A 144179-nucleotide genomic window follows, 5' to 3' on the forward strand; every position below is an offset into this window, starting at 1 on the left:
TTAATTCAGTTAACTGCATGTATACATTATTTATACTGTGATTTATTCTCATCGTAGTTATCCGGCTGTTGTCTTGTTTGTATGTGCGCATGACAACAGGTGGGACAGGATCGGGGTCAAGAAGACGATGAGAGGAGACAGATTAGAGTGGTGATTCCGAACTTATTGTAGATATGGTTTTAACACTTGGAATCTAGTAGTTGAACCTTAGTCTAGTTTCATGATTATTGTACATTATTGTACTTCTATACTGATATGTATATTAGTAAATTCCATTACGTTCCGCACTTGCATTTTAAAAAGAAAAATTTTTAGACCCTGTTTATCTGAATTGATAATTAACTCCCAAAGATGATTAGCGTCCGTGTCCCCACATTTTATTTATAGTTTTGAGAGGTTTTTGAGAGGTTGATAGTATTGGCTATATTTTTAAATATTGCTTTTAGTTTTGGTAAAATGTTGGATGATTTTACGTTCGACTATTTCCTTTGATGTTCAAATTTAGTTGGTTGTTTTATTTTAAATTGGTGTCAAAAATGTTATATATATATGTATATGTATTCGGCCGATTTATTGAGGTTAAAAAAAAAATTTCTAATACCTTTTAAGCAAAACGAGTAGTGGACCTTTCAATCCCACCAACTCTCGATATGACAAAAAGTTTTTAAATTGTCCTAAGTCAAAACAGCTTTCCGAAAACTAAGAGCTAAAAGTTGCAAAAACAAAGAAACATTAAATGGACATTTAATGAAATGTACATCGTCTGAGAGCGACAAGTCCATTCTATCGGGAACTTGTACAAGTGATTGTTCAAAAGCTTTATCCGACCGTTGGAAGCTTTCAACTATATATAGATGTAGATTCAAATTCAAGTAATACAACATACACAACTCTCGTGCATATTTCAACTCTACATTATCAAAATGTTTGAGCACTCATACAAGAAATACATCAAATTTCCTCATACATCACACGCTTATTAGAATTATATCAAATCATCAAGGATCAAATTTGTGCTACATTAAAAACTCAAGTCGTCAAGTACGACCATTGGATTTTGTATTTGTTGTCTGGTGAATCGAGGGTTCTTAAATATCGAGAAGTGTAAATTGATCACTAAGAGTTCCAAAACAGTGGTATCAGAGTGGGTTTTTGTTGAATTCTAATAACTATACTTTTAAATGACATCGTTTAACAAAATTCTTATGTTGAGCGAGATCAAGACTTGTATAACGACCAAAGAGATCTGAGAGAAGTTGACTCAACTCTACAAGAGCAATGATCAAACCAAGAAGAACAAGCTGACTGTTGCAATCCAAAAGTTCGATAATACCGAGATAAAGCCCAACGAGACTCTTAATATGTTCAATGAACGGTTTAGTAATATCATTATTGAAATTAATTTTCTTGATAAAGAATACTTTAATCGTGAGATTGCACTGAAAATTATGAAAACATTTCCCAAAGAATGGGTCGCGAAGACGATGGCTGTGAGAGAGTCCATAGATCACAAACAATTTGAGTAGCACGACCTATTTGTTGACCTCAAAGCTTATGAGTTCGAGCTAGGGATCCGGACAGAAAATGAACCATCCACTCACAACCAACCAAAGCTCCAGACACCATAACCCCAACTCCAACTGTCAATGAAGAAGCCTCTAGCATAAAATATGTTAACCAGATAAACAATGAGGTTATGCATATATTTATTAAGAAATTTTTCAAATTCATGAAGAAAAATAAATCTAAATTTAATTTTTATCATAATAAGGTCAAGCTGATGATAATGAAGCTTGTTTTTACTGTGGGAAGCAATGTCATTTCATTGTAGACTGCATATGGACAAATAAAGATGATAAAAAGTCATTTGAGAAGAGATGGTCCAAAGATGACGAGATCTTTCAAGAAGAAGACATATAAAAAAGTACTTGTTGTTGATGAGTCAAAAAACAAATGGGCCGACTCAGATTCAGACCAGTCTAGCTCAGACAGTGAGAGTGATGATGAGAAGATCTAGTGTTTCATGACAGTTGTTGACTAGAGACTTCAGATATTGAGCTGAAAACTGCCGATGGTATGGTATTTAACTTTGACTCTAGAAGATCTTATCATGGATCTGCATGACATGGTTGATGATTTTATAAGACTCTTGCAATCATTTGAAGCCAAAGCAGAAATTAAAAAGCTTTCATATAAGTCAACCAACTCTAGCCGTTTACAACAAAAGGAAGTTGACGGTCAGAAAGTGAAAATCAATTTGCTAGCTGTTGAAAATGATGTTATGTGTAGAGTGTTCCAAGCAAATTTAAATGAAAATAACCGATTGACACTTTTAGTAAAATCTTGGAACAAGTCTTCTGCCTCCATCAAGAAAATGCACGAGTTGCACAAACCAGTCAATGATAGAACTGGGCTTGGTTTTGACAGTAATGAGTGTTGTAATTCTGAGTTAAAACTCAATCGTGTCTAGACAATGGAAAATCTAAAATGATAAACTTTGTCAGGTCTAACACGATATATAAACACGATTAGCCCAAAGTTCAACACAGCCAAACTGTAAATTTATAAAACAGGGCCAAGCATTGTGGCTTAGGCTATATCGAACCGGAGAATTCTAAGTCCAACCATACATTGCTTAAATGCAAACCAAGCCTAGCCACTCACAACGACTCAAACTGGTTCTATAAAAAACCAAGTCCAATTAGACATTACTCTATGAAGAGTCTTGAAGAGGAATTCTGTCTGTTACCACAATTTTAGACTTGTTTAAAAGAGATATAAACTGAACGGGAAGAATGAATGGCCCGAACTACATTCGGTAAGAGAGAGAACATATCACACATACTCATAGGTTTATGCAAAAGTTCGTACTCTTTTATATATACACACTAGTAAGCCGGTAAGGCTAATTCAATTATGGATCCCGAAAGGGCTAATCTGATCAAGTGTCAACTAGATTTGGGTACCAAAAGCTTATTTTAATGGTTGCAAGTACTAAAGAAAAAAATTCTCACAGAATCTATCTGGTTTCTGGACAGTGGATAATCCAGACATATTACTGAAAATATCAAGTTGTTATCCAAAGTCATTGACAACAAAGAGCCAAGAATCACATTTGGTGATAACTCTAAGGGTAAGGCTGTCGGTAAGCGTAAGATTATCTATGACAAAATCATCAAAAATATCTTACTAATTGAAAATATGTGCTACAACTTGATTAGCTTAAGCCAACTTTGTGATAGTGGCTATTCAGTAGAGTTTCACAAACACACTTGCACTGTTAAATCTCCAAATGGTGATATTATGCTAACCGAACTAAGAGAACAAAACACCTATAAATTGAGCTGAAATGATAATAATCTTGTTGTTTCTACATGTTTTGTTGCATTGTATCGAAATAAGAAATGGCTTAGACATAAACGATTCAATCATTTAAATTTCAAATTTATTTCCAATTTTAGCAAAAAAAAAATGGTATCACGATTGCATAACATTGATTTTATCAAAGATAAATCATGTTCTGCATGTCAGTTAGGCAAACAGGTCAGATTGAATTTCAAGAACAAAAGAAATACATCAACAACTCGATGTCTTTAACTTCTACACATAGATCTATCTGGTCCAATACCTGTGATGAACCTACCTCGGTGATTGTTGATGATTTTTCAAGGTTAACATGGGTGATCTTCTTGATTTCTAAATATCAGGCTGATGCCTGGCTAATCAAGCTACTAAGGAGATTACAAACTGAGAGAATTGTCATGGTAGATAGGATAATGAGTGACAGAAGCACTAAGTTGACCAAAAAAAATCCTCTCAACCTATCTAGAAGATAATGATATCAAGCATGAGCTTTCAACCACAAGATCACCTCAACAAAATCATGTTGCTGAGAAAAAAACATGACACTAATAGAGACGGCTCGAACCATGCTGTCAGAATTTGATATCTCTCAAAGGTTTTGGAAAGAAGCTGTCAGCACTGCATGCTACACAAAAAACAAATCATGATAAAAAGAATCAGGAAAAGACTCCCTATGAGACCTAGAAAGACAAATAGCAGGAAATATCATATTTTCGTTATTCAATTGTAAGTGCTTCATTCATAATAATTGTAAAACACATTATTCCATGTTGATGCTAAATGATGCTGGTGTTTTTTAGGATATTCGGTTAGTAAAGCTTATAGAGTATACAACTATAGAGCTCCAACCATTGAAGAATCTATGCATGTGGCTTTTGATGAATCTTCTGTCCCTCGTGATAATACCAGTATCAATATACATGATGTAAGAAATATATTAGATACTACTAATATTGATTCTAACAGTGACCATGAGACAGATTTGAGAATAACGGCAGAAATCACTCTTGAACAACATTGAACAATCAACAACAAGAAATTCATCAAATGGAGGATGATGTTGAAAAAAATGAAGATCCAACTGTACATTAGCCATATCCAAATCCATTTGGACCAAGTCTCTTGTGGAATAATAATCATCCATTCGAGCTGGTCATCATTAACCCAACCGTTCCTCTTAGAATTAGGAAACAAATGATAAATGAGTTCATGCATCATGCCTTTGTATCCCAACTTGAACATAAGACAAGATATGGAGCCTTGGGTGATTCAAACTAGATAGATATTATGCAAGAAGAACTTAATCAGTTTGAGAGAAGTGATGTTTGGAATATATCTCCTCGACCTTCCAATCCACATATTATTTGAACTAGATGGATATTTAGGAATAAAAAGGATGAGAATGGATCAGTAGTAATAAAAAAATCAAGATTAATTGCACAAGGATATAAACATGAATAAAGAATAGACTTTGATGAATCATTTGCTCCTGTAGCTAGACTTGAAGCCATTATAATATTTCTTTCCTATGTTGCCTTTAAAGACTTTAAGGTTTATCAAATGAATGTTAAGTTGTTGTTTCTTAATGGTTTGATTAATGAAGAAGTTTATTTTGAAGAAGCTCCTAGATTTTTGAGTCACATTCATCCAAACTATGTTTATAAACTTGATATAACATTATATGCTTTAAAACAAGCTACTTGTGCATAGCATGACACATTATCTAATTCTTACTTTACCATGAATTTGTGATTTAAAGGTTGATAAAACCTTATTAAAATTTGTTAAGGGTGACCATGTTTTACTTGTTCAAATCTATGTGGATAACCTAGTTTTTAGTTCAACTAATCCAAAACTTTGTGAATGGTTTTCCAAAATGATGCAAGAAAAGTTTGAAATGAGCATGATGGGAGAACTTACATTATCTTCCTTCGATTACAAGTCAAACAACTTGAAAATGCCATCTTCATCAGCTAGACCAACTATACAAAATATCTACTCAAAAAGTTTGGCATGAAAAATTGTGTAATTTCCACTACCCCAATGAGCTCATCAATCAAGCTAGAAAAAGATAAAGGGTAAATATCAGTTGACATAACAATGTGCAGAGGCTTAATAGGACCACTTCTATATCTGACTGCCAGGAGACCAAATATCATGTTTCATGTTTGCTTTCAGGTTAATCCTAAACAATCTCATTATACTTCAGCCAAACACATTCTTAAATATTTTAAGGGTAATTCATGTGTAGGTCTTTGGTATCCCGAAGACTCATTTTTAATCTTATTGGCTATTCAGATGCAGATTATATAAGATGCAAGGTTGATAGAAAGAGAACCAGTGGATCATGTCGATTCTGGAGAAACATAATGATATTTTGCTTCAATGAAAAGGAAACATCAATTGCTACATCAACAGTTGAAGCAGAATATGCAGCCGCTCTATGCATATTTACTATGGATTCAAGAATAATTAAGAGATTATGGAATTTAGGCCGCTGAATACCAAATCTTCTGTGATAATACAAGTGCAAGAGCAATCACATACAATCTTGTTCTTTATTCTCGGACCAAGCATATTGATAATGTAATGAAGTAGAACATCCGGCTGGAGTACATTTCAATTGATCAACAAGCCGCAAACATTTTTACTAAGACACTACCCGATGCTAAGTTTTCTGATTTTTGTAATATTCTTGACTTAGTTGATTTAAATCAGTGCATATATTTAAGTGGAAAAAATTTGAGTTAAAAACAATTAATCAAACCAGTATACAATTATGACCGCTCCGATCTAAAATTGTGAAATCTTATTTTATCGTAGCTCTAATCGGTCTGTCCCTCTTCAGACACATCAATCATTTTTTAATGGTCCGAAATTTCATTATTTCTATCTTTTTAAATTTTGAATTAATTATATACTTATTATTTTGACAGTTATTATCAACTTCCAAAATATATTTATTTTTACCCGGATATATGAACCGCCTAAAGTCGCTTTTTTAGTTTAAAAATTTAAAATTTTAAACCAATGACATACAGTTATGTAGATTGTCATGTTTATCAAATTGGAACGTATATATCTTTCATATTTTGCAACTTCATCTATTTCCGATTACCTTCGAACTTCCAACTTCCATACCTATCTTGCTCTCTTGTTTATCTTGCATTCTAATCGCTATACAGTTCAAGTCAAGCCGTTTCACCCAAATCATTTCAAGATGACTGCATACTTTGCAGAAATCTTGCCATCAACTTCGAATCTGTGCTGGCCATGAAGAACGAGGCCATGATGAAGATGTTCAAAATGCTTGAAGCATTGGGGCTCCGCAAGTTTCTTGGATCCAGCTTTCAATTAGCTGTAACCTCTTTGAACAAGCTCTTTGAGACTTCTAAGATGGAACATAGATCAGTTTGATGCACTGTTAGTGGTTCAAAAATTTATATCTCACATATATTGTTCGCTGAAATATTTGATCTGCCAATGGTTGGACTCACATCATTTTCCTCTACCAAATGACAATGCTGACCAATGGAGAACAGGGTTCACCATTTCTGGCTCTTCTATGGATAATCCCACTGCTCATAAGAAGAATCTCAAACCAGAATACATATTGCTGGCAGATATCATGAGCAAGCCTCTACTGTCAAAGCTAGGGCGTTTGGAAAAGTTACCATAAAAAATTCTGACCTTGGCAACCATTGCCTCAACACTCAATGTTAATTAGTCAGATATATTCTACAAGATATTCACAACCATGGTAAAGAAAGAGGCACAATCTCCGGGTTTGACATCCCATTGTGCTATCTCCTAGAACAAATGAAAGTCAAGTTGTTGGATGCTACAAAAATCCACAAAATCAAGATGCTGGATAGGAACTTTGTAGAAGCATTTTCTAAGAACAATATTCCAACGGTTGAGGAACTTCTCACCATCAATATTGAGAAGGGCGAGGAACAAGAAAAGAAGAAAGAAATAAACAAGCCAATTGCCAAGGCTTCCAAGGCTAAACTCTAGCATATGAAATAAAGTGGAAAATGATACTTTCATCTTATTACGATTCAGACTTTGCAAGAGAGAAGATTCCCCTAACTCAAGTGTTCAGTGTTCAGCGCCTTCAAGATGATAGCCAAATCCAATCCGGCTACTGAACACAAAGAATAGGCTGAAAAGCCTAAGGCCAAAAGAATCAAACTAATCAAGCATGTGAATTGTAAGGTCCAAGAATTTAATTCATGTAACCTGAATGCATGCAATCTACGATTTTATTTAATTATGTGTTTAATTATTTTTATGCATTTTATGAATAATTATTGCATGATAGGACTTATTTGATGGTATTTTTAAAATTTCATGCATTAAGATTTTTAAGTTGCATTTCGAGCTCGAACGAGGAACGGAGACCGGGGAATTATCAGGAAAATTTTTTTATTACATGATTAATTTTTATTAATCAATATGAGGTGTTTTAAATGTATTTTTCAAGAAATGGGCTTTGTGGGGTATTTTTACCCGTCAGAGCATATTTTTTAGCGGTACGTAAATTTTATCGAATCGGGGGACTTTTTGAGGGTTTAGGTAATATTTTTAAAAATTTTACAAAATGAAATATTTTTCGGGAGTGTGTTTGGGCTTGATGGGCCTATTTTTAAGCTTAGTGGGCTCAAAACTCTTTTTAAACTTTTTAAATGATAAATTAAGTCTCATTAGCTTGTAATGTTCTTTTTAATTATCACTAACCTATTCCTAAACATAAATATAAACCTAAACTAATCATCCGACCACCCCCTCCACTCAAAAATTTTCTCTCAGCCTCCAGCAGCTTTTCACTTAAAGGGTGACAGCCCCCATCGGTCAAGCATTTTCTTGCAAGAAAATTCCCCCGGCGCTTCCTCGACGCTTGTTTCTCCGACGTTATTGCGTATATTGCATCAAGGCACGCTTGCATCTCGTTTTCTCTTCACTCACGCTATATATATACTGAAATACACAATTATGCATGTTCATATTTCGATCTTTCTTGTGGTTACATTTTGTGAAAGGTTTGACATGAATAATTCGAGTTTTCTTACATGAAACTCACGTTCTTTGTGTTGTTGCGAAGGGCTGCTATTTGTGTGTATTTCAAGGGCTGTTCTTGGTGGTAAGGAGGTGCCATTATGCTGGAGTTGGAGGTTAGTGGAGAATTAAAGAGGGCCGATCGTTGATCTGTGAGGAGGGATCACGTTTTTTAGGGTAGATCGAGTGTTGAGTGAGCCGCCTGCCTAAGGGACCGTTCCGGGCCATGGACCAGACCCTGTTGGGTCTGAGTCATGGCTTCTAGTGGGCTGCAAGCTATTGGACTCGCATTTGGAACCGCTGACATCGTGGAGTTGAGGTGGCCGCTTGGGTGATACTTTGGCGTCTAGCGTTTCATGGGCGATCTGTGACTAGCATGGGGCTGTAGCCGTGGTTCTTGTAGGTCCAGTAGGGTATAGTCTTGGTCCTGGGTTGGCTGGTTCGTGGTCGATTTGCTTGGGCGTGAGCTAGGGACGAGAATTCTCAAGTTGAGGGAACGAGGGTTTGTTCTTAGGCTGTGCAAAAAAAAATATGTATTTCCAGGGGTTGTTCGAAGAGTTTAGGGGTCTGGTCTTGAGGTTTTAGGGCCTTTAGATGTGTATAAGGTGGTAAAAAAAATTGGGAGAAATTTGGTTAAGTTTCGGTTCAATTCAGGTTAAAACCGGGACCTCGATCCAATTTTTAAAACAAATCGATTAAATTTTGAAACGTGCCCGAGTTTACGTATGTTTTGGGATGTTTTAAGGGGTTTGGTAAGTTTCGAGTCAAATTTTAGAGGTCCAGGGGTAAAACGATCATTTTGGGTATCCGGGGGCAAAATGGTAATTTTGCACCCGGGGTGAGATTTTGGTCCTGGCAATGCCCTGAGCACATTTTATCATGTTTTAAATGTTTATGATTTTTATGTAATTACGAAAAATATGGTGCATGCTTGGTTTCAAGAAAAAGATGTATATGCATGTTTTTATTAAGTGGTGAATATGAAGATGTTTTTAAAGGATGAGAGTTGGTTGTGACTGACGATGTATATGTATATGATGACATGAGATATTATGAGTTGAGGCCATGGTTCAGTGGACGGGTAATGCTATCGCTGATGTCCCCGCCGCCGGGTACCATGGTTATACGTAGATGGATCCATCGAATAGAGCTGATACGAAAGTCAGAACTAATGAACTGAATTCAATTAAAAGAAAATGTATATGTATCTGATGACATGATGAGACATGCTTTGACACGTTACGATTTTATACGACACGTTTATGTTACGCTTTTAAATTCATGAAATATATGTTGGTTATGGTACTTTTCACTGCTGTGTGCTATGTATATGTACTTGTTAATCCTGGTACAGGAGTGAGTCTTTAGACTCACTAGACGTGTATGATGCAGGTGAGCATGATGTTGAGGGGACTGGAGGTGCCGAACTCTGAGTAGGCAGACCTGGTGGGATGACACGACCCGAGGACCACATGTTTTTCGCATTTTGATTTTTGAGATTTGAGAGGATATGAACATTTTTATACCCTGGTTTTGATCCGCTGGTGATTTTAAGATTTTTACTCGTTTATGTTTACATATATTTTTGGATGAGTTTGGCTATTTTAAACTTCACAATTTTTACTATCAAATATTTAAAATTATTTTTAAATATCATATTTTTCAGTAGAGCGCATGCATGCAAAATATTTAAGTAATATTTCGAAAATGTGAGCTTTTTTTAAAAAATAATAATAATATTTCGGCACTTTTAAATCAGTAGACGTTACAGTTGGTATCAGAGCAAGGGTCCTGTATAGGGTTGTGCCACCGCCATCTTCTGCCCCTCAGTCTTCAAGACTCAAGTCTATAAGCTTTTATGTTTTAAATGATTTACTGTTATCACCTGCATGTTAACATGATTTACGCTCTACGATGATTTACTGTACATGCTTAACTGCTTTTACGATTTAAGGATTTGTTATTTTAAAATCTAGATTAATTGCATGATGGGTTACGTTTATAAATTAGACTGTATTCCGATATGTCTCCCAGACGTGCTCCCAGTACAGATAGGCATGATGAGATTCCTGGAGGTGACAAAGGACCTCCACCACCACCGCCAGGAGACCCATCTACCCGAGTACTTGAGGGGATAGCGAGGCTCATGGAGCAGGCCCAGCAAGGCCAGCAGATACGCCGTCAACAGACCGATGTTTATGAGCAGTTCCGTCGGATTAACCCGAAGGAGTTCGGGGGTACCACCGATCCATTCGTGGCAGAGGATGTATTATGTATCTGGAGTTGCATTTTGTGTACCTACAGATGAGGGATGGCGACCGGGCCAAGTGCGCCATTTATATGCTGAGGGATGATGCGTCCATTTGGTGGGAGGGAGCTGCACATGCAGTGGATGTGGCTACTCTCACTTGGGCCAGATTTAGGGAGATGTTCTTCGGGAAGTATTTTCCAGCTGACGTCAGGGGTCGCCTGACGAGGGAGTTCATGAGTCTCCAGCAGGGGGACTTATCTGTGGCGGAGTTTATCCGCAAGTTTGACAGGGGCTGCCATTTTGTGCCCATGATAGCGAGAGATGCCGCCTAGAAGATGAGGCATTTTTTAGATGGACTGAGACCCACCCTTCTCCGGTATGTCATGCTGATGAGGCCGGCAGGTTATGATGAGGCCACAGCCTGCGCTTTTCAGGCGGAGCAGGCTCTTCGGAACATAGAATATGAGATGCAGAGGAAGCGGCATTAGACTCAGTCCAGTTCCCAGCCGCAGAAAAAGCAGTTTACTAGGCCACCAAGACAGCAGGGAAAGCAGAAGCCCCAAGGGCAGTTTAGGAGGCCACAGCAGCAGCAAAAGAGACCTCTTCAGGCGCCAGGGGCGCCTAAGCCATTTGACAGGCAGCCATGCCCACACTGCAGCAGGTTCCATTTCGGCAAATGCATGTGGGGGACCTTTAAATGCTTCGTTTGTAGACAGGAGAGCCATAAAGTAGCGGATTGCCTTAGGAGCAAGGGCCCCACTACTGGCCGAGCTTATGTGATACATGCCAAGGAGGCTGAGGCTGAGCCAGACTCGACACTGATTACTGGTAACCCTTTTGTTTAAAATTTCACTTTATCGCACAATTGCATGGATTTTATGCTTGCATGAGGATTAAATTTTGGGATTGATAACATAGAAGGAATTAGGATTCATGCTCTACCTAATTGGGATGAAGAATTTAATTGTTTGATTTGAGAAATTTTAGGGATCCAATTGTAATAACCGATAATTTGAGGACCTAATTGATAAAAATCGATATTTTTGGGGACTAATTTCGAAACTTCTGTGATTTTGAGGATTTAATTGTGACTTTCTGAAATTTTTCAAAATTTTGGGATTTGAATTCGAAAATGAGAAAAGGTTCATATTGCAAATTCGGAAATTTTTAGAGGGGTCATGTTGCAATTTTCGAAAAGTTGAAGGACCAAAGTGCAATTTTCGAAACTTTAATGGGCTAAATTGTAATTTTTGATTTTTATGAGGATTAATTTGGAATTATTGGGAACGATGTTTGGGTTAACTCAGTGATTTTTTGAGGATTTTGGGTTAATTGTCGATAAGAAATTCATTAAGTTCAACACTATTAGATTTGATGGTATGTTTTGTCGTAGGGAGGATATATATTGCAGGTGTAGCCACGCATGCACGACTAGATTCAGGGGCTACATATTCGTTTATATCCGATTCTTTCGTCAAGCGACAAGGAATCATACCAGTAGAGATGTATTCAGGGTTCAGAGTATCGATCCCATCTGAGGATCAGATGTTCACTTCCCAGATAATGAAGAGATTGGAGCTTCGGTTACAGAAGTATACGGTGCAGGCAAATTTTATGGTACTACCATTTCTGGAGTTCGACATCATCTTGGGTATGGACTGGCTATCTTCTCATAGTGTAGTCATAGATTTTTGACAGAGGTCAGTGTCTGTCAGACCGCCCAGTGGGAATTCGTTTGTTTTCGAGGCAACTAGACATCAGCAGATGCCGCACATCATTTCCTGCTTGTGTGCGAGTAAACTTATGAGGAGAGGCTACCAGGCATTTTTGGACAGCATCGTGTCAGTGTCTGAGCCAGTCGAGCAGAGGCTAGAGGACGTTGATGTGGTCAGGGAGTTCCCCAGTGTTTTTCCTGACGATGTTTCAGACATCTTACCAGACAAAGAGGTGGACTTTTCGATTGAGCTTATGCCAGGCACAATGCCGATATCTAAAGCACCCTATTGGTTAGTGCCTGTAGAGATGAAGGAGCTAAAAGATCATATTCAGGATCTGTTAGAAAAGGGTTTCATCCGCCCTAGCTTTTCTCCTTGGTGCACCAGTTCTGTTTGTCAAGAAGAAGTATGGCAGCATGCGACTGTGTATTGACTACCAAGAGCTGAACAGGGTCATAGTCAAGAATAAATATCCGTTGCCAAGGATCGAGGACTTATTTGATCAGCTTCAGGGAGCATCAATGTTCTCCAAGATAGACCTCCGATCCGGATACCATCAGCTGAAGGTGAGGGAGTTTGACGTGCATAAGACAGCCTTTCGGACGCGTTATGGGCACTACGAGTTTTTGGTGATGCCCTTCGGCCTGACGAACGCGCCAACGATTTTCATGGATCTCATGAATCACGTGTCTCAGCCATACTTGGATCAGTTCATCATAGTTTTTATTGACGATATCCTGATATATTCGAAGAGCAGGGAGGAGCACAGTCAGCACCTGAGGACAGTAGTGCAGACTCTATAGGACAGACGGCTGTATGCCAAGTTCAGTAAGTGTGAGTTCTGGCTTGACAGAGTGGCATTCTTAGGACACATTGTATCTCAGGATGGTATAGAAGTCGACCCCAATAAGGTCGAGCCAGTCAGAGATTGGCCAGTACCTAAGAGCGTGACAGAGATCCGTAGTTTCTTGGGTTTGGCAGGTTACTACAGGAAGTTCATTCGAGGCTTCTCTTCTATTGCGGTGCCAAGTTTATCTGGGAACCTGAGTGTCAGGAGAGCTTTGACAAACTGAAGCTAGCGTTGACCATTGCACCAGTACTAGCTATGCCATCAAGACAAGGAGAGTTTATGGTTTATACAGATGCATTGAAGCTTGGTTTGGGCGCGGTTCTGATGCAATAGGACAGAGTGATAGCCTACGCATCCAGACAACTGAAGGTCCATGAGAAGAATTATCCGACTCATGACCTCGAGCTAGCAGCAGTGGTATTTGCCCTGATGATCTGGAGACACTATCTGTATGGGGAGAAGTGCAATTTTACTGACCATAAGAGCCTGAAGTACTTCTTCACACAGAAAGAGCTGAATATGCGACAGAGGAGGTGGCTTGTGCTGGTGAAGGATTATGATTGTGACATTAACTACCATCCGGGTAAGGCTAATGTGGTTATGGACGCTTTGAGCAGGAAGCACGCAGTGATTACTAATTTGTCAGTGCAGAGACCGCTACAGGCTGAGATTCAGAGATTTGAGCTTGCAGTTTATGCCAAGGGCGAGGCCCCAAATCTTGCTACTCTGACAGTACAGCCGACTCTGAAAGACAGAATTCGAGCAGGGCAGACTTCTGAGGAGCAGTTACAGAGGTGTAGATAGAGGGACGAGGCTAAGGGCCAAAGACTGTATATAGTTGTGGACGGAATAGTCAGATATAGGGACCGCCTATGGGTTCCTGACAGTGATTCTCTTAGAGCAGCTATCTTGAGCAAGGCCCACAGCACCCCGTACTCCATCCTTCCAGGGAGTACGAAGATATATAAGGATTTACAGATTCTGTATTGATGGTCGGGCATGAAGCGGGATATTCTGCGATTCGTCTCCGAGTGTTTGACTTGTCAGCAGGTTTGAAATTTTCTAAAATTGCAATTTCACCCCTAAAGTTCTGAATTTTCTTCAATTTAGTCCCTATTTTTTCAAAATTGAAATCTAGCCCCCAAAATTTTTGAATTTCAGGCTCTAAAATTCTCGAAATTTATCCCTTTGATCCTCAAAAATATCGGAAATGCAAAAACAGCCCCTACACTTTTGAATTTTTGCAAGTAATTTTGGTTATTGCATTCTGGTCCTAAAAGCTCTTAATTAAATCAATTCAACTCTTAAGTCCACCTGTTAGAACATGCAATCTATTTTATTCTAAGTTCATAATCCCGAAAATAAATCCTACAAACAACTTAATATCCTATGCAATCGGGGCGATAAATAAAAATTTTAAACATAAGGGTTACCGGTGATCATTTCGAGTTTGGCTCAGCCTCAGCCTCTGCCTCCTCGACATGCATCACATAAGCCCTGCCAATAGTGGGGCTCTTGTTCCTAGGGTAATCAGTTGCTTTGTGGCCTTCCTCTTTACAAATGAAACACTTGAAGGTTCCCCACATGCACCTACCATAGTGGAACCGGTTGCACTACTTGCACGGCTGTCTCTCCTCCGGCTTAGGAGTCCCTGGAGCCTGTGGTGGCCTCTGCTATCCAGGCCTCTTGAACTAACCTTGGGGCTTCTGCTGCCCCTGAGGCCTGGGTGGTCTGTGAATTGCTTTTTCTGTGGCTACGAGCTCTGCTGGGCCTGATGCCTCTTCCGCTGCATCTCGGCGTCAATATCTCTCCGGGCTTGTTCTGCTTGAAAAACACACGTGGTGGTAGCATCGTGGGTATCCGGTCTCATCAGCATAACGTCCCGACGAATAGTGGGTCTGAGGCCATCCATAAAGTGCCTCAGCTTCTCCGCTGCATCCCTCGCAATAAGGGGCATAAAGTGACAGCCCCTATCAAAGCTCCGGATAAACTCCGCCACAGATAGATCTCCTTGTAAGAGACTCATGAACTCATTCTTCAGCCTTCCCCTAACATCCGCTAGAAGTATTTGTTATAGAATATGTCCTTGAACTGACCCCATGTAAGAGTAGCAAAATCTACCCCGTGTGCTGCTCAGTCCCACCATAGGGATGCATCATCCCTCATCATGTAGGTGGCGCATCTGACTCTGTCGCCATCCCTCATCTCTAAGTACTGAAAGTGTAGCTGCAATGACCGTATCCAAACCTCCGCCACAAAAGGGTCAGTAGTACCCCTGAACTCCTTTGGGTTGAGCCATCTGAACTGCTCATAGAAGTCAGGGGTCTTGGAGCCTATTGTGCCTGCTCCATCAGTCTCGCAATACCCTCAAGAACTCGGGTAGCTGCGTCTCCTGGCCGTGGTTGTGGTGGTGGTGGTGGTGGTGGAAGGCCTCTATTGCCTCTAGAAGTATCATCCTGTCTGTCAGTGCTAGGGCGCTTCTAGGAGGCATAGTATCTGAATATATTCCAAATTCTAAACGTAACTCATCATGCAATTTAATCTATTTTTCAAAATATTTAATACTTATATCATGTAAACAGCTAAACATATGCTGTAAATCACTGAAAAAATCATATATCATGTACATATGCTGGTGATAGCATAAAACTTTCAAAACATTTTAAAACATGCAAACTTACAGACTTGAGGCTTGATGACTGAGCGGCTGAAGCTGGCGGTGGCACAAACCATTACAGGAACCCTTGCTCTGATGCCAACTGAAACGTCTACTACTTAAAATACTACGAGAAAATTTTTTTTGTAAACTAAATCTAAAAAATTTACATTTAAATGTATGCATGCAATAACAGCTGTCAACCACCCGTTTTAAAATAAAAGAATTCAACTACTTGTAAAAATATTGCAGTTAAAAATAAGAGAAATCGTCAAACCCTAGATTGTCGTGTAAAATAAATCAAATGTGAAGAATGTAAAAATCTTGACAAACCATCGACATGTAAAATCGAAAGTGTATGAAAATATCCATGCTCACTCTTAACTCATAAACATAATGTGTGGAAAAATTATTGTCCTCGGGTTAGCGTGCGCACATCCAGCTCCGCCTACTCAGTCTTCAGCGCCTCCAGTCTCCTCAACAATATGCTCACCTGCATCATTCAAACCTAGTGAGTCTAAAGACTCAACACTCCTATAACGTTATAACAAGTACATATATATAACATGCAACAGTGAAAAGTACTGTAATTAACATACATTTCATGATATTAAAAACATGAACTTAATCATATCGTGTCAAAGCATAACGTTTCCAAAACATGTCTCATCATATCAACATATATGTGTTCATTTTCTTTATTTGAATTCACTTGATTAATTGTGACTTTCGTATCAGCTCTAATCAATGGATCCATCTACGTATAACCGTGGTACCTGTTGGCGGGGACATCAATGACAATATTATCCATCCACTGAGCCTTGACCTTACATGTTCGTATTTGTATTAGTCTCAACCAACTCCCATCCTTCAAAACATATCATTATATTCATCACTTATAAAAATCATGCATATACGTAAATTTTTCTTAAAATCAACAATGCAACGTATTTTTCATATAGCCATAAAAAGTCATGTTCGTGGTAACATAAACATTTAAAACATGTCAAATTGTGATCAAGGCACTGCCAGGACTGTTAACTCGGCCCGGGTGCAAAATCACCATTTTGCCCCTGGAAACCCTAATTGACCATTTTACCCTTGGACCTCAAAATTTCGACCCGAAGCAAACCAAACTCCTTAAACACCCAAAACATATTTATAATCATTTCCTAGATGTAAACTCAAGCCCATGCATTAATTTCTATAATTCATTTTAAAACTTGGACCGAGGTCACGGTTTCAACCTGAATCACCCCGAAACTCCATAAAACTTTTCTAAACTTAAACCATGACTCGAACCTACATTAGTAGCCCTTAAAGCACTTATTTCAGATCACCTAAGGACCTGGAAAACTCGCGACCAGCTGCTGGATTTTTTGCACGGAAGAACCACCCAAACCCTACTTGACTCTAGGCGCTAACCCTCGACCCTAACCCCAAGCCACCAAGACCAGACCCTAGCCCGTCACCCTAGGACCATGACCAAACCCTTAGGACTCCCTCAGGACCAACCCATCGAACCATGCACTAGGGTATCAAAAGAAACACCAAACAAGAGCGTGGCATGGCTAGATCGAGCTCTAGCCGTACGCAAATCCTCCTGCACTCGACCAGACCACGAGTGGACCACCAGGGCTCACGACTCAGACCTCTCATAACCTAGCCCCTCGTCTGTATAGTCTCCACGTAACCTCCCCTCTCAGCCAATGCTAGACCGAGACTTACATTTACCAACCCACAACAGATCGCGGCTATTCCCTCACAAACCCTCTTCCAGACCCGATCACAATGTGTAGAATCTACCATTAAGACGTGTTTGAGTCCCCTACTACTCGATCCAGGCATCCCTTGCAACACAAGAGAAAAACGTGAGTAACATGTAAAAGAAATCCAAAGTTTCATGCATAAACCACACCGAAAACGAATTAAACTTTCGATCGAGCCATTATCATGCAAAATAATTCAAAATTACATAGTATGGCGTGAAAGATGCAAAAACGAAGGTAACGGGCATGTCCTAGCGATTAAACGTTTGAAACCTTTGCGTAGAACGTGCACCGGAGAGACGGGGAGGGATTTCTTGCAAAAACCTAGAGGATTTCGGTGGCTTTCTGCTGGAAATTATTTTGAAAAGTGGCTGCTGATGGGAGAAGGGGGCGGCCGAAGCTAGGGTTTGGAGATTAGGGTTTTTGGGATGTAGGTTAAGTATAAAAAAATTAGTATAATTGGTCCTTAATTAAAATTAATGAGATTAAAAGGATTTTAGGCCCATTATGCAATAAAATAGTCTCTACAAGCCCAAAAACACTCTCGAAAAATATTTTTTTTAGGTACGTTTTTGAATATATTGCTCGAACCCTCAAAAAGTCCCCCGACTCGCTAAATTTTGAGTACCGGTTTAAAATATGACCCGACGAGTAAAAATACTTCACCAAGGCCCAACATCGAAAATCTCACTTAATTACACCATATATTAAATAATTAATAATAATTATTTAATAAAAATATTTTTCCTTAATTATCACCTGTCTCCGTTCCTCGTTCAAGTCGAAAAACTGCTAGAAGCCCTTATGCATGGAATTTTACTAAACCATGCATTAAAACATATATTCATGCAATAATCACGCATTAAAATAATTAAACACATATTTTAATAAAACTCTAGATTGCATGCAGTCAGGTTACGTAGTTTGAATTTCCTAGACCTTACAACTAGCCCAACTGGTACCCACACTTTAGGAATCTAGGTACTTAAGCCTGGAGATCCTGGGTTCAAGTGTTGGGGGAGGCAAAAGAGACCACTTTCCAGGGGTGAGATATTCTATGAGTGGCGATGCATGAACATGGGCTAGGGCTCATGTTGGACCATCCTAATGACCCATGACAAGTAGCGGTGTAAGGTATGGGTCGAGGTCCATGTTGGTTCAGCCTAATGACCCATGATCGTTACATAAAAAGGGCGTTACAAGAAGATTTGGCGTATTTAAATTTCATTTTGTACTAATTTTGAATTTTTAGAGAATGATTTTTTTATCTGCACACAAAAAACTCAACTAGAATTTTTATTGAGCTACAATCAAGTTCTATTTCAATCAAATTTGATAAGTGCAAGCTTGACTAGCATTTACTTAAACTCAAATTATTGCCATGTAATCTAGTTTGAGCTACCACATTTTATTTTTTAAAATTAAAATTATTTGAATTTTTAAATCACCATTACACTATCAATACTTCACATAGGATTGAATGCTTGCAATTTTAAAGCTTCATATGTCGATATACAACTGAACAATTTGCACCAACTTATAATCAATTAAAATCGAACACAACTTTAATAATGATAAAAATCGTAAAATCAAATTTTCTTTTTTTGGTTTTATCAAAATATATATTTGTAAATTATGAGAGGTCTCGTGCTTGGGCTGGCTGGTGTTGGTCAGGAGAGGTCCTGGCAAGGTCATGCATGGGTTCCTAGGTGGCTGGGTGGTAGACGAGCAGGGTGAAAGCCGCAAACCCTAGGGAAATAGGAGTCGTGCGCGGCTTGTCTTGGGGCTGGGGGCTAGTGCGCTGGTCCAGGGAGTTCGAGTAGGGTCCAGGAGAGTCGGCTAGGGCCAGGGCATGGGCTGGATCACGGCTGGCACGGGTAGTGTAAGGGCGCGGCTTGGTTTAGGGAATTAGGGCTTGGTTTTGGTATAGGAAGGAAAGTGGCTCGAAACATGGTTCACGGGGCGTGGTTCGTGGCTCAGGGGGTAGTTTAGGTATGAAAAGCTTAAGTTTAAATTTTGGGAATAAAATATTTTGGAATTAATTCGGGTTTAAAACGCTTCACGGTTTAGTTATTAAGTAATTAAATCGAAAGACTCGGGTTTACGTCTAAGAAAAATGTTAGAAGTCAAATTTAAGCTTATTTGATGATTTGGGATATGCTCGGGTCAATAAAAGTGAGCAAAAATCAAAATCGAGAATTTTTGAGTCCGAGGGTAAAATGGTCATTTAACATCTCGGGTAGTACGAAAGGTCTGGCAGTGTCCCGAAGAATCATAATACATGCACAATGATATTTTAAAATGCTTATTGTGAAAATACAATATTTTTACGATATATGCTAAATCTGTACGATTTTTCCTGAAAAATGCTATTTTACGAGTTTGAAGAATACAATATTTTATAAATAAAAAGAAAAGAAAATATTTTGAAGGATGAGAATTGACTGTGACAAATATGATATGATATGATTGGAGATATCGTGAGGGAAAAGGCTCCAGATGGAACCCGTTTACGGAAGAAGGGCCCAGAGGGAGCCCGAAGATCGTATTTCCATATTTGGCGAGGCCCAGTGACGAAAGTTGCTGACGCCCGCCTCCATGTACAATGGTGAGCTAAGACTGATCAGTCGACCACATGATGATACTATTACAGCTAGTCACTTTCAAGGATCAAATTTTACCCAAAATGATATATGATGATTGAAAGCTTTACGATTTAATGATTTACAATTTATTTACGCCTACAAATTTATGCTAACTTATTTTAAATAAAAGTATGATTTTAATGCATAAGCCTGCATATGTATTATTTGCTATGTATGGTTAGAACATGTTGAGTTATTAGAATCACTAGGTTTGGATGGCTGCAGATGAGGATGATATTGAGGGAGCCACTGACGCTTGAGTGGATAGAGTCCTGCAAGACAATCCTGATGGACATTTATTTTTCGCTTTTACTTAGCATTTAAAAGTTTTATGTAAAGATTTTGAGGATTATCTATTTAGAGATTTTTATGCTTTATTTTGAAGCCTAGTTTTGGATTATTTTAAAAGTTGACGTATGATTTTGGTGGTTGACGATTTATGGATTTTTATGCATTTAAGACTTTTAAATGTTGAGTTATTTTAAATTGAATGTTTTGTATTTTATAAAAAAAATTAGTAGGATTTTAAAGTTAAATGGAAAAAACCTGTGCTGAATTTGAAAAATTCTAGAACGTTTGGACTAAATTGCAATTATCGAAAAATTTAAGGAGCTATTTGGTTATTTTCGAAATTCAAGGGGTTAACTTGCTAATATGGGGAGACTAGAAGAGCCTAGATGATAGGAAATTTCTGAATTTTTAAGGCCTTGTTTTAGTTTAATGCAAATATTATATCAGACAGAATATTGTTAGCGGGTATAGCTACCTACGCTTTGCTAGATTCTGGATCTACATATTCTTTCATATCTGAATCCTTCATGAAACAATTGGAAATATTACCGGAGGACGTGGAGTCGGGATTTAGAGTTACAGTGCCTTCGGGCGAACATATGGTCTCTACAAGCATGGTTAAGAATGTGGAGCTCAAGTTGCAGAGAAATGTTGTTCGAGCAGACCTTATTATAGTGCCAATGCCTGAGTTCGACATTATTTTGGGCATGGATTGGCTAACACTGAATGGAGCTACTATCGATTTCCAGCGGAGGTCAGTATCTATTAAACCGCCCAATGGGAAATCATTCATCTTTGAGGCTACGCAGAACAATCAAATGTCGCACATTATTTCATACATTCGTGCGAATAAGCTTATCCGGCGAGGCTGCCAAGGTTTTCTTGCTAGTATTATATCCGTACCCGACACTGGAAGTCGATTGATAGAAGATGTGGAAGTTGTCAAGGACTTTCCGATGTGTTCCTTGACGACGTTTCTTGCATCCCGCCCGAGAGAGATGTGGAATTTGCTATTGAGTTGATGCCTGATACTGTACCGATCTCTAAGGAACCATATCGCCTAGCACCTGCTGAAATGAAAGAATTGAATATCAAATTCAAGAGCTGCTAGAAAAGGGATTCATTCGCCCTGTTTCTCTCCATGGGGCACGCCGTTACTATTTGTGAAGAAAAAGGATGGGAGTATGAGACTGTGCATCGATTATCGGGAATTGAATAGGGTGAAAGTGAAGAATAAATATCTGTTACCCAGAATCGAGGATTTATTTGATCAGTCGCAAGGAGCTTCGGTATTTTCAATATAGATCTCCGGTCGGGATATCACAAGCTGAGAGTAAAGGAGGCAAATGTGCAAAAGACGGCTTTCAGAACGCACTTTGGGCATTATGAGTTTCTAGTGATATCTTTTGGACTGACTAATGTCCCAACGATCTTCATGGATCTCATGAATCGCGTATTTCAACCGTACCTCGATCAGTTTATTATTGTATTCATCGAAGATATTTTGATCTATTCCAAGAGCCGAGAGGAGCATGATCAACACTTGAAGATGACATTGCAAGTATTATGAGATCGGAAATTATATGCAAAGTTCAGCAAGTGCGAGTTTTGACTAGAAAAAGTGGCGTTCCTAGGCTACATCATTTTGACTGAAGGAATAGAAGTCAACTCATCTAAGGTCGAGATAGTTAAAGAGTGGTCAGTGCCTAAAATTGTAACAGAAATCCGCGGTTTCTTGGGTTTGGCTTGCTACTATCGCAAGTTCATCAAGTGTTTTTCGTCCATTGCAGTACGCTTGACATCCTTAAAAAAATGTGAAATTTGTATAGGGACCGGAGTGTCAAAACAATTTTGATCAGTTGAAGCAAGCACTCACTACCGCACCAGTTCTATCTATCCCGACAGAACAAGGGGCATATGTGTTATATACAGATGCTTTGAAGCTAGGATTAGGTGCAGTTCTCATGCAACACGATCGAGTCATAGCATATGCATCTAGACAGTTGAAAGTCCACGAGAAAAATTATCGGACGCATGACCTTGAACTTGCAGCAGTCGTATTTGCGCTCAAAATTTGGAGACACCGCCTATATGGTGAGAAATGCAAGATCTTTACGGACCACAAAAGTCTCAAATATTTCTTCACCTAAAAGAGTTGAACATGAGACAAAGAAGATTTCTAGAACTTGTACAGGATTACGACTGTGACATTAGCTAGCATCCCGGTAAAGCTAATGTAGTTGCGGACGCTTTGAGAAGAAAATGGACAGTCTTGGCCCAATTATCACTGCAGAAACCTCTACAAACGGAAATTCAGAGGTTTGATCTCGAAGTTTATGCTAAGGGAAAGACCCCTAATCTCGCTACTTTAACAGTATAACCTACTCTGTGAGATAGATTTTGAACTGGACAGTCTAACGATGAGCAACTGCAGAAATGGAGATAGCGAGATGAATCAAAAGGCAGAATGCTATATTCAATCTAAGATGAGATTGTGAAATATCGAGGACGACTATGGGTTCCTAGTGGAGATTCACTTAGAGTTGATATTTTGACAGAAGCCCACAATACCCCTTATTCTATACACCCTAGAAGTACAAAAATGTACAAGGACTTGCAACTCTTATATTGGTGGCCGGGAATGAAATGAGATATTATGCATTTCGTATCCGAATGCCTGACGTGTCAACAAGTGAAGGCAGAGCATCAAAGACCAGCGGGAATGCTCCGACCACTTCCCATTCCCATTCCCGAGTGGAATTGGGAGAACATCACTATGGACTTTGTGATAGGTTTGCCAAAGACAGTGAAAGGGTTCAATGCCATTTGGATAATTGTAGACCGTTTTACTAAGTCAACATATTTCCTACCAGTAAAGACGATTTTTTCCATGACACAGTATGAGGAGCTATATATTCGAGAGATAGTCAGACTGCATGGAATTCAAGTTTCTATAGTGTCGGACAGAGACACACGATTCACTTCATCAGTCTAGAGGAGTTTGCATACGGCCTTGGGGACCAAGCTAATATTCAGTACCGCATTTCATCCTCAGACAGATGGTCAGTCTGAAGCATGGTTGCATGAAAAATAGGTTACCTTTTGGTTTACTTTCGTTTTTTATGCCATGGCTTGCCTAAAACTCATGTTTTTATGTTCTAAAACTTGTGTTAATGACTCATAAAGGGGCTTCCATCATAGGGCTTTGGAAAGGGATGAAATTCAGAGGGTATAAGGTCCTAGAAAAGCTGACACAAGGGCTGGACATGGAGGAGGAAAGGGTTGCTCGAAAATAGAATCCTTGTGGGCAAGGACTCTTCGATTAGGACTCTTTGAGGGCCAAGGTTACTAGCTGTTGTTAGGGTGTGTCTAGGAAACCAAAAGGGGCTGGAGGATGGTTCTTGATGGGCTGTGCAAGGACTGGACACAAGCTAGGAGAGTGTTGTACGTTTTGGAGTTTGAGGGAAGCTAGGTTTTCGGTTTTTCTTCCTAGGTGCAGGCGGCTGCTAGCTTTGGTTAGGGCTCGTCCAGGGGCCTCAAGAGGGAAGAGACATGACCCTAGGAAGGCTGCACGCTGCTAGGTGTGAAGGCTAGAGTGATCGCACAAGTAGAGGCCGCGGGTGGCTTGGGAAGTCGCGGTTGGAGGGCTGGGGATTCTAGGTCCTTTAGGTTTGGTCCAGGGGCTGGCTAGGGTCACGATTATGGTCCCCGGAGGTTGTTATATGGGCTGGTCATGAAGGACAAGAGCTAGGGTCGAATCCTGCATGGTTAGGATGGCTAAGGTTCGAAAATAGGAGCTAGGTTTTGGTGCAGGAATTTTTAGTAGGTATCCTAGGTTGATAGAGGGTCTTAATTGGCTTGAATTTGGTTGAAAATGGTTTAGTTATGTGTTAATAAGCTTTGGTTAAAATTTTGGTAAGTTTTAGTTAAGTTTCGAATTAATACGAGTCAAAACCGGGAGATACGTCTAAGTTTAAAAACGAATCAAGAAAATTATCGAAAAGCTAAATTTTAAGCCTAAAGGAATATTTAAGGGAGTGTTTTAAGGTAATAGGTTAAGTTTGAAATGATTTGAGAAGTCGTTTCGAGGTCTAGGGATAAATATGGAAAGTTATGCTTGTAGGGGTAAAACGGTCATTTTACACTTGAAAAATAGTAGACGTCCTGCAATGCCCTGATTGCTGTAAAATATGTTAAAATATTTATTTTAAATGTTTATGAAATTTTATGATGAGACATTAATGCTAAAAGACATGTTGTATGCTTGGTTTAAAAGAAAAATGATTTATATATGCATGAATTTTTATAAATGATGAAAATATGAAAAGTTGAAGGAGGTGAAGTAATTGTGACTCATATGATGATACGATGATATGATTGGAGATATTGTGAGGGAAAAGGCCTAAGAGGGAGCCCGTTTACGGGAGAAGGTCCAGAGAGAGCACGACGATCGTATTTCCATCGACATGATATGATGATACAATAGGCCAAGGATCAGTTGACGGGTGAGAGTGTCGCTGATGTCCCCGCCGTCCAATACTGTGGTTACACATAGATGGATCCATCGACCTTCAGCTGATACAAAAGTCACAATTAACGATCCAAATTCTGTAAAAGAAAAACGTATACGTATATGATGTAAAGGAAAATTTATATGATGAAAGAAAAAATGTTTAAGCTATACATGTTCATGAAAATCTATTTTAAGTAAAAGTATTTTCACTGTTGCATGTCGATGTATATGTATTACTTGTTATCATGGTTAAGATTTGTTGAGTCAATAGACTCACTAGGTGTGATCGATGCATGTGAGCATGACTTATAATTGCATTAATTTAAATTATTATATGTTTATTTGATGCACGTTAAAATGTTTTCTTGAGTTGTACGTTTCAGTCGAATATTCGATGCGGTAATGGGAAAAAGAGAATGGCGACGATTTAGGCGATTTTTATAAAATATGGTATTTTATTTCAAGTCAAGAATTTAGCATTTTAAATGATTTAAGAAGTTTTTAGCATTTTTAAAGCCTAATTTAATTTATTAGGTGATTTTAAAATTTTAAAGTTTATCACATGTATATTTTATTTTTAATTAGGGGATTTTAGTAAAGTTAGTATTGGGTTAGTATTCTAATCAACATGTTAAATAGTTAATTAAGCAGTTTTTACCTTAATCTAATCCATTTAATTAACCACTACACACACACACACACACACACACACATTCTCATGCACACACACCAACATGACACCCACACACACAATTCTCTTGTGTTTTGTTTTCTTTTTTTCTTTAGAGGAAATCTAGGGTTCTAAGTTCTTCAGCAGCCACCCTTCCCCTTCGAATTATTTTAGCGAATTCACGTCCATTTTCTTCAAGAAATCGTGCCACAAATCGTCCCGGATCGGCCCTCACATCTCTCCGCTCCGGTATCGTCGTGTTGTGAGTTTTAAATCATCAAAGACATGTATATTCTTTCGATTTTTCATCGATCTTGTCATAGTATTTGTTTTGATGTTTATTGTGTGAAAACAATTCATGTGTTATATGCAAATTTTGAGCAAAAAATTATTGGATTGATTTTGAAACGATTTTTAGATCTCAAAAACCGAGTTTTCTGTCATTTTGATTACTGTGAATTTTAAATTGATTTTCTGGAAAAACTTTCAACATATTTTTGATACCTTCGATTTGACAGTAAATTCGTAATTTTTGGACAAGAAACGAGTGAGTTATGATCATTATCGTGGGACTTCTCAAACTGCGATGTTATAAAAAAAGTGTCCATTACGTGTTCTTGAGAATTATTTGTTGCATGCTTCGTTAGTGTTGGAAACTAAGTTTCGGCGTTTGATAAACTGAAGGACAAAAGCTCGAACCAACTGATTATAATAACTGAACGCGTGAACTACGCAACTGAACTACTCAACTGATTTACGCAACTGAACGAGCAGTCAATTAACAGCAGTTGTAAACCTTACCAGCTATTGCTCAGCAGCTGATTCTTCAGCTGAACACGTCATCAGTTATCGGGAAAAGACATTCAACCGACAGTAGTACACAGCAGACTGTCACTTAGTGGAACGCCGCATTTCAGAGATTGCAGTGTACGGTTGTCAGAGGAATATTGACGTGACAATCAACGGATATAAAGATTCAAATATTATTTAATGTTACCGTTGGAAGAGAAGCCTATAAATAGGCGAGAAGAGCAGTCGAGAAAAAACACAACGAACAACTATTCTATTCAAGCTTGCTGATACGGTGCTAAAATCACTACTCGTATTCAAATATCAAAAGCTCAACTCTTATCACCTTTTAACCGATCCTTTCAAGTGGTATCAGAGCGGTTGTATCTCGTCTCAGAATATTTCTACTCAAACTGATTATCATGGCATCTTTCAATAAAATCCCTATGTTCTCCAGAGAAGACTTCGATGATTGGAAAATCGGGATGCAGGCTCACTTAGCTGCACAAGATGATGACATGTGGTATGTCATCACTGAAGGTCCGATGAAAATATTGAAAGCCAACACAGCAGTTGCAATCACCGATGGGGCACCTCATAGAATTGAAAAGCCCAGAGAGGAATGGACTGCTGAGGATAAAATAAAAGCAAATTTGGACAATGTGGCAAAGGATATACTGTACAAAACGCTAGATAAAGTAAATTTCAGCAAAATCAAGATGTGTAAGATAGCTAAGGAAATTTGGGAAAAACTGATCCAGCTTTGTGAAGGGAATGAACAAACAAAAGAGAATAAACTTTCTGTTGTTGTTCAGAAGTTTGACAACATCAAGTTGAGAGATGGAGAATCGATGCATGAATATGATGAAAGAGTCAGTTGTATCATCAATGAGCTAAATGCACTTGGAAAAGTGTACACCAACAAAGAAGTTGCATTAAAAGTGATCAGAGGTCTTCCCAAGGAGTGAGACGTTAAGACCATGGAAATGAGGGAGTCCAAGGATCTAAACAAGGTTGAGCTTCATAACCTATTCGCTGATCTGAAGGCCTATGAGTTTGAGCTGCAAACTCGAGAAGGAGAACCTTCTACTCCAGCAGCCACAACAGCCTTAGCTGCTGTTAGAACATAACCAATTGGTTCAGTCGAGAAGGTTGCTGATCAACTGAGCAATGATGCTATGTCATTGTTCATCAAAAAATTTGGAAGGTTTATGAGGAAGAATCAACGGAACTTCCAGAAGCATTATCAGAGAAACAATTCTAAAGAGGAATCAAATGCTTGCTACAACTGTGGCAAACCCGGTCAATTCATTGCTGACTGTCCCAAACCCAAGAAGGACAGTCAAGGCTCGACTGAAAGAAAGAAGAAGTCATATGAGCACAAAAGGAGATCCAAGGATGATTAGAAGTCTTTCAGGAAGAAGCATGAGGTGCTCTTAGCTGAAGAAAGTAAATCTAAATGGGCAGAAACTGACAGCGAGGAGTCAGAACCAGAAACCTCATGCAGTTCCAATGATGGTGAAGAGGAAGTGAAGTGTCTAATGGCTGGTGATACTGAAGTGGAGTCAAGCAGTCAACATGTATTTGACTTAACCTCAACTGATTTCACTAGAGAAGAACTCATTTCAACTCTTCATGACATGGTTAATGAGTACCACGAGCTTGCCTTATCTTTTAAAAGGTCAGAGCAAAGCAAACTGATCCCATAGACAATAAAACTAAAACTGATGAATCAGTAGATGTGTTGAGTCTAAAAAGGGAGATTGTTGAGCTCAATGCTGAAAGAGCAGGAATCAATCAATGATTCAGAAGTTGATGCTTGAAAATTCAAAGCAAACTGAGCTTATTCAGGTGTGGAACAAATCATCTACTGCATTAACTGAAATAAGAACTCACAGAAATCGGTTACTGATAAAACTGGTTTAGGGTTCAGTAACCAAGATGAAATATCTTCCAATGATACTCGACCAAAACTGAATATGGATAAGGGAAATACATTCACTTTGTCAAATCAGTTGTGATACAAGAACAAACTAAGGCAAGTAAACTGGTTGAACAGCCTATTGAAAGTACGAACAAGGCTAGAAGATATGGTATTGGTTATAGCCCAAAAGTTTTAACTGACTCACGCAGTCAGTCGTCAAAAAGATTCAGCAGGAATTATTCAAACAGCTACTCCAATTACTATAACAACAAGCCAGTTCAGAAAAGATATCGGCTGAACAATCAGTTGAACATAGCTAAATCACATATGGTCTCATCTGCACACTACACACCAAGAACACACAAATCGAGAAAGACCATCTGGAATACAGCAACTGGAAAGTCAGTCAGACTAATCCAAGTCTAGATTTCTAAAGGACTTATCAGTTTAGGACCCAAATAGAAATGGGTACCAAAATTATATCTTTTGTGTGATTTAAGGTAACAGGTACAAGCAAGGAATCAATCTGGTACTTGGATAGTGGATGCTCACAACACATGACGGGAGATGCAAACTTGTTATCTCAACTGATCAAGTACACTAGACCAAACATCAGTTTCGAAGATAATTCCAAAGGTAAAACTGTGGGTAAAGGTAAGCTTATCCATGGTAACTTTATCATTAATAATGTCTTATTAGTTGAGAATCTCAAGTATAATCTGATTATCATCAGTCTGTTATGTGATAATGGATTCTCAGTTCAGTTTGACAAACATTCTTGTTCAGTCAGAAACTCAGCTGATGAGGTCATCCTAACTAGCAAACGGTGTGGAAACACTTACAAAGTCAGTTGGAATGATCAACCTTATGCACCAGTATGTTTTATTGCTTCAAAATCTTCTAAAAACTGGTTGTGTCATAAGATATTAAACCACCTAAACTTTAAATCTATTGCATATCTTAGTAATCACGATCTTGTCACTGGTTTGCCCAAAATGGATTTTACCAAAGATAAAATTTGTTCAGCATGTCAGTTTGGTAAATGTGTAAAATCTTTTTTAAAAAACAAGGGCCGTAAATCTTCTTCCCGATGCTTAGAGCTGTTACATATGGATCGATTTGGTCCAATATCAGTCATGAGCTTAAGGGGAATGAAATACACCTTGGTGGTTGTGGATGATTTTTCAAGATTTACTTGGGTTATTTTTCTCAAATCCAAAGACCAAACTACTGCACAACTGATCAAGCTTTTCAAAAGACTATTAAATGATAAATTAGTTGGAATTGATAGAATCATATCCGATCGAGGAACTGAATTCATCAATCAAATTCTTTCAAATTTTTTAGAAAATGCTGGAATTAAGCATGAGATCTCAGCAGCTAGAACTTCTCAGCAAAATGGTGTAGCTGAGAGGAGAAATCAAACCCTTAAAGAAGCTGCTAAAACAATGCTTGCTGATTCTGATATTTCTCAAAGGTTTTGGGCAGAGGCAGTAAGCACTGCGTGTTATACTCAGAACAGATCGATGATTAATAAAAATTATTTGAAAACACCTTAAGAGATCTGGCATGGACGAAAAAGTGTGGTTTCTTACTTCAAAATATTCGGCTGCAGATGTTTTATTATTGACAATGGCAAAAATCATTTAAAAGCCTTTGATGCTAAATCTACAAAGGGAATACTGGGATATTCTTCAGTCAGTAAAGCTTATAGAGTTTTTAACAAGAGCACACTAAATGTTGAAGAGTCTCTACATGTTGTTTTTGATGAAACTGTACTAACCGATAAGCCAACTGATCCAGTTGAGCTAGTTGATCGATTTACAGATATCAGTTTGGAGGATGATCATGAAGAAGAAAATCATATCAATCGAAACATACTTCAAACAACTGAACCTGAAATTGTGGATCAATCATTTGAACAGGAAGTAGTTCCTGAAAGTTAGTTTGGTGAGCAAACAAATGATATTCAGTTACCAACTGAAACAGCTCCTACTGAAACTGAAAACATTCAGTTGCCTACAGAAGTGGTTGCTGATACAGAAGCAGCAAACGCTGAAATCAGATGAAAGAAATCACATCCTCCAGAATTGGTGATAGGTAATCCATCTAACCCGGTAAGAACAAGAAATCAAATGCTCAATTTATTTATTCATTCAGCTTTCGTATCGCAATTGGAACCGAAGAAAACTGATGAAGCTCTTGCTGATCCAAACTGGACAAATGCAACGCAAGAAGAGCTGAATCAGTTTACCCATAACAATATCTGGAACCTAATTCCAAGAATAGTTTCAAAAACTGTTATAGGTACAAAATGGGTGTACAAGAATAAACTGGACGAAGATGGTTCAGTTGTGCGCAATAAGGCGAGAGTGGTAGCACAAGGATACAGGCAAGAAGAAGGAATTGACTATGATGAAACATATGCACCAGTTGCAAGACTGGAAGCTATCAGAATATTCCTTGCCTATGCATCATTCAAGAATTTCAAAGTCTACCAGATGGATGTAAAGAGCGCATTCCTAAATAGTCAGTTGCAAGAAGAAGTCTATGTTGAACAACCTCCAGGTTTCATCAATCATCATTTTCCTGATCATGTCTACCATTTGAACAAAGACTTATATGGTCTTAAACAAGCTCCAAGAGCTTGGTATGAAACTCTTTCAAAATTTCTAACTGATCACAATTTTTCTGTTGGATCAGTTGATAAGAAATTGTTCAAATTTTCAAAGAATGATCACATTTTACTCGTTCAAATTTATGTTGATGACATTATATTTGGGTCAACTAACCCCAAATTATGCGAGAAATTTGCTAAGTTGATGCAGGATAAATTCGAAATGAGCATGATGGGTGAACATACATTTTTTCTTGGACTACAAGTGAAGCAACTGGAGACAGGCATTTTTATCAGTCAGACTAAATACACGAAGGAGTTGCTGAAGAAATTTGGCATGGAATTGTGTTCAGCTGCAAGTACTCCCATGAGTTCATCAGTCAAACTAGACACTGATCAAGGGGAAATATCAGTTGAGACGACACTTTACAGAGGTTTAATATGTTCATTATTGTACCTAACTGCCAATCGTCCTGATATTGTATTTGTTGTCTGTATGTGTGCTAGATTTCAAGCAAACCCTAATCAATCACATTTTTCAGCTGCCAAACGTATTTTAAAATATCTAAAAGGCACTCAAAATGTTGGGTTATGGTATTCTAAAGACTTCTCTGTCAATCTAGTTGGAAATTCAGATGCAGATTATGCAGGATGTAAGCTTTATCGTAAAAGTACAAGTGGATCATGTCAGTTTCTAGGAGACAGACTGATCTTTTGGTTCAGCAAGAAGCAGACATCCATTGCAACTCCCACAAGTGAAGCAGAATATCTTGCTGCTGGGAGTTGTTGTGCTCAACTGCTCTGAATTCAGCAACAACTGAAAGACTATGGAGTTATTGCCAAAGAATCGCCCATATTTTGTGACAATACAAGCACGATTGCTATTACCTACAACCCAGTTCTTCACTCAAGGACCAAGCACATAGATGTCAGGCATCACTTTATCAGAGATCATGCCTTGAAGAAGGACATAAGACTGGAATATGTCTCAACTGAACAACAAGCAGTTGACATCTTCACCAAACCGTTGCCCGAGACTAAGTTTTCTCACTTTCGCAATATACTTGGATTAATTGATTTATCCTAATCAGTTTTACTTCTAGTATATCAGTTGTTAATTAATTTGTGTCATCTATCAGTTCTTAATTTTTAACTGATGTCATCTTGTCAGTTTGTTATTTGTCAGCTATTATGTTCAGTTCGTGATTTACTTATCAACTGATAAGATTAACTATTGCAGGAAGATAAAAGACAAAGATAAACATTTTATTCATTTAAAAGTAATAAGCACGGAGTACAGTGAAGTAGTCTTCCTCAACAGCAGACCTCCACTTGGCCAACCAACCGGTTAAAACTCCGGTGGAAGTCTTAAGGAAGCTATCTTATTCAGCAATTTGTTCTAAGATCTTCCTTTCCTTCTGGAACATTAGTAGGTAGACACCTTCATCTGCGAAGATGTCCAACTCATCAGCAACATGCAAGCGCTGCCGATATTTCTTCAATTTTGCCTCCAGTTTGGGGGTGGTAGCCATTCCAAACTCCTGAAGGAACTGGAGTTCTTGAAGCTCTTCCCAATATCGGAGAATCTTGTGGAAGACTTCATCTTCCATAGCAGTCTTTCTTTTCTCCAGAGCTGAGTTCATAAATCCTTCAGCCATATCAGGAGTCTTCGAGCTACTTGCACCTGACATTATAGCTTTTGAATAAGTATTTGCTAATATGATTGAGACTAACCAAACTATTCTCATTTATAGCCCAGGGTCAAGGAAGCTGAAAGGACGAAATCATTACGGCAGACGATTAACCTACTAAGCATCAGATTTACTTTAATTAGTCATTTTACATCATGCTTAAATTCTCGTAATTTTTATATGCATTTATTAAGGGGGAATATTAGTTTTAAAAGGTTAACTGAGAAGACAACAGTTAGTAAATCCTCAACTGAAAAGACACAGCTTCACAACTGATCGTTCAGCTGATTATTTTACTAATCTTCACACATAAGTTAACTAATTAACCACATAATATTCCAAATCAAGTGATGTGACTATTTTTTTCTGCTAAATAGCATCTTTAAAACGTGGCCTCATTTGAACCATTTGAAATTGTACACACGCTTGCAGCACACGTACACACGTTTTTAATTCAAATTTTTCGTGGATTGACACATGTCCAGAAATTGAACAGTCACCTACATATGTACCTTTCCCGCCCCAATTCAGTTCTTCCTTACGCGAATATCAATTTTCAGAGCAAATTCATACTCAGAGCTTATATCTTGCAAACTTTCAGAATTTCGTATTCTCAGAAATGGCAAATCAAATTCCAGCAAACATTTTGAATGCTATGGCGATTGATTTTGAATCAGTTCTATCAGTCAACGAGGCATATATCAAGAACTTATTTATGAAATTGGAAGCAGCTGGTTTGAGGACGTTTCTGGAACAATCTTCTCGGGAAATCTACCCGAAGGAACTTCATGATTTCTACTCAAATGGGTATATCAATTCCGATGGAAACGTCATCTCTACTATCAATGGTCAGTTGTTGATCATTTCTGAAGAATCTTTTCGAGAACTGTTCTTATTGCCTACTGATTGCCTCAACAACGTTTCTGAGGTTAATACATCCGATATTGAGGAGATGCAATCGTTTTTGTCAGCGATGGTCGGAAAATCAAAGTTTTCGATCCCAAGAAAGAGTTGAAGCCAGAAATCCAACTGCTGGCTGATATTGTGGCTACATGGATCTTAGCTAAGGCCGGTTCTTTTGCTGCCCTTACTCTTGAAAAATTTCAAGCGATGACTGTAATTATGGCTGAAAAGAAGGTGAATTGGAGGCATATCATCTTCACCATTTTGCGCAACATGCTCAAATCAACCAAGCAGTCAAGGGGGTATGCAGTTCAAATCAGTTATCTTTTGAAGGCCAAGGGGCTAGTGGCTGATAATGCTGAAAAATCAGTCAAGTTCAAAATCTTCAACGCCAAGAATTTTCAGCCACACAAGACTAAACTGGACATCTCTCCTGATCAGTTTGTAAAGATAAAAAAGGAGATAGGGATGCAGCAGGATGTTCCCAAGTCAGTAAAGAAGGGCAGAACTTTGGCTCAGCTGAAGACAATCAAGAGAAAATTGATTGTCAGTGAATCAGATTCTGAGAAGACACCTTCTCCGAAGAGTGCAAAGAAACAAAGGACACAGAAAACCAAGCCGGCAGCAATGTTGGAATTCATCCCGGCTGAAAGTGTAAAGCAATCAGATGTTCAACAGCCTATTCAGGCTATTCCTCTGAAAGCCATTTCAGCTAGAGTTACAGCTCCTTTGATCCATGTCAATCGACCTACCATCTTTGCTCTTGCTCGACCCAAAGGAATCAAAATTCAGGAACTGGTGGATACTACTCGTTCTGGACTGAACATTCCACACATTCTCTCTGATGAGAAAGGCAAGGGCCAGTTGATCGAAGAGCCCAGGCCAACAAACGCGATTCAAACTCACATTGACATTATCTGGGAACAGGTCAATGCATTTGCTGAATCCAAACTGAAAACCTATGATGCTTGGACGCGTTTCAGAACTCACATCCTTGCCAAAGAGTTAAAAAGAAAGTCTCAACTAAATAAATTCATCAAATTGGAAGCAGTTGTTCTCAAAGTGGTCAAAGCTGCTACCATTGTTCAGGCACTAGAGAGGAAAAAATATTTCTTTGATCAAGTAAGAGCCAAAAAGTTGGCTCAACTGATTGAGAAGCTCAAGAGCAACTACATTCCTACAAATCCAACTGCCTACAATGATCGAGCTATGCTTACTCAGTTAGACACAGATCTTACGAATTTGCAAATGCAGATAAAGTACTAGGAAATGGATCAGGAATTAGTCATTCATAAAGGCCTTTCAGAAGAAAAAGACGAACCTTCATCACAGCACAAAGAGCCATTCCCAGAACAAGCTGCTGCTACAACTGTAGAGCCAATTCAGGATGTGCCACAATCTTTTTCTGCTGCTGATCCTCAACTATATTCGGACGCTGACTTGACACTTGCTAATATCGATGAGATCATTCAGTCAGTAGCCCCAAGAACTTCAGACAAATGTGCCTTCAACTGAATCAGTTGATTTCCCAACAGATCAAGCAGCTATATTGCTCCTATCTCTTTCACTGAGGAACCAATTCAGCCTTTTGTCTCTGCTGAACAAAGTGTTCAAACTGATGTGCCCATTCGATCACCTATCGTGACAAATCAAGAAACTGTTGACACTGTGGAGGCTCAGTTACATGCTATTGAAAATTTTCCAACTGACGAGCCGCAACAAGTTTCAGTTGAGCAATAATCAGAAGCACCAGTCACTGACCCTCCAACTGAAGCTCCCACAGATCATCAACTTAATCAGCAGGACAGTTCATCTGCTCTGCATCAATCTTCATCTCTTCCTATTCTCGAAGAAGCCAGTATGCAAGACATTCCATAGCTGATACATGCTGAAACGATAGTATCTGACAGGACTTTGGCGGTCTTTGATCAAACTACCAGGGAACAGGAACCAAGGATGACTGAACTTGTATCTCCTCATCCATCCTCAGACAAGGATTTAGTACTTGAAGAGATTCAGGACATCCACAATCACATGTTACAGATGATGGATGATATCAAGAAAATTCAAAACACTCAACTTGCTCATTCTCTGAAACTAGACTCTTCAGTTGAATTCAATTCAGAGAGGCTGCAGAAAATTCAAGCTACTGTGACCTCTATCTCTCTTACAATAGAGGAACATAAAAAGAATAGAGGCTTAGTTGAGAGTCTCTCCCTAACTCAAGACACAATCAGCAAACGAGTTGACTTTGTGGAGACGTCTGTGTCAAGGAAAATAGATTTGATGCAAACCACGGTGCTTAATGCAATCTCAAACATGTCCACTACTGTCGGCCTCTTATCAGTTGATGTTCGGAGGTTATCAAATGAGATGGATGTATTTGACAAAAAGGGGGAAGAGATTAACGCTCAGCTAGATTCTCGTTGAAGAGCAGTAAGAAGTTAACTGTTTCGAGTAGCAGTTTTTATTGTTTGAAATTATTATTCTCTAAGAAGAAGTTCAGTTAATCGAATTCTTATCTTATCTACAATGAGTTAAGTTGTTCAGTTATTATTTGCTTAGTTTTTTCAAACACCTAAAAAGGAGAAATTGTTGGAAACTAAGTTTCGGCGCTAGACGAACTTAAGACAAAGCTCGAACCAACTGATTATAATAACTGAACGCGTGAACTACGCAACTGAACTACGCAATTGATTTATGCAACTGAACGAGCAGTCAATTAACAGCAGTTGTAAACCTTACCAGCTATTGCTCAGCAGCTGATTCTTCAGCTGAACACATCATCAGTTATCGGGAAAAGACATTCAACCGACAGTAGTACACAGCAGACTGTTACTTAGTGGAACGACGCATTTCAGAGAGTGCAGTGTACGGTTGTCAGAGGAATATTGACGTGGCAATCAACGGATATAAAGATTCAAATATTATTTAATGTTACCGTTGGAAGAGAAGCCTATAAATAGGCGAGAAGAGCAGTCGAGAAAAAACACAACGAACAACTATTCTATTCAAGCTTGCTGTTACGCTGCTAAAATCACTACTCGTATTCAAATATCAAAAGCTCACTCTTATCAGATATATCAGTAGCAATCAAGGCTATATTTACGAGCTTGTTAGCACTTTGAAATCTTTTGTAGATTCATTCAGTCGTGTTAAATTCAGTCACGCACTGTAGAAGTTTTTGTGAACTAAGAGTTTCAGTTTTGGCAGTGTTAAGTCCAAACTGAAGTGGGTCAGTACAACTTTTGTATTCAATCAAAGTCTTTTAGTGAAAATCCTATCTTCATGATAGAAGGGGTGACGTAGGAGTTATTCTATTCTCCGAATATCCAGAAACAAAACGTGTGCATTTTAGTTCAGTTATTATTTTCAGTCAGTTATTCTATCTCTCAGTCATTTTACTTCTACAACTGTTTTTCAGTTAAACTGATTGTTATCGACTGACGAGATACCGAGTGTAAGTTTGTCACTAAACTGAACCCAATTTTTCGAAAAATATATATAATCCGTGAGTGTTTATTCAACCCCCCCTTCTAAACACTTATCACCTTTTAACCGATCCTTTCAGTTAGGAACAACCAGGTGATCACTGCTGCATTTAGGTATATTGTGTATGGTGTTCAAATATATTTTGGTGCTTCGTTTTGTGTCGTTAAGCACTTGGTTGAATTACAAGTCGTAGGAAGCATTTTGTGTCAAAAATTCATGTTTATGTGTTGTGTTGTGATGCATGTCGTGCGTCATTGTTTTGGGGCGTTTGTGTGAGTTTGAATCATTGCTGTAGTGTCCTAGGATGGCTCTTGTTGCATCGGTTCGAGTCGGTTGGGCGTGGCATAGAGTTTGCATCAAATTTGTTCTTTGGGGCCGAGTTTGCACATAGTTAGCGCCGTAGCGCTCTATGGGGAGCGCCGCGGCCTTGTGGCGCCGCAGCGCTTGCCTAGCACCTAGGCGCCGCATTACCCAGCGCCTAGGCACATGTTTAGGACATTTGAACCACTATTTTAGGTCCATGTCTTCCATTGTTTGAGAAATGTCGACACATCATTTCAGGATTTGTTTCGGGGTTCTACATCATAGTTTAGTACGATGAATAAACGAGGTCAAATCCCGAGTTATCTAAAAAGTCATAAGTCAATTTTTTAATTCGGTGGTGAGCACGACTATTACGTCTAAGTTATGGAAATTAAGTACTTGAAATTGAGTTAGTATGTGCAGCAGTAGCCCAAGTGAGATCCAACGAGTCCCTCAACGCCATGTAAGTATGTTCGACGTGCAAAAGAAAATGTTTTATGTTTTTCAGGTATGCGAAATGTCTTGTGACCAACTATGAAAGGGTTTGGAAGCCGGAGAACGTGTCCGGGGACCTCTCCACCTGTGAGGACCCGGACGCTAATCATCTTATTAATCGTCATTGGGACTAATTTAATTAGTTATAATAAACAGGGTCTAAATTTTTTTTTTTAAAATGCGGAACGTAATGGCATACATCTTAACATACACGTCAGTATTAAAAGTACAAATCTTGCACTATATACAATCAGTCTCGACTAAGGTTTAACAACTATATAACAAGTGTTTAAACCCTAACTCTAGTCCAAGTCCGTAGTCTCCACTCTAACTCGATCTTTCTTTACCTCTGTGACCCTGAACCTGTCCCACCTGTTGCGACGCACACATACAGAGAAGACAACAGCCGGATAACTCCGGTGAGATATAAATATCCCAGTATAAAAAATGTATCAATGCAATCATATAAAACATATATAAAAGCATAAACAATCATTAAAACATGTATCTAATCTGACTACATGAATCAATACGAATCTGTATTTAAGTCAATGACTTATTATCTTATCTCAACTTATTTCTAACCTAGGGATTCCGATCTAATTTAGACTTTGGTATGCTGTATCGAATGTCTACAATAGACGTCGATCTACATCTAAGCTCATCGATACACCGTAAGTCTAGAGTCCCCGCGGTTCTGACAAAGACTCGGCGGTTCTGCCCTAGCTAGGCTGATCTGCCCTAGACTCAAACTCTGGCTCTGCTATAATTCAATAGACTAAACATATCAATCTGATAATCTGCAAATATCAATGCAATAAAATAAAGTATGTGATTTTGGAAAACTCAAGTCAAACCTAACTCGAGTTGTGCAATCCCGAATCAACATTTATTTATACCTTTTATTCTGTCGCTCTGATACAATCGAAGTCTCGACTCAAAGCCTGTCAATGTTCAATCTGGCAATGACAATATCAATATACTGTATCAATATTCTATTCAAATCAAAACATCCCCGTCTTATCAAATTCTGACGGTACAACAGTACAATCAATGGCTCATCCTACATGCAACACGTCTCGCGCATATGCGCGACCCTTCTCGGCGCATATGCGCGAGACAGTATGTCTCTTTGGACTCGACCTGTGCAGCTCGCGCATATGCGCGCCCTCATGTCGCGCATATGCGCGAGGTCTTCTGCCCATTTGGCGCATGGGCGCGCATCACGTCGCGCACGTGCGCGAGAGGCACTGTCCTCGCACATAAATTATCACACGTTACCTCAAATCGTGTCTCGGTTAATCCTCTCATAATCACATCAAATTATAAATCAATAATTACGGATTACTAGGATAAAATTCTCGGGCATTACATTTCTCCCCCCCTAAGATATGATTTCGTCCTCGAAATCACAGATCGTCAAATCATATCATTAAGAAGGCATGTAATTAAAACCGAATACACATTTACATCAGTGAAACAATGCTGGGAATTCTTGTCTCATATCTGATTCAGTTTCCCAAGTGGCTTCTTCAACGCCATGACGAGTCCATTGTACTTTCACCAACGGAATCATCTTCGTTCTGAGCTGTTTTTCCTTACGATCGATAATCCTGATCAGTTTCTCAACATAACTCAATGTCTCATCCAGCTCGGTCTCGTCGGGTTGAATAACATGTGAATCATCAGGGAGATACTTCCGCAGCATTGATACATGAAAGACATCATGTATTGCAGATAATGAAGGTGGCAATGCTAGTCGATAGGCACGATCTCCTATCTTTTCAAGAATCTCATAAGGACCGACGTATCGTGGAGACAACTTCCCTTTCTTCCCAAATCTGACAACTCCTCTAAAAGGTGAAATCTTTAAAAATACTCGGTCTCCTGTCTCAAATACCAACAGTCTACGTCGAACATTGACATATTTGGCCTGTCTGTCTTGTGCTGCCTTCATTTTCTTTTGAATTAGCTTCATTTTTTTTGTCATATCTCTGATCATATCAGGTCCAATCTCAGGCACTTTAGAGATATCATCCCAATAGAGATGGGATCGACACTTCTTTCCGTACAACGCTTCAAATGGTGTCATCTCAATACTCGTCTGATAGCTGTTGTTGTACGAAAACTCACAAAGTGGCAATGCATCTTGCCAATTAGTGCTAAAATCAAGCACTACTGCTCTCAGCATATCCTCCAATGTCTGGATAGTCCGCTTTGACTGTCCGTCGGTCTGTGGATGATATGCGGTACTCAGATGTAACTTCGTACCGAGAGCCTGTTGCAAGCTCTGCCAGAAGTGCGAAGTAAATCGAGGATCACGGTCTGATACAATTGACTTCGGCACTCCATGCAATCTGACCACTTCTTTGACATAGACCACTCCCGAATCACATTATGATGTGAACCCACGGCTAGTTGTATCATTGAACCATTGAGGGTCACACAAGTGCTAACTTTTTAGATCCCGTTGAGAAGTAAAATAGTTCAATGTGTTGAACGGCTTATAAAGGAGTTTATAAACGTAAATAAAAAAAAATAGAAGTATGACTTCTATAAGAAGAATGTAACTTTTAATTTGAGGAAGTGTTCCTAAATTAAAAGTTGGCCAAACAAATAATGTATTTGAAAATTATGATTTTCATAAACATTATTATGGACTAAATTAAATGAATTCAAGTGTTGAATTAATTAAACACAGTGGCCCTAGTAAAGTCCAAATAATTAAATTAATTCAAATGTTGAATTAATTAAATAACATTGGGCCCTGTAGAGCTCATGTGGGGACCCGGACGCTAATCATCTTATTAATCGTTATTGGGACTAATTTAATTAATTATAATAAACAGGGTCTAAATTTTTTTTTTAAAATGCGGAACGTAATGGCATACATCTTAACATACACGTCAGTATTAAAAGTACAAATCTTGCACTATATACAATCAGTCTCAACTAAGGTTTAACAACTATATAACAAGTGTTTAAACCCTAACTCTAGTCCAAGTCCGTAGTCTCCACTATAACTCGATCTTTCTTCACTTCTGTGACCCTGAACCTGTCCCACCTGTTGCCATGCACACATACAGACAAGACAACAGCCGGATAACTCCGGTGAGATATAAATATCCCAGTATAAACAATGTATCAATGCAATCATATAAAACATATATAAAAGCATAAACAATCATTAAAACATGTATCTAATCTGACTACATGAATCAATACGAATCTGTATTTAAGTCAATGACTTATTATCTTATCTCAACTTATTTCTAACCTAGGGATCCTGATCTAATTTAGACTTTGGTATGCTGTATCGAATGTCTACAATAGACGTCGATTAACATCTAAGCTCATCGATACACCGTAAGTCTAGAGTCCCCGCGGTTCTGACAAAGACTCGGCGGTTCTGCCTTAGCTAGGCTGATCTGTCCTATACTCAAACTCTGGCTCAGCTATAATTCAATAGACTAAACATATCAATCTGATAATCTGCAAGTATCAATTCAATAAAATAAAGTATGTGATTTTGGGAAACTCAAGTCAAACCTAACTCGAGTTGTGCAATCCCGAATCAACATTTATTTATACCTTTCGTTCTGTCGCTCTGATACAATCGAAGTCTCGACTCAAAGTCAGTCAATGTTCAATCTGGCAATGACAATATCAATACTCTGTATCAATATTCTAATCAAATCACAACATCTCTGTTTTATCAAATTTCGACGGTACAACATTACAATCTTGCGATACCGGTGATACCACATCATTATATACTAATTCCAATAACTTATAATCAACCACCGTACGAATCTGACATCACATCTCAGTCAATTTAACTCTGAAATTCATAACAATTCCATATTCAGTCCGTTTCTTAATCTGACTTCGATTCTACATTGTCTAACATGTCAAGAACAACATATATGACGTGTATTCAATTCCAACAACATCATAATTTCAAAACATGTCAAAACGTAATAAAACTTACGTCCAGTTGTAGCCTGCGTCGATAGGAATTCAGTACCGAAGTCGGATTCAAATTTGGACAGACGGATTGATCGTAAATCAAATTCTGAAGTCAACGAGCAATTCCCCCTCAACTTTCGTTTCTTCTTTCTTCTGAGGATTCACGTTTGTATATATATATATACCAACTCGCATTCAAAGAAACGTGGCAACCTTACAATTTGCATGTCCCGCTCATATGCGCGACATTACTGGCGCATATGCGCGAGACCTACTGGTCTCGGCCTTAGCAGCTCGCGCATATGCGCAACATTACTGGCGCATATGCGCGATGTCTTCTGGACCGCACTTGCATAGGCTCGCGCATATGCACGACATCTTTCGTGCATATGTGCGAGGTCTTCTGCTTGTTTGGCGCATGTGCGCGCATCCGGTCGCGCATGTGCGCCAATGCTACTGTCCTCGCACATCATTTTTCACACGCGATCTCATTTCGTGCCTCGGTTAGCCCTTTCATAATTATATCGATTAAAAATCAATAATCGTAATTTAACACGATATAAAATCTCGGGCATTACATTTCTCCCCTCCTAAGATACGATTTTGTCCTCGAAATCACAGGCATTCAATCGTATCAATAAGGAGTATATATACAAAACTGTATAAGAAAATTTACATTATCGAAATAACTCTGGGAACTCTTGTCTCATATCTGATTCATTTTCCCAAGTGGCTTCTTCAATGCCATGACGAGTCCATTGAACTTTCACAAGTGGAATGGTCTTTGTTCTGAGTTGTTTTTCTTTACGATCAATAATCTGAATCGGTTTTTCAACATAGCTCAACGTCTCATCCAGTTCGGTCTCGTCTGGCTGAATAGCATGTGAAGCATCTGGAAGGTATTTCCTTAATAACGATACATGAAAGACATCATGTATCCCGGATAATGAAGGCGGTAATGCGAGTCGATAGGCACGATCTCCTATCTTTTCGAGAATCTCATAAGGCCCAATATATCGTGGAGACAGTTTCCCTTTCTTGCCAAATCTGACAACTCCTCTGAAAGGTGAAATCTTTAAAAATACTCGGTCTCCTGCCTCAAATACCAACGGTCTACGTCGAACATTGGCATATTTGGCCTGTCTGTCTTGTGCTGCCTTCATTTTCTTTTGAATTAGCTTCACTTTTTCTGTCATATCTCTGATCATATCAGGTCCAATCTCAGGCACTTCAGAGATATCATCCCAATAGAGAGGGGATCGACACTTCTTTCCGTACAACGCTTCGAATGGTGCCATCTCAATACTCGTCTGATAGCTGTTGTTGTACGAAAACTCACAAAGTGGCAATGCATCTTGCCAATTAGTGCTAAAATCAAGCACCACTGCTCTCAGCATATCCTCCAGTGTCTGGATAGTCCGCTCTGACTGTCCGTCGGTCTGTGGATGATATGCGGTACTCAGATGTAACTTTGTACCGAGAGCCTACTGCAAGCTCTGCCAGAAGTGCGAAGTAAATCGAGGATCACGGTCTGATACAATTGACTTCGGCACTCCGTGCAATCTGACCACTTCTCTGACATAGATCTCTGCCATCTGGTCAAATCTGTACGTCATTTTGTACGGAATAAAACATGCGGATTTGGTCAATCTGTCAATCACGACCCAAATTGCATCACAACCTCGGGAGGAACCCGGTAGCTGCGTCACAAAATCCATGGAAATGTGATCCCATTTCCATTCAGGAATGGACAAACTCTGTAATAAACCTCCTGGTTTCTTTCTTTCTGCTTTCACCTGCTGGCAATTCAGACATTTGGAAACAAATTTGGCAATGTCAGTCTTCATTTGTTTCCACCAAAACTGTCTTTTCAAATCATTATACATCTTTCTGCCACCAGGATGAATACTGAATCGATTGTTGTGCGCTTCTGACAATATATGTCGTCTCAAATCTGAAACATTCGGCACAACCAAACGATTATTTACATACAAGACGTTATCACGTACCTGATATTCCGATCGATGTCCTGTTCTGATCATCGATACTGATTTCTGTACATTCTGATCAACTTTCTGAGCTGCCTTAATTCTTAAGATCAGCTCGAGTTCCACTTGTACCGTATAAAGTTTCAACGGTCTATAATCTGTTTCAAATGCTAATCCAGATAAACAGCAGTCTTCTATCAAATTTGAAACACCGATCGTCGACAAGGATAAAGAACATACCTTTCGACTTAGTGCATCAGCTGCTGCATTAGACTTTCCTGGATAGTATTTGATTTCACAATCAAAATCCTTAAGCAAATCAAGCCATCTTCGTTGCCTCATATTCAATTCAGATTGTGAAAACAGATATTTTAAACTCTTATGATCAGAATATATCTCAAACTTCTCACCGTAAAGATAGTGTTGCCATATCTTTAATGCAAAGACAATGGCTGCCAATTCCAGGTCATGAATTGGATAACGAGTCTCATGTGGTTTAAGCTGTCTTGAGGCATAAGCAATAACATGCCCTCGCTGCATCAGAACACATCCCAACCCTCTGTGAGAGGCGTCGCAATAAACCACAAAATCACCAGTACCGGAAGGAATAGTCAACACCGGAGCACTGGTCAATCTCTTTTTCAACTCCAGAAAACTGGTCTCGCATTCTTCAGACCAAACAAATGGAGCATTTTTCTGAGTCAGCTGAGTAATTGGTTTAGCAATACTTGAGAAATCTTTAATAAAATGACGGTAATATCCCGCTAAACCCATGAAACTGCGAATTTCGGGCACTAAAGTCGGTCTTGGCCAAGGAATCACGGCTTCAACCTTACTGGGATCCACTGATATCCCATCTCCGGATATAATATGCCCCTGAAATACTACCTGTCTCAACAAAAACTCGTATTTCGATAGTTTAGCATATAATTTCTCAGTCCTTAAAATTCGCAACACAGTTCGTAGATGCTCAGCATGCTCACTCATATCCTTTGAATAAATCAAAATATCATCGATCAAAATAATCACAAAATCATCAAGATATTTCTGGAATATATGGTTCATCAATCCCATAAATACAGCTGGAGCATTCGTCAAACCAAATGGCATGACAATAAACTCATAGTGTCCATACCTGGTTCTGAATGCTGTTTTCGAGATATCAGAATCTCTGACTCTCAGCTGATGATATCCCGATCTTAAATCGATCTTGGAATATATAGAAGAACCCTGCAACTGGTCAAACAAATCATCAATACGAGGCAAAGGATATTTATTCTTTATCGTTGTCTTGTTCAGTTGCCGATAGTCGATGCAGAGTCTCATCGAACCGTCCTTCTTTCTTACAAACAGTACTGGAGCACCCCAAGGAGAAACACTCGGTCTGATGTACCCCTTGGCCAGTAAATCTTCCAGCTGATCCTTTAATTCTTTCAACTCAATTGGTGCCATTCTGTACGGGGCTCTAGAAATTGGCACTGTACCTGGCATCAATTCAATGCTGAAGTATATCTCTCGAACTGGAGGTAATCCCGGGATCTCATCTGGAAAGACGTCAGCAAACTCACGTACCACTGGCAAATCAGCCAATGATGGACTCGACTTCAGTAAATCTATTGAATATACAAGGAATCCCTCTGCTCCTTTCTGTAACAATCGAGTCATAGATAATACGGATACTAAAGGAATTCTCGATCTAGAACCCTTACCGTATAATTTCCACTCTTCCGTCATATCAGGTCTGAATCTCACTATCTTGTGGAAACAATCAACTGTAGCTCTGTACTTGGTCAGCATATCAATACCGATAATACAGTCAAAATTAGACAACCCCAGTACAATACACTCTAACTCAATCTCATGCACGTCATACTGTAGTATACAATGTTTTACAGAATTTACGGATATCAAACCTGTCCCTAAAGGAGAAGAGACACACACTACAGTAGCTAAAGACTCTACAGGCATTGCATGACTTAATGCAAATCGTTCAGAAATAAAAGTATGTGAAGCATCGGTATCAATCAATACATAAGCAGGGTAACCACATAAAGAACAGTTACCTGCCACAACGTCATCTGGTGCTTCCTGGGCCTGCTCCTCGGTCAAAGCGAATACTCTGGCCTACTGTCTAGGAGGCTGGCTAACAGTCTGGCTACCTCCTGGCCTCTACTGTGACTGAGCTGGCGCTGGCTAGAATATATGAACCGCAGCTGATCGTCTCCCAATCTGTGCTGCTGATCCCGATGACTCGGCTCCCTGAGATCTTTGGGACCCTCTCTATGGACACACTTTAGCAAAGTGTCCCGGCTGTTTACAGATGTTGCAACTACCAGTTACTCCCTGGCATTGCTCAGTTGCATGTCTTCCTCCGCAAGTCTTACAATAAACTCCAGTATAACTCTAGCTCTGTCGGGAACCACCGGAGCAAGAAGAACTGCTGCCAGATTTCTTAAATTGCTTTCCTCTGGCTTTCAAAAATTCTTTCTTCCCTCCACTGCTGCTGCCACCCTCAAATCTGGGAGATGGTTGCTGTGGTCTCGGTGCTGGAGCCACAAATGAAGCCCCTTTCTGTATCATCAGACTGGCTTCTGCTCCCTTAGCTCTGTTCAGGGCATCAGTAAAGTTATTCGGTCGCCCTGTATTCACCAATGTGAAAATATCTGGGTTCAAGCCATTGATGAACTGATCAGCAGTAGCTTCCTCACTATCAGCCACATGTGGAGCAAATTTCAACAAGGTGGAGAATTTGGACACGTATTCTTCTATGTTCATCTGTCCCTGCCTTAGATTGGCAAACTCCTCCCCTTTGTCCTTCCGGTACGACACTGGAAAGAATCGTCGATAAAATTCAGTTCTAAAAACATTCCAGGTGATAGGCGTACCTCTATGCTCCAAAGCCCTCTTTATCGTACTCCACCAGTTCTTTGCAACATCGTGTAACTGATGTCCAATCAATCGAACTCGTCGCTCATCTGTATATTCCAATGAATCAAACAGCATTTCAATATCGTCAAGCCAACTCTCGCACTCCACAGCGTTCTCTGTTCCTTTCAAAGTTGGCGGGTGAAATGACTGAAATCTTTTCAGTAACGTTTCCATTGGAGTCGGTGTTACATCCATTGGAGGATTTGATGTACTACCTTGTTCTGGAATTCGTCTGGGAGGCATATCTGGTTATCAACAGAATTAGTAACGCAAATACAACAACCAACTTCAGTCCTCCTCTGATCATCTTACTGCTGATCTAGAATCGGTGCTGATCCATTCTCAATAAAACATATTACTATATCAAATCAGATAAGGAAGTAACATGTATTAAAGCAGTAAGACATGCTAGCATTCAAAAGCAGGAAAGAAATCCTCAATCTACCCCGCTCACTAGCCTCTTCTATCTCAATCTAAAGGATCTATCGCTCTGATACCACCTGTTGTGGGGACCCGGACGCTAATCATCTTATTAATCGTCATTGGGACTAATTTAATTAGTTAAAATAAACAGGGTCTAAATTTTTTTTTTTTAAATGCGGAACGTAATGGCAGACATCTTAACATACACGTCAGTATTAAAAGTACAAATCTTGCACTATATACAATCAGTCTCGACTAAGGTTTAACAACTATATAACAAGTGTTTAAACCCTAACTCTAGTCCAAGTCCGTAGTCTCCACTCTAACTCGATCTTTCTTTACCTCTGTGACCCTGAACCTGTCCCACCTGTTTCCAGGCACACATACAGACAAGACAATAGCCGGATAACTCCGGTGAGATATAAATATCCCAGTATAAACAATGTATCAATGCAATCATATAAAACATATATAAAAGCATAAACAATCATTAAAACATGTATCTAATCTGACTACATGAATCAATACGAATCTGTATTTAAGTCAATGACTTATTATCTTATCTCAACTTATTTCTAACCTAGGGATTCCGATCTAATTTAGACTTTGGTATGCTGTATCGAATGTCTACAATAGACATCGATCTACATCTAAACTCATCGATACACCGTAAGTCTAGAGTCCCCGCGGTTCTGACAAAGACTCGGCGGTTCTGCCCTAGCTAGGCTGATCTGCCCTAGACTCAAACTCTGGCTCTGCTATAATTCAATAGACTAAACATATCAATCTGATAATCTGGAAATATCAATGCAATAAAATAAAGTATGTGATTTTGGGAAACTCAAGTCAAACTTAACTCGAGTTGTGCAATCCCGAATCAACATTTATTTATACCTTTTATTCTGTCGCTCTGATACAATCGATTTCTCGACTCAAAGCCTGTCAATGTTCAATCTGGCAATGACAATATCATTATACTGTATCAATATTCTATTCAAATCAAAACATCCCCGTCTTATCAAATTCGGACGGTACAACAGTACAATCTTGCGATACCGGTGATACCACACCAGTATATACTAATTCCAATAATTTATAATCAACCACCGTACAAATCTGACATCACATCTCAGTCAATTTAACTCTGAAATTCATAAAAATTCCATAATCAATCTGTTTCTTAATCTGACTTCGATTCTATGATGTCTACTATGTCAAGAACATCATATATGAATTCCATGCAATTCTGACAATATCATAATTTCAAAACATGTCAAAACGTAGTAAAACTTACGTCCAGTTGTAGCCTGCGTCGATAGGAACACAGTATCGAAGTCGGATTCAAAATTGGACGGACGAATTTCTCACAAAAGGCGTAAAGATTTTCTATAACTTCACAGAGACTTTTTCTCGATTCTTTTCTGATTCTGAAGGATTTTCGTACGTTTTGTATATATATATATATATATATATATATATATATATATACATTCACGCATGTAAAGCAAATGGCTCATCCTACATGCAACACGTCTCGCGCATATGCGCGACCCTTCTCGGCGCATATGCGCGAGACAGTATGTCTCGGCGCATATGCGCGAGACAGTATGTCTCGGCGCGTGTCTTCCCAGCCGCTCGCGCATATGCGCGCCTCAATTCCGCGCATATGCGCGAGGCTCTCTGGACTCGACCTGTGCAGCTCGCGCATATGCACGCCCTCATGTCGCGCATATGCGCGAGGTCTTCTGTCCATTTGGCGCATGGGTGCGCATCACGTCGCGCACGTGCGCGAGAGGCACTGTCCTCGCACATAAATTATCACACGTTACCTCAAACCGTGTCTCGGTTAATCCTCTCATAATCACATCAAATTATAAATCAATAATTACGGATTACTAGGATAAAATTCTCGGGCATTACACCACCCCGGTAAAGTATGTCCGGGTTTTGATCAGGATTGGAAAGCGGTAAAGTATGGCCAGGGACCAATCCACCAGGTAATATATGACCGATGATCTTATGTATGTGGTAGTGGACATCCCTGCCAGCCCAGTACTGTGGCTTAGTCTGATCAGGTGCAATATGTTATAGGTCACTTGCTTTGAAACATATATATGCGCAAATTGATGATGACTATGCATGTTTAAGTATGTATGATGCAAGTACGTTTATGAAATTTTTTATGAATCATTGGCATATCTATGGTTACCTAAGTATGTTCGAAGTTAAGTTATGTATGTGCTATTTTAAAATGCTTGTGGTTTTATTATACGTTACTGGCTATTCCCAGTTATACATGTTGAGTCTTTAGACTCACTAGACTTGATCGATGCAGGTGACGATGAGTATGAGGAGACGAGAGGCGGGGATAAGTGAGCTGGCTTGGACTGTGCGGTGGACTAACCCGAGGACCGCTTAGTTTTCAAGGATTTTTATGCTTGTTATTTCATCTACTCTGATTTTTTTTAGGAAATTATATCATGTTGTTTAAAACAAGTACTTTTGCAAGCTCGTTGCATTCCAAATATTTTGTCAAATATTTTATTTGGGTTGCATTTTGAAAGATGATTACTTATTTAAGAAAATTTTTATTTTTTCGCAAATTTTAAGTATGTTTAAAAGTACGGTACATTACAGAAGGTGCACATAACCCGAGGACAGCGCTAGTTTTCCGCAAACTTATGCTAATGATTTAAGTTACTTTTAAGATTTTAATGCCTATGATGCTTTTGAGAGGTTTGAGAGGATATTAGAGTTAAGTTTATTTTGAAAATGTTAAAGTTAAGTTTGGTTGACGAATTACGATTTTATACTTCGAATTACTTTCCTTTGGATTTTCAAAAAATAATTGGTTGGTTTATTTGTAAATGATGCAAAAGTATTTTTAAATTTACATATATGTTTGGACTCGGCCGAATAGATGGAAAAAAATTTCTAGTACTTTTTAAGAAAAACGAGTAGTGGACGTTTCAGTTGGTATCAGAGCAACGTTCCTGCAAAGGGTTGTGCCAATTCCAGTTCCGAAAAGCTCAGTCATCAAGCCTCAAGTCTGTAATTTTAAATGTTTTAAATATTTTTATTGTTATCACCTGCATGTTTACATGGTTCATACGTTCAAGCTACATGTTTAACACTTTTTGAAGTTAAATGGTATTTATGTTTAAGTTTGCATGATAAATGATTTCTATGATTAAACCTGCATCGTTGCATGATTTTTTTTTGGTAAAAGATTAAATGCTTTAAAATTTTTATGCATACTACGATATGGAATAAGAAATTATATGATTTTTCATGCATGCTGGCCTTGTAGTGTAACAGCACATGTTTAAGAATTTGGTTAATGGGCCTTAGGAAGTTGAAAATGATTGAACTATATTGATTTTGGGGTTTTAGTACTGTTGTTCTACTTTTTGGGTCATAAGTTAATCATGAATATTATGAATGCTTTTGGAACATGTAGATTTTATAAGAAAATACTGTTGATTCGTGGTTACTATTTGAGTTAATTTTTGAGAATTTCATATAAGGAATGATGATTCGAAGACTGTGACGTCTTTAGAAGTATAAAAGTGTATAATTTGGGATTTTATGTTTTTGTGGAAAGGTAAGATTGGGTACGAAAATTAATTTTGAGTTTAATAAGCTTAAAATTATTGAACGTTATGTTATGGGAAACCCGTAGAATGGAATTAGGATACCAAGAACTTATGGGTTAATTGTAGAGTTTTCGAATTAAGGACCAATTGGATAATTTTTGAGGAAATTAGGAATTAATTTTGCAATTGTTAAGGAATTTGGGAAATAGTTTAGCAATAAATGAGAATTGAATAGTTTAAATGATAGGAATATTCGATGATTTAGGCTTGAAGGGATATTTAGAACCTTGAAATATCATGGTTATAATGTTATAAGGAATACTAATCAAGAGCATTGTAGGATGAATCAGTATTGGGCTTGAAAATCTAAGCGTTAGTGGAATAATGTTGTGGCAAATTAAGAATTTAGAGTGATGACAACTTAAGATAAAGTCGACCAATTAGTTAAGTTTAGGGATGAAAAGTTTATGTTTAAAATTTGAAGAAAATATTAAGTTTTGAATTTATTCGGGTTAAAAACACTTCATTGTTTAGTCATTAAGTTATTAAATCGAAAGGTTCGAGTTTACGTCTAAGAAAAATATTAGAAGTCAAATTTAAGCTTATATGATACTATGGGATAAGCACGTTTACGGGAGAAGGCCCCAGAGGGAGCCCGATGATCGTATTTCCATCGACATGATATGATGATATGATAGGCCAAGGCTCAGTTGACTAGTGAGAGTGACGCTGATGTCTCCGCCGCCTTTGTACTAAGGTTACACGTAGATGGATCTATCGACCTTCAGCTGATACGAAAGTCACAATTAATTATCCAAATTCAATAAAAGGAAAACGTATACGTATATGATGAAAAAAATGTATATGATGAAAGGAAAAATGTTTAAGCTATGCATATTCATGAAAAGCTATTTTAAGTAACAGTATTTTCACTGTTACATGTGGATGTATATGTATTACTTGTTATCATGGTTAAGGTTTGCTGAGACAATAGACTCACTAGATGTGATCAATGCAGGTGAGCATGATATTGATGTTAATGAGGGACTTGATTGTTGATCTTGCTGCACTGAAGGTGCACATAACCCGATGACCGACGCTACTTTTCCGCAATTATGTTTATGACTTATGCTAATGATTTAAGTTACTTTTAAGGTTTTAATGCCTATGATGCTTTTAAGAGGTTTTGAGAGGATGTTAGAGTTAAGTTTATTTTGAAAATGTTAAATTTAGGTTTGGTTGACGTATTAAGAGGTTTTGAGAGGATGTTAGAGTTAAGTTTATTTTGAAAATGTTAAAATTAGGTTTGTTTGACGAATTACGATTTTATACTTCGAATTACTTCTTTTGGATTTTCAAATAATAGTTGGTTGATTTATTTTTAAATGGTGCAAAAGTATTTTTAAGTTTACATATATGTATGGACTCTGCCGAAGAGATGGGGAAAAAAATTTCTAGTACTTTTTAAAAAAAACGAGTAGTTGACATTCACTACCTCTAGTGGAGTTCACTTACAACAACAATTATAATTCATCTATAGGAATGGCTTCATACGAGGCACTCTACGGAAGGAAATGTAGATCGCCCATCCATTGGGACGAGGTACGAGGAAGAGCTACGATGGGACCCGATATAATTCAGCACGCTACAAAAATAGTCGCTAAGATCCGAGAGAGAATGAAGACTGCTTAGAGGCGGATAAAAGAAGACGAGATCTCGAGTTTGCAGTCGGTGACCACATATTTATAAAGATATCACCTATGAAGGTGTTATGAGATTTAGCAATAAAAGAAAACTTAGTCCGACATTCATCGGATCATTCGAGATACTCGAAAAGTGGGATGATTAGCATATCGAGTGGCGTTGCCACCTAATCTCGCAGGAGTTCACAATGTTTTTCATATATCGATGCTCCGCAAGTATATGTCAAACTCTTCACATGTACTGAACTTGGAGCCACTGCAGCTTACACCAAACCTGTCCTATGAGTAGAGGCCTACCCGAATCTTGGACAGACAGGAGAGAAGGAGGAAGAAGCTTCTTGGGAGACCGAGTTAGAGATGAGGAGCCGCTACCCGGAATTCTTCGGTAAGTCTTAATTTCGAGGACGAAATTTTATTTAAGGGGCGGAGGATTTGTAACGTTCAAAAATCAGTCCACGTAAACCGCATGCATGCAAATTATTTAAATTTCTTAACTGATTTATTTAATTAATGCTTAAATGATACATATTATATGATTGAAGGTTTAATTGCATGATTTCATGAAAAATAAAGATTTTATCCGAACATTCGATGATAGGCTGAGAAAGGAGACCGAAGACGATCAAGATAAAAATATTTTTCGATATATGTTTTTAATGCTCGATAATATTATCAAATATGATTAAAGTTTTCTAAAATTCTGGAGTCCAAATTATTTTACGAGACGAGCTCAATTTTATCCGGGAAGCCGGTTTTAGGCAAACGAACGACTTTTAAAGGCCCAAAAATTATTATTTTTGAAAAGAAATTATGTAAACTTATATTTTTCAATTAAATAGGTCTTAATGGGCCTAATTTACCTAATATTATTGGGCCTACTTGTTTCTAAACTTAAAAGCCTAAAATAACATTTTAACACCAAAAAATTGAAATTTATAAAATCAAAACTAGGGTTCTAAAGCCTCATTCAGCCGAAACCTTTCACACACCACACACACTAAATTTTTGAAAAATTGGAGAGAAAAGTTCAAAGATTTTCGTCGCCCGTTCGTTCTTCTTCGCAACCCACGCCAACGATCGAATATTCATGCGTTTTTAACACAAAGGCATGCTTCTAAACCTTTCTTTTGCACCATTTAAATCATATTATGCATGATTTTTGTTTTGAAGCATGAAAAATTATTTAGATAAAATAATTTAATGTTATACGTATATTTTTCAAAGTTGCGATGCTTTTGTACGTATATGAATTGTGTTAGATATTCCAAGAGACACGCTGTCAATAGGAGACGTATTTGGGTCATAAAAGAGTCGTTTAACGGTAAAACGTAGGAGGGAACATGCATGGAAAAGGGAGAGTTGAACCTAGGGTTTCTAGTTTATTCCATGGGTTTCTTGGCTCGGCTAGGGCAGCGGCTGGACAGGGGCCCGATCAAGCGGGATCATGGCGCGGTGGAGATTGCATCCTAGGGCTAGGATAAGTCTTAGCATGGCTGGACTCATGGACACGGGAAGGAGCTGCAAGCCATAGGGTTTCCTGTGAATGTGTGTGCGCGACTAGGAGGCATGAGGCGTGGGGCTTGGGCTGGCTCGGTGTTGGTCAGGAGAGCTCCTGGCAGGGTCTTGCAAGGATTCCTAGGCGGCTAGGCTAGGTGGTAGACGAGCAGGGTGGAAGCCGCAAACCCTAGGGAAATAAGAGTCGTGTGCGGCTTGTCTTGGGGCTGGGGGCTGGTGCGCTTTTCCAGGGAGTTTTACTAGGGTCCAGGAGAGTCGGCTAGGGCCGGGGCATGGACTGGTCCACGGCTGGCTCAAAGATGGCACGGGTAGTGTAGGGGAATGACTTGGTTTGGGGAATTATGGGCTTGATTTTGGGCTAGGAAGGAATGTGGCTCGAACCATGGTTCACAGGGTGTGGTTCGTGGCTCACGGTGGTAGTTTAGGTATGAAAAGCTTAAGTTTAAAGTTTTGGAAGAAAATATTAAGTTTGGAATTAATTCGGGTTTAAAACACTTCACGATTTAGTTATAAAGTAATTAAATCGAAAGGCCCGGGTTTATGTCTAAGAAAACTGTTAGAAGTCAAATTTAAGCTTATATGATGATTTGGGATAGGCTCGAGCCAATAAAAGTGAGAAAAAGTCAAAATCGAAAATTTTGGAGTCCAAAAGTAAAATGGTCATTTTACGTCCCGGGTAGTACGAAAGGTCTGACATTGTCCCGAAGAATCATAATACATGCTAAATGATATTTTAAAATGTATATGATGAAAATACGATATTTTTACGATATATGCTAAAGCTGTACGATTTTTCCTGGAAAATTTTATTTTATGAGTTTGAAGGATACAATATTTTATAAACAAAAGGAAAATATTTTGAAAGATGTGAATTGACTGTGACAAATATGATATGATATGATTGAGGATATCGTGAGAAAAAAGCCTCTAGAGGGAGCCTGTTTACAGTAGAAGGCCCAAAAGAGAGCCCGACGATCGTATTTCCATATTTGGCGAGGCTTAATGACGAAAGTTGCTGACGCCCGCCCCCATGTACAATGGTGAGCTAAGACTGATCAGTCGACCACATGATGATACGATTACAATTAGTCACTTTCAAGGATCAAACTTCAGTCAAAATGATATATGATGATGGAAAGTTTTACGATTTAATGATTTATGATTATTTACGCTTACAAATTTATGCTAACTTAATTTAAATAAAAGTATGATCTTAATGCATGAGCTTGTATATGTATTATTTGCTACGTATGGTTAGAACGTGCTGAGTCATTAAACTCACTAGGTTTAGATGGATGCAGGTGATAATGATATTGAGGGAGGCGCTGACACTTGAGTGGATCGAGTCCGATAGTACACTCCCGAGGGACATTTATTTTCCGCATTTACTTAGTATTTAAAAGTTTTACGTAAATATTTTGAGGATTATTTATGTAGAGATTTTTATGTTTTATTTTGAAGTCTAATTTTGGATTATTTTAAAAGTTGACGTATGATTTTTGTGGTTGACGATTTATGGATTTTTATGTATTTGATACTTTTGAATGTTGAGTTATTTTAAATCGAATGTTTCAAATTTTATATATAAAAAAATTTAGTAAGATTTTAAAGTTCAAAAGTAAAGGACTTTCCACGTAGTTATGATATAACTCAATTATTTTAAAACGTATAGTTCAATCATCATGTTAATATAACACTTCAAAAATAGATAATTATTATTCTCAGACACTTTTCAAACAACCAATGGCTATTTTGATCAGCGCATTGTCCGCACTGCTGTTCGAGTCAATCAAACCCTTCGATTTTTCCAATATCAAATACCTCCAAAACTTCATAAATCAAATCCATATTCTAAATTCATTACATTATCGAACTAAACCACACATTCATTCAAATTGCATGTTTTTTTTTTACAAAATTCGAGCTCGAAGACGAATTTCACGAACCCTTTTCCATGTTCCTCTCCTGCTTGAGATGATAAAACAATAAAGTCAAAAAAATAATTTCAGACATTGTAAATTGTTGGTGTACCATTTTCCTGCACTCAAGATGCAACGAAAATTTAAAAAATTTGTTTTGATATTCAAAACGTTCTTTTCATATGATTTAATTAAATATTAATAGAATTTTTAATTTAATTTATCTTTGCGTATATAATGTTGAGATTAGATCGCCCAAATTTCTCACTAGATCTAAACGAAGTTTGCATCGAGATTAGATAGCTGGAATTTCAGTTTTCCGATGGTGTTGCATCGACGTCAGAGTGGCGGCGCGGTGGAAGCAAGTGTCTGAAAAATATTTTATTCAAAATATAGGGGGTGTCCGATATATATATATATATATATATATATAGACACACACACACACACATATATAAAATTAAATAACTATTATTTAATTTCTTAATTAACTATTGATTAATTTTTAATTAACTATTAATTAATTAATCAATTCTAGACTCCTCTATATTATTCCATGAAAATCTTGTACATATTAGTCACTATTACTAATATCATTATTTAATTAGTAGATTTTAAATTTACTAAATAAGTAATTGTGAATTCATTATGACCCCGATTGACGATCGGTCAACGCCGATGTATCGATGAAACAAATCTCTTTCATTTATTGAAAATGAAAATTTCGAAGGACAAAATTTTCTACTAATCCATTTTTTACAACTGCTTGTTTTGTGAACTCATTCACAAAAATAGGCAGTTTCACATTCCTTACTTAATTATCTTTTAAGCTAACTTCCATTTCTTCCATTACACGAAATCAACCTTCATAAACAATTTGTTTGACATAATCAAATTATAGTCGTCAAATTCAACTCTTTGAACTTGACCATTTCAACGGAAACACATAATCTAATACTTGTGTTACCATCAATAGTTTAGGGATACAATTAGCCAGAGTTTCACAACTTCATGTGATTCAGAATAAAATTTAATCTTCTTCGGGCTTACCTTATTTAGCCCCTTTCTTTTGATCAACCCCTTGATCAAGAACGTCAGAACTCAAGTCTGATTGTATCAATCAGATCATGATAAGAGCGTCAAGGAGCATCGTCCCATTATCCCTTATGTATCACTGATATTGCTACAAGAACCTTTGCTGCAAGAATATTAAGTTATGGTTAGCGTACAGTACGGTCTCTTCAACTCATATATCCTAATCAAATCTGTAACCTTTCGTATATAGAGAGTTGCAAATGAATTCGATAACGATGTGATATATCTTTGAGTAATAACAGTTACATGACGTGCAACTTAGGAAACAATTTTCCAAAGTGTGCATGCCTTACTCTGGGCATAGATTTTTTGCACTTTTAACTAATCAGATCACATTGGATATCTTCACCTACAGGTGAGCGGTGAATCCCTGACTACAATACATCGACTCCTACGTATTTCGAAAAACTACACTCAACTTTGTGAACTGATGATCCTCAAAGGAGTCGGTAATGGATCAAAGTGCATGCTAGTATGTAGAACCTCCACGTTGTCCCAGGTCAAAGGATTAATGGTGTATAACTACTTTGGACAGTCCGATGGAGGGTTGTGCAGTGCATCATCAAATGATCACTCATCTGTATGAATGGACTCTCAATGTCCTTACCAATAAAACATGGCGTTTACGTCACAAATGTTAGTCTCAAATTCAAGCAAAATTTATCCTTATTTTTTGTGGCTGAAACAATTATGAAACTGTTAAAAATATACGGTACGTTTTCTAATGAGTTTTATGATCTTATATTGAGAGGCAGACCTCATGGTACCAATAGTATATTCAAATACTTTATTTGTGTATCTTATTAGAGTATAGAGATAAAGAAAACAAATAATTGAATAAAACCGTAAAATATTATTAAAATAAAGATTTTCTTATATAAAAGTAAATTAAATCATGTCTGAAAAGAATGACAGCACACACAGGAAATGTATTTGTTGGGATCGATTTATTGAATGAGAAGTGTTTAAAAAGGGGGGTTGAATAAACGCTTGGAGATTATGAAATCTTTTTCGTAGAAAAGTATCAGTTTAGTGACAAACTGAAACAAGAATCTTGTCGATCAATGTCAATCAGTTTAACTGATAATAGTTGCGGAAAATAAACTAATTGACAGATAGGATAAGTAACTGAAGTGATACCACACAGAGTGTAACGTTCCGAAAGTCTGAAGGTTCACGTCAACCACATACATGCAAGTTATTAAATTTCTTTGGTATTTTATTAAATTGTTTTAAAGTTTTAAATGATTTACTCTTATCACCTGCATCTTAACATGATTGACGCTTTATGACGATCTACGATATATGTTTAACTGCTTTTATGATTTAAGGATTTATTGTTTTAAAAACTAGATTAAATTGCATGTTGGTATCAGAGCAAGGGTTCTGTATAGGGTTGTGCCACCGCCAGTTTCTGCAGCTCAGTTTTCAAACCTCAAGTCTGTAAGCTTTAATGATTTAAATGTTTTAATGGTATTTTTCAGGAAATGGTATTTATTGGGTATTTTTACCCGTATGATTTTAATTTATAACGGTACGTAAATTTTATCGAATCGGGGGACTTTTTGAGGGTTCGGCTAATATTTTCAAAATCTTTCCAACACGAAATATTTTTCGGGAGTATGTTTGGATTTAATGGGTCTACTTTTAAGCTTATTAGGCTTAATACTCTATTTAAACTTTAAATTATTAAATTAAGACCCATTAATTGAATTATTAATTATTAACAATTTAAATATTTTACTTGTGGTTACCCTACACCCATTATTATACATTTCACCAGCCGATACCTCCATTATTCAAGAACTCCCTCTCGTTTTTAGCACACCCAGCAGCTGAAGGGATTCGGCCTTAGCTTGTTCTTGTGAGATAAATTCCCAGGCGCTCTCCCGACGTTTGATCTTCGAGCTTCTCGCGCAAATACATCAAAGGCACGCCACGTACTATTATTTCTGCATCTTACACGTCTTATGTATACTGTCTTGTGTTCATTTGTTCAAGGATTTTTCGATCCAAATCATAGCATGAAGTTTTTCGGTTTTGGTGTAACACATGCATTCTTTTGTTTCACCTCTCACGTTTTCGGTGATTTGTGCAAGGGGCCTGCTGTTGTGGTTGTTAAGGGTATGTAGGTATCGAGTTGTATGAAGGATGGAAGCTGCAGACCATGTAAAAGCCGGTTGAACGAGAGGATTATAGGCTTCAGCATGTGTGTGTGTATAGCGAGACGTTTCAGTTGGTATCAGAGCCGACCTCTCTTAGTACGGTGTGGTTCGGGGATCAGAGCAAGGGTTCTGTATAGGGTTGTGCCACCGCCAGTTTCTGCAGCTCAGTTTTCAAACCTCAAGTCTGTAAGCTTTAATGATTTAAATGTTTTAATGGTATTTTTCAGGAAATGGTATTTATTGGGTATTTTTAACCGTATGATTTTAATTTATAACGGTACGTAAATTTTATCGAATCGGGGGACTTTTTGAGGGTTCGGCTAATATTTTCAAAATCTTTCCAACACGAAATATTTTTCGGGAGTATGTTTGGATTTAATGGGTCTACTTTTAAGCTTATTAGGCTTAATACTCTATTTAAACTTTTAATTATTAAATTAAGACCCATTAATTGAATTATTAATTATTAACAATTTAAATATTGTACTTGTGGTTACCCTACACCCATTATTATACATTTCACCAGCCGACACCTCCATTATTCAAGAACTCCCTTTCGTTTTTAGCACACCCAGCAGCTGAAGGGATTCGGCCTTAGCTTGTTCTTGTGAGATAAATTCCCAGGCGCTCTCCCGACGTTTGATCTTCGAGCTTCTCGCGCAAATACATCAAAGTCACGCCACGTACTATTATTTCTGCATCTTACACGTCTTATGTATACTGTCTTGTGTTCATTTGTTCAAGGATTTTTCGATCCAAATCATAGCATGAAGTTTTTCGGTTTTGGTGTAACACATGCATTCTTTTGTTTCACCTCTCACGTTTTCGGTGATTTGTGCAAGGGGCCTGCTGTTGTGGTTGTTAAGGGTATTTAGGTATCGAGTTGTATGAAGGATGGAAGCTGCAGACCATGTAAAAGCCGGTTGAACGAGAGGATTGTAGGCTTCAGCATGTGTGTGTGTATAGCGAGACGTTTCAGTTGGTATCAGAGCCGACCTCTCTTAGTACGGTGTGATTCGGGGACGAACCAAGCGGAAGCTGGTGGGCATATGAGGCCCGGGGCCGAAGAGGGCGGGGGGTGATCGCCGGTGCCATGAGTTTGCACGGACAATGAGCGGCTCCTGGCAGGCTTCTAGGTGGAAGGAACATGAATGAACCGATCCCACATCGAAATGAGAGGGATTACGAGACTGTTCAATGTAATGGACTGTACAGTTGAAGATGGCTTAAAAAATTTGATTTGTACTACTCATATCACGAAGGTGCATCTTCTTTTCGGTAGCTCATCACATAAGAACTCCAAAGTTAAGCGTGTTTGACTTGTGGCAATTTTGGGATGGGTGACCTCCTGGGAAGTTTCCCAGTGTGCGTGTGAGTGAGGATAAGCGAATTTCGGGGACGAAATTCAATTTAAGGGGGGAAGATTGTAACGTTCCGAAAGTCTGAAGGTTCACGTCAACCACATACATGCAAGTTATTAAATTTCTTTATTATTTTATTAATTTGTTTTAAAATTTTAAATGATTTACTCTTATCACCTCCATGTAAACATGATTGACATTTTATGACGATCTACGATATATGTTTAACTGTTTTTATGATTTAAGGATTTATTGTTTTAAAAACTAGATTAAATTGCATGTTGGTATCAGAGCAAGGGTCCTGTATAGGGTTGTGCCACCGCCAGTTTCTGCAGCTCAGTTGTCAAGCCTCAAGTCTGTAAGCTTTTATGATTTAAATGTTTTAATGTTATTTTTCAAGAAATAGGATTTATTGGGTATTTTTACCCGTATGATTTTAATTTATAACGGTACGTAAATTTTATCGAATCAGGGGACTTTTTGAGGGTTCGGCTAATATTTTTAAAATCTTTCCAACACGAAATATTTTTCGGGAGTATGTTTGGATTTAATGGGTCTACTTTTAAGCTTATTAGGCTTAATACTCTATTTAAACTTTAAATTATCAAATTAAGACCCATTAATTGAATTATTAATTATTAACAATTTAAATATTGTACTTGTGGTTACCCTACACCCATTATTATACATTTCACCAGCCGACACCTCCATTATTCAAGAACTCCCTCTCGTTTTTAGCACACCCAGCAGCTGAAGGGATTCGGCCTTAGCTTGTTCTTGTGAGATAAATTCCCAGGCGCTCTCCCGACGTTTGATCTTCGAGCTTCTCGCGCAAATACATCAAAGGCACGCCACGTACTATTATTTCTGCATCTTACACGTCTTATGTATACTGTCTTGTGTTCATTTGTTCAAGGATTTTTCGATCCAAATCATAGCATGAAGTTTTTCGGTTTTGGTGTAACACATGCATTCTTTTGTTTCACCTCTCACGTTTTCGGTGATTTGTGCAAGGGGCCTGCTGTTGTGGTTGTTAAGGGTATGTAGGTATCGAGTTGTATGAAGGATGGAAGCTGCAGACCATGTAAAAGCCGGTTGAACGAGAGGATTGTAGGCTTCAGCGTGTGTGTGTGTATATCGAGACGTTTCACAGAGAGTTATGGATTTTCGGAGAATTAAATACTCCTACGTCACCCCTTCTATCACAAGGATATGATACGCACTAAAAGACTTTGATCGATACAAAAATTGTACAGACCCACTTCAGCTTGGACTTAACACTGCCAAAACTGAAACTCTTGGTTAACAACAATTTTTACAGTTCTACGACTGATCTTAGCACAATTGATCTAGTTAAAGATCGAGTATAATACAAAATAGCTTGTGCTAGTTAGCTCGAAAAGTAGCATCAACTGCTACAAATGAATCTTATAAGTGTGAGCTGCGCAAACTCTGAATAAATCTTAGCATAGTAACAGCAAGCTTTTTGACAATCGTTCGTGTGTATCTTGACTGCTTTTCTCTCCTATTTATAGGCTTCTCTTTCAACGGTAACATTAAATAATATTTGAATCTTATATCCGTTGATTGCCACGTCACTATTCGTCTGACATTCATACACTGTAGACTCTGATATGCGGCGTTCCACTACGAGTTGCAGTCTGCTTTTGTACTACTGTCAGTTGAGCGGTTGAATGTCCTTTTAAACTACTGATAACGTGTACAGCTGATTGATCAGCAGATTTGCAATAGCCGGTAAGCTCACAACTGAATGAATCAACTGATCAGTCAGTTGTGTATTCAGTTCAGTTGCCTTTAATAATCTACGCTACTCTTCAGTTAGGCAATCTGTCAGTATCAGTTTAGTCCAATATATAGTGTGTCAAACAGCCGAAATTATGTTTCCAACAATTATGATTGATCATGCTTGATCCCAGTATTTTCTAAAAAATTTGAAAGATGTTGATTGATGAATTCAGTCCCTCTGTCAGACCTGATTCTATCAATTCCAACTGATTTTTCATTTAGAAAGTCTTTTGAAAAGCTTAATCAGTTGTGCAGTCGTTTGGTCTTTGGATTTGAGAAATATAACCCAAGTAAATCTTGAAAAATCATCTATAAACCACCAGAGTGTATTTCATTCCCCCTAAACTCGTGACTGGTATTGGACCAAAAAGATCCATGTGTAACAGTTCTAAGCATCGGGAAGAAGATTTACAACCTCTGTTTTTAAATGAAGATCTTACTTGTTTACCAAACTGACATGCTGAACAGAGTTTGTGAAACGACCTCATTTTTTTTTTATCTTAAACCATAAATTCTAAAATACTAAACTAAATAAAATAATTTAACATTTCTAACAATCAAAATAAATTAACAATTTAAATCTCAAGTGCATAAAATAAAATCATAAATCATCGACTAGCCAAAATTCCTAAATCGACATTGGAAAAGATCACTAACAATAAAAATAAAGCATTAAATATCTCTAATAAAAATCATTAGCAAAATCTTTAAATCATAAATGTAATAATCTAGTGCGGAAACATAAAGGCCATCGGGTGTGTACTGCTGCACTCGATCGACTCAATCGTCACCGCCTCAAAAAATCATCAAATCCTGCATCATACAAATCTAGTGAGTCTAAAGACTCAAAACGTTCTAAACATGGATAGCAAATAATACATATACATTCACATGCATTTAAAAATCATATTTTTATTCAAAATAATCTTTTGAACATAAATAAATCATTAAAAATCATTTAAACATAATTAAATCATAAATAGTAAAATCATTTTAAAATAACTTTAAGCATAAATAAATCTTTAAAAATCATTTAAAAATAGCTTTAATCATCATCATAAATCATATATCACAAAAATCATTTTTATCATAAGCTTTCAATCATATATCATTTTGGGTGAAGTTTGATCCTTGAAAGTGACTAGCTTTTATCCTTTGGTCGACTGCAGTCTTAGCTCCACATGGTCCATGGGGGTGTGCACTAGGCTTCACCGTGGAAATACGATCGTCGGGGCTCCCTCGGGGGCCTTCTCCCATAGACGGGCTCCCTCTGGCATCTTTTCCCACAAATGGGCTCCCTCTGGGCCTTTTCCCCTCACGACATCCCCACAAAATTGTAAGTTCACCGTCCTCATCATAAACGGATCCCCCACAAATCATATATCATATCTTTTGTCACAGTCAATTCACATCCCTCAAAATATTTTTCCTTTTCTTTAAAAATCATAAAATAAGACAGTTTTCCAAAAAATAGCATTTTAGAGAGTAAAAATTGCACAGCTTTACCATAAATCGTAAAAATACATATTTTCATCAAAATTATCATAATAAATCATAAAATATCATTTAACATGCGGTATAATCCTTCGGGACGCTACCAAGCGTCTATGAATTTTCCTAAGTGTAAAATTACCGTTTTGCCCCTTGACGTAAAAATTCTCGAATTTATCTTTTTCTCACATTTAATGACATGAGATTATTCTAAATAATTATTTAAGCTTAAATGAATTTTCTCATATTTTTATTTGGCTTAAATCGATTACTTTTAAATTAATCTTTAAATAAGACGTATTAACGTGTTTTAATCCCCGAATTAACCCAAACCTTAATATAAAATTCCAAAATTAAATAATTAGACTTTTAATAATTATTTAAGCTTAAACCTAATTTTTCATAATTTTATAAAGCTTAAAACTAAGCGTTTCAATTAATTCGCTAATTAACGTTACGTGCGGCGATTAAATCTCGAAAAATTCCAAAACACGTTATTTTGATCCCAAATTTTAAACATATCATTTTTAGTATTTACTCTACCCTTCCAAGTCATGATCCACACCCGTGGACCCATGGTTCTATTTTTCTTTATTAAATTCGAAATATGACACCTAATCAAAACCACCGAGCCATCTCCCAATTTACTCGAGCCACGCCCAAGCCACCTCGAGCCAAACCCTAGCCAACTCACCTAGGAACCCTACTAACCAAGCCCAGCCCATAGAACCAGGCCCTGGCCCGCGCTAAACCTCCTGCCCATGACCCTTATCAGATTCTGCTTGTGTGTGTGTGAGGTCCCTTTGAACCATAGGACTCCTAACTAGTCTAGGACTCTCCCAACCGAGCCACCACCGAGCCCACCTGACCCTAACCATCCCTGGACCACGCCCAGACCAGCCCTTACCCTGGAACTCATGCACGAAGCTTCTAAACCAAGAACCCACTCCTGCGCGCGTTCCACCAGCTTGCTGCCATCCTCACGTTTTTCATGAGCCGAGACCCAACCAAGCCACCTTCTGATCCCAGCCCTTCCTACCCTCCCTGTACCTTTCTAAGGCATCTCCCCGACCACCTAGCCCAGCCCCAAACCGAGCTGCAAGCCACCTGCACAAGAAGACAGCCGCAGCGCACCTCCATGGTGCTTCTCCCGATTTCCATGTTTTTGCTCGAGCCCAAGCGCCCAGCCACTCCAGCCCATGGCCCGACCCATACCCATTACCCTAGGACCCTGATGGACCACCTAGCTCGCCCTTAGCCCAGCTGCAGCCCCCTCCCGAAGCCCAGCTGTGTGCAACGCGTGGGGGAGAGTCCCACTTCACGTGGACTCTTCCCCAGCCCCTAGCTCGAACCCTAGCCGCCCTAGGACCAGACCCCGACCTAGACCACAACCCTTAGGACCCAACCCCCAGCCCTGGTCAAGCCCCAAGACCCCATGCATAGGAACCGAACCCTTTGAATTTGCACAACCCATAACTCACGGTTCTCTTCTTTCTGAAATTTCCTTGGGTTCCAGCTTACTATTCTCCATTATTTATCATGTTTTAGTCCATAATTAATTCATATTTTTATCATGTAAAATTTGTAGAACTGAAATCAAAAACATGTTCACTTGGTGACTCCAGTTCTTCATTGTCAGCCATCAAGCATTTGGCTTCCTCTTCCTCTTCACTAGAACTACTTGGGCTTTCTGGTTCTGACTCATCATTGTCAGTTTCCGCCCACTTGGATTTGCTTTCTTCAGCCAAAAGCACTTCATGCTTCTTTTTGAATGATTTCTTGTCATCTCTGGTCCTTCTTCTGTGCTCATAAGGCTTCTTTGCCTTCTCAGTTGATCCTCGACTGTCCTTCTTTGGCTTAGGATAGTCTGCTATAAAATGGCCAGATTTGCCACAGTTGTAGCAAGTGTAGGACTCATCTTTGGGTTGGCTTTTCTGATACTTCTTTTGGAAACTCCCTTGATTCTTCCTCATAAACTTTTCAAATTTCTTAACAAACAGTGACATGGCATCACTGCTTAGTTGATCAGCAGTTTTGTCAGCTGAACCAGTTGGTTCTAGTCTGACTGCAGTTAAAGCTGTTTTGGTAGTTGGTGTTGAAGGTTCGCCCTCTCTGGTTCTTAGTTCAAACTCATAGGCCTTTAAATCAGCAAACAGGTCATGGAGTTCGATCTTGTTAAGATCCTTCGACTCTCTCATAGCCATGGTCTTTACATCTCATTCTTTGGGAAGACCTCTAATCACCTTTAATGTCACTTCTTTGTTCGAATACACTTTTTCAAGTGCATTCAGTTCATTCATGATACCACTGATTCTTTCATCATATTCAAGCATGGATTCTCCAGCTTTCATTTTGATGTTGTCATATTTTTGAACAGCAACAGAAAGCTTTTTCTCTTTTGTTTGTTCATTTCCTTCACACAGCTGGATTAGCTTCTCCCAGATTTCTTTGGCTGTTTCGCACATCTTGATTTTGCTGAATGTGAGTTTATCCAGCGTCTTGTAAAGAATGTTCTTAGCCACATTATCTAGGTTGGCTTTCTTTTTAACCTCAGTTGTCCATTTCTCTCTGGGCTTTTCTATTCGTTGAGGTGCCCCATCAGAGATGGCAACTGCTGTATTAGTTTTTAGAATCTTCATGGGACCATCAGTAATGACGTACCACATGTCATCATCTTGTGCAGTTAAATGAGTCTGCATTCTTACTTTCCAATCATCAAAGTATTCTCTTGAAAACATGGGTATTTTGTTGAATGATGACATACTGATCAATTTCGAATAAGAATATCCTTAGACAAGATTAACACTGCTCTAATACAACTTGTTGGGATCGGTTTATTGAATGAGAAGTGTTTAGAAGGGGGAGTTGAATAAACGCTTGGACATTATGAAATCTTTTCGTAGAAAAGGATCAGTTTAGTGACAAACTGAAACAAGAATCTTGTCGATAAATGTCAATCAGTTTAAGTGATAACAGTTGCGGAAAATAAACTAATTGACAGATAGGATAAGTAACTGAAGTGATAACACACAGAGAGTTATGGATGTTTGGAGAATTAAATACTCCTACGTCACCTCTTCTATCACAAGGATAGGATATGCACTAAAAGACTTTGATCGATACAAAAATTGTACAGACCCACTTCAGCTTGGACTTAACACTGCCAAAACTGAAACTCTTAGTTAACAACAATTTTCACAGTTCTACACTGATCTTAACACAATTGATCTAGTTAAAGATCAAGTATAATACAAAATAGCTTGTGCTAGTTAGCTCGAAATGTAGCATCAACTGCTACAAATGAAACTTATAAGTGTGAGCTACGCAAACTTTGAATAAATCTTAAAAGAGTAACAGCAAGATTTTTGATAATCGTTTGTGTGTATCTTGACTGCTTTTCTCTCCTATTTATAGGCTTCTCTTTCAACGGTAACATTAAATAATATTTGAATCTTATATCCGTTGATTGCCACGTCACTATTCTTCTGACATTCGTATACTGTAGACTCTGATATGCGACGTTCCACTACGAGTTGCAGTCTTCTTTTGTACTATTGTCAGTTGAGCGGTTGAATGTCCTTTTCAACTACTGATAACGTGTACAGCTGATTGATCAGCTGATTTGCAATAGCCGGTAAGCTCACAACTGAATGAATCAACTGATCAGTTTCCAACTGATCAGTCAGCTGTGTATTCAGTTCAGCTGGTATCAGTTGCCTTTAATAATCTGCGCTACTCTTCAGTTAGGCAATATGTCAGTATCAGTTTAGTCCAATATATAGTTTGTCAAACAGCCGAAATTATGCTTCCAACAGTATTAATAACAGTAGTTGGAGCAGGCTTTGTTGAATACGCAGTGGAGAATTCAAACATGTTTTTGCTTTGTTGAAAAATGAAGGGAACACATTTTCTAAAAACGCATTCCACAGTAATTAGGGAGATTCCTCCCTCATTCTGAAATCATCTTTTTAGCAAGTTCTCTCTCATCTTAAAATATTTGAGTGCTTAGTTCTATAATATTTGTGAGATGTTTGTTCTCCTGTATTAAAAGAGTGTATATTCTCTTTTAAAACACAGTGAGTGGTTGTATATCATAAAATATTATATTGAAATTCTTTTCATCTTGCCCGTGATTTTTACCCTAATAAATTTTAGGTATTTTCCACATAAATCTCGGTGTCCAATTTATTATTTATTTTTCATATTTAATATCTCAAGTTTTCGCATGTGGGACCCACAAATGGTATTAGAGTCTTGGTTTAAAATTTCTTAAAATTCTGAGTATGCTCTGTTGTTGCAACCTAGACTGATCTTCCATATCAGAAAAGTTTTTTAATGATTTTTTATTAAGGTGAGATTATTTTGTCCACTCTACTAAATTGTTGTAGACATAATGGCAGACAGGTACTAGATAAAAAAGTTCAATTTAAGCAATTTTATGCTGTAAAAATTAAAGATACAAGAGGTTTTAAGAAAAAAGAATTGCTTGGTGGCTATTGGATTAAGACCGATGGAAATGATGGACGATGGAAAGTGGAATGAGATGAATGATAACGATGTTGCCAATTTGTACTTGGCTATAGCAGACAAAGTGCTATCAAGTATCTCTTAGATAAAAACAACAAAATTTATCTGGGATACTCTGACAAAAATGTACGAGGTCAAGTCACTACACAATAAGATTTTCCTAAAGAGAAGGTTTTATAATCTTCCAATGGCGGAATCCTCATCGATGACTGACCATATCAACACACTAAATACTTTATTTGCCCAACTCACTTCAATGGGGCATAAAATAGAGAAAAATGAACGTGCGGAGCTTTTATGTCAAAGTCTACCAGATTTAGATGATCAACTAAACCAACAATATTCTTATGGGCTCTCTAAAATTCGACGATATCTTAACTGTGGTTCTCGAAGAAGAAATCCGGTGCAAGAATAAGGAAGATAGATTGGTAAATTTGAAACAGGCAGAGGCTTTACTGATGATAAGACGAAGATTTATGAACCGTGACTCCAATGGGAGCCAAAGACGAGGTAAATCCAAGTCGAGAAGTAAGAAGAAAAATAATTACTGCTTTAAATGTGGCGGTAAAGACCACTTCAAGAAACAATGAACGAGTATCGAGAAGAGTTCTCAAGGAAATGTGACCAGTACTTCAGGTGGTGATGAAATATTATTCAGCGAAGCGACAACAGTTGCAGAAGGCAAACACAAATTTTGTGACACATGGATTATGGATTTAGGTGAGACGTGGCACATGACGTCTTAGAGAGAATGGTTTGATCATTATGAACCATACTCAAGAGAATCTGTATTTATGGGAAATGATCATGTCTTAGAAATCGTTGGGGTCGGTACTATCAAAATAAAAATATTTGATGGCACCATTCGCACTATATAGAAGGTACGAAATGTGAAGGGACTGATGAAAAATCTTTTGTCCTTGGGGCAGTTGGATGATATCGGGTGCAAAACCCATATCGAGAATATGATCATAAAAATTGTGAATGGTGCGCTTGTGGTTATGAAGGCATAAAAATTTGTTGCAAATCGGTATTTACTTTTGGGAGAAACAAACACAGAGACGGAACTAGCTGTTGCATCAATTGGTTCAGGAGAAAAATTAGCATTTTTATGGGATAGAAAGCTCAGACATATGTCAGAACGAAGGTTGAAAATTCTCTCAGAACAGAACCTGCTGTCGGAACATAATAAAATGTCATTATTCTTTTGTGAGCATCGTTTTACCAATAAACAATGCAAATTAAAGTTTGAAACTTCCAAATACCAAAAGTAAAAGCATATTGGAGCTGATTCATTCGCATTTTTGGCAAGCACCAGTTGTATCCCTAGGAGGAGCGAGATACTTTGTCTCACTCATTGATGATTTCTCTAGGAGATGATGGATGTATACAATCAAGAAGAAATCAGATGTTTTCTAGATCTTCAAAGATTTTAAAGCGTGGGCTGAACTTGATTTTGAAAATAAAATCAAGTGTCTGAGGACTGACAATGAAGGAGAATATACCAGTGATGAATTTGACGCATTTTGCCAACATGAGGACATCAAAAGACAGTTCATGACGGCTTATACACCTCAACAGAATGGGGTGGCGGAGTGGATAACAGAACCTTGTTGGACAGAACAAGAGCTATGTTGAGGACTGCAGGTCTAGACAAGTCATTTTGGGTGGAAGCAGTCAACACCGCTAGTTATATATCAATCGTTCTCCTTCAGTGACGATTGATCTGAAGACTCCGATGGAGATGTGGACCAGGAAGCTGGCAGATTATTCTCATTTGCATACATTTGGAAGTCCTGTGTACGTTCTGTACAATGAGCAAGAAAGATCGAAGTTGGATTCGAAATCCCAAAAATGTATCTTCTTAAGTTATGCTGATGGAACAAAGTGGTTTCGCTTCTGGGATCCTAATTTTCACATGCTTGTCATCAGCTAGGATGTTATTTTCGAGGAAGATAAAGTAAAAAAGAGACAAAGGTACACTGAATTCAGAAACTACTATATTTCATGTGGAAAATAAGACGGACGAAGGTCAAAATTCTTGTGAAGCAGTACCAGAGCACGAAGAACAATAACATGTTGAGACTGAAGTTTCAAATATGAGGCAGTCAACTCGAGACAGAAAACCACCAGGTTGGCTTGCAGATTATGTTACTGAAAGCAATATTGTATATTGTCTATTGTGAGAGGATGGTGTGCCATCGAGTTTCCACAAGGCTACTCAAAGCTCGGATGTATCCTTGTGGATGATAGCAATGCAAGAAGAGTTGGAGGCATTAGACAAGGAAAAAACTTGGGATCTTGTTACACTATCACGAGAGAGGAAAACCATTGATAATAGATGAGTCTATAAGATCAAACGTGATGATAATAACAAAGAAGAGTGGTATCGTGCTAGATTGGTAGTAAAAGGGTACGCTCAAAAATAAGGCATTGATTTCAATGAGATATTTTTTCCTGTGGTTTGGCTTACAACAGTTAGAGTAGTGCTAACATTGTGTGTGGTGTTTGACCTACATCTAGAGCAACTAGATGTGAAAACGACATTTCTTCAATGAAATATTGAATAAAAAATCTATATGCTTCAGCCATAAGGTTTTCAGAAAAAGACAAAAAGAACTTGATTTGCAAGTTGAACAAATCTCTGTACGGTCTCAAATAGACAAGATAGTAAGCCAACATCGACCCCTCTTCCTGATAACTTCAACTTATCCTCCGAGATATTGTCCTAGCAGTGAAGTAGAGAGAATGGAGATGTCTCGAGTACCATATGCATCATCAGTGAGAAAGTTTGATGTTCGTCATGATTTGTACAAGACCGGACATTGCTCAAGAAGTGATAGCAATTAGTCGGTATATGACGAATCCTAGACGAGAGTATTGGAGTACTATTAAGAGGATCCTTATATACATTAAGGGTACCTCAAATGTTGCATTGTGTTATGGAGGATCAGATTTTACACTCAGGGGATGTGTCAATTCAGATTATGCATGTGATCCTGATAAGAAGAAATATACTACTGGTTTCAAAACTGCAAACAGTAGTGACATTATCTACAACGGAGATAGAATATATAGCAGCTGCTCAAGCTTGCAAGGAGGCAATATAGATTAAAAGGTTATTGAAGGAGATCAGACACAAACAAGAGAATGTTTCTTTATTTTTTGACAGTCAGAGTGCCTTGCACATCTCAAGAAATCTAGCTTTTCATTCCAGGACGAAACACATTGGAGTCCAATTTCACTTTGTGCGGGAAGTAGTAGAAGAAGGAAGTGTGGATATGTAGAAGATCCATACAAAAAGATAAGATAGTTGATTTTCTTACCAAGCTAGTGAACACGAAGAAGTTTGAGTGGTGTAGATCCTCAAATGACCTAGCAGAAACATAAACAGCAGAGAATGACAAGATTGAAAGGATGTGTGGAGATGTGTTTGATTCTCAATCAAATCTCCAAGTGGAAGAAATATCGGCAAAGAATGACAGCACACATGGGAAATACATTAATGACGGTAGTTGGGGCAGGCTTTGTCGAACACGCAGTGAAGAATTCAAACATGTTTTGGCTTTGTTGAAAAATGAAGGGTTCACAGTAATAAAGGAGCCCTCATTTTGAAATCATCCCTTTATCGAGTTCTCTCTCTTCTTATAGTATTCGAGTGTTTAGTTTTATAATATTTGTGAGGTGTTTGTTCTCCTGTATTAAGAGATCATGTGTTCTCTTTGTAAACATAGTGAGTGGTTGTACACCATAAAATATTATAGTAGAATTATTTTCATCTTACCCGTGATTTTTACCTTGATATTTTTTAGTGGTTTTCCACGTAAATCTCGGTATCCAATTTATTTTTTATTTTCATATTTATTATCTTAAGTTGCCGCGCGTGAGACGAACTAATCCAAGACATAAGTTGACTCTATGAACATTTGCTATAGCATAAATTTTATTTGCAACTTGTACTACCGATTAAAGAATGGCCTTCCTAGAAGAAAGAACCGATGTCTGCTCAAATTCCAAGTAGTATCCTTATTTTCCTAAAAAAATAAGGTAAAATAAAACATTATTAAAATCATTATTTTATAATTTTTTAATAAAATTATTATTGTAATTTAATTTACTTTTTAGGAAAATTTTTCCCACATAAAGATACGAGGATTTTTTTTTTTGTAGGAGATCGAGACAAATAACCTTTGGGATTGGGTAGCGTAGTTTAGCAAACCATTGTCCGGATATGATGATGTGGCATCATTGTCGGTTTAAAATATACCTGAATAAGGAATATATGTTTCCCTGTATTATTTTTTCGAAAATATGAGTCCCCGTTATATATATTTAGCTTATTTGTATTTTTACATGTGTTCTAAAAAATATCGTTTATGATCGCCTTGGCGTTCGCTTACCGCCTTCATTTTTAGAAATAATGTAAGCAGCCGTCTAATATAATATATAGAATTTAAAAAAAAAATTTATTTAACATATTTTTCAATCATTTTGTATATCATAGACAGAAAAAATATACAATCGATTTTGATTTGGATTCGAAATAAAAGAATTCTTGAAGAATATACGGAGGTTAACAAAAAAATTAGATATTTAGATAAAAAAATCGCTTAGACAGTCGTCTTAACACCTAGACGGTACGCGGTGGGTGGTCGTCCGCATCTTTTTTTAGAACACGGATTTTTATACATAATAAGAAAATTATTGAAAAAAAATTTACGTTAAAAATTCTCATTTACTCTTATTTAGTAAGTGCTTTATTATGTGTAAAGGCTTGTTAGAAATAATTAATGTATTTAATGAATTGAGATATATTGATAAAAATAAATAAATAAAATAATATTAACTATCGATAGTGAAATATATATCAGGGACGTGTGGAAAAGGAATTTGACTTTTAGATTTCAGACGGAATGAGTAGTATAAATTCACTTTTACGAATTATATTTTTTTGAAGAAATTTTAAGATCATGTTAAAAACAATAAATTTAGATGTGAATTTTACATAAAAAAAATTATCGATATTTTTAATTTTTCTAATTCATGAGTATGAGTGGTTATTTTATATCCTCATATATTATAGTATGATATATATAATATACAAATTATTAATATAGTGATCACATTATTTTATCAAGATAATGATACGACACAAAGTAAAATATTTAAATAAATTAAAAAATCTATGAGTTTTGGAGTATAATTTATATTTGCCGGAAAAATTAAACGAGATATCATCTAACTTCTAATTAAATCATATATATATATATATATATATATACACGTGTGTGTGGATAAATCTAATCACGAAATTTCATCTTATGTAATTACTTGACAATTCAAAAGATTTCACCTTTTTTAAAAAAAAAAAACATTTAAAAGAAGAAACCGAAACTTCAAACATAAAAATGTTTTTTTGGAGCGAGTGTTAAATCGTTGGTGCATTTCATACTTAAATAACAACTTTGAGATTGCCATAGTCAATTAATATGAATGTTGTTGTGCACCAAGTGTTAATCTTCAAGTGTTCTTGTGTGGTTGATGACCGATATGAGGACGACGGTATCCATCTCACTCGCCACACTCCAGTATTCATATTTTATCGTCGATGTGTTTTTCATTAGCATTGTAATAGTAATAACCGCTCTTAAAAATCTAAACACCCGCTCCTATAGCTATTTTTTTAAGTGTTAAGTGTTAGAATATTTTTAATACTTTTGAGTTTTGATAATTGACAATATAAAGATCAAACAGATTTAAGATTCAGCCGCTCACTTTATTGTAAAACAAGTTTTTTAGACCGCTGAATTATTTCAAGCCCTTCAGAAGTTCAAGTCGTTATGTCTAGAAATGAAACCGCTGTACTTTATTGAACTCCAGCTGCAAGATATCTGTTGACAAGTGACCAGTCAAAATTATTAAATGCAACGCACGAGTTCAAATTGTTGTTTTCCAACCACATTGCAGAAATGTCAACATTTAGGATTTCAAAAGGATAGTACATTTTAAGCCGATAAGTTGAAAGCTCAATATAGAGAGATTACACAATATCCTACCAACTCCTGAAAAGATCCTACCAACTCCTGAAATGAAAGGAATACATTCTATTCGGATATGGCACGCCAACTTCATCAAAATGATGGACTACTTAAAGTCAATAGAGCATTTATGAACATTTAATGATAAGTACGAAGTATGCCCATATTTTCTAAAAACATTACAGATGATCGTTGAAAAAAATTTTAACCATTGAGCACTCTACTATAAATATGCAGTGCATTTCAAATTGTTGAAACTTTTAATAAATCGAGAGTCTGCATATTTCCATGATTGTTGAGCACACTTAAGTCTTTCTTTCTGACTGTTCAAAAAAGCACATCTTTATCAGAATATATCAAATCTTCGAGGATCAATCTGTGATACCTCAACCAAGTCAAGCCGTTGCAAAGCTGACCGTTGAGTCTTTGTTATTTGTTGTATTTTCTGGTGAAACGGGGGTTATTAAACATTCAAACCTTGTAAATTGATCACTAAGAGTTTCAGTTTAGATAGTGTGATAAGTCCTAACTAAAGAATGTTGTTACAAGACGTTGTAAAACCAAAATCTTTTAGTAGAAGAAGAGGTGACATATGAGTTTTATCTCTGAATATCCATAAAAATTTACGTGTTCTTTACCTGCGTAATTTCACATTCTTGCACATTCAAATTTTCACAGCGCTTCTTGTTAAATTGCAAGTCGTTTTGTTTGTCAATACCATAACTAGATTGTTTTCGCACTTGTTTTATATTAACACTGGTCCAGTAAATCTAGCCGTTCAATAATACTTTTCAAAAGCTTAAAAACTGGTAAGAACACTTTAAAATTTTCAAATATTTTAAAAAGAGTTTATTCACTCATATCTAAACTCTAGTCGGATCCTAACAAGTGATATCAGAGCGGATTGTTCTTGAACTCTGATAACTAGACTTTTAAATGACATCATCTAACTAGATTTCAATGTTTTCCAAAGAGGATTATGTCAACTGAAAAATTCGAATGCATGCACATCTAATGACTCAGGATGATGAAATGTGGTATGTCATAATAGACGGCCCAATGAAGTTTCTAAAAGTAAATCCAGTTGTTGCTGTAACATAAGGTACTCCACAGATGGTGGAGAAGCACCGGTCCGAATGGACGGTGGATGACAAAAGAAGGCCAATATGTACAGTGTGACCGAAAATATCTTTTATAAAACACTTGATAAGAATATGTTTAACAAAATTAAAACATATTCTATAGCGAAGGAGATTTGGGAAACCTAACTTTGCGAAGGCAACGACCAGACCAAAGAAAACAAGCTGATCGTTGTCATCCAGAAGTTTGACGATGCAAAAATGAAGCCCGAAGAAACTCTCAATGAGTTTGATGAATGATTTAGAAGTATCATAATTGAACTTTGTTCATAACGGTTAAGATGAGTAAAGTTTTTAGGAGGGGTTAAATAAATATTTTGCTTCTCTTTTTCGAATATGAATCAGTCTTTTAAGAATTGATCCTGAAATCTTGTATGTCTATATCGATCAATTAACTAAAATAGTGCGAAATTAAACTAAAAGATAGATTTGAATATTTTGGAAAGGTTACTGTGAAAATTGAATGAACAAGAATAATGCACACGAGTATTTTAATGGAAGTTCAGATACTTCAATTGCTCCTACGTTATCCCTTCTATCTGAAAGATAGATATTAACTAAAATACTTTGATTAATTACAATAAATGTAATAACCCAATTCAGTTTTGTATTAAACAATGTCAAAGTAAAACTCTTAGCTTTTCTTACACTTATCAGTTGATAACCGAATAGCTCAAATGAGTAACATGAATGCTACAAATATATCAATGAGTTGTGAGCTTGAGATTGCGATTTTTAAAGAGAACAAGAGTTTGAAAATGACTATCAAATATAAAATTAATATTACCAAATTATGATTCAAGGGTTTTTCACTATTCATTGTATCATTGGTCATTGACTAACATAGTATTTATTCATGTAATTATAAGCAATTAACCTTAGAATTATAAGGATAGCAGTTTAAATCCTTGCGTTTTCCTAATTTAACTGAACAAACCTAGCATCCAGTCAAAACTTATCAATAATCAAATGGGCACGATAGCGTTCCATATTAATTAAAGATAGCATTTTTCGTTTTGTGAAAACAGTTAATCATGAAATCTAACAATCAAGATAGATGTAATCGATAAATCCAGTTTCGTTGATTTATTTAGATTAAATATGTTATGATAACAAACATTACTAATCTAGCGCTACTTATGTACCAATTGTTCATGACAATTACAGATCAATGAATTCCTAGATAGCAACAAAAATTCATACATCAAATCAAATTATCAGATTAACTAACATACAATTTTCATAAAATTTAATATAAATAAACAAAATACTTGAAACGAACAAGAATTTTAAATTAATCGCAAAAAGCCTCACAGTGATAAAATTGAAATAGTAAAAATATCTCTTGATTCAGAAATAAAAACTTAGCCTAAAGTTGTGGAGAGAAGATGAAAAATATCTTGTGCCTCCTTGTGTTTCACGTGTAGATGGTGGAATTCTTCTGTGTATTTTTTGTGCATCATTCTTGCTTTTAATGTGTAGATGATTAATTGGACTCAAGGGAAAAGCCCATTAACTAAAAAAACCTAATTTTAAAAATATCTCAAAAAATGAATATAAAGTTTTTAAGGAATAAAATTCAATCTAGCATTTTTCTCTCAATAACCATTTCTCTCTCCAAGAATTAATTTTAATTCAAACACCATAATTAGGACTCTAAAATTTGACATAATCTTCGCAAATTTTGAATTGCACAGCTTGAAATTCTCGTCAGATTCAGTTGTCACAGACAGCTAAAAAATAGTTACAAGACGTGATCACTGTGGGGACCCGGACGCTAATCATATTCTTAATCATCATTGAGACAATTTAATCAATTAAAGTAAATAGGGTCTAAATTTTTTTTATTTTTTTTTAAATGCGGAATGTAATGGAATTTAATCTAATATACATATCAGTATAAAGGTACAAGTTTTGTACAACAAGCATCAAACTAAGGTTTAACGACTATAAATCAAGTGTTCAAACCCTATCTCAATCAAGTCCGTAGTCTCCACTCTAATCACGATCTCTCTTCATCTCCTCAACCCTGAACCTGTCCCACCTGTTGCCATGCACACATACAAACACGACAACAACCGGATAACTCCGGTGAGATATATATCCCAGTATAAATCAACGAAACATGCAATCATATAATCAATATAAAAGCATAAACAGATGTCAGGAATATGTATCAAAATCTGAAAACATAATCAATATAAGACTGTCAATCAAACTCGTGACCCCACGTCTCAGACTAGACTCAATCCTAGTCTAGGGATCCCTGTTTCCAGACGTTGGCATTCCTATATCGAACATCAGTAATAGAAGAAATTCCAATTCTATCCACTTCGATATAACCAAACATCCGGTGTCTTGATCTATCCGTCACAGACTTTGGCACTATCGCCAATTCACTATCTTGTGACAAGGTGCAATGTGCCAGTGACGATTCCATCACTATCGGCACTTATGTCACAAGATCACTCGTTTAATATTCGTCTAATACATGCTTCAATAAATCAATAGAACAAGCATATCAATTCAAATCAATGTAAATAATAATAATAAGTATGTGATTTAGGGAAACTCAAGTATATCCTACTCAAGTCGATCTCCCAATACCACATTGACTTATACCTTTCTTTTATTGTAGTTCTGACGGCGTCCCTGTCTGGAATTCAAAGTCTGTCAACCCTCAATCTGGCAATGACAATATCAATAATACCATATCAATATACTGCTCAAATCAATACCAATCTGATCAATCTGGATTCAACCCAAAATCAATGGCATAACGGCATAATCTCGATATTCCCGTCAACACAATCTCATCCGATATTAATTACAATCCATAACCAATATCCAATACAATCGATAGTCAATCAACAATCCAAATCTATCCAATATCAATCGATATATTCTGAAAAATCTTAACAATTCCATAATCAATCTGTTCCTCAATCTGACTTCGATTCTACGATGTCTAACATGCCAAGAACATCATATTTGATTCTAACAATATCATAATTTCAAGACCTACCAAAACTTAATAAAACTTACGTCCAGTTGTAGCCTGCGTCGATAGGAACACAGTACTGAAGTCGGATTGAAATTCTGACAAACAGATCTTTCACAGAAACTTTTCTCGATTCTTTTCTGATGGTTTCTGAGGAATTAAACTTGATATATATATATATATATATATATATATATATATATATATATATATATCATGCATGTACGGGGCAAGTGGCTTCATGTTTGTCTAATACGTCTCGCGCATATGCGCGACATCAACTGGCGCATATGCGCGAGACCTACTGGTCTTCGCGTTTCACTTCTCAGCAGCTCGCGCATATGCGCGCCTCATCTCCGCGCATATGTGCGAGGTTCTCTGGACTTGTTCATTACTTCTCGCACAGCTCGCGCATATGCGCGCACACCCTCCGCGCATATGCGCGAGGCCCTCTGCCCATCCCGCGCATATGCGCGAGGCCCTCTGCCCATCCCGCGCATATGCGCGCATACTGATCGCGCATATGCGCGAGGTGTACTGTCCTCGCACATTCTATATCTCACGTTACTTCGAATCGTGTCTTGGTTGGCCCTTCATAATCATATCAAATCATAATAAATCATTTCGCAGATTAACAGATAAAAATCTCGGGCATTACAATCACGCCTTGTGAAAATCCATTTCTGAATTTTTCTACTTTAAATCCTCCACAAAGTTCATATTGGCAACTTTAAATGTGATATAAAAATTTCTTTTTTAACCCATATTTATCCCAAGATCAGAAAAATTCTTCCTACAACAAAATAACATAAAAGTATATCAATTAAGCACGTTGGAAGTAGCAACAATGAGAAATATGACAAAAAAATACAAACTATTATGAGCCTATCATCAATCGACGTGATTTTTTTTTTAACCCTTCGATGTGCACGTGGATGGTCATGATCTTGCGCCTATTCAGATTCTCTTGGCGACTGTTTGGATCCTCTATCCAACTCACACCTTCAAATCCTTTTTATCACGCAGTCGTGGTTAAGAAATCACAAACATAAATAGGCAAGTTCCTTTCTATCATTTCACATTTTCACAACCATACCGCCAAATTTCCAAATCATTACTGACGAGAAAGTTCCTTATGTTCGAGTCTTTGGTAATCTCCCGTAGTAAGTCATTTGTACTTTTTATCACTATTATTGTTTTTTTTTTGCTTAACGTAACTGTTCTCTTTCACCGTACGATAGAATGGTAAGTGCGGAAATGATTAAGACCATGAAGAGATAGATGATTGGTCCAAGCAGGGTTCCCCCGAGTCTCCTAAAAACAGGTCAGGACAAAGAAGAAAAAGATGTTCGAGCATGTGAAGAAGATACCTTTGGGGGTAGGCATTCCCTTTCTTGAGGATGTTGAGGAGCTCGGGGGCAGTTTGAAGAAAACCAAGCTACTAAGAAGAGGCCTGTCATTGAGGTCGGGATTCTTCACCTCTGCCCTGAGCTCCAGCACCCGTATAAGTGCTCGATAACTCTCTACTTCTTGGCTCCTCAGTTGCGATGGTCCTCGGGCTGATGCAGAACATGATATCGATACCGAAATCAAGCATGTTCGGGAACTATCCGATCAACAATTAGTTGAAAAAATAGTTCTTGGTTCTTCTAGGTAAGAACGGCTTCAAACTTCCTTCCTTCTTTACATCTTTCTGAACCCGTATCATAACATTGTTTTCCTGTGCAGGGGGTAATTCATATTTAGAGCGCACTTTACGAGTTTATAAAGCTCGTGCTAGCTTCCAATCCCAGTAGAAAGACCTGGATGATGTCTTGGCTAGGAATACTGAGCTTATGGGGCAGCTCCGTGCCCTGGAGGTCCGAGTAGCTGCGGAAAATGCCTTTCTAGTGGCCGAGCTAGAGGAGGCTAGGGAGAGGGGGGAGAGCAAATAGCGCAGTCTAAGTAGTAATTACAATTGTTGAGCCAGCGACAACAGGCAGATGCCCTTTGGACGAGCAAGAAAGATAAATTTGTAAAGTCCGGGGATTTCGATGCCCTTTGTACTAACAAGGAAATGTAGTTCTTTGAGCTTGGCTTTAAGAGCTGTGTCTCTGATAAGTGAAAGATTTGCAATTAATTTATATTAGAATCCATTTTGAATTATGCTTGTTTCGAACAGAATTATGCGTTTTTGGTTTGTTTTTGTTGTCATTTTAGGAATGGAGGAAATAGTGAGCACGAAGCCAAGTAAATGCAAGAAAACAAAGCCGAGTGGCATGGCATTGGACAGAAGTGCGCGCGCGGCCACGCCACTTCACGTGCAGCCACGCGCGCACAGATGAAGCACGAAGATCCAGAGGTGCGCGCGGGGTCGCGTCACGTCACGCGCAACCGTGCGCGTAGACACGAGCCACCAGGCAGAAGCTCGCGTGCGGCCGCGCGACTTTACGCGCACCCGCGCGCGCTGAGCATCCAGAAAACTATAAATTGCGCATCCTAGGTCAGAAACGAGGGAAAGCTGCCGTGGGAGAATAGAACACGCACGAACTGCTACCTTGGGAAAGAAAAAATGCGAGAAACTGAAAGCACACACGAGACAAAGATTCGGGAAGCGAAGAGCAATCACAAATACAAAGAACGACGGATCTGGGGACAGAGACGACACTTCGGATTTGTTATCTTTTCCTTCGCTTCTTTATTTTATTGTGTAGTGATGTTTAAAACTATGAATATGTCTTGTCTTCGCTTGGATTCCGTTATGAACTAAATTTTCATTCTAGAGGTTGACGTAGCTTTGTCTATACGATGATTTGACGTTGATATTTTGATGATTGAATTCCGTTTTTGTTTAATTGTGTTCTCTACATTTATTTCACTGCAATTTACTGGCCATAAATTGTGCGTTGTCTGATTAATTCTACAATTCGGGAGAGAGACGAGGATTATAGATCATTATAAACACATCGTTGAATGTTTATATCGTTCGGAAGGCGTACAACTTTAGCGAGGCTTAGGTAAGAACATTGTTTGCATTTATCAATTAAACTTAGATTTTTGTTAGGAATAATTGAATCGAAGTTTGATTGATACACGTAAGTGTTCTTAGCCATTAGATAATTGGAATTCATGAAGTTAAATACAACCAGAAGAATTATCGTAGAAACTTAGTGAAATCATTCCTCTAGATATTATCTCTCATAGTTATTTCTCCAGTCGGTGATCAAATTAATTCATTGTTTTCAATTAATTCGTTCAAACAAACCAATATGGTTATTGATTTTTCTAGATAAAGTCTTGACTATTTTAATTACAAGCATTGATATATATTTTATTTACAATCCTCGTGGGATCGACACTTGCACTCAAAAATACATTTTACTATAACTTGACGTCGTGCGCTTGCGAGCAATCAAGAAAACACACAACAAGTTTTTGTCGCCGTTGCCAGGGAGTGTCAAAATTTGAATTTATATCAATATTGTTACCAATTAGTCTATATTTTAATTTAAAGCTTTTTGTTTTTTATTTATTGATTTTGTTTTTCATTTTTTTTCTTTTTGACAGTGCATGCTAAGATCGCAAAACCCTGACGTGCTTAATTTTGATCCGGAGATCGAAAGAACTGCGAGAAGATTAAGAAAAGCACGAAGATAAGAGATACAAGTAATGGCTGAACACAGAGAGAATGACAGACACATCCCGCCAGAGGCTATACCTATCAGAGATCACTTCCGACCAGTGATCAACAATCATTATTCTGGCATTGCCCGAGGGACCATCAACGCCAATAATTTCGAGCTGAAGCCCGCTCTGATCAATATGGTTCAGCAAAATCAGTTTGCTGGAACTGCCACTGCTGATCCTCACATTCATTTGAGGATTTCTTGGAGATAACGGATACAGTAAAAATTAATAATGTTCCTGATGATATTATTAGACTGCGTTTGTTTCCGTTTTCTCTTAGGGATCAAGCAAGAGGATGGCTCCAATCGCTTCCCTTGGGAAGTATCACGACATGGAAGGAGCTGGCGACGAAATTTCTGGCAAAGTACTTTCCCCCTGCAAAGTCTGCGCAGTTGAAGATTGAGATTAGCACGTTCAGGCAGAGTGATTTTGAGCAATTGTATGAGGCATGGGAGAGATACAAGGAGCTGTTGAGGAAATTCCCAAACCATGGTTTTGAGGACTGGGTGCTAATTGAATTATTCTACAACGGTCTAAATGGGCAAACACGAGGAATAGTGGATGCAGCAGCTGGTGGCGCGATCTTTGCCAAATCTCCTGAGCAAGCCTATGACTTGCCTGAGCAGATGACTGTAAATAGCTACCAGTGGCCGACTGAGAGATCTGGAGTGAAGAGGGCAATTGGGGTTTATGATGTGGATCCGATTATGTCACTCACTGCCCAAGTGTCTGCACTGACCACACAACTAGCAGCTATGAACAAAGTGAGCACAGCAGAGACTGAGGGTCCATCGATTGTTGCTGAAGAACAATCTCTTCCTGAAGAAGCTCAGTATATCAACAACAGAAATTTTGGAGGATTCGACGGATATCGAGGTAACCCTCCCCCTAACACTTATCATCCTGGTTTGAGAAACCATGAAAATTTTTCATATGCGAATAATAAAAATGTGTTGAATCCTCCACCGGGGTTCAATACATCAAAGGGGGAAGGAAAGCCTTCATTTGAGGATTTTGTAGGAACGTTTGTTGCGGAATCTGAAAAAGAATGGCAAGGACTGAGTCTCGTCTTGACAATATGGAGACTCACATGAGAAATACGGGTGCCACAATGAAGTCTCTGGAAACGCAAATTGGACAGTTGGCCAACGCTTTGAGAGATCAGAACAGGGGTCAATTTCTGAGTAACACGGAGGTTAACCCAAAAGAGCAATGTAAGGCAGTCCCTTTAAGGAGTGGAAAGGAATTGGAGGTACAAAGTCCTAAGGAGAGAATGGACAAGGAGAAGACAGTTGAAGAAGAGCAAACTGAGGGATCCAAAGCTGAAGTTGAAGTTGAACAACCTCCAGTATTTAAGCCGACTCTTCCTTACCCTCAGAGATTCAAAAAGAAGAATTTGATCAGTTAGCAAAATTCTTAGAGATTTTTAAGAAGATACACATCAACATACCATTTGCTGATGCTTTGGAGCAAATGCCGAATTATGCAAAGTTTATTAAAGATGTGATGTCCAAGAAGAGGAAGCTGCAAGAGTTTGAGACTGTGAAACTGACTGAAGAATGTAGCGCCATACTGCAAAAGAAGCTACCACAAAAATTAAAAGATCCGGGGAGTTTCACTATTCCTTGCTTTATTGGTGGTTCTAAATGTAGTAAAGCTTTATGTGATTTGGGAGCAAGTATTAATTTGATGCCATTTTCTTTCTACAGGGAACTGGAGCTTGGAAAAGTTAAACCAACTACTATCACCTTACAACTTGCAGACAGAAGTCTCACGTATCCACGTGGGATAGTCGAGGATGTACTGGTAAAAGTAGATAAATTTATTTTTCCTGCTGATTTTGTGATTTTAGATATGGAGGAAGATCATGATGCTCCATTAATCTTTGGGAGACCGTTTCTGGCAACTGGAAGGGCATTGATAGATGTGCATAAGGGTGAACTAACCTTGAGAGTTGGTGGAGAAGCAGTCATTTTTAACATCTATCACGCCATGAAGGGATCGAATGAGGTAAGCACTTGTAAGAGTATTGACGTTATACACTCATGTATGTCTCTTGAATGTGCAGGAACAAGGGATCCTTTGGAGAGCTGTTTGATAAGTGCTGCAGGAATTGTTGATGAAGACAATTGGGAAGTGAAAGAGCAGCTGGTGGCTCTTGAAGCACTGCAGAAAGAAAGGAGAAAAGATGCACCGCCTGAGGAGTTGAATGTAAATGAGAAAATTGAGGTAAAACCACCTTCTCCTGACTTGAAGGAACTGCCAAGCAACCTTTGTTATGCATTTTTAGGTGAAAAGTCTACATATCCGGTAATTATCTCTTCCTCTCTTACATGTGCTGAAAAAGATACATTATTGAGAGTGTTGAGGAAATATAAAAATGCACTAGGATGGTCGATTTCTGATATTAGGGGAATTAGCCCTACTATATGCATGCATACAATTTTGATGGAGGAGTCGTATACTCCTTATGTAGATCATCAGAGGAGGTTAAATCCAGCCCTGAAGGAGGTAGTGAAAAATGAAGTGTTGAAACTGTTAAATGCTGATGTAATTTATGTTATTTCTGATCATAGTTGGGTGTCCGCTGTGCAAGTTGTACCAAAAAAGGGTGGAATAACTGTGGTTAGAAATGAAAATGATGAACTAATATCTACTCGTACCGTGACTGGATGGCGAGTATGTATTGATTATAGGAAATTGAACAATGCCACACGTAAAGATCATTTTCCATTACCTTTTATTGACCAAATGCTTGATAGACTTGCTGGCTATTGTCATTATTGCTTTTTAGATGGTTATTCAGGTTATAACCAAATTGCTATAGCGCCAGAAGATCAGGAGAAGACTACTTTCACGTGTCCCTATGGCACATTTACTTTTAGGAGAATGCCTTTTGGATTATGTAATGCGCCTACTACTTTTCAGAGGTGTATGATGGCCATATTCGCAGACATGGTGGAAGAAATCATGGAAGTCTTCATGGATGATTTCTCGGTATTTGGCTCTTCATTTGATCATTGTTTAGATAACTTATCCCTTGTTTTGCAGAGATGTCAAGAAAAGAACCTAGTTCTTAATTGGGAGAAATGCCATTTTATGGTCCAAGAGGGCATTGTTCTTGGACATAAAGTATCTTCTCGGGGATTAGAGGTAGATAGAGCCAAGGTGGTTGTCATCGAAAAACTTCCCCCACCAAAGAACATCAAATGAATAAGGAGCTTTCTAGGACATGCGGGGTCTTATCGTAGATTTATTAGAGATTTTTCTAAGATTACTAAACCTCTGTGTAACTTGCTTGAAAAAGAGTCAACTTTTATATTTGATGATGATTGTTTGCAGGCATTCGAGAAGATCAAAATGGCATTGGTGACTGCACCGATCATGATAGTGCCGGACTTGAAGGAGACCTTTGAGCTAATGTGTGATTCAAGTGATTATGCAGTGGGCGCTGTCTTAGGCCAAAGAAGGGAAAAGTTGTTTAGGGCAATTTACTACGCAAGCCGCACGATTGATGCTGCACAACAAAATTACACTACGACCGAGAAGGAGATGCTTGCAGTAGTATTTGCCTTCGACAAATTCAGACCTTATTTGATTGGCACAAAGGTAATCGTTTCACTGACCATGCAGCTATTCGCTACCTATTTGCCAAGAAGGATGCAAAACCACGCTTGATAAGGTGGATTTTGCTATTACAATAATTTGACTTTGAGGTCAAGGATAAAATGGGTAGTGAAAATCAAGTGGCCGACCACTTGTCGAGACTTGAGCTGGAGGAGAAGAAAGAAGAGAGAGCCATAAAGGAAACATTTCCGGATGAACAACTTTTTGAGGTAAATTCCGTACTTCCTTGGTTTGCTGATATTGCTAATTTTTTGTCTTGCGGCACCCTCCCTGTAGATTTTTGAGCTATCATCAGAAGAAGAAGTTCGTCCATGATATCAAGTTCTATTATTGGGATGATCCATTTGTGTATAAGAGGTGTGCTGACCAAGTGATTAGGAGATGCGTGGAGGGTATCGAAGCACATCAAATTCTGGAGAAATGCCATTCTTCACCTTATGGTGGACATTTTGGAGCGTCACGAACAGCATCTAAGGTATTGCAATCTGGTTTTTATTGGCCTAGTTTGTTTAAAGATAGCTATACCTTAGTAAAGTCATGTGATAGATGCCAGAGGTTAGGAAATATCTCTAGGCGTCACGAATTACCACTGGCAAATGTTTTGGAAGTGGAACTTTTTGACGTTTGGGGTATAGATTTCATGGGACCCTTTCCTTCTTCTTTTCGTAATTCTTATATTTTATTATCTGTGGATTATGTTTCAAAATGGGTGGAAGCAATCGCCACCAATACTAATGACGCTCGTGTTGTAGTTAAATTCGTGCATAAGAACATCTTCACAAGGTTTGAAACACCGAGAGCCATCATAAGTGACGAAGGTACGCATTTTTGCAATAGGATTTTCAACTCACTTCTGGCTAAATATAGTGTGAAGCACAAAGTGGCAATATCATATCATCCTTAGTCAAATGGACAAGCTGAAATATCCAACCGGGAAATTAAACAAATTCTGGAAAAGACTGTAAACACCAACCGGAGGGATTGGGCCATTAAGTTGGATGATGCGTTATGGGCTTATCGGACTGCATTCAAGACGCCTATTGGGATGTCTCCCTATAGGCTAGTATTTGGGAAAGCATGCCACTTGCCGCTAGAATTAGAGCACCGAGTATTTTGGGCAGTAAAGAAGTTAAACTTTGATTTAAAAGCTTCTGGCGATGTCCGAAAACTGCAGTTAAATGAGATGGATGAATTTCGAAATTAAGCATATGAGAATGCCAAGATCTACAAAGAGCAAACCAAGAAGTGGCATGACAAGATCATTGTGCGAAGAACACTTGAACCGGGACAACAGGTGCTGCTTTATAATTCTCGTCTCAGACTATTTCCAGGAAAGCTAAAATCAAGGTGGTCAGGACCGTTTATAGTGTAAGCAGTACAACCATACGGAGCAATCGAACTCAAATGCAATGATGGAAGAACGTTTAAGGTGAATGGTCAGCGAGTGAAACACTATTTTGGAGACGAAGTGCGGAACATGGACAATATCTCACTGGCCGAATCTACTTGAGGCAGAACTGAGTCGGGCTGGTGACGTTAAACCAAGCGCTTGTTGGGAGGCAACCCAACCAGTATCTTTTATTGCTTTCGTTTTCTTTATTTGCTTCTATTCTATTTTCAGTATTAATTTTGTCCTTAATTTTTTTTATATTTTTGAACTCTGCATATGACGATTAGATATTGACACGCGTTTTATTGTGCAAGTAAAAGTTGAACCTGGCGTCAATCGGAGTAAAAAAAAAAACAGCCGCCTCCCCCAACACAATTCTCTCCAAAATTCCTTCTCACTCCACCACAAACCCCAATCCCCAAAACAATCCATAACTCATTCATTCAAACTCCTCCACTACAACAAACACTCCTCCCTCAACAAACACTCACACCCACCACCAACAGCCACCGCCGCTGCTGCTCCACCCAGCCGCCGCCGCCGCCGCTACTACCACCACCGACCAAGTGTCACCTTCAAGTTATTTTCTTCGCTCAAGCTTCCGTTTCCTTTTCTTTGTTATAGTTTGGGTTTATTTTCAGTATTCAAGCAATTGTTGGTGCACATTTGTTGATTGAGAGTTTGGGATAAACATTGAAAAATTATGCCGCCTAGAAAGAGATCGAAGGATGTGGCTTCCTCTTCTCGTTCCTACAATGCTAATAAATTTTGGAATGAGGAAGCATTCAGAGTTTACGAGAGTATCCTGTCTAGGTCAATTATCAAAGAAAGAGGGATAGATATGACCTAACTTAACTGTGATGTAATGGAGGAAGTTGTGCAAAGGGGGTGGGTAGATATAGCCTAGTCACCACCAGATGCAGTTATATCTATAGTCCGGAAATTTTATGCTAATCTGAGAATCAAACACGAGGACTATAGAGTTTTGGTGCGCGGGAAACTGGTCTCTTTTGATTCGGCATCCATCAATGATATCTATAATCTGCAGAGTTTTGAAAACGACGAGTATACTGCTTTTGTTAATGGCATTGTAGATTATGATTCGAGCCCCGAGTTCTGACACTCGTGCACGAGGTATGTGTTGTCGTGTTCTTTATTTCTATACATTGAGGACAATGCATACTTTAAGTTTGGGGAGGGGGGGTTGAATTTGCTTGCACGTTAGAATTATTATTATTATTATTTAAATTGGTTTTTTTCTTTAGTTTTTATTTATTTTTTGCATGCTAGATTTGTTAGGAAGAGTCATGGATGAGTAAAATGTGTGGCCGATGATGAAAAATTGAATTGTGGTCCTGAAGTATATATGTGTTCATGATAACTTAGGAGTCACAATTATTTTGCATTGTCGTGTTTGTTGATACTATCATTGCTAGAGACAAGTTGCATGCCTGTGATGCTAAATAGATGGTGGAGATCTGATTCTTGGTAATTCTTGCATGACATTGATTGACACTTTTGCAAACATAGAAATGATCTAGGCAATTTTTCACAATATCTTTGGGCCTATGTTCTTTGTTTACTATCAATTGTAGCCCTTTGAGCTTCGAGTTAATTGAGATGATTAAAATTTCTTTTGTACCTACCTCGTATATCATTTTTGGTTGAACAAATGCATGTGATTGGTTTATATGAGTTGACTAATGGATTGACGGAAATCTAGGACTTGTTTGAACACTTTTCGAGGCGAAATACGGATAATATGTGACATATGAATGATTTAGGCGATCTTTGGAGCCGTTTTGAGCCTTCGAGCCTACCAATGAACATGAAATATCCCTAGTGTCCCATTTTGAGCCTACTTAAAATCAAGTGGTGTATGTCAATGACATACAATTAGCCCCCACTTGTATCTATTCTACATCCCACAACGACTACCTAATGAAGCTTATACACTTATTGTCCTACCTAATTTTGACAGAAATAAGTTCATGGGTGTTGTAATGATTCAAATACTCCTTGAAAAGAAGAAAAAAAGTTAAATGTGCTAAAAGGAGTTGAAAAGAAAAAAAAAGAAAAAAAATGAATCAAAAGTGATGAAAAAGAAAGGAAAATATGGGAGGTGAAGGATATGATTGGGAAGAAAACAATAAAGTGATGGTGAATGAAATGAAGATGAGAATTATGAAAATTCAATTATTTCTCTCAGATCTTGATTTCCATACCTTTATTGTAGCCATGAGCCGTAGCCTAACGTTACAAGCCTACAAGAACTATTAATCTTGTCACATTTATCCAATATACTAGTGGAGAAAAGTTGTTCAAGTCAAGCCTGTGAGTAACTGAAAAACATTGTTATCAAGTATAGACTTTAATCACTTGCTTGCAAGCATCTCATTGTGTGATTTCATCTATGGCGTACTTATGTTAACGATCTTTCGAGCCAAATAATCACCGATAAAGTCCTATGTGATCTGTGAATGCGAATTTTATTTTGATGAAGTGTGAGCGGCACTGAGCTGATGATTTCTTGAGTTTGTAAGACGAATGGATATGACAACTACATTAGAGCATTCGATTGGGTAAATGAACATTGACATATCACACACGCACGTGACTTTTGGGAAATCGTGAATTACATGAAATTAGATACGTCGGAGGCCAATATCACTTTTTGCATATCCATGACTATAGTCGTTAGCGTTAATTTTTTTCTTGATTATTTGCTTTTATTTATTTTGCTCGGGACGAGCAAAAGTTCAAGTTTAGGGGGTTTGTTAAATGCAAGATTTGCACTTAATTTATATTAAAATCCATTTTGAATTATGCTTGTTTCGAACATAATTATGCGTTTTTGGTTTGTTTTTGTTGTCATTTCAGGAATGGATGAAATAGTGGGCACGAAGCCAAGTAAATGTAAGAAAACAAGGCCGAGGGGCATGGCATTGGACAGAAGTGCGCGCGCGGCCGCGCCACTTCACGCGCAGCCGCGCGCGCACAGATGAAGCACGAAGATCCAGAGGCGCGCGCGCGTTCGTGCCACTTCACGCGCAACCGCGCGCGCAGACACGAGCCACCAGGCAGAAGTTCGCGCGCGGCCGCACGACTTCACGCGCACCCGCGCTCGCCGAGCGTCCAGAAAACTATAAATTTCGCATTCTAGGTCAGAAACGAGGGAGAGCCGCCGTGGGAGAATAGAACACGCACGAACTGCTATCTTGGGAAAGAAAAGACGCGAGAAACCGAAAGCACACACGAGACGAAGATTCGGGAAGCAAAGAACAATCACAAATACGAAAAACGATGGATTTGGGGACAGAGACGACACTTCGGATTTGTTATCTTTTTCTTCACTTCTTTATTTTATTGTGTAGTGATGTTTAAAATTATGAATATGTCTTGTCTTCGCTTGGATTCCGTGATGAACTAAATTTTCATTCTAGAGGTTGATGTAGCTTTGTCTATAAGATGATTTGACGTTGATATTTTGATGATTGAATTCCGTTTTTGTTTAATTGTGTTCTCTACATTTATTTCACTGCAATTTACTGGCCATAAATTGTGTGTTGTCTGATTAATTCTACAACTCGGGAGAGAGACTAGGTTTATAGATAATTAGAAACACATCGTTGAATGTTTATATCGTTCGGAAGGCGTATAACTTTAGCGAGGCTTAGGTAAGAACATTGTTTGCATTTATCAATTAAACTTAGATTTTTATTAGGAATAATTGAATTGAAGTTTGATTGATACAATTTATTTGTCACTTGGGAAAGGGGGAATAAAACACGTAAGTGTTCTTAGCCATTAAATAATAGAGAAGTTAAATACAACCAGAAGAATTATCGTAGAAACTTAGTGAAATCATTCCTCTAGATATTCTCTCTCATAGTTATTTCTCCAGTCGATGATCAAATTAATTCATTGTTTTCAATTAATTCGTTCAAACAAACCAATATGGTTATTGATTTTTCTAGATAAAGTCTTGACTATTTTAATTACAAGCATTGATATATATTTTATTTACACTCCTCGTGGGATCGACACTTGCACTCAAAAATACATTTTACTATAACTTGACGTCGTGTGCTTGCGAGCAATCAAGAAAACACGCAACAGTCTCTCAACTCCAAGCCAATGAATACTCAGAGGTCGAGCACCCCCTTATGTTCTTGAGCTGGGAGAAGGCTCTCGATGATCTTCCTGAGGAGGGCGAGGTGGCCGAGGAGGCTGATGAAGGGGAGAATGCCGGGTTGATGTGGCATTAACTTTGTACTTCTTTATTTTTGTTTGTTGTTTTAATATTTGGGTTTGACCCTTTTAATGAAATGCTCTTTTCCTCCAACTAGCCTCTGTCTTTCCTTGCCATTAACATTTTCAGCAATCCGATCAAGACTTTTATTTGTATATGATGTTCATAAATTTTTATAAGTACCCAAACCATGGACTCAAGAAGGCCTTCTACTAGGAACACAGTAGAAAATAATCGCAACCTATTGAAATTTTGGTAAGTGTTGAATCTTTTACCCGAACAGGACCTCTGCTCGGGGTGAAACTAAAAATAAGTAAAATGTGAAATTTTATAAAGTATTGAATTTTTCACCTAAGTAGGAACTCTGCTCAGGGTACAACTGAGAATAAGTAAAATGTAGTGAAATTTTACTAAGTATTGAATCTTTAACCCGAGCAGGACCACTTCTCGAGGTACAACTAAGAATTAGTAAAATGTAGTGAGATTTTATTTATTATTGAATCTTTCACTCGAGAAAAGGCGAGCAAGGCCTCTGTTGAGGATACAACTGAGAATAAGAAAATGTAGTGAAATTTAACTAAGTATTGAATCTTTCAGTCGAGAAGGACCTCTGCTCAAGGTATAACTGATAATAAGTAAAATGTAGTGAAATTTTACTAAGTATTGAATTTTTCACCCTAGTAGGAATTTTGCATGGGTACAATTAAGAATAAGTAAAATGTATCAAAATTTTATTAAGCATTGAACCCTTAACCTGAGCAGGACCTCTACCCGGGGTGTAAAAGAGAGCAAGTAAAATGTATCAAAATTATTGATCCTTTTACCCTAGCACGACCTATGCTAGTGCTTTTCTGTTTAATAGTTTTCCGAGCCAATTGCGCATTGTAATGTGCTAAGCTATGCAAAACTTTTATACCGGCTAGGTTGTGCTGGACCTTTATACCAGCCAGGCTATGATAGACTTTTATATCGGTCATGATGCACTGGACTTTTAAACCGGCCAGGATGTGCTAGACTTTTATTGTAAGTACCGTACTTTAAAACTACTTAAAATTTGCGGAATATAAAAAAATTTTCTAAAATAAGTAATAATCTCTCAAAAATTCAATATAAATAAAATGCTTGATTAAATATTTGGAATGTAATCTAGTACAAACTATTTTCGTGACATCAATGTCACAATCAAAACGAGTTTGCAAAAAGTACTTGTTTAAACAACATAAAGTGGTTTCATTAAAATCAGAGTAAATGAGTTTAACATGCATAAAAAATTCTTGAAACTTAAGTGGTCCTCGGGTTAGGCCTCCGCACAGTCCGAGCCAACTCAATGGTCCCTGCCTCTCGCCTCCTCATACTCGTCCTCACCTACATCGATCAAGTCTAGTGAGTCTAAATACTCAGCATGTAAAAACTGAGAATTGCAAGTAATACATAATAAAACCACATGTATTTTAAAGTAGCACATACATACTTAAACTCCGAACATAATTACATAAACATAGACGTGCCATCATTTCATAAATTTTTCATAAACGTGCTTGCATCATGCATACTTAAACATGCATAATCATCATCATTTTGCGTAGAGATGTTTTTCAAAGCAAGTGACCCATAACATAATGCGCCTGATCAGACTAAACAATAGTACTGGGCTGGCAGGGATCATCACAGCCTTTTGATCGAACGTCCACTCCCACATACATAAGATCTCCGGTCATGCTTTACCGGGTGGATTGGTCTCTGGTCATTCTTTACCGTTTCCAAATCCTGATCAAAACCCGACCATGCTTTACCGGGGTAGAGAGGTCCACGGACATGTTCTCCGGCTTCCAAACTCGTAACATAATTGGTCACAAGACAATTCGCATACCTCAAAAACATTAAACATTTTCCTTTTTGCACGTCGAACATACTCACATAGCGTTGAGGGCTTCATTGGATCTCGTTTGGGCCACTGCTGCACATACATACTAATACATTATTCATGCAACTTAAATTCCATAACTTAACCGTACCAATCGTACCTGCTACCGAAGTAATTAAATAACTTATGACTTCCTAGACCACTCAGGACTTGACCATGTTTAATCATCATACTAGACCATGACATCGAACCCCGAAACAATCCAGATATGGAGTATGAACATTTCCCAAGCAAAGGAAAACACGGACCTCGCTTAAACCATAATTCAACGTTTCCTATTCAAACTTCATAACGGCTACTCTAACCCTCACCAAGCTTTATCATAACGACGTATTAATACCCAAACAAGGCAATAACACTTAAACCTAAAGCTCCTCAATCCCTCAACCAGCGCCTAGGCGCCTGAAGTGCAGCACTGTAGCGCTGGTTAAGCGCTTAGGCGCCGCATCCCAGTGCCGTGATGCTACCCTGCACGGAGCTCAAGCGCTGCAGTGCACCAAATACAGCACAGCGGCGCTAACCCTACGCGAACCAAACCCAAAGAAGTCATCTTCTACCCATACACTTCCCTACGACTTCTATTGTAACCAAACCCTTGCTGACCTGAAACAAAACACCAAATAGTGCCTGATCACATCATACGACATACTTAAATGCAGCAGTGATCACTCGACAGTTCTCAACGAATCCTGCAACCAATAAACCTCAAGAAAACATGAAGAACGCATTTTGATAGAATCACAGTTTGAGCAGTCACACAAAAATGATCATAACTCACTCGTCTCTTGTCCGAAAATTACGAATTTACTATCAAATCGAAGATATCAAAAAGTACTACATTTTATATGTTGAAAGTTTTTCCAGAAAACTGATCTAAAATTCTCAGGATTCGAAATGACAGCAGATTCGGTTTTTGAGATATAAAAACTGTTTCAAAATCGATCCAAGCATTTTCGCTCAAACTTTGCATAACATATACAGATTTTTGCACACAATATGAATCAAAATATTTACTATGACAAGATCGATGCGAAAAATGAAAGATTATACATGCCTTGACGATTTAAACTCACGAAACGACTAATAACAAAGCGAGGAGATTTGAAAACCGATCCAGGAAGACTTGTGGAACGATTCTTGTTGCTAAATAAACGTGAGTTTGCTGAAAGAAATCGAAGGAGAAAGGGTGGCGGCTGGAGAACTCTAAGAACCCTAGTTCTATAAAAAAAAAAAAGATAGAAATACCAAGTGTGTGTGTGAGTGTGTGCCGATGGGGGTGTGTGTGTGGCGTGAGAGTGTGTGTGTGGTAATTAGGGAGTTAATTAGGGGGTTAATTAGATTAATAAAAATACTAATAACCAATTAACATGTTAAATAAAATATTAACCAACCACTAACTTACTAGAACCCGTAATTTTAAATAAAATGCACAAGTGTCAAATTTTCAAGATTTAAAATCCCCAACTAATCAAATTATTATTTTTGTAAAGCTTAAAAGCTTAAAATCACCTAATAAATTAAATTAGGTTTAAAATTCTTAAAATTTCATAAATCATCTAAAATACCAATTTTCTTGATTGAAATAAAATACCACATTATTCTTAAATGTCCTAAATCGTCACCGGTCTCTTTTCCCGATCCCGTATTGAATATTCGCTTGAAACTTAAAACTTAAGAAAACGATTTAACGTGCATCAAATAAACATGTAATAATTTAAAATAATGCAAACCATAAATCATGCATCGTTAAAATCATTTTAAAATTAAATAAATAATTTAGCAATTCAACAAATGCATGGGTTTACGTGTACTGATTTTGGGCTCTACAATTCCTCCCCCATTAAATAAATTTCTTACTCGAAATTAATCTTACTAAATAACTCTGGGTAGTGATTTCTCATATCTGCTTCGGCCTTTTAAGTGGCCTCCTTCACCGCAATATTCAGCCACTGGACTTTGACTAACTTGGTCACTTTGTTCCGAAGTCTCCACTCTTGTCTGTATAGAATTCGGACAGGTCTTTCTTCATATGACAGATCGGAGCAAGCTGCAATGGCTCATAACTCAAAAAATGCGAAGGATTTGTCATATACTTCCTCAGCATCGAAACGTGGAACACACTGTATACTCCAGCCAGATTCGGTGGTTGAGCTACACGATAAGCAAATGTCCCAACTCTGTCAAGAATTTCGAATGGCCCAATGAATCTTGGACTCGGCTTGCCTCTCTTCCCAAACCTCATAACACCCTTCGTAGGTGCTATCTTCACGAACACGTTGTAGAACCCGTAAATCAGTAGACGTATAAGCCATGCATAATTCTAGATTTTTAAATTTAATTGACTTCATTGCATGATTATTTTAAATGCATTTATTTGAAGTTAATTATTTATTATTTCAGTTCAGTAGTTTGATTTTTAGCATTTCAGTATTTTCAGTGAGGCCGGACCGGAGTTGGAGTTTTGAGATAGAATTTAAGATTCGAGAAATATTTCCAGAAGTTAATTTAGCTAGCAACCAAGTTCATTTAAGTTAGAAAGGGAGGTTTGAGGATTTAATTTAATTATTTGAGGTGATTAAGAAATGAATTCATTTAAGTTATTAAATTAAGGGGTTAGCTCACTAAATTATTTAAAGGATTAGTAAGGCTTCCAAGGATTATTAATTGACTAGATAATCAACATTTCCCTTTATTTTATCATGCATTTTTCGGCCACCCTTAGTGCTAGAAGATTCATTTTCCAACTCATCAACTTTGACCAATTCTTTGCATGTAATTAGTAGGATAATTCTAGGATTTTTGGGAGCACAATTTAATTAAATAAATGGACATATCCTAGTCTAGAATCAAGATAAATTTCGGCCACCACCTCCTAGAAGCATCCACCAACTCATTTGATATCAAACCATAATTCAAAATTCAAATTCAAAAGGGAGTGGACTTGGTCTTGATCCTTCCTTATATTTTGCACCCATCTTATCTCACTCCCCAACCATTTTCTCCCTCCCTCACCACCGAATTCAGCACCATTCAGATCCATTTTCAGTGTAGAAAAATCGTGAGTCTTAGCTAGAGGGAAGGCAAGAAAATCGAGTTCAAGAAAGGTAGACAAGAAGCGCTCCACCTCCTCCGTGCCGCGTCGTCGTTGTTTCGTTCGTTTTCTTTCAAAACGAAACCAGGCATGTCTAGATTTCTTTCAAACCTCAATCAAGTCATATTATCATTTATTTTTCAGTACAGGATCATGTTTTAGCAAGCAAAAACCGAGATACATGTCAAAATATTTTGGAACACACATGCAGAATTTCGGCTCTTCATGGCAAGCTTCACGATTTCTTTTGGTTTGTGAGTTTCAGGTATTGGATCGACTCCAGGCTCCCAAGGCGGCTTGTATACATGTAGTAGGATGCATTAGGACCATGTTGGTCCATTCAAACCAGCCCCATACTTGCTGGAAAACCGAAATGACAGCAAGTTCCCCATAAGTGCAGAAATGTGATTCGAAAATTCAGTTTGGATGTCAAGGAGGAAGGATCTGATCTTTGCTGCCCCAAGGGCCTTTAGCCATGGTTGGATCACTTCCCTAGCATGTCTAAGACGTGACTAAGTCGCCCTTTTGGTGGCTTGGTCCATGGCTCATCGGTTTTTAAATAATCAACAAGAACAGCCCCTTTCCCCATTCGGCCCTTCCATTTTTTCAGCATATGGTTCGTTTCTTTTGTTGCTTGGTGTGGATCTTGGTTGGCCTATGGCCCTTAGCCACGGTTCATATCATGCTCCTAGATGTCTAGATCGTGCCATGGTCAATCAAATGGCCACTGGAACGACGCAAGACATCGATCATAGCATAAACACTACACACGCACGCATGAGGGCCCTCGGTGAGAACTTTCGGGTGGTTGCTGGAATGAGGCGAATTGTGGCTGGCCTAGGGCCCTTAGCCATGGTTCAAATCATTCCTTGGGACGTTGTGGAGAGGCTTTGGTCGGTGGTTAAAGCCCCAATGGCCAAAAGTCTTGCAAACGACGCGATGCAAGCTAGGTCGCAGCTGCTGGAAATTACAGCAAGTTGCTGTGTCGGTTCAGAGGCTCGTTCGAGTTCTTGGTTGGCTTTTAGCCCATGGCCTTGGACTGGACAGTGCCTCATTGAGTTAGGAAGGTCATGTTTTTGACCGTTCGTCATTTGGATCATTTTTGAGGTCGTACGAGAATTTACGGTGCAATGTGCCAAATTGACTCTCGAAAGAGCGTTTCGTGTTTTGGCCTCCATTCCACCTAGATTTCGACCCTATCATTTTAGGAACATTATTTTATGATTTTTCAGCGTATTTTAATCATGACTATACGTCGGTTCTGTGTCGGTTCAGGTTGGCTCGGAGTCATGATTAAATGCGAAGTCATTAGGCGTCATAGTCGCATCTTTTGAACGTAAATTGCATAGTTGGTTAAGTTTAAGCTATTGCATATTTTTCATGGCACAGTTAGGTTGCAGCGAGCCTGGGAACGATCCAATCCAATCCAGTTGGTAAAATTACAGGAATTTTCATTATGCCAGTTAATTATTTTACGTGCATTAAATAGAAAATGATTATTTTTGAGATTTATGCGATATGGCTTGTGGTTCATTCACTATGTGGGAGTGTTATTTTATACGGTCGCCAGTGACCGATCAGTTCAGTATGGTACCACCCGGTCGCCAATGACCGGCCAGCTCAGTTCAGTTTCAGCCTCCCCGGTAGCCAGTTACCGATCAGTTCAGCTTAGTGCGGTGGCCACAGGCGTAAAACATAATCTTAACAGAAAATTTTACCAGATATTTCAGTACAGGCTCCAAGGAGCAAATATTTTTACAGTGATTTCCAGTTCAGTTATGCACGTATTATAATTGCTCAGTACAGATTATTTTCAGTATGCCTCAGGACAGGATAAGTTAACTCATGCATATTTTAATTCAGATTTTTACTCGTTACCTGTGATATATGCATGCTGAGTCTTTAGGCTCACTAGACTTGATTGTTGTAGGTACTGATGAGGCCAGGGCCGAGGGCGGGGACCAGTGAGCCAGCTTGGGTCGGCAGTAGTGGCACCCGAGGACCTCAGTGCAGCAGTTGTTATGTTTTTCCGCAAACAATTTTATCAGTTGTTGGATATTTTTAAATTGTGATTTTTGGCAAACTTTATTTTCTTCTGCTGCTATTATTTTAAATATTGAACTTGATTCACCAGTGATTTTATGAATGAGGCCATTTAAGTTCTTTTAAAAAAAAAAAAATTCTTAATTTTCCGCAAATTTTCAAGAATGGAGTTTTTGGCCCTTCACACACGTGATCTCCATCACTTCTTCTCTTGTCAGCATAACTCTTTTGGCGACTCTAGGTGGTCTTCATCCTGTCTCGGATCTTGACCACCACGTCTGCAGTCTGCTGAACAATCTCTGGGCCAATTTCTGATCTTTCAATGACTTCATCCCAATGAATCGGCGATCTGCACTTCTTTCCATACAGTGCTTCGTGGGGAGTCATACCTATAGATGATTGAAAACTATTGTTGTAAGTAAACTCCACTAGGGGTAGTATCAATTCCCAATTCCCATGGAAATCGCTCACACATGCTCGCACCAAATCTTCCAATATCTGAATCACTCGCTCAGACTGGCCATCTGTCTGAGGGTTGAATGCCGTACTGAATAGCAACTTCATCCCCATAGCTGCATGTAAACTCTTCCAAAAGGACGATGTGAATTTCGGGTCCCTGTCAGACACAATAGAAACTGGGATCCCGTGCAATGGGACTATCTCCAGGATATAGAGCTCTGCATACTGAGTCATGGAGAAAATCGTCTTCACCGGTAAGAAGTCTGCCGATTTAGTAAGTCAATCCACTATAACACAAATGACATTAGATCCTCTAACTGATCTCAGCAAACCAACAACAAAATACATGGTGATATTCTCCCATTTCCACTCGGGAATAGGGAGCGGCTTAAGCATCCCTGCTGGCCTCTGATGCACTGCTTTAACTTGCTGACAAGTGAGACATTGAGATACAAATCGGCGAATGTCCCGCTTCATCCCTGCCCACCAATACAGCATCTGTAAGTCCTTGTACATCTTGGTACCTCCTGGATGGATGGAATACAGAGATGTATGTGCCTCTGTCAAAATATCATCTCTGATCGAATCAACACTAGAAACCCACATCCTTCCTCTGTACCTCACAATACCATCGGACACTGCCTAGAGTACATTGCCCTTGTCTCCATCCTCCAGTCTCCATTTCTGTAACTGTTCATCTGAAGGCTGACCTCTATGGATTCGATCTTGAAAAGAAGAATGGACTGTCAGATTAGACAACTTGCGAGCTCTGCCCTTAAGATAAACTTCTAGGCCAAACCTCTGAATATCTGACTGAAGAGATCTCTGCGCTGACAGCTGTGCTACGACTGCTACTTTCCTGCTCAAAGCATCTGCCACAACATTAGCTTTCCATGGATGTTAGCTAATTTCATAATCTGAGTCTTTTACTAACTCCAACTACCATCCATGTCTCATGTTGAGCTCTTCTTGTGATCAGTGAATATCTGTTATTTCTCGTTGTACAAATAATGTCTCCATATCTTCAACGCAAAGACAACGGGAGCTAACTCGAGATCATGAGTCGGGTAGTTCTTCTCATGCACTTTCAACTGTCTGGATGCATATGCTATAACCCGACCATATTTCATTAATACTGCGCCTAAACCGAGCTTAGAAGCATCGGTGTATAACACAAAATTTCCTTGCCCTAATGGCATGACTAAAACTCGGGCTGTGATAAGAGCTTGCTTCAAAGTATCGAAGCTCTTCTGACATTCTTCACTCCATACAAATTTAGCATTTTTCTTAGTCAATGAAGTCAGTCCAAATGGAATCACTAAGAACTCGTAGTGCCCATATCTAGTTCTGAAGGCTGTCATATGAACATCTGCATTCTTTACCTTCAGTTGATGATACCCAGAACGTAGATCTATCTTAGAGAACACTGTAGCTCTGTGTAATTGATCGAATAAGTCCTCGATCCTTAGTAATGGGTATTTGTTCTTTATTGTTGCCTTGTTAAATTCTCGGTAATCGATACAAAACCTCATGCTTCCATCTTTCTTCTTTACGAATAGCACTGGTGCACCCCATGGAGAGAAACTATGGCGGATGAATTTTTCGTCTAGAAGCTCCTAAATTTGCTGTTTGAGCTCTAACATCTCTGCTGGAGCCAAACGGTACGGTGCCTTAGAGATTGGCACAGTGCTTGACACAAGGTCAATGGCGAGTTCCACCTCTCTCTCTGGTTGAAGGCTTGTGACGTCATTTGGGAAAACATCAAGAAAATCTCTGACAACTAGTACATCAGATATCGACGGGGTGGCTGCATCAGGTGTTGAAATAATACTGGCCAAGAATGCCTGAACCCCTTATGTATAAGTCTCCGTGCCTACATACAAGAGATCATGTGAGGGAAACTTCGCCACCTATCTGGCTCAAAAAGAAATTGCTCCATACCCAACGACCTTACCAACATTGATCTTCTCTGAAAGTGAATTAGAACTCTGTTCTTCATCAGCCAGTCCATCCCCAAGATAACATCAAACTCTGGCATTGACAACACAATCAGATCGACGTAAACCAAGTGGCCCTATAGTTCAAGATCGATATCTCTGACCACGCTAGTAGCTGATAACTCCTCTCCTGATGAGACTGTCATGGAGTAGCTCACATCGAGTCCAATGGACTTGACACCCAAATAATTAGTGAACGTCTCTGAGATAAAAGAGTGAGTGGCCCCGGAACCTAACAAGGCCTTCGTGGCTGCTCTCTTTATGAAGATATTTCCTGAGGGACATTAGCACAACACATAAACTTATACCCCAAAATAATAATCTTAACCTCATGCATAGTTGGAAATATCTATCCAAAGACTCCAAAATACGAAAACAACATACTATTATTCCAAGTAAAATTCGAATCATGGATGGCAAAAATATTACGGTGTTGAATTAAATAGGTTACAAGTCAGTAGAGTCGTGTCTGGGTTCGCCTCTCCTGCGAGCATGGCGAACAATCTCCCCTGGTTCGGCTGCCTCCACTGTGGGCAGTCCTTCAGCATGTGTTCACTTGCTCCACACTTGAAGCATTTGCCCGAACCTCATAAACACTGTCCCACATGATGACAGTTGCATTTTGGGCACGCTTGATACTCACCAGGCTTATGAGGAGCCTTATTTTGCTGAATAGGACATTTGCCTTTCGGCGGTCCTTGAAACAGCCTTTTTCCCTGGTGTCCCTGGAAAGGCCTCTTAAACTGCTGATGCTATGAGTGTTGCTGCTGGGGTGCCTGATAGGGCCTCTTGCCCTGCCTGTCATTCTCGATATATTTTTGGTCCTGTTAAGCCACCAAGGCTCTAGATACAGCAACAACATAGGTAGTAGGACCAGCCAGTCGAGCATCTCGGCGCAAGATCGGCCGTAAACCATCAAGGAACTGCCTCAACTTTTCTCTGGCATCATTAGTTATCAAGGGCACAAAGTGACACCCCTGCTCGAACTTCCTCACAAACTCCGTCACGCTGCAGTCTCCATGTCTCAAAGTCATGAACTCCCTAGTCAATCGGGAGCGAATCTCCTCAGTAAAGTACTTGGAGTAAAACACCTCCTTGAAACCCTCCCAAGTAAGGGTCTGCAAATTCACTGCCACAGATGCACTCTCCCACCACTTTCAAGCATCTCCTGATAACAAGTAAGTAGAACACCTGATCCTATCTGCATCCTGCAGCTCCATAAAAGTGAATATCACCTCGATGGACTTAATTCATCCCTCAGCTATCATCGGGTCAGTAGTCCCCGAGAACTCCTTTGGATCCATCCTCCTGAATCTATCATACACCGCCTTTGGCCCGGGCCTCGCTCCCGTATCTATTCCAGCATTGTTTCCCACAAACTGTACGAAGAACTATGTCATCCCTGCAAGCATCTGTGGCTACATATCTGGCGGTGAACGAGGAGGAGTGGCCCTCTCCCCATCCTGAGCCTCTCTATCCTCTTCACCTGCTCCATGTGCAATCATACGTCTAGGAGGCATACTGTTCCAATATTTACCCAACACGTAAACCAACATGCAAGAACATAATATCCATATCATAAGATGAACGTAAATCGAACTTAAACATGTACATGCTGAAATCATGACCTTGATGCTTACTACATGAAAGAATTTTAAAACTTTAAAACTTATAACTTGAGGCGTGACTTCGTGAGCTTCTTGCAACCGGCAGTAGGCATAACCCTTTACAAACCCTGCTTTGATACCAACTGTAACGTACTGTACTTTAAAACTACTTAAAATTTGCGGAATATAAAAAAAATTTCTTAAATAAGTAATAATCCCTCAAAAATGCAATATAAATAAAATGCTTGACTAAATATTTGGAATGTAATCGAGCACAAACTATTTCCGTGACATCAATATCACAATCAAAACGAGTTTGCAAGTACTTGTTTAAACAACATAAAGTGGCTTCATTAAAATCAGAGTAAATGAGTTTAACATGCATAAAAAATTCTTGAAACTTAAGAGGTCCTCGGGTTAGGCCTCCGCACAGTCCGAGCCAACTCACTGGTCCCTGCCTCTCGCCTCCTCATACTCATCCTCACCTGCATCGATCAAGTATAGTGAGTCTAAAGACTCAGCATGTAAAAACTGAGAATAGCAAGTAATAAATAATAAAACCACATGCCTTTAAAGTAGCACATACATACTTAAACTCCGAACATAATTACATAAACATAGATGTGCCATCATTTCATAAACTTTTTCATAAACGTGCTTGCATCATACATACTTAAACATGCATAATCATCATCATTTTGAGTAGAGATATGTTTCAAAGCAAGTTACCAACAACATAATGTGCCTGATCAGACTAAACCATAGTACTGGGCTGGCAGGGATCATCACAGCCTTTTGATCGAACGTCCACTCCCACATACATAAGATCTCCGGTCATGCTTTACCGGGTGGATTGGTCTCTGGTCATTCTTTACCGTTTCCAAATCCTGATCAATACCCGGTCATTCTTTACCAGGGTGGAGAGGTCCCCAGACACGTTCTCAGGCTTCCAAACCCCCTAACATAATTGGTCACAAGACGATTCGCATACCTAAAAAACATGAAACATTTTCATTTTTGCACGTCGAACATACTTACATAGCGTTGAGGGCTTCATTGGATCTCGCTTGGGCTACAGCTGCACATACAAACTAATACATTATTCATCCAACTTGAATTCCATAACTTAACCGTACCAATCGTACCTACTACCGAAGTAATTAAATAACTTATGACTTCCTAGACCACTCGGGACTTGACCATGTTTAATCATCATACTAGAACATGACATCGAACCCCGAAAAAATCCTGATATGGAGTATGAACATTTCCAAAGCAATGGAAGAAACAGACCTCGCTTAAACCATAATTCAATGTTTCCTATTAAAACTTCGTAACGGCTAATCTAACCCTCACCAAGTTTGACCATAACAACGTATTAATACCCAAACGAGGCAATAGCACTTAAACCTAAAGCTCCTCAATCCCTGAACCAGCGCCTAAGTGCCTGAAGTGCAGCGCTGGTTAAGGGCCTAGTCGCCGCATCCTAGCGCCGCAGCGCTACCCTGCACGAAGCTCAAGCGCTGCAGCGCTGCGGCGCTAACCCTGCGGGAACCAAACCCAAAGAAGTCATCTTCTACCCATTCGCTTCCCTACGACTTCTATTGTAACAAAACCCTTACCGATCCGAAAGAAAACACCAAATAGTGTCTGATCACATCACACGACATACCTAAACACAGCAGTGATCACCCGGCGGTTCCAACGAATCCTGCAACCAATAAACCTCAAGAAAACATGAAGAACACATTTTGATAGCATCACAGTTTGAGCAGTCACACGAAAATGATCATAACTCACTCGTCTCTTGTCCGAAAATTACGAACTTACTATCAAATTGAAGATACCAAAAAGTAATAGGTTTTTTATGTTGAAAGGCTTTCCAGAAAAATCGATCTAAAATTCGCAGGATTCGAAATGACAGCAGATTCGATTTTTGAGATCTAAAAATAGTTTCAAAATCGATCCAAGCATTTTCGCTCAAACTTTGCATAATATATACGGAGTTTTGCACATAATATGAATCAAAATATTTACTATGACAAGATCGATGCGAAAAATGAAAGATTATACATGCCTTGACGATTTAAACTCACGAAACGACGAATAACGAAGCGAGGAGATGCGAGAACCGATCCTGGATGACTTGTGGCACGATTCTTGTTGCTAAATAAACGTGAGTTTGCTGAAAGAAATCGAAGGGGAAAGGGTGGCTGCTGGAGATCTCTAAGAACCTTAGTTCTATCAAAAAAGTGTGTGTCGATGGGTGTGTGTGTGGCTTGAGAGAGAGTGTGTGTGTGGTAATTAGCAAGTTAATTAGGGGGGTTGATTTGATTAATAAAAATACTAATAACCAATTAACATGTTAAATAAAATATTAACCCACCACTAACTTACTAGAACCCCTAATTTTAAATAAAATACACAAGTGTCAAATTTTCAAGATTTAAAATCTCCAACTAATCAAATTAGTATTTTTGAAAATTTTAAAATCTTAAAATCACCTTATAAATTAAATTAGATTTTAAAATATTAAAATTTCACAAATCATTTAAAATACCAATTTTCTTGATTGAAATAACATACCACATTATTCATAAATTGCCTAAAGTGTCACCAGTCTCTTTTCCCGATCCCGTATCGAATATTCGCCTGAAACATAAAACTCAAGAAAACGATTTAACGTGCATCATAAACATGTAATAATTTAAAATAATGTAAATCATAAATCATGCATCGTTAAAATCATTTTAAAATTAAATAAATAATTTAGCAATTCAACAAATGCATGGGTTTACGTGTACTGATTTTGGGCACTACATTTATACCGGCCAAACTTAATGAATTTTGCCCAGCTCCCTGGGACTTATGTAAAGGTGCTGAGCTTGTCGAGCTTTTGTAAGTTGCCATGCTCCGTTGGACTTAAGTAATTTTTTCAAGCTCCATGGGACTTACGTAAAGATGCCGAGTTGGTCCAACTTTTATAATTTTTCAAGCTCCGTTGGACTTAAATAATTTTGCTCAGCTCTGTGGGATTTATGTAAAGGTGTCGATCTGGTCAGGCTTTTTTAATTTGCTAAGCTCCATTGGACTTAAGTAATTTTGCCCTGCTACATGAGACTTTTGTAAAGGTGCCGATTTGGTCGGGTTTTTGTACAATTTTTTTGCCCGGAAATGTTCTTGTGAGATTAACAACAATTGTCGAGCTTAAGTTTGTTTCTAGCTATTGAATCATAAAACTTTGATAAAATAATTCTTTAATTAAAATATTTGAAAAACGTTGAAAAAAACTTAAATGAAAATTAAATTCAGGAAAAAGAAAACAATGTGAAAAGAGAGTCAAATTCACTTACTTTTTCTATAAGTTGTATTTTTTTAGATGACAAGCATTTAAGGGCCACTTAGTCTTCTTTCCTTCAACATCCTCCAAATAATACGCTGCTATTCAAGCTTTCTCCATTAACTTGAACGAGCCTTAATACTTCGACTCCAATTTTCCTCTCTCCCATTGCCATCGAATCTTCTTCATTACCAAATACCCTAGCTCAAACGATCGTGGCCAGACCCTTTTATTATATGCTCGAGCCATTATTTTGTGTTAGGCATTGAGACAAACAACAACTGGATTTTTTCTTTTTTTCTAATAAATCCAATTCCATGGCTCACATGTTGTCATTATCCAAGCCATAATTTATCATTCGGACAGTATCTTTCCCGATCTCTGCGGGTAGGATGACCTTTGAACAGTAAACTATACAATAAGGAGTTTCTCCTGTAACGACTCGAAAAGTTGAAGGTTCACGTAAATCACATGCATGCAAGTTATTAAATTTCTTTGATATTTTATTAAATTGTTTTAAAGCATTAAATGCTTGTTTATTTCATTAATTTGTGTTTTAATTCATTATTTATTTAAAGTTCATGCATAATTATTTCATAATAGAATTTATTTGATGAAATTTTAAAGGTTCGTGCATTAAAGATTTTTAAGTTGCATTTCGCACTCGAACGAAGAACGGAGACCGGAGAATTATCAGGAAAATAATTTTAATTACATGATTTATTTTTATTAATTAATATAAGGTGTTTTTAAGGTATTTTTCAAGAATTGGGATTTATTGGGAAATTTTACCCGCATGATTTTAATTTTGAACGGTAAGCAAATTTTATCGAATAGGGGGACTTTTTGAGGTTTCGGCTAATATTTTCAAAAACTTTCCAACACGAAATATTTTTCGGAAGTATGTTTGGATTTATGGGACTAATTTTAAGTTTATTGAACTTAAAATTCTTTTTAAACTCTTAATTAGCAATTTAGGGCTCATTATCTATTAATTAACTATTTAATTAATACATAAGGACCCACTAAACCTACCACCATCACTCCCACCAGCTGACACACTCCCTTATTTCAGAATGCCCTGTTCGTTTTTAGCAAACCAGCAGCAAAGTTTTTCCTCCATTGTTCTTTCAAGAAAGGTTCACTCCCCGCTCCTCCAGCGCCTCCCCGACGCGAAATTCTTCAAGTTTTCGAGCAAAAATCATCAAGACACGCACGTATCACCCTTCTATCTTCACACACGCTGATAGTACGCTGAAATTTTATACAAATGCATGAAGTATTTCGATCAAACTCGGTATCACGTTTTTATGCGAGAATTTGCCATGTATTGCATCTTTGTGTTAACCACTCACGTTTTCTTTATGTTGTTGTGCAAGGGGTGTTGGCTGATGTTGCTAGGGAGCCGAGACATGTCATGGGTTAAGGGAAATAGTGCTGGAGTCGAAGGTTTCGGGAGTTGTAGGGATATCCGATCGGGGTTGTGTCATTGCGGTTGTTACGGCTTGATCGGGATGGTGGTGATAATTCCAACTATAGGGGAGCCTAACCAAACCACGGTGCAGCCCTGGAGGGGTTGAGGCGTGGCCAAGAAGGGCTTAACAGCAGCTGGTCTCGTCCTAGGGGTGGCCTAAGCGTTTGCGTCGAGTGAGGGTTAGGGGCCGAGGGGTGAGTCCTTGGGCGTCTTGGAGTGGGCGAGGGTGGAGTGCTTGCATGGGGTTGTAGGCTCGTGTCAAGTGAGTCCAGTAGGTTCTAGGGAGGCCTAGGCAAGATCGAGTCATGGCTGGTCCTCGATGGTTCGGTCTAGGAAGGTTAAAACGTGAATTCGGTGCACTAGGGCTATGTTTGGTCACTTGCTGGATTTTTCCAGCAGCCGTTCAAAGATTCATTCGAAAGTTTTAAGGTCTAATTGTGATGATTTTAAGGCTGTAAAAGAGTGTATTAGGTGTGGTAAAAGTTGGGGAAAAATTTGGTTGAGTTTCGAGTCGATTCGGGTTAAAATCGGGACCCCGCTCCAAGTTTTAAAACAACTCGCTTAAGTTATGAAATGGGCTCGAGTTTACGTCTAGGAATGATTATAAATATGTTTTGGGATATTTTAAGGAGTTGGTAAGCTCGGGTCAATTTTAAAGGTCCAGGGGTAAAATGGAAATTTTTGAGTTTCCAGGGGCAAAATGGTCATTTTGCACCCGGGGTGAGATTTTGGTACTGGCAACGCCCTGAGCACAAATTTACTATATTTTAAATGTTTATGCATCATGATCACGATTTTTAAGATTTTATGAAATTATACGTTGCATGCTTGATTGTAAGGAAAATTACATATGTACATGATTTTTATAAGTGATGAAATGAATATTTTGAATGACGAGAATTAGTTGTGGCTATCAAATCATATATAGATGTTTAAGACGTATATGTAAATGCTGATGATGAGGCCTAGGCACAGTGGATGGGTGATCTTGTCACTGATGTCCGACAGTCGACGGGTACCACAGTTCTATGTATGATGGATCCATCGTAAATGATGATGTACGATAGTCATCTCTAATGAACTGAATTCACTTAATGATGAATGATAAATGATGAATGATGAACTGTTTTGACACGTCACGATTGCATATGACACGTTTGCGTTAAGCTTTTAAAGTTTATGAAGGATATGTTGAGTATGATATTTTTCACTGCTGTGTGCTACGTATATGTATTTGTTATTTATGGTATAGGTGTGTTGAGTCTTTAGACTCACTAGGAGTGTGTGATGCAGGTGAGTTCGATGTCTAGGGGGTAGGAGGTGCTGAACTCTGAGTCAGCAGACACGGTGGGCGACACGACCCGAGGACCTCATGATTTTTCCGCACATTTATGATTTCATGTTTTTGAGAAGATATGAGTATTTTATGCACTGTTTTATCTTACAGTTTGATGTTAGGATTTTAATTATTTTTATTACACCGCGATATTTTTAATGGTAATTGCTTGTGAAAATTTTTAAGTGATGTTTTTACGTAGGATTGCATGAATGCGATTTATTTAAATGTTTATTCTCAAATGAGAGATTTATAAAAAAATGTATATATATTTCCGTACTTTAAATGAGTAGACGTTTCATCTCCTCTGCCAATTCATTTAGTAGTGCGATAAGACCACAAGACGCCAGGAAGCTCATCAACTTATATCTTTAGCTGACCCGAGCCTTACTTTTAGCGCTTGCACAATTGATCTGTTAGTAACCTCCACCTGGCTATTGCTCTGAGGATAAGCTACCGAGGTAAAAATATGTTCTATTTTCATTTCTTTGGACCATGATTGTACCTTCGACCCGTAGAACTCTCCTGTTGTCTGAGATAAATCTCCTAGGTATGCCAAAAAGATAGACAATTTTTTTTGCATAGAAATTTTAGCCTTTCATTATCTGTGATCCCAGCTAACGGCTCAACCCCCACCCACTTGAAAAAATAGTAAAATGCTACCAAAAAGAATTTTATTTTGCCAGTTTTCGTATGAAAAAGTCTCACAATGTCTAGGCCCATTAATAAAAAAAAAACACGTCAACACTACAACTTTCATGAGCTCGGAAGGTCTCCACTTTAGATTAATGTGTCACTGGCAACATGACATTTTCTTACAATGTCCGTTGCAAACTTCTTCATAGTAGGCCAAAATAAACCGTCGAGAAGGGTTTTCTGAGCCAGGGTCATGCTACCTAAATGATTTTCACATCAACCCTCGTTAGTTTCTCGGATTATGTAATCAGCCTCTTCATTTCCCAAGCATTTTAAGAGTTGTTGGGAAAAAGATCTCTTGTATAACACTTGGTCCATCAAGACGAAGCACAAAACTCTTCTCTTAGGCTTCCCCCTTTCTCTTTCGGTCTGGTGGGAAAATCTCATAGCTTCTGTATTGGTAATATCAAACCTCCAATCTTATTCTCTTATTTTAGCCACCACGTTTTTCACATGTTCTATTTTGGAAATCAATTCCTTCCAGGTAATTTCTTAGCTAGAAGGTCGGACCAGTACTACTACTTAAATTATAATTCACCCAAGTATAGGTTGTCTGCAAGTAATATATTTCGTGAGTATGAGATTGATCCACAGAGAGGTTATTTTAAGTTTAAATTTATTACTTTATAAATTACCAAATTCAAGAACGAAGTTTACAAATTATAAATTTGTCAAGGCTCAAGGATTTATTCTTAGTTTATGTAATATTGTTTAACTAAAAGTAAAACAAAGGAAACCACTATAAATAATGGTTCCAAGAAAATTAAATAATTAAACACACACATAATATAATATAGTTCCCACTATAGAAAATACCGAATTAAACGATATTTTATATATGGTACCTATGATTATATATATAACTATATAAATATATAATTGCATGAAATAAATGTTAAATTAAATCATTATATTTCATTTAGAACAATCGGTAGAGCCACGCTATTGCCTAAATGAAATATATGATTTAATAAGTTAGTTGCGATAAAGTAAACTTTAGTTGCAGTAAAGTAAAAGTTAGATGTGAAAAATAAAAGTTAGTTGCGATAAAGTAAATGTTAGATTGTTAGATGTTAGTATTAAATCATGATATTGCATTTAGAACAATTAGCAGACCCACGCTATCGTCTAAATGAAATATATGATATAATTATATAAATATATATATACACACACACACACACACACACACATATATATATATATAATATAACAATAATAATAATTGATGAAATATTTATTGTATCAAAATTAAACAACAAATCAAGATAAACACTTAAATGGTATCAAACATTTGGTGTAAATTGATAACAACAAATAATTCATTATTATAACTACAATAAAAAGAAGTTAGCTAAATGAAATAAAATAAAGAAAGAATATACAAAATATAAACAATCTTACTTCACAAAGAATTCATCCTCTTCACCTTGACGTAATAGATTTAGCTTTCCATGAGCTTACTTTTGATCAACACTCATATTTGGGAAAATGGAAAATATATTGGAACTTAGAACTTTTATACAAACACACTATATTTTACAATGGGATAAAATAATTCTCAAGCTAGCACAAGGCCTCTATTTATAGGCCAAATGAGAGAGGGTCAAAAAATTTATTAATGTCATGTAGTTGTAATAGTAGTTTTTGTCTCCTCCAACTTTAATTCCATGACCCTTCTTTCAATGCTATGTTCCAGGACTTTAATCACCGAATTTGACTCTGCTCAAAACAACAAACATTGAATTGTCTGTAGATGATTTTGGCCTTTTGGTTCACCTCATTTGGTTAAATATTGAAATAGTTATGATTTTTTTACTATATGTTAGTCATAGTAAAAGTAAATCTATCATCCTTTTGATATTTGCACAATTTGATCATCTTAATTAACTTTTTAGGCAGTCATGTCTTTTGCAAAGTTATAGATAATTTCTCAAGGATTCCAAACATGTTTGAATCACCTCCATTTGAATTTTGTAGCTTGAGTTATCATTATTTTACCAACACGTAGAAAACCTGAAAATAAAACATATTTAGTAAGACAATTAAATATAAACAAACAATACTAAAATAACATAATTTTATAATTTTAATGAAACTTAAATTTTAAAATATAGGTTTTAACATATAATAAATTATTAATTTTAAGTTTCATCAACCAGAGAGCTAGACATTTTGGCCAGCTGATCAGCTTTACCATTCTCAATGCATGATATATTTTCCATTGTTTTGATATATCACAATTTGGGAGTCTGAATAGATAATGGCTTGGTAAACTCCCATAATCCGAGTGGCTTTAAATCCCATGAAAATAGATTTGTATTCTATTTCATTATTTGATGCTTGAAAATATAACTTGATAGCCAAATTCGTTTCCTCTACCCATGGGGAAATCATAAATAAGTCGAACCCACTGTCAGTTTGGCATGAGGAGTCATCCACATAAATATTCCATTGTCCTTCTCATTTACTTGAATTGTTTCTGTTAGGAAATCCGTCAATGCCTAGGCCTTGATAGCAGTTTGAGGCTCGAAAATTAAATCATGATCTCTAAGCTCTGTTACCTATTTAATAAGTCTTCATGAGACATCCATATGAGAGGTAATTTTCCCCAAAATATTGTTAATGAGTACGATAACATGGTGTGATAAGAAATTTGGCCTCAATTTTCGAGTTGTGAAGACTAGAGCCAGAGCCAACTTCTCTTGCATCGTGTAATTGAGCTCGGCTCCCTTCAAAGTATTATTAAAAAATTATACAGGTTGATGACGTGAGCCCTATGCTCGGACCAATACCAAACCGACTGCTCGAAACGTTACAGTCAAGTAGACAAACAAAGTTTCGCCCCTGAGCAGATGTATTAAGAATTGACGATTCACCCAAATAAGACTTTAGCTCTTGAAAGACCTGCTCAATTTCGGATTTTCATTCAAAATGGGAGGCTTTACAAAAAAAATTGAAGAATGGAAGGGCCTGATCAGATGATTGGGTAATTAATCTGGATAAGGTTGTAATTCACCCCGTTAATTTCTTCACTTCATGTATATTTCAAGGCGACCCCATAGTAGTAAGGGCAATAACTTTTTCCGTATTGTCTTTAATGCCTCTCTAAGTGCATAAATATCCCAAAACTTTCCCTTTTGCACAACAAAAATACATTTGCCTGAATTCAATTTCTTTTGATAACTTCAAAGTGAGAGAAGGTCTCTTCCAAATTATCAACGAGTTCTTCTGATGCTTTATACTTGACCAGAATATTATCCACATAAACTTCCACATTACATCCGATTTGATCTTTAAAACTTTATCCATTAGCCTCTGGTAAGTGGCCCCGACATTTTTATCCCAAAATGCATAACAACATAACAGAAAGTTCTATCTGAAGTGATAAAACTAAATTATCCCACTCTTGCTTGGGAAAAGGGATTTGGTGATAACCTTGGTAAACATCTATAAAGCATAAGAGCTTGTGCCCTTCAATTAGGCTTGTCAAATTGGGTCAGGCCCGTCGGGTCGGCCCGCCCCGCCATAAAAATTGAGCGGGTTGGGTTGATAAAATAGCAGCCCGTTTGGAGGCGGGCCAAACGGGTTGAGCCCGTTTGGGTTGCGGGCCAAATGGGTTGAGCCCGTTTGGGTTGTGGGCTGGCCCGCCAAATTAGGATAGAATTTTATATTTTTAAGTTTTATATAAAAATTCTATTTCTTCCTTATTTTTTTTCATGTGCCTAAGCCCGTCAAATTAGGGTAGAATTTTATATTTTTAAATTTTATATAAAAATTCATATTTCTTCCTTATTTTTTCTCATGTGCCTAACTTCAATCACTCTGGTAAAATCTCTATGCTTCTATTTTTTTTTTTGAAGATGTTATACTCTCCAGTCTCCTCCCTTTTTTTAATGTTTAACTCGAACTAATCCAGAATTATCGAAATAATATAGTAAATAAAGTAATTATGTGTATTGTTGAACACATAATATTTTTTGAAATTTACAACCGTCTGTTTCCTCGACTTTATGTTATCTTCCAATGTTTCTCACTTTTTAAGAAAATGTGGATGGTAAGAGCTAGGTGCCTTATGCGGACAAACCCTTAAGATCGTTAATTTTTGTTTTCTTGTGATGACAAATCCTTAAGAAACTGGAGAAAGTGTATACTAAAAAAGATTTGGAATTCACATTTAAAGATTTCATTGTATTTACGGTTGGTGATATTACATGAGTTAATTTTTAGTACATGTGTACGATGAAATCTTGTGTGAATTAGAATAAGCACTTTATTTTTTTATGGATTATGTTGATTGTCGATGCTTTCAATGTCTTATTTCAATGTTTTTAAGTTTTTTTATGAAATTATTTGACTGAAATATATTTTTCTTCTATGTTTATTTTAATATTGTTTAATATTTTTTTAAAAAAATAATAATAAGCAGGTTGGCCCGCCTAACTCGCGGCCCAAGGTGGGTTGGGCTGGGTTGGCCATTTAGAGGCCCGCCAAAATGGCGGGCTGGCCCGTCCCGTATTGCCCCGCCTAATGGCGGGTTGCGGGCTAGCCCACCCCGTCAGCCCGTTTTGACATGTATACCTTCAATAGAATCAACAAGATGACCGATTCGAGGCAAATCTTTTGGACAAGCTTGGATAATATCTCTAAATTCTACACATTTTCCATTTTCCTGAAGATTTAGGCACATGTACAACATTAGATAGCCATCTTAGAAATTGTACATATTTAATGGGACCAGCCTTCATTAATTCTTCTACTGGTTCTCAGATACTTGTATCCTTTTCTAGAACGAAGTGTTTCTTCTTTTGTATCACTGGTCAGAAATCAGTTAGGATATTCAGCTGGTGCTCCATAACTTCTGGTTGGACACCTGCGAGATCGACAACTAACCATGCAAATGCATCTTTGTTCTTTTGCAACCACTCGAGTAACCCGACTCTTTAATGGTTCAATCAAGGTTTTTACTATCCTAACTTCACCAGATGGAGCGGATATAACTACCTTCTCGCATTATTCCTCAGTAGTTACTTGGGATGTTTGATCAGATTCAAATGATTGTGCCCTCGTGGATTTTGTTGGCCTGAAGGCCTGGTCCTCGCCTTATTTTGCTCTACTCTGACTTCTTCAACATAACATTTCCGAGCTACCGATCGCCCTTCACTTCTCCAACTTTTCTCACCATAGGAAATATTAATCTTTTGGTGGAGAGCTGAGGCCACAGCCATGAGTGTGGCTATGGAGTGTTGGCTGAAAATGACATTATAAGAAGAAGGAGCTTGTACCACAATAAAAATTATTATTAGGGTCTTTCTTGTATTTTCTTCGCCCAAGGAAAGGGGAAAATTTATCATTATGAAGGGATCAATGGCATGTCCCATGAAGCCGAATAGGGCCGTCAACTAACTCTACTTTATATTCTCCTAGTTCTATTTGATCCATGGCCTCTTTAAATAATACAATCACAGAACTTCCCGAATCCACAAATATCCGAGCTATTTCGTAATTGACTATCATGGCTCTAATAACCAAAGCATCTTTGTGGGATCGGACACCCCTTGCATGTCTCTCGGTCCAAATGATATTAATGGTTCGGTTCAGACCTTTCTGTCACTAATTTCCATGTTATACATATTCCGATTGCTAGTTTCCCAGCTCGGTTGGAGTCCCCATTAGTATGTCTTCCAGAAATCATATTTATAACTCCTCAAGTAGAAGGTTGAGCATGGGGCAGCGCCCTTGGATTGTTTTGGGAGGGGGCCAGTGGTCCTTGCCTCAGGAATTCAGTTGTTCTTCTCCAGTCGTGATGATTCTTTACCTCCCCAGCTCGATTAGGAGGCCTATTATTATCTTGGGCGGCCCAGGCCAGGATGGCTTTCATGCTCGAATCGTGTTGGGTGCCTCGCTCAATATTCTCAGACAAGTGTATGCATTCATCGATGATATGACTATAATCTTTATGAAAATCACAGTATTTGTCTGAGATATAACCTCGGGACACTTATCACTTCCTCGAGGTCTCTTAATAAGGTTTCTATGTTCACATATTTCTAGATCCCATGCCTTGTTCATTTTCAACAGAATGAACGTAGAAAATTGCGCGAGCAAAGCGGTGGGACTGGCTTCTCATCTCCTCAGTAATCTCGTTCTGGTTCAAGGGAGGATTGTTCCTCTGTCTCTGTGCTAACACCTGTTCCATGGTAGCAGTGATCAACTGGGCAAGCTGGAAAACATCATAAGGAGGAGGTGGAGGAGGTGGATTATTCTCTCGATTCGGATCTTGGTTGATGATTGCTTCATTTTCTTGATTTGGACCACAACCTCTGCCGCAACAACCGCGTCTTCCCCTTAACAACTTATCTATGTTTTTCAAGTAGTACTTATGTGAGGACCCGGACGCTAATTCATTTCTTAATTGTCTGTGGGAATAATTAAATCAATTATAATAAACAGGGTCTAAATTTTTTTTTTAACATACAAATGTCAAATGCGGAACGTAATGGAATTCATTCGAATATCTACATCGAAAACAAAGTACAAGTCTTGTACCATATACAGTCATTTAAAACTAAGGTTTAACGACTACATATCATGTGTTCAAACCCTATCTAAAGTCCAAGTCCGTAGTCTCCACTCTAATCACGATCTCTCTTCATCTCCTCGACCCTGATCTTGTCCCACCTGTTGCCATGCACACACACAAACACGACAACAGCCGGATAACTCCGGTGAGAAATACATCCCAGTATAAATCAACGATACATGCAATCATATAATCAATATAAAGCATGAAACAGATATCAGTAATATGCATCAAAATCTGAAAACATAATTCAATATAAATCTGTTAATAAACTCATGACTCTATATCTCAGACTAGACTCATTCCTAGTCTAGGGATCCCTGTTTCCAGACGTTGGCATCCTATATCGAATCTCAGTAAAAGAAGTAAATCCACTTCTAATCAAACATCGATATAAACCAAACATCCAATGTCTTGACCTATCCGTCAAAGACTTTGGCACCTCCGCCAATAACTACTCTGTGACAATGTGCAATGTGCCAGTGACGATTCTATCACCCTCTGGCACCTTTGTCACTTGATCAATCCTCTAATACATGCTTTCTATAAATCAATAGAACAAGCATATCAAATCAAATCAATGTACACAATAACAATAAGTATGTAGTTTAGGGAAACTCAAGTATATCACACACGAGTCATTCTCCCGGTTCGACATTGACTTATACCTTTCTTTAGTTGCAGTTCTGACAACGTTCAAGTCTGGAATTCGAAGTCTGTCAATACTCAATCTGGCAATGACAATAACGAGGGTATTGTATCAGTATACAACTCAGATCAATACTGGATATAATCAGAACTGAATCAAATTCTGTTTCAACAGCATAACTGTACCATCTCAATATACCCAGCAATACAGATCAATAAATATCAATTCTCACAACTCATAATCGATACAACACAAATCTGATCTGACATCTCAATTAAATCAATTCTGAAATTCATAACAATTCCATACGGTATCCGTTCTTCGATCTGGTTTCGATTATACAATGTCTAATATCACAAGAACCACATATATGAATCATATCTGATTTCTTCAACATCATAATTTCAAATCATAATAGAAATCAATAAAACTTATGTCCCGTTGAAGCTCTCGTCGACAGGAACACAGTACTGAAGTCGGATTGAAAGTCGGACGGGCGGATTGTACAAAATCACAATTCTAGTATCAAGAAGTAAAACTTTTCCCCGGAGCTCTCGTTCTTCTCTTTTCCTTTTTCTGAATGCTGAGGAATGAAATTTGTATATATATCATGCATGGTGAGTGGCAAGTGGCTTCATTTTTGCCCAACACGTCTCGCGCATATGCGCGATCTCAACCGGCGCATATGCGCGAGACCTACTGGTCTCGGCAGTTTCCTTCTCGGCAGCTCGCGCATATGCGCGCACCTCTTCCGCGCATATGCGTGAGGTCCTTCACAACTCTCGGGTACCCTCGCGCACATGCGCGAATACACGTCGAGCAACTGCGCGAGGTTCTCTGCCTGCCTCGCGCATATGCGCCCTGTCCGGTCGCGCATATGTGCGAGGTGTTCTGTCCTCGCACAAAATTCAGTCTTCTTTTCGTCTATCCCAATCTGATCTGTTCCATCTATAATCACGTCAATTTATCAACAAATCATATCAGATTACAATAATCGAAATCTCGGGCATTACATTTCTCCCCCTAAGATCTGATTTCGTCCCCGAAATCACAGGCAATCAAATCAGATATCAAATTAGATACAATAAGGAATGGAGAGTAGAAGCTAAATAAAAATACTCACATTAGTTAAATAACTCAGGAAATCTCTGTCTCATGTCGTACTCATTTCCCAAGTAGCTTCCTCGATGCCATGACGACTCCACTGAATCTTCACAAGCGGAATAGTCTTCGTTCTGAGTTGCTTTTCTTTTCGATCGAGAATCTGAATCGGTTTCTCGAAGTAACTCATTGTCTCGTCCAGTTCGGCCTTGTCTTGCTGAATAATATGCGAAGCATCCGAAAGATATTTCCTCAATAACGGTACATGAAAGACATCATGTATCCCAGATAAAGAAGGCGGTAGGGCTAGTCGATAGGCACGATCTCCTATCTTCTCGAGGATCTCATACGGCCCAATATATCGTGGAGACAGTTTCCCTCTCTTGCCAAATCTGACAACTCCTCGGAAAGATGAAATCTTCAAGAACACTCGGTCTCCTGCCTCAAATACCAATGGTCTATGTCGAACATTGGCATATTTGGCCTATCTGTCTTGAGCTGCCTTCATTCTTTTCCGTATCAGCTTCACTTTCTCAGTCATATCTCTGATCATGTCAGGTCCAATCTCAGGAACCTCAGAGATATCATCCCAATACAGAGGGGATCTGCACTTCTTCCCATACAACGCCTCAAAAGGAGCCATCTCAATACTCGTCTGATAGCTGTTGTTGTACGAGAACTCACAAAGTGGCAATGCATCCTGCCAATTAGTGCTAAAATCAAGCACTACAGCTCTAAGCATATCCTCCAGTGTCTGGATAGTCCGCTCTGACTGTCCATCGATCTGTGGATGATATGCGGTACTCACATGTAACTTCGTACCTAGAGCCTGCTGTAAACTCTGCCAGAAGTGCGAAGTAAACCGAGGATCATGGTCTGAAACAATCGACTTCGGCACTCCGTGCAATCTGACCACTTCTCTGACATAGATCTCTGCCATCTGGTCATGTCGATACGTCATCTTGTACGGAATAAAGCATGCTGATTTGGTCAATCTATCAATCACAACCCAAATCGCATCACAACCTCGGGAGGATCTCGGTAATTTCGTCACAAAATCCATGGAAATGTGATCTCATTTCCATTCAGAAATAGACAAACTCTGTAATAATCCTCCTGGTTTCTTTCTTTCGGCCTTCACCTGCTGGGAATTCAGACATTTTGATACAAACTCAGCAGTATCAGCTTTCATCTGTTTCCACCAAAACTGTCTTTTCAAATCATTGTACATCTTTCTGCCATCAGGATGAATACTGAATCGACTGCTATGCGCTTCTGACAATATCTGTCGTTTCAACTCTGAAACATTCGGCACAACAAGACGATTATTCACATACAGTACACTATCCCGTACCTGATACTCAGATCGATGCCCTGCTCTGACCAATGATATAAAATTTTGCACATTCTGATCACTTTCTGAGCCGCTTTAATTCTCAAAATCAGCTCTGGTTCGACTTGAACAATATATAATCTCAGCGGTCTATAATCTGTCTCAAATACCAATCCAGACAAACAGCTATCTTCTATCAAATTCGAAACACCAATCGTCGATAAGGATAAAGAACATACCTTTCGACTCAGTGCATCTGCTGCTGCATTGGATTTCCCCGGATAGTACTCGATCTCACAATCAAAATCTTTCAACAAATCAAGTCATCTTCGCTGCCTCATATTCAATTCTGACTGTGAAAACAGATATTTCAAGCTTTTATGATCAGAATAAATCTCGAACTTCTCACCGTATAAATAGTGTCGCCATATTTTCAAAGCAAATACAATGGCCGTCAATTCAAGATCATGAATTGGATAACGAGATTCATGTGGCTTCAACTATCTCGAAGCATAAGCGATAACACGTCCCCGCTGCATCAGAATACATCCCAACCCTCTGTGAGAAGCATCACAATAGACAACAAAGTCACCAGTACCTGATGGAATAGTTAAGATCGGAGCACTGGTCAATCTTTTCTTCAATTCAAGAAAACTGGACTCACAGTCTTCTGACCAAATAAATGGAGCATTCTTCTGAGTCAACTGAGTAATAGGTTTAGCAATACTCGAGAAATCTTTAATAAATCGACGATAATATCCGGCCAAACCCATAAAACTGTGTATCTCTGGTACAGAAGTTGGTCTCGACCAACTGATCACAGCCTCAACCTTGCTAAGATCAACAGAAATCCCATCTCCAGATATAATGTGACCCAGAAATACAACATGTCTCAACTAGAATTCACATTTTGACAGTTTGACATATAATTTCTCAGCCCTCAGAATTTTCAACACAGTTCTCAAATGCTCGGCATGATCAATCATATTCTTCGAATAAATCAAAATATCATCAATGAATATAATAACGAAATCATCAAGATATCTTTGGAATATACGGTTCATCAGACCCATAAACAAAGCTGGAGCATTAGTCAACCCAAACGGCATGACAATAAACTCATAATGTCCATACCTGGTCTGGAACGCTGTCTTCGAGATATCAGAATCCTGACTCTCAGCTGATGATATCCAGATCTCAGATCGATCTTGGAATATACAGAAGAACCCTGCAACTGATCAAATAAATCATCAATACGAGGCAAAGGGTATTTGTTCTTTACCGTAGCCTTGTTCAATTGCCGGTAATCGATACAGAATCTCATAGAACAGTCTTTCTTCCTCACAAACAGTACTGGAGCACCCCAAGGCGAAACACTCGGTCTAATGTATCCCTTGGCCAGTAAATCTTCCAATTGATCTTTTAATTCTTTCAATTCAATCGGTGCCATTCGGTCTGGAGCTCTAGCAATCGGAACTGTACCTGGCATTAACTCAATGCTGAAGTCGATTTCTCGAATCGGAGGCAACCCCGGAATCTCATCTGGGAAGACATCAGCAAACTCGTATACCACTGGCAAATCAGCCAATGATGGACTCGATTTAAGTAAATCAACTGAATAGACAAGGAATCCCTCCGCTCCTTTTTGTAACAATCGAGTCATAGACAATACGGATATCAAAGGAATTCTAGATCGAGAACCCTTACCGTAAAATTGCCACTCATCCGCCATATCCGGTCTGAATCTCACAATCTTGTGGAAACAATCAACAGTAGCTCTGTACTTGGTCAACATATCGATACCGATAACACATTCAAAATCAGACAACCCAAGCACAATACAGTCTAACTCAATCTCATGCCCATCATACTGTAGCATACAATGTTTCACAGACTTCACTGATATCAAACATGTCCCCAAAGAAGAAGAGACAGACACTACAGAAGATAATGACTCAATAGGCAATGAATGCATTAATGCAAATCGCACAGATATGAATGTATGCGATACACCAGTATCTATCAATACATATGCAGGATACCGAAAATAAAACAGTTACTTGCAACAACATCGTCTGGTGCATCCTGAGCCTATTCCTCAGTCAAGGCAAACACTCCGACCTGCTGTCTAGGAGGCTGGCTAACTGTCTGGCTTCCTCCTGGCCTCGACTGTGACTGATCTAGTGATGGCTGGAAAGAGTGAACTGCAGATGGTGGTCGTCTACCAGTGTGAGCTACTGATCCAGATGATTCGGCAACCTGTGATCTCTGAGAGTCTCTCTGGTGACAAACTCTAGCAAAATGTCCCTGCTGTCTACAAATACGGCAACTGCCAAACACTCCTCGGCACTGCTCTGTGGCATGTCTTCCTCCACAAGTGCCACAATAGGCTCCTGTATAACTCTGGTCCTGACCGATCTGTCTCAAGCCACTAGAACTGGATGAACTGCTTCCAGATCTCTTAAACTGCTTCCCTCTAGCTTTCAGGAAATCTTTCTTTCCACCACTGCTGCTGCCACTCTCAAACCGGGGAGGTGGTTGATGTGGTCTCGGTGCTAGAGGCATAAATGAAGCTCTTTTCTGTCTCATCAGACCCGCTTCAGCTCCTTTGGCTCTATTCAGGGCATCAGTAAAATTATTCGGTCGTCCCGTGTTCACCAATGTAAATATTTCAGGATTCAGCCCATTGATGAACTGATCAGCAATAGCTTCATCGTTCTCAGCCACGTGTGGAGCAAAACGCAATAGTATAGAGAACTTGGCCACATATTCCTCAATGTTTAGCTGACTCTGTCTCAAGTTTGCAAATTCTGCACCTTTGTCCTTCCTATACGACACTGGAAAGAACCTTTGATAGAATTCAGTTCTAAACACTTTCCAAGTAATTTTTGTACCTCGATGCTCCAAGGCCCTCTTTGTTGTAAGCCACCAATTATTTGCGACGTCATGCAATTGGTGTCCGATCAGTTTCACTCTCCGCTCATCAGTGTAATCCAAGGACTCAAATAGCATCTCAATGTCCTCTAGCCAACTCTAACAATCTATTGAAGTCTCAGTATCCTTCAGAGTCGGTGGATGGAACGACTGAAATCTCTTCAGCAATGTTTCCATCGGTGTTGTTGTCACATCCATTGGAGGATTCGAAGTGCTACCCTGTTCTGGTATTCTTCGAGAAGGCATATCTGATTATCACAAGGGTTAGCAAGCAAATATGACAATATATATATCAGTTCCCTTCTGATCATCTTACCTCTGATCAAGAATTGGTTCTGATTCAATCTCAATAATACACATTACCATATCAAAGTCAGATAATCAGGTAAACATGTATTAAAGCAGTAAATCATGCTAGCAATCAAAATCAAGGAAGGAAAACTCAATCTACCCCGCTCACTAGCTTCTAGCTCAGTCTAAAGGATCTATCGCTCTGATACCACCTGTTGTGGGGACCCGGACGCTAATTCATTTCTTAATTGTCTGTGGGAATAATTAAATCAATTATAATAAACAGGGTGTAAATTTTTTTTTAACATACAAATGTCAAATGCGGAACGTAATGGAATTCATTCGAATATCTACATCGAAAACAAAGTACAAGTCTTGTACCATATACAGTCATTTAAAACTAAGGTTTAACGACTACATATCATGTGTTCAAACCCTATCTAAAGTCCAAGTCCGTAGTCTCCACTCTAATCACGATCTCTCTTCATCTCCTCGACCCTGATCTTGTCCCACCTGTTGCCATGCACACACACAAACACGACAACAGCCGGATAACTCCGGTGAGAAATACATCCCAGTATAAATCAACGATACATGCAATCATATAATCAATATAAAGCATGAAACAGATATCAGTAATATGCATCAAAATCTGAAAACATAATTCAATATAAATCTGTTAATAAACTCATGACTCTATATCTCAGACTAGACTCATTCCTAGTCTAGGGATCCCTGTTTCCAGACGTTGGCATCCTATATCGAATCTCAGTAAAAGAAGTAAATCCACTTCTAATCAAACATCGATATAAACCAAACATCCAATGTCTTGACCTATCCGTCAAAGACTTTGGCACCTCCGCCAATAACTACTCTGTGACAATGTGCAATGTGCCAGTGACGATTCTATCACCCTCTGGCACCTTTGTCACTTGATCAATCCTCTAATACATGCTTTCTATAAATCAATAGAACAAGCATATCAAATCAAATCAATGTACACAATAACAATAAGTATGTAGTTTAGGGAAACTCAAGTATATCACACACGAGTCATTCTCCCGGTCCGACATTGACTTATACCTTTCTTTAGTTGCAGTTCTGACAACGTTCAAGTCTGGAATTCGAAGTCTGTCAATACTCAATCTGGCAATGACAATAACGAGGGTATTGTATCAATATACAACTCAGATCAATACTGGATATAATCAGAACTGAATCAAATTCTGTTTCAACAGCATAACTGTATCATCTCAATATACCCAGCAATACAGATCAATAAATATCAATTCTCAGAACTCATAATCGATACAACACAAATCTGATCTGACATCTCAATTAAATCAATTCTGAAATTCATAACAATTCCATACGGTATCCGTTCTTCGATCCGGTTTCGATTATACGATGTCTAATTTCACAAGAACCTCATATATGAATCATATCTGATTTCTTCAACATCATAATTTCAAATCATAATAGAAATCAATAAAACTTACGTCCCGTTGAAGCTCTTGTCGACAGGAACACGTTACTGAATTTGGATTGAAAGTCGGACGGGCGGATTGTACAAAATCACAATTCTAGTATCAAGAAGTAAAACTTTTCCCCGGAGCTCTCGTTCTTCTCTTTTCCTTTTTCTGAATGCTGAGGAATGAAAGTTGTATATATATCATGCATGGTGAGGGGCAAGTGGCTTCATTTTTTGCCCAACACGTCTCGCGCATATGCGCGACCTCAACCGGCGCATATGTGCGAGACCTACTGGTCTCGGCAGTTTCCTTCTCGGAAGCTCGCGCATATGCGCGCACCTCTTCCGCACATATGCGCGAGGTCCTTCACAACTCTCGGGTACCCTCCCTGTCCGGTCGCGCATATGTGCGATGTGTTCTGTCCTCTCACATAATTCAGTCTTCTTTTCGTCTATCCCGATCTGATCTGTTCCGTCTATAATCACATCAATTTATCAACAAATCATATCAGATTACAATAATCGAAATCTCGAGCATTACAACTTATGTAAGCAAACTTAAGTGTGAAAGAAAAGTAGTGCTTGTGTAAGCAATGAGTGAATAAATCAAATCGTAGAAAATACCTAGTATTTATAGAGTAGAGATAATGTAACTTGTGTGACAAGAAATCTAGCAAGACAAGTCTTTCATATGATAAGGATTCTGATAAGGTAAGTTTTATAAAATACGAGATTTGTGTTGATCTCAACTTATTTGTGGCACTTTATAAATTCAAATTGTCTATACTGATTTTTTGCAATTTTTTCCTGATCACGGAATATTTAATTCAGACTTTGATATAAACTAAAATTATTCACCGTCATAGCAGGCTGAGCTCGGGCAGATAACCCCCGAGTTCGGATGCTCGGTCTCTTTTGTTCCAACGGTTTTTATCGAGCAGAAAGTAGTTCAACTTCCTAGCACAATACCGGGGACATTATGGGCTTTAGCACATCATTACCTGGCCCATCATATTTATAAATGGGTTCCCACAGACCGAGTCAGGATGACAAAATTCGGGTCGGATTTCTTGGTATGTCCCCACTATCAGTTTGTGCATTTCTGGGATTGTAATACGAGACTGTTAAATGCTAATTATGATTTAATGAGTTAAACCAAAATTGGCAATCAGTTATTCAAACGAGCTTAATTGATCAACTACTGGAATCGAGGTGCATCCATATTGAAAACGTACAATTATATGAGAATTTAGGTCTTCATATCATGAAATTAAAGTTGCTCGTATTCATTAAAAAGTAATTAGCCTTATTGTTTACCGCTACTGTCACTGTTCTATATATAAATGTGTATATTAAATTAAAGATATGCAAATTATTAACAAATAATATAGATAAAAGTGTTTAAAGGTACAATGATTACATATATATATAAATATTGTACATATTTGGGTATCTGAGACTTGGAAATAGTCTGGATAAGATAGATTCTAAAATGATCTATAAGTTAGGAACCTCTGAAAAAATTGGTTTTAAACAAGTAGTTAAAACTACAGAATCTTCAGTACCTCTTCATGATAATGAAACGGTTATTAGATTGTTAAACAATAAAGATATATTACCTTATAGGAAAAATTACAGATTCATGCATATAGGTTTAATTCAAATAGCTTTTAGACCTTTAACATTAGAAGGACTACCAGAAAGCTTCATAGCAGCTTTAAGAGATGGTAGAAATTTGAATTGGAAACAATCCCTTATGGGAATAATTCAATCTAGTCTGGCTCATGGTCCAGTATATTTTGATGTTTATCCGAATTTATCTTTATCTTTGTCTGATATTAATATATTAGATTCTTTAACATTAAATGTTAAAACTCATGGTTATAATTATACTCCTGGTACAGAAGTAATATGTATCTGTTATCGTATTTATTATAAACCATTATTTACACTAAATCCTATGTGTAAAAAAATAGATAAAAAATTAAATGAAACTATTCTTATACAAACTAATTTTAATAGATCTAATATTACAACACGTAGATCTATAAAATGGAAAGAAATTGAATTTCCAGAAAGCTGGATAATTGAACAAGCTGTTCCTAGAAATCCTATAATAAATAGGGATTTACATCAGGTTATACAAAATAATGAAGGATATGTTCAAATACAGTTTAATAATGAACAAAGAAGATTATTGCCATCTTCTATCTGTACTAGATCAAGATCCAGTCATTCTTTTATTTCGCCTTTAGATTATTTGGTGGATATTCCTCAAACTTCTAAAGCTTCTACTTCTCAGATAAAAGAAGATGTTGAGTCTCCTGTACAAGATACAGTAGATGAATTAATTATTAATCAGAATAATATTGTGCATAAAAGTAACTTTCAAAAATTAGAGAAACTGATACCGTTTCAGAAATGAATTTTAGTATTTAATGGATAGTAAATCTAAAATTGATTTTACTAGAGGATCTCTTGCTAGAGCAAGGATCAATGCAGAATTTTATTTACCCAAATGGGAATTTTTCAGAAATTGGTATTTTAAAAGTTTTTCTGAAGAAGAATTCGAGTATATTGTTTCGGAATTTTATACATATTGTGAAAACAAGAATAAATTAATTCATTTTGTTCCTTGGTTTTTTAAAACATTTATTATAGATTATATTTCTATTCTTGAAAGAAATTATAAACTTTCTTCAGAACAGATTCAAAAATCTGTTTATCCTCCTCAACAATCTTTTATTATAGAAAAGAATAATAAAATTTTAAATTTTACTGTTTTTTCTAAATTATTTGAAAATGATATGTTACAAATAACTGTTAAACATATTAATCAGATAATTGAAAAACAGAATTATACAAATTTGTATCTTACGATAATAGGAGAAGAGATAGTTTTTTTAAGGATCGTATTGATAAAATAATTCTGGCCATTAATCAAATTAAACCAGATGTTCATATTCAAACAAAAGAACAAGAAACTAATATTGTTTCTATTGCTACTTCTTCTATTCAATCCCCTCCAGATATAAAAAATTTTAAATTTAAATCTTCTGTTTCTGATATAGAAAAATTATTAGAAGAAAAATTTAGAAATCTTAATTTAAATACTCTTAATAAAGAGTTAGATAATAATGAGAATCATTCTGATGAAGAAATTAATAAAATTAAATGGGCAGATAGACCTAACCAAAATAAATATTATTATAATAGACCTACTCCCATGGACGTTCTTATTGAAGAACAAGAATATATATTTGCTAATAGTTATAATGGGAAAAGTATTTATGAATGGAATATTGATGGTTTTAGTGATAAACAAATTTATAATACTGCTCACAGAATGCTTATGTATAGTACTGTGTGTAAAACTTCAGGCAATACTGATAAAAATATTGCTAAGATGATTATATCAGGTTTTACTGGCCAACTTAAAGGTTGGTGGGATAATTATTTAAATCAATTCCAAAAACAAGATATTATTAATTCTATAAAGATAGAGAATAATATTCAATCAGAAAATGTTGTTTATTCATTAATAATGACTATGATTGAACATTTTACTTGTAAATTCACTGATGATAGTGAAAAGATTCGTACTTTATTAAGTAATTTAAAATGTAAAACACTTACTGATTTTAGATGGTATAAAGATACCTTTTTATCTCGTATATATGAGATACCAGATTGTAATAATAGTTTCTGGAAAGCTAAATTTATAGATGATTTACCTTTTCTATTTGCTGAAAGAATTAGAAAAGTATTAAGAAAAGATGAGATTAATATTTCATATGATAATTATACTTATGGAAATTTAATTAATACTTGCATTAAAGAGGGTTTAGCTCTCTGTAATGAATTAAAATTAAATAATCAAATTAAAAGACAGAATTTACTTGAGAAAAAACAATTAGGTAAATTTTGTGATCAATTTGGTATGGACTTACCTAATAAAGGTAAGAAGAAAATTAAAGAAAAAGATGAAAAACTTTATAGAAAGAAAAGACATTTTTCTGATAGACAAAGAGATAAAAGGAAGAAAAGAAAAGAAAGCCGTGATTTACGGAAAGAAGAAAAATACAAAAATAAATTAATAATTTGTAGAAAATGTAAAAAGCCAGGACATTATGCTAATCAATGTTGGGCTAAAAATAAAATTAATAATTTAGATATAGATGATAATCTAAAAGAAACATTATTTAAAATAATAATGGATTCAAATAATAATTCTGACAGTGAAACTGAGAATTCTTCAGAATCTTATATTTCAGAAGAAATAATAGATAGTGAATCAGATATTTTTTCTGATTTAAATGAATGTAATAATTGTATACAAGGAAAATCTTGTTTAAATCATATAGAAGATAAAAATGATGAATTTTATAAACTAATGTCTCAATTCAATGATTTAAATATTAATGTGTTAACTAATAATAATATTTTAGAATTTCTTAAAATGATTAAGGATCCAGTTTTAAAATCCACACTTATTGATCAAATGGAGAATACTGCTTCTACTAGCAATAATAATAATAATATTCTTGTTAAACAAGAACAAGCTTATTCTATGAAAGAAGTTAAAAATCTTCTTCAACAGAAATATAGTAAACAGAATCCAGTTACTATACAGGATTTAGTTAAAGAAATAGAAAATCTTAAAGAACAGGTAAAAATTTTACAACACAATAATAATAGTTTAAATTATCGTGTTTCAATCATTGAAACTAATAATAATAATTCAGTTAATAATTCTGATAGTTTTGATAATCTACAAGATATTTCTTTTCCTGATCCAGATAAAAAACATTTATCTGTTTTAAGCATGATTATATCTCAAAAATGGTATACCAATATAACTTTATTAATTGAAAATTCTTATAAAAAGAATTTCATTGCTATGATTGATAGTGATGCAGACTTAAATGTTATACAAGAATGATTAATTCTTACGAAATATTTTCATAAAACTACTCATTCTCTCTCTCATGCAGGAGGAGAACCATTGGAAATAAATTATAAATTACCAAAATTTATATTTGCAAAGATAAAAACTGTATTCAAACCAGTTTTTTATTAGCAAAAGATATTTCTAGCCAACTTATACTTGGTCTTCCTTTTATTTATCAAATTTATCCTTTAACTTATGTTGATGAAACATATATTATAGGAACTTTTCAAGGAAATCCTATTTCATTTAAGTTTATAACTAAACCTGTTCATAGAATTCTTAATGAATTACAAGAAAAGATTTATAGAAAAACTTTTCAGATTAATTCTTTAAAAGAAGAAGTTAATATATTAACTATAGATGATAAATTACAAAATCCTAAATTACAGGAAAAAATTAAACTTATTTATAATAAGTTTTCATTAGAAATATGTAATGATCTTCCTAATGCTTTTTGGAATAGAAAGAAGCATATTATATCTCTTCCTTATGAAGAGAATTTTGATGAAAAAAAAAATATTCCTACCAAGGCTCGTCCTTGTCAAATGAATTCTGATTATTTAGAATTATGTAAGAATGAAATTCATAATTTATTAGAAAAAGGTTTGATAAAGCCTTCTCAATCTCCTTGGTCATGTACTGCTTTTTATGTTAATAAACATTTTGAACAGGAAAGAGGTGTTCCAAGATTAGTTATAAATTATAAACCTCTTAATAAGGTTTTAAAATGGATTAGACATCCTATTCCTAATAAAAAAGATTTATTAGATAGACTTGTACATGCTATCATATTTTCAAAATTTGATTTAAAATCAGGATTTTGGCAGATTCAGGTTAAAGATTCCGATAGATATAAAACTGCTTTTAATGTTCCAATAGGACATTATGAATGGACAGTAATGCCATTTGGCCTTAAAAATGCTCCTTCTGAATTTCAACAAATTATGAATGATATTTTTTATAATTATAGCAATTTTATAATTGTTTATATTGATGATATCTTAGTATTTTCTAATAATATTGAAATATATTTTAAACATTTAGATATGTTTAAAAATATTGTTATTCAAAATGGACTTGTTATCTCAAAATCTAAAATGATTTTATTTCAAACTAATATTAGATTTCTTGGTCTTATGATTGAAAAAGGAAAAATAATTCCTATACAGAGAAGTATAGAATTTGGTTTAAAATTTCCTGATATTATAACTGATAAAACTCAGTTACAAAGATTTTTAGGAAGTTTAAATTATATTTCTCCCTATATTAAAAATCTTACTAAAGATTCTGCTATTTTATATGATAGGTTAAAGAAAAATCATTTACCTTGGTCTGAAAGACATACAATAGCTGTTAAAAATATTAAAGAAAAGATTAAAAATCTTCCATGTCTTATGCTTGCTAATCCCCAATGGGATAAAATAGTTGAAACTGATGCCTCAGATATAGGTTTTGGAGGAATCTTAAAACAAAAAGATCCCCAAAATAAACAAGAATGTCTTATTAGATTTTATTCTGAGAAATGGAATAATGCCCAGAAAAATTACTCCACAGTAGCAAAAGAAATTTTAGCTATTGTCAGATGTATTTTGAAATTCCAAGATGATTTATATAATCAAAAGTTTATTATAAAAACTGATTGCAAATCTGCAAAATTTATGTTTAATAAAGATTTTAAACATGATGTTTCTAAACAAATGTTTGCTAGATGGCAAGCTCATTTAGCTCCTTTTGATTTTGAAATCATTTATAAAAAAAGTGAAGATAATCACTTACCAGATTTCTTAACTCGAGAATATTTATCCTAATGTTTTTATCTACAGATATGTATTCCCGAGGAAGAGGAGAGTCCTCTTATAGAGGGCGAGGAGGTAGGGGAAGACCCCCTAATATCATTGCACAGCATGGTAAACAGAGGCTTATAGCTCAGAACTTATCTAGTTCATCAGCCAGTAATACTGAGCAAAATAATGAGTTATACAATGAATTTCAAGAATTCTTGAAACAAAAGCAGAGAAGTAATACAGATTCTCAATCATCAGCATCATATGCTAATATTATCAAAGAAGATGATAATGATTCAGCTCTATATACAGAGACAAAACATCGAGAATTGATTCTTCTTATAGAAGAAAGAGATACCCAATGGGAAAAAACTCCATGGACTATCATGGAAAAATATTTAACCAATACATCATATGTATATGGTTCTTATAAGCAAAGAGGATTTTATGAAAATCTTCTGATATCTACAAAAAGTGTTGACATAACTCACTTTTTCAGTAATACTCAGCAGAAAGGAAGTTATAACTTTTCAAAGTTTATCATCAAGAAGATCATATCTATTGAAGAATGGGGTATATCTCCATTAGTTGAAAAAGAATTTTATTCTGAAAATCATAAAATGAGTTTTAAATTCAATTTTTGGGATTATATTGAAAGTTTTAATAAAACCTTGTTTTATGAAAATGAAAAAAGAAAACATACTTGGTTTTTAAAGATTTGTGAAAATGTTTTTCACTGTCCAGTTCCAAATTGGTTTTTAATCTGGTGGAAGATATTTGGTCCATCCGCAAAGATTTTGCCAGAGGTTTTATAAAACCCATGAATACCTTGTTAAATGTTTCTCCAAGTATTAAAAAATAATTTTCTGAACATTGGATCGATGGTAAGACTCTATGTCTATTTTTCATGGAATTTGGAATCCCATGGATCTGGAAATGGCAGCCAGAATTCGGTTACACTAATGAAGGTATTCCTTGCATATGGAGGGTCAGTTCCACAAAATTTTGGGACAAATTATTAAGAGATGATCCAGAAACTGGAAAACCATATGGTTATGAAAATCTTCATCAAATGGATGAAAAAATTTCTTTATACCAGAAAGAAATTAATAATCAACAAGAAAAGGAAAAAGCCTCTATGAGTCCTTTCAAGATTCTTACTCAGAAATATTCTGAAATATATTCAAAAGAAAAAATGATCGAGATCTATATTGAAGAAATGAAAAAAGATCTTTTCCAGAATATTGGAGGTTCTGATTCAAAATCAGACAAATCTATGGCGTCAGAATCTAGTGAAAATCAATTTATTCATCTAATGAAGATGTAGGATGCTCAAGACCCTGAGGATGATATTCCTCAATTTTCTCAGATAGATGACATTTTTGAGAATTTGAAAAATTCTTTAAAAGATAATATTAAAGATAATTAAAACCGTCAGTAGAATAATTTACAGTTAGGTAGAATATCACATCTCATCATAGCATATTGTGACAAAAATAGGTGGTATATCACTATAGACTTTTTGACTACTATTTGCTTTAATAAAGCATTGTATTATTTACTTTAATAAAGTATTGTACTGTTTTTATTTTAAGATGGAATCCGGGGTTTCATGTCCGGCTCTTCTATCTATTTATAGGTTTATTCTGTGTCTTTAGAAGGACACGGTTGAGTTTGCTCCCCTCTCTATTCTCTATTGTAAAAACCCTTCTGAAGTATATCAATAAAAGTTTGAAGTTTTGGTAACAACTTTGTAAGTTCTTACTATTTTTATTTTCTGTTTTTATTTACTGTTTTAAATTTTTATATTTCATAAGTTGAGCCTGTATGACAGGCTAAAGCATTCGTGCTAAATTATTACCTTACTATGACATGATCTATATTTATTTGTTCTTGAGATCAGATTGAGATAATAAAAGATCTATTTAAATTTTTGGAATTTAATGTAATATAAGAGTCTTTGGTTAGAACATAAGGTAAAAAGATGAACTAGGAAATGGTAAACACAAGTTCGAGTTTAACCAGGAAAAATAAATTCATGTTGTAGCCCTTTAGCCTGCTTAGCCGAGAGATGGCGTTTAAGGCGTTCATGGGTGATTTTTATGAATTTATGATTCTGACGTGGACCTCGGTAAAATCCTTTGTTGTTTAATTTCTTTGGTATATCTTTTATAAATCCTTTTATTTTTGTAAAAGTTCCAAATATGAATCTTATATTCATTATTATTCTGAGATTTAAATTTTTCATTTTCTTAGCTCAATCAGAGTTGAATATGGTATATAGGCTGGAAACCAATAACCTCCATGTGTGCGAAAGCCACTAAGGAAAAGTTTGGTAAAACAAAGCCACGTATCAGATTCCTCATTCTGATCCCAAGTATCAGAGCCATGGAAATAGTCTGGATAATAATTTAGCACTTTTTATTCAAATGAATATTTTAGGTTTTAAAGAAACTGTTCAAAACAGTTTAAATGAAGAATATGATTTACCTGAGAATTTAGATTTATTGAAAAAATGGATTATTCCTAAGATAGATTCTAAAATGATCTATAAGTTAGGAACCTTTGAAAAAATTGGTTTTAAACAAGTAGTTAAAACTACAGAATCTTCAGTACCTCTTCATGATAATGAAATGCTTATTAGATTGTTAAACAATAAAGATATTTTACCTTATAGGAAAAATTACAGATTCATGCATATAGGTTTAATTCAAATAGCTTTTAGACCTTTAACATTAGAAGGACTACCAGAAAGCTTCATAGCAGCTTTAAGAGATGGTAGAAATTTGAATTGGAAATAATCCCTTATGGGAATAATTCAATCTAGTCTGGCTCATGGTCCAGTATATTTTGATATTTATCCGAATTTATCTTTATCTTTGTCTGATATTAATATATTAGATTCTTTAACATTAAATGTTAAAACTCATGGTTATAATTATACTCCTGGTACAGAAGTAATATGTATCTGTTATCGTATTTATTATAAACCATTATTTACACTGAATCCTATGTGTAAAAGAATAGATAAAAAATTAAATGAAACTATTCTTATAGAAACTAATTTTAATAGATCTAATATTACAACCCGTAGATCTATAAAATGGGAAGAAATTGAATTTCCAGAAAGCTGGATAATTGAACAAGTTGTTCCTAGAAATTCTATAATAAATAGGGATTTACATCAGGTTATACAAAATAATGAAGGATGTGGGGACCCGGACGCTAATCATGTTCTTAATCATCATTGAGACTAATTAATCAATTATAATAAACAGAGTCTAAATTTTTTTTTTTAAAATACAAAGCGGAAACGTAATGTAATTCAATTCAAATTACATATTAAACATAAATATACAAATCTTGTATTATCTACAAGAATTCAACTAGGTTCAACTATATCTCAGTGCAGAATCCTAAGTTGCTTCGAAGCCCGGATCTCCACGCTATCTAGTCCAGCCTCTTTCTCTTCTTGACCCTGATCCTATCCCACCTGTTGCCATGCACACATACAGACAAGACAACAGCCGGATAACTCCGGTGAGAATTACATTCTCAGTATAAATCATGTATACATGCAATCATAAAAACAATATAAAAGCATATAACAGATATGTCTAACATGTATTCAAATCAGAATATAAATCCATATCAAGAATAAATCATATTCTAAACATGTACCATCATCAGGAACATACATCAATATGTACCATATTCAGGAACATAATCAACATAACTCAATATACACTATCAATTAGACTCATGACGTCACATTTAAGACTAGACTCAATCCTAGTCTAGGGATCCCGGTTTCCAGAAGTCAGCATTCCCATATCGACCAACAGTAATAGAAAAGACTCCAGTTCTAACCACGTCGATAGGGTATCGATCACCAGTAATAGAAGAAATACCAATTCTATCCACATCGATATGGTATCGATCACCAGTAATAAAAGAAGCTCATATTCTATCCACATCGGTATAGTATCGATCACCAGTAATAGAAAGAACTCCAATTCTATCCACATCGATATAATATCGATCACCAGTAATAGAAGAAGTTATGATTCTATCCACATCGATACGGTACCGATCACAACTAATAGAAGAAGAAGCTCCAATTCTATCCACATCGATATAATATCGATCATCAGTAATAGAAGAAGTTATGATTCTATCCACAATGATAGCCAAACATCCGGTGACAGACTTTGGCACTGTCGCCAATACACTATCTTGTGACATCGTGCAATGTGCCCGTGGCGATCCCACCACTATCAGGCACTTCTGTCACAAGATTACTCATCTAATACCTGCTGTCTATAAATCAAGAGAACAAGTACATCAATCAAATCAATACAATAAGGTAAAGTATGTGATTTAGGGAAACTCGAGCCAAACCTCACTCGAGTTGTGCAATCCCAACTCAACATTAATTTATACCTTTATCTTCTCGGTCCGACGAAGACGAAGTATTGAAGTCAACTCTGTCCATACCCAATCTGCTAATAACAATCGAATAGATACAATATCAGTATATAACTCAGTTCAAAACCTGTTCTGATTAATACTCAAATCAAAACATAATCTAATCAATGCCAATCGACATATGATACCACAATACCATCTCAACCAATACCGAGTTTGATCAATATCAATCAACTGATGTTTCGACGGCATACCAATACAGTCTCGATAACCCCGTCAGTCCCAACATCACAGATATAATACCAGAACTCATAATCACTATCGATATAACTCATAATTTCAACGATAATATAAATCTGATATCGATTCTCAATCAAATCGACTCAAAATTCATAACAATTTCATAATCAGTCCGTTTCTTAATCTGACTTCGATTCTATGATGTCTACTATGTCAAGAACATCATATATGAATTCCATTCAATTCTGGCAATATCATAATTTCAAGACATATCAAAACGTAGTAAAACTTACGTCCAGTTGTAGCCTACGTCGTTAGGAACACAGTATATACTCGGATTCGAAAACAGACGGACGGATTGCTCGTAACTTGAATTTCTCCCGAAGCTTCCCTCGGCTTCGTCCTCTTTCAATTCTGAGGAACAATCGCTTGCACATATATATATATATATATATATATATGTGTGTGTCGCCCATGAAAGAGACAAGTGGCTTGTTCTTGTTCTGCATGTCGCGCGCATATGCGCGCCCAAGGTCCGCGCATATGCGCCGGAAGCACTGTCCGGCTACTGGACTACTCGCGCATATCCGCGCACTGACATCGCGCATATGCGCGAGACCTACTGTCTCCGCATATATCAACTCGCGCATATGCGTGCCTTCTGCCACGCATGTGCGCCAACCTTCCTGCCCTGCTCGCGCATATGCGCCGTTCACGTCGCGCATATGCGCCGAGCACTCCACTAGGCTACTATACACCTCGCGCATATGCGCGTCCTCACGCCGCGCATATGCGCGGGGTCTTCTGTCCAATCCGCGCACATGCACGAGCACACCTCCTTACACTTATATTTCGCGTCTTTTCTCACCTTTTCCGGTCTAATACTTTTCGTCTATAATTACCTTGATTAATCAAGAAATCATCCCAGATTAATCTCAGATTACGGTAATCAAATTCTCGGGCATTACAAAGGATCTGTTCAAATACAGTTTAATAATGAACAAAGAAGATTATTGCCATCTTCTATCTATACTAGATCAAGATCCAGTTATTCTTTTATTTCGCCTTTAGATTATTTGGTGGATATTCCTCAAACTTCTAAAGCTTCTACTTCTCAGATAAGAGAAGATGTTGAGTCTCCTGTAGAAGATACAGTAGATGAATTAATTATTAATCAGAATAATATTGTGCATAAAAGTAACTTTCAAAAAGTTAGAGAAACTGATACCGTTTCAGAAATGAATTTTAGTATTTAATGGATAGTAAATCTAAAATTGATTTTACTAAAGGATCTCTTGCTAGAGCAAGGATCAATGCAGAATTTTATTTACCCAAATGGGAATCTTTCAGAAATTGGTATTTTAAAAGTTTTTCTGAATAAGAATTTGAGTATATTGTTTCGGAATTTTATAAATACTGTGAAAAACAGAATAAATTAATTCATTTTGTTCCTTGGTTCTTTAAAACATTTGAAGAGGCCCTAGAACTTCTTTCTTGAAAATTTGCGGAAAATTTAAATTTTTTTTTTTTAAAAGAACTTAAATGTCCTCATTCATAAAATCACTGGTGAATCAAGTTCAATATTTCAAAATATTGCAGCGGAAGAAAATAAAGTTTGCCAAAAATCACAATTTAAAAATATCCAACGACTGATAAAATGTTTGCGGAATAAAATAACAACTGCTGCTCTGAGGTCCTCGGGTGCCACTACTGCCGACCCAAGCTGGCTCACTGGTCCCCGCCCTCGGCCCTGGCCTCATCAGTACCTACAACAATCAAGTCTAGTGAGCCTAAAGACTCAGCATGTATATATCGCAGGTAACGAGTAAAAATCTGAATTAAAATATGCATGAGTTAACATATCCTGTCCTGAGGCATGCTGAAAATAATCTGTACTGAGCAATTATAATTCGTGCATAACTGAACTTATAATCACACTAAAAAAAATGTTTGCTCCTTGGAGCCTGCACTGAAATAACTGGTAAAATTTTCTGTTGAGATTATGTTTTACGCCTGTGGCCACTGCACTAAGATGAACTGATCGGTAACTGGCTACCGGGGAGGCTGAAACTGAACTGAGCTGGCCGGTCACTGGCGACCGGGTGGTACCATACTGAACTGATCGGTCACTGGCGACCGTATAAAATAACACTCCCACATAGTGAATGAACCACAAGCCATATCGCATAAATCTCAAAAATAATCATTTTCTGTTTTCATGCACGTAATATAATTAACTGACGTAATGAAAAATCCTGTAATTTTACCAACTGGATTGGATTGGATTGGATCGTCCCCAGGCTCGCTGCAACCTAACTGTGCCATGAAAAATATGCAATAGCTTAAACTTGACCAACTATGCAATTTAGTTCAAAAGATGCGACTATGACGCCTAATGACTTTGCATTTAATCATGACTCCGAGCCAACCTGAACCGACACCGAACCGACGTATAGTCATGATTAAAATACGCTGAAAAATCATAAAATAATGCTCCTAAAATGATAGGGTCGAAATCTAGGTGGAATGGAGGCCAAAACACGAAACGCTCTTTCGAGAGTCAATTTGGCACATCGCACCGTAAATTCTCGTACGACCTCAAAAATGATCCGAATCACAAACGGTCAAAAACATGACCTTCCTAACTCAATGAGGCACTGTCCAGTCCAATTCCATGGGCTAAAAGCAAAATAAGAACTCGAACGAGCCACCGAACCGACACAGCAACTTGCTGTAATATTCCAGCAACTGTACAATCGTGTAACTTGTGTTGTTTTCGAGACTACCGGCCATTGGGGCGTGAACCACCGACCAGAGACTCTTACCAACATCCCAAGGAATGATTTGAACCATGGCTAAGGGCCCTAGGCCAGCCACAATCCGCATCACACCAAAACTCAACCGAAGGGTCTAACCGAGAGCCAACGTGCATGCGTGTGTAGTGTTTTGCTTAGATCGATGTCTTGCGTCGTTCCAGTGGCCATTTGATTGACCATGGAACGATCTAGACATAAAGGGGCATGGTATGAACCGTGGCTATGGGCCATAGGCCAACCAAGATCCATACCAATCAACCAAAAACCGAAACCATATGCTGAACCAATGAAGAAGCCGAATGGGGAAAGGGGTTGTTCTTGTTGATTATTTAAAAACCGATGAGCCATGGACCAAGCCACCAAAAGGGCGACTTAGTCACGTCTTAGACATGTTAGGGAAGTGATCCAACCATGGCTAAGAGCCCTTAGGGCAGCCAAGATCAGATCCAAACCCCTTGACAACCAAACTGAATTTTTCGAACTCAAAAAGGGACACAAATGGTGTTGCTGTCATTTCTTGCTTTCCAGCGAGCATGGGCTGAAACCGATGGACAAATGTGGTCCTAATGCATCCTATTACATATATATAAATCGCCTTGGGAGCCTGGAGTCGAACCAATCACCTGAAACTCACAAACCAAGAAAAACGTGAAGCTTGCCAAGGAAAAACGAAAATTCTGCATGTGTTGTTTCAAAATGTTTTAACATGTATCTCGGTTTTTCCTTGAATAAACATGATCATGTACTGAAAAATAAATGATAATATGACTTGATTGAGGTTTGAAAGAAATCTAGACATGCCTGGTTATCGTTTCGAAAGAAAACGAACGAAACGACGACGACGCGGCACGGAGGAGGTGGAGCGCTTCTCTTGTTTCTTGCTCTCGATTTTTTTCTCCCTTTCTCCCTAGCTATTATTCACGTTTTTTCTACTGAAAAGGGGTCTGATTTCGGTGGGGAGGGAGTGTGATGGAGTGGTTATGAGGGGTGAGGAGGATGGTGCAAGATATAAGGATCATATCAAGACCAAGTCTTCATGCATTTGAATTTTCAATTTTGAATTGCTATCAAATGAGTTGGTGGATGCTTCTAGGAGGTAGTGGCCGATTTCCTCCCTTGATATCTAGACTAGGATGTGCCCATTAATTAATTAAATTGTGCTCCCAAAAATCCTAGAATTATCCTACTAGTTACATGCAAAGAATTGGTCAAAGTTGATGAGTTGGAAATGTGTGGTCTAGGCAAGGGGTGGCCGAAACATGCATGATAAATGGTAGGGGAAATTGATTATCTAGTAATTTAATAACCCTTAAAAGCCTTACTAATCCTTTAATTAATTTAGTGAGCTAACCCCTTAATTAAGTAACTTAAATGAGCTCATTTCTTAATCACCTCAAATAATTAAATTAAATCATCAAACCTCCCTTTCTAACTTAAATGAACTTACTTGCTAGCTAAATTAACTTCTGGAAATATTTCTCGAATCTTAAATTCTATCTCAAAACTCCAACTCCAGTCCGGCCTCACTGAAATAACTGAAAAATCAAACTACTGAAATGAAATAATAAAATAATTAACTTCAAAAAAATGCATTAAAATAATCATGCAATGAAGTCAATTAGATTTAAAAAAATCTAGAATTATGCATGGCTTATACGTAAACTGATTTACAGGTTCTACAACATTTATTATAGATTATATTTCTATTCTTGAAAGAAATTATAAACTTTCTTCAGAAAAGATTCAAAAATCTGTTTATCCTCCTCAACAATCTTTTATTATAGAAAAGAATAATAAAATTTTAAATTTTACTGCTTTTTCTAAATTATTTGAAAATGATATGTTACAAATAACTGTTAAACATATTAATTAGATAATTGAAAAACAGAATTATACAAATTTGTATCTTACGATAATAGGAGAAGAGATAGTTTTTCTTAAGGATCGTATTGATAAAATAATTCTGGCCATTAATCAAATTAAACCAGATGTTCATATTCAAACAAAAGAAGAAGAAACTAATATTGTTTCTATTGCTACTTCTTCTATTTAATCCCCTCCAGATATAAAGAACTTTAAATTTAAATCTTCTGTTTCTGATATAGAAAAATTATTAGAAGAAAAATTTAGAAATCTTAATTTAAATACTTCTTAATAAAGAGTTAGATAATAATGAGAATCATTCTGATGAAGAAATTAATAAAATTAAATGGGCAGATAGACCTAACCAAAATAAATATTATTATAATAGACCTACTCCCATGGACGTTCTTATTGAAGAACAAGAATATATATTTGCTAATAGTTATAATGGGAAAAGTATTTATGAATGGAATATTGATGGTTTTAGTGATAAAAAAATTTATAATACTGCTCACAGAATGTTTATGTATAGTACTGTGTGTAAAATTAAGGCAATACTGATAAAAATATTGCTAAGATGATATGTCAGGTTTTACTGGCCAACTTAAAGGTTAGTGGGATAATTATTTAAATCAATTCCAAAAAGAAGATATTATTAATTCTATAAAGATAGAGAATAATATTCAATCAGAAAATGTTGTTTATTCATTAATAATGACTATGATTGAACATTTTACTTGTAAATTCACTGATGATAGTGAAAAGATTCGTACTTTATTAAGTAATTTAAAATGTAAAACACTTACTGATTTTAGATGGTATAAAGATACCTTTTTATCTCGTATATATGAGATACCAGATTGTAATAATAGTTTCTGGAAAGCTAAATTTATAGATGATTTACCTTTTCTATTTGCTGAAAGAATTAGAAAAGTATTAAGAAAAGATGAGATTAATATTCATATGATAATTATACTTATGGAAATTTAATTAATACTTGCATTAAAGAGGGTTTAGCTCTCTGTAATGAATTAAAATTAAATAATCAAATTAAAAGACAGAATTTACTTGAGAAAAAACAATTAGGTAAATTTTGTGATCAATTTGGTATGGACTTACCTAATAAAGGTAAGAAGAAAATTAAAGAAAAAGATGAAAAACTTTATAGAAAGAAAAGACATTTGTCTGATAGACAAAGAGATAAAAGGAAGAAAAGAAAAGAAAGCCGTGATTTACGGAAAGAAGAAAAATACAAAAATAAATTAATAATTTGTAGAAAATGTAAAAAGCCAGGACATTATGCTAATCAATGTTGGGCTAAAAATAAAATTAATAATTTAGATATAGATGATAATCTAAAAGAAACATTATTTAAAATAATAATGGATTCAAATAATAATTCTGACAGTGAAACTGAGAATTCTTCAGAATCTTATATTTCAGAAGAAATAATAGATAGTGAATCAGATATTTCTTCTGATTTAAATGAATGTAATAATTGTATACAAGGAAAATCTTGTTTAAATCATATAGAAGATAAAAATGATGAATTTTATAAACTAATGTCTCAATTCAATGATTTAAATATTAATGTGTTAACTAACAATAATATTTTAGAATTTCCTAAGATGATTAAGGATCCAATATTAAAATCCACAATTATTGATCAAATGGAGAATACTGCTTCAACTAGCAATAATAATAATAATATTCTTGTTAAACAAGAACAAGCTTACTCTATGAAAGAAGTTAAAAATCTTCTACAACAGAAATATAGTAAACAAAATCCAGTTACTATACAGGATTTAGTTAAAGAAATAGAAAATCTTAAAGAACAGGTAAAAATTTTACAACACAATAATAATAGTTTAAATTATCGTGTTTCAATCATTGAAACTAATAATAATAATTCAGTTAATAATTCTGATAGTTTTGATAATCTACAAGATATTTATTTTCCTGATCCAGATAAAAAACATTTATCTGTTTTAAGCATGATTATATCTCAAAAATGGTATACCAATATAACTTTATTAATTGAAAATTCTTATAAAAAGAATTTCATTGCTATGATTGATAGTGGCGCAGACTTAAATGTTATACAGGAAGGATTAATTCCTACGAAATATTTTCATAAAACTACTCATTTTCTCTCTCATGCAGGAGGAGAACCATTGGAAATAAATTATAAATTACCAAAAGTTTATATTTGCAAAGATAAAAACTGTATTCAAACAAGTTTTTTATTAGCAAAAGATATTTCTAGCCAACTTATACTTGGTCTTCCTTTTATTTATCAAATTTATCCTTTAACTTATGTTGATGAAACATGTATTATAGGAACTTTTCAAGGAAATCCTATTTCATTTAAGTTTATAACTAAACCTGTTCATAGAATTCTTAATGAATTACAAGAAAAGATTTATAGAAAAACTTTTCAGATTAATTCTTTAAAAGAAGAAGTTAATATATTAACTATAGATGATAAATTACAAAATCCTAAATTACAGGAAAAATTAAACTTATTTATAATAAGTTTTCATTAGAAATATGTAATGATCTTCCTAATGCTTTTTGGAATAGAAAGTTGCATATTATATCTCTTCCTTATGAAGAGAATTTTGATGAAAAAAATATTTCTACCAAGGCTCGTCCTTGTCAAATGAATTCTGATTATTTAGAATTATGTAAGAATGAAATTCATAATTTATTAGAAAAAGGTTTGATAAAGCCTTCTCAATCTCCTTGGTCATGTACTGCTTTTTATGTTAATAAACATTCTGAACAGGAAAGAGGTGTTCCAAGATTAGTTATAAATTATAAACCTCTTAATAAGGTTTTAAAATGGATTAGACATCCTATTCCTAATAAAAAAGATTTATTAGATAGACTTGTACATGCTATCATATTTTCAAAATTGGATTTAAAATCAGGATTTTGGCAGATTCAGGTTAAAGATTCCGATAGATTTAAAACTGCTTTTAATGTTCCAATAGGACATTATGAACGGACAGTAATGCCATTTGGCCTTAAAAATGCCCCTTCTGAATTTCAACAAATTATGAATGATATTTTTTATAATTATAGCAATTTTATAATTGTTTATATTGATGATATCTTAGTATTTTCTAATAATATTGAAATACGTTTTAAACATTTAGATATGTTTAAAAATATTGTTATTCAAAATGGACTTGTTATCTCAAAATCTAAAATGATTTTATTTCAAACTAATATTAGATTTCTTGGTCATATGATTGAAAAAGGAAAAATAATTCCTATACAGAGAAGTATAGAATTTGGTTCAAAATTTCCTGATATTATAACTGATAAAACTCAGTTACAAAGATTTTTAGGAAGTTTAAATTATATTTCTCCCTATATTAAAAATCTTACTAAAGATTCTGCTATTTTATATAATAGGTCAAAGAAAAATCCTTTACCTTGGTCTGAAAGACATACAATAGCTGTTAAAAATATTAAAGAAAAGGTTAAAAATCTTCCTTGTCTTATGCTTGCTAATCCCCAATGGGATAAAATAGTTGAAACTGATGCCTCAGATATAGGTTTTGGAGGAATCTTAAAACAAAAAGATCCCCAAAATAAACAAGAATATCTTATTAGATTTTATTCTGGGAAATGGAATAATGCCCAAAAAAATTACTCCACAGTAGCAAAAGAAATTTTAGCTATTGTCAGATGTATTTTGAAATTCCAAGATGATTTATATAATCAAAAGTTTATTATAAAAACTGATTGCAAATCTGCAAAATTTATGTTTAATAAAGATTTTAAACATGATGTTTCTAAACAAATGTTTGTTAGATGGCAAGCTCATTTAGCTCCTTTTGATTTTGAAATCATTTATAAAAAAGGTGAAGATAATCACTTACTAGATTTCTTAACTCGAGAATATTTATCCTAATGTTTTTATCTACAGATATGTATTCCCGAGGAAGAGGAGAGTCCTCTTATAGAGGGCGAGGAGGTAGGGAAAAACCCCCTAATATCATTGCACAACATGGTAAACAGAGGCTTATAGCTCAGAACTTATCGAGTTCATCAGCCAGTAATACTAAGCAAAATAATGAGTTATACAATGAATTTCAAGAATTCTTGAAACAAAAGCAGAGAAGTAATACAGATTCTCAATCATCAGCATCATATGCTAATA

The 144179-nt window shown here is 37.1% G+C and overlaps 1 protein-coding gene across 1 annotated transcript; it reads left to right on the top strand.

Annotated features, from left to right (window-relative positions):
• The first annotated feature begins 83798 nt into the window (after window positions 1-83798).
• LOC142521835 (uncharacterized) lies at window positions 83799-87156 on the top strand. The gene is made up of 8 exons (XM_075625011.1): window positions 83799-84351; window positions 84394-84635; window positions 84780-84950; window positions 85120-85131; window positions 85668-85886; window positions 86048-86161; window positions 86248-86427; window positions 86857-87156. The coding sequence occupies exons 1-8, from the start codon at window positions 83799-83801 to the stop codon at window positions 87154-87156; spliced, it is 1791 nt and encodes a 596-aa protein (XP_075481126.1).
• The last annotated feature ends 57023 nt before the right edge of the window (window positions 87157-144179 follow it).

This window comes from Primulina tabacum, chromosome 13, assembly GCF_025594145.1.
Source record: "Primulina tabacum isolate GXHZ01 chromosome 13, ASM2559414v2, whole genome shotgun sequence".
Classification (NCBI taxonomy): domain Eukaryota; kingdom Viridiplantae; phylum Streptophyta; class Magnoliopsida; order Lamiales; family Gesneriaceae; genus Primulina; species Primulina tabacum.

What these genes read in the sequence shown, in the direction of transcription:
- LOC142521835 (XM_075625011.1), top strand. Translation starts at nt 83,799, where the DNA reads ATGCCGAATTATGCAAAGTTTATTAAAGATGTGATGTCCAAGAAGAGG. An exon ending in TGAGGTAAGCACTTGTAAGA is followed by an intron (nt 84,352 to 84,393) that starts GTATTGACGTTA and finishes TTGAATGTGCAG; the next exon opens with GAACAAGGGATCCTTTGGAG. An exon ending in GTGAAAAGTCTACATATCCG is followed by an intron (nt 84,636 to 84,779) that starts GTAATTATCTCT and finishes ATTTTGATGGAG; the next exon opens with GAGTCGTATACTCCTTATGT.